Below are 144,179 nucleotides of genomic sequence, written 5' to 3'. Positions count from 1 at the left end.
AAAAATGTGATTTCTTATTGTTTTCTGTGCATGAGTTATATGCAACTCACATAGCACTAGATTCAATTTTTACACTGCATCCCACGTGAATTATGTGTGACTCACGACATATTTGTTAAATTTATTTCTGAGAATTGAGTCTTTGGTCATTCCACAAGTATTTAGTTGTGTCTGCAGTAGACCTTGGGTGGTCCTGGATGACCAGCTCTGAATCACATCCCCTCAGTACTCAGTATGTGTCACGTCACTGCACAGTATCATTATCAGTTTCATTCCAAGAGCCTCCAGGCAAACATTCAAGGTGAAATATACAGTCGGAAGTAACAGTAGTCAGAGAACACAGCTCAGCACATGTGGCATGCTTGGCAGGCCAACTGGAGCAGGGTGACGGGAGGTGGGGAAGAAGTGCCAACTGACAGTAAAAATAATGAGCAGAGGTTTCATGAGTCAAATACAACACGCGTGACAGTTAAGGTGTTAAATAACACCTTTATCCTGATGATGCTTCAATCTTTATCTCCTGGCCTTCAGGTTTCTATGTACACAGCACATACTCAACATCCCCACTCAGATATTTAACAGATATCTCAAACTCAACATGTCAAAAACAGAACCCCTAAGTGCCCCTCAAAAGTGGGTTTACTCACAGCCTTCATCTCAGTCAATGGCAACTTGATCAAGCCAGTGCTCTTGCCAAAATTCTTAAGTCATCCTTCTCACTTCCTTTTGCAACCCACATTTAATCAGCCAAGAAATCTTATTGATAGAACCTGCAAAGCACATTTAGTATCTAGTCTCTTCTTACCATTTTCACTGGCGCTATCAAGATCCACCATCTCTTGGCTCTAAGTTAGTGTAATACACTCCCAACTTGTCTTCCCGCTCCTACACCCCATCTACCCTCAGCACCATAGCTCAAGTCATCTTTTCCAAAAGTCATGGGTGGTATCATTTCTTTACCCAAAAACTTTGCGATAGCTCAGAATAAGAGCCAAGGCCCAACCAATGCCTTCAAGCTCTCTCCTGGTTGGCTCCTGCCCTGGGCCCCCGCTCTCCTCTCTGTTGCACTCCCTGCTCACTCTGTTCCACAGCCCCCGGCCTCTGTTGTTTCTCAGACATGCCAGACGGGCTGTACCTGTGCCCTCTGCCCAGATGCTGTCAGATACCTAGAGGTCAACGCCACACTGCTTTCAAGTCTCCGTTCACATGTCACCCTCAAAATGCCCCTGCCACATTTAATACTGCAACTTGTCCCCAGCCTCATTCTCCCGACCTCGCTTTACTTTTTTCTTTTTCCAAAGTATGTATCACTTTCTGCCATATCATGCAAACTGTTTATCTATTAGGTTCATTATTGTCTCCCCCTGCTGGAATCTAACTACCACAAAGGCAGAGATCTCTGCTTTGTTCACTGATACACACAACCTGAGCACCGAGAACTGTGCCTGGAACATGGGTGGCTCTCAGCAAATATTTGTTTGAAGAAATGGATGGATTTTGTTCGCCTTCGGCCACAAGAGGATCCCACCACAAGGCACATATCACTGGGGACAGGTGATACATTCAGCTTCGGGCTTCCAATCAGAGCCCTTAAACATACCTTACAAGCTAGAGCTGGGACTACAAGTGAGATCTCTTTGATACATCTCTTTTCTCTTCTCAAGATAAGGAATGGACATAAGCTCCTCACTCTGACCCAATTTCTCAAGGTCTTAAAACTGAAAAAAAATAAAATAGGTAATGACTCCATTTTAAAAAATATATTGGAGATTTGCAAAATAAGCTGATATTGCCAATAAATCTTGATTTAGTTCATTGGAATCTAAAGAAATTCTCAATGATTGCCAGACCTTTCTAGCAAGAGAGAGGGATAAGGGATAGTAGGAAACCTGAGCAAATGTTCTATGTTAAGAGGTGCGTGACGGGAAGGTGCACACCCCTTCATGGGGCAGCCATCATAAGACACATCTTACGATTGCCTAAGTTGGACTCCTGGGCTAATGTACCCTGTCCCCCCATGCTACTGGAACCTAGGATAGCCTGGTGGAAGCTGCTCCAAAAGTCTTGGGAACACACACTGAATGAGAAAAGCCCAGGCAGGTCTGTAGTGAGTGATGTTCTCCTAATGGAGCTTTTCTGGAGACCAAGGCCATTTCCACACCCCTCTCTATACTGACAGTGCTCAACAGCGTTAAGATCAACTTGAGGGAGGTTGAATTCTTATTCCATTAAGTACTGAGGTCTTGTGCAAAATTAATCCTCCAAAGAACTGTATTTTTATGAAGCACTCAGCTGCTTAACCTTGGTCAAAAAGAAACCAACATGGAAAGAATTAGGCATGGAGTGGGCACTCAACACACGCTAGTCCCTTCTTCCTATCTCTCTGTTTTCCTCCAGTACCCACCCCCAGCCTCCTCTGAGATGACTATTTTCCCTGTTTTTGTCTCTTTCACAGCATATCTGTATTTCCTCTTATTTGGCCCCAGATGTCAGATTGGCTTTCATTACTCCAGGCTGAATCATTTGATTTCCTGTCCATGTTCCTAACCTTTCCAGATCCTCTTGTATCATTTCTCAGTCACTCCTGCTGTTTACAATACCGCTCAATTTAAAGCCATCTGCAGATCTCATTACTAAACCACCGACTCCTTCTCCCCCATGGTCACAGGACATGTTGAATATAACAAGACCTGACAACAATTCCTTCCTCTCCACTTGCAGCTCTCCCTCTCTGGGTTACTTTAACTTATTATCATTTTTATATGATTATTACTGCACATGCACTCCCAATCTAGGCAAATCTGGTATGTGAAAATCAGGATTAATCATTTTTTTTTAAAAATTAAGCTACTATTCATTTTATTGAAAAACTTAATTATTAATTTTCTTTAGTCACTTTCCTAGGATACTTAAAATACTTAACTTACCCCCGCAAATTGCCCAACTTTTCAAGGCTAATTATAGCTTTGAATATAGGCGTTGAATATGCTCTATTCACTTTAGTCTATAAGAAGTTTTTACTTAGTAGAACTTTCAAATAAGATTCAAATTATTCCATGTTAATGGCAAGCACGTGAGGGACCCCCCCCCCCCGCTTTCTCACTGCTGACTTGTTGGATCTTGGCTTCAACTTTTCTCACTTCTTTTCCCGTTATACTCGAAGAGTATTCAAATCCTACCTAGTCTTCCTTCCTCAAAACTTTTTGTGTCCCTTCTATGTTCCAAGCACTAAGTGCTGGGATATAATAAAGGCTCTTCAACTTCTAGAATGTCTTAATCCAGGGAAGAACATGGAGGGAAATACCGTTGCGTTCCTGCCATGTTCTGGACCTAAATCCCATTTAGGCCCCACAGAAGCCTCATCTTACCACTGAGAAAACAAGGGTTCAGAGAAGTCAAGTGATTTGCTTCTGATACAAGATATGCATCAACAGCTTACAGAAGAAACACAAAGGACAATAGACATATGGAGAAAACATTCAACCTAACTAGTTACCAAAAACATATATGTTAAATGAGTTACTATTTTTTAACCTACCAAGTTGGTAAAGAAAAAAATAATATCCAAAGCTGTGGGGTTGCAGTAATGCAGGTTCTCCTACACAGGCCTACAGGGAAGGGACTATTACAAGAGGAACTAATCTTAATTGTCCATCACAAGGGAATGCAATAAATGGTGCTCCATCCATATGATGAAATGGCATACATCCATGAAAAGTCACATGGAATACATAATGACCTGTGGAATTTCCTGAATATGAAGTAAAAAAGCATATTATGGAATCCTATAGAGTCTGAAATTACAAGATATACAGGATTGTGTGTGTGGAGAGAATAAAAGACTGGAAGAATGACAACAAAGGGTTCCAAGGAGGTATTCAGAAGAAATGAGGCTTTTTCTATTGGTATATTTTAAATTTTGACAATTTAAAAAAACCTGAACTTCAATATACAGCGATGCGGACTAAGAGTCAAGTAACTTGTTCAAAAATCACCTATCTGGTATGTGATGTTAAGTGTAGCTTGCTGACTCCAAAACCCATTGTCTTTCTACATCTTAGTCATCTTTGCCTCCATCACCCTGATGATATCGTACCTGGAGGAATCCCTTGATGGCTTTTCCAGCTTCAATTCTGCTTTTTATCACAAGATTAATTTCTCCCACCAAGATGGCTTGTTCTTCTAAACTCTCTAACCTGGCACTCTTACCACATTAGGCAACCCTTCCTTTTTTCAAAGTCTGCTGGCAGGTCATCCCAATTTTCATCATCTGCTTTTTTTCTCTGTAAATTCTGACCAAGGCTTACAAGATTTTCAGCATCTCTCAACAGCCAACTTCCAACTTCGGTATTTGGGTTAGGACAATTCCTTTTTGGGCAGGGCTGTCCCCGACTCTGGCCAGCTACATACCTTCAGGGCAGCACCATGACAACAAAACTGCCACCACACATTTCCAAACACGCCCCAAGGGTGAGCAGTTGAATCCACCCTGTGACGAGCCCCGGTTAGCCCTCCAACCTCATCTCTCTCTACTTCCCCACTATCGGCTCCATTCCAGCTATGTCGGGCTCCTTGCAAGCCACGGAAGCAGGGATTTGGGTTAAGAGTTAGAGGGGAGGGTGTTCAGTTCCTATATTAAATACCCCCTCTTTTAAGTGCTTAATTGGTTTCTGATTCAGCTTTCCCCAGCTGTAAGTGAACTAACCAAAGAAACCTCACCATTTCCCCATGTTCCCACAGCTATAAATCTCTACTAAAAGGTCTCAGGACCAGGCATGGTCTACACTACAAACTACAGTCACACTTCCCCTTTGCCTTCTCTGTTTTGAGAAGGTATCTGTAAAACTATCTCTTTGGGGAAAAAAAAAAAAAAAAAAAAAACTATCTCTTTGGAGAGAAAAACTATGTGGGTGCCAAGTCAATGGTACTGCATTGAAATTAGGCATATTTTGAGCTTCTTGAAGGCAGGCTTTTTACCTCTTTATATTCCCCTGAAATAAACTAGTGCCTAGAAATCATGGGCACACAATCCTCCCACAACAGCCTTCTCCCACAGAGATTAAAGAGGCAGAGTAGGATGGTGATGGTTTAGCAATGTGGGTATCTTGAGGTTTTCTCATAGCATCGATTACTGAGTGATGGATGTTGAACTTGGCCTGAACATGACTTACAAGTCTCGAAAACTACAGAGATTGGAAAATTTGCTTACGTCTCCATTAGGGGGTGTGTCTGCATATAGTCCTTGTCTGTTGCTCTCTTTTTGGTCTTTTCCTCTTAATTTCTACATCTACTTATACATACCCCCATCTCCCATGTTTTTCTTTTTCTTCTTTTTTTTTTTTTTCGATAGAGACAGAGTCTCACTTTATCACCCTCAGTAGAGTGCTGTGGCGTCACACGGCTCACAGCAACCTCCAACTCCTGGGCTTAGGTGATTCTCTTGCCTCAGCCTCCCAAGTAGCTGGGACTACAGGCGCCCGCCACAATGCCTGGCTGTTTTTTTGTTGCAGTTTGGCCGGGGGGCCTGGTTCGAACCCACCACCCTCAGTATATGGGGCCGGCGCCCTACTCACTGAGCCACAGGCACCACCCGTCACCCCCACCCCATATTTTTCTAAACCCATTTTAGCAGTAGTCACCCTGTGAATTGGATGTTATAGACAAGACAAAATATATTGTTCATTAGATGAAAAAGGCAATTTCCTCCCTCAGGGAGAAAACCAGGACAACAGATACTAGAATGGGCACAAGATGACAGTCTTCAAATAAGTGAGTTTGTCTCTTGCATTTAAATAAAACTGAAATCTATTTGGTCTTAATTGTAATATTTGGAAAGTGTCATGTTTTCTTCTACTACACCAAAAGATTTCTTTTTTTTTTTTTGTAGAGACAGAGTCTCACTTTATGGCCCTCGGTAGAGTGCTGTGGCATCACACAGCTCACAGCAACCTCCAACTCGTGGGCTTCAGCGATTCCCTTGCCTCAGCCTCCCAAGTAGCTGGGACTACAGGGGCCCGCCACAACGCCCGGCTATTTTTTTTTTGGTTGCAGTTCAGCCGGGGCCAGGCTTAAACCTGCCACCCTCGGTATACGGGGGGCCGGTGCCCCACCGACTGAGCCACAGGTGCCGCCCACCAAAAGATTTCTTAACTTTTTCAAAATGTGACTTCTTGAGGATTACCTTCCCCAAACTAGGCTGTGAGGAATCAATCCTTAATTGTATTTGAAAGTGTTAAAATTCCCCTGTTCTTTTCACTCTTGCTCAAAAAGCAGCATAAATATAATAGCTTCTCTCCTACTTGGAAAGGCACAATGTTTGGAGCCTCAAGTTGGCTGCATTAGAAATTAGAAATGTCTTTGATGATGCACAGCTGCCTTCATTTCTGAGTCACAGATGTCTAGAACATTCCAGGAGGCTGACTCATGTACCTGGAGAAAGGGACCATGGTTTTCTCATTCATTTTTTTCTCATTCTTTCTCATTCTTGTCAAGTAGGGACTAGTTTCTCCTTTGCCCTATAACCAGTCACTTAAGTCCAAGATCTTGAGTAAAACAAACACATTGCTTGACCACTGGTTCTGTCTTATGCTCTTACACATTTTCCCCAAACACAGGTGCAGCATTTAGTGATCTTCCTAGGCCCCTCTTTATCTCAGTCTTTCTTCTATGGAGATTCACTTAAGACAAGATTCCAATATGGCAAAACTTAAGAGTTTTCCTACCACTAGCTGCTATGTGTACTTGTGGCAAAGGGAAGGCAGAGCAGAGGTCATGCTGTAGCCTCCCACCCACTGAAGGAAGTGCTAATGAACAGACATACAGGAGGTTCTGAGCACCCCAGATAGTCCCAGACCAGAATCAAGCCTCTAAGGTGAGCAGTTAAAAACCAAAGTTTCTGAAGTTCTTGTTAAATGGTTCCCAGCTTTGTGATTCTAAATAGCTGTCTCTCCTCAAAAGAATTTTGTTATTCCACCACAGCCACTTTTTTTTCTTTTTTGTGAGAGTGAGTCTCACTTTGTCACCCTCAATAGAGTTCTGTAGTATCACAGCTCACAGCAACCTCAAACTCTTGGGCTTAAGTGATTCTCTTGCCTCAGCCTCCCAAGTAGCTGGGGCTATAGGTGCCCACCACAAGGTCCAGCTATTTTTAGAGACGAGGTCTCGCTCTGGCTCAGGTTGTTCTGGAACTCATGAGCTCAGGTAATCCACCTGCCTTGGCCTCCCAGAGAGCTGGATCCTAGGCGTGGGCCAGTGCTTGGCCCTCACAGCCTCTCTTCTGTCTGCTGTCAGGCTGTGAGCAAGTGATCATTACTAACCCCTCAGTGCACCCAAAGGCTTTCGCCTGGAACCCAAAGCTCGTCTGTAACTAAGATTTGTTTTCTTTGGCGACAGTAGTATCTCATGTGGGAGAAATACTTACATACCTGGACAGTCCTACTCAAAAGACCTATGCATTTTACTACATGTAAATTACACTTCAATAACATTTTTTAAAAATTCTACTAGCAAAGACACCCTTTCTCTCAGGGAATCTATACTTATTGTACAGCTATAAATAACTGGGTTCTCTAAACTCATATATTTTAACCCATAAACATAGCAGCAAAAACACAAATATCTTCCCTCCTACCTAAAACTGCATATTTTTTCTTAATGTATGTCATCCATTCAATTAAATGAAACATCACTGGACTGTCTGGGTAGGCAAAATGGGTAATTTAAAAGAACTTGTAGAGCTGAAGGAATGAGAATACTACAGCCCTGAAAAGCAATTTGGGCATCTGAGGTCATATATAAACTGGTGGCCTAGAGAGCAGGCCTCTGACCTCTCTTGGCCCGGGGAAAGGGCACAAGAATCTCAATGCCTAATAGGAAGAATGAATATAAAAAGAACAACCCTCTATGTAGCTCAGTCCTAGCCCTGAGGAAGCACCAAAAAAATTTCAACCACCAAATAATATTTGCCACAAGGAATAAATAATATTAAATTAAGAATTAATAAGCATTCAGGCAATTTGAGATTTTATTGAGAAAATAGCTAATTTGACATTATATTCAGTTTCTCAGTTAGCAGAATAAGTTCTTCACAACATTGGTCATCAATCCACTTCTGGGTATTTATACATAGTCTCTGAATAAAATATATTCACACTGGGGAAGGCTAGAATATTGAAATTATGGCCAACACTGCTTATCATAGTTTAGGATTGTTTACAATGAAGCTACAGTATTTGCACACTAGAACAGATGTTTAAAATGTTTGCCATTGAGAGACAGGCTTGGTGGGGCAAAACCACTCTGCATCCATATGTACGTATGTCTCACCGTCTTCTTCACCCTCGACCCTTCGGAAAGCTAAAGCTGTATTACAAATACCTCAAATTCCCACTTCAAGATTAATAAAAAATGGAAAAACATTATTTCCTATTTTACAAAATAAAAAAAAGTCAGAACAGGAATAAATTCATCTTTATGCATTTAACGTAAGAGATTGAGTACACTCTTCCTTTTCCAAAGACAGACAGATGCCAGCACTGCAGGAGGGTGACCAATGGGACAAAGAATGGACAGCCAGCACAACCCCGTCTGTAGAGCACGGACTCGCTGAGGACTGATGCAAACCCTGGCAAGTTATTCTTCATGATTTCCAAAGATCTGGGATATGTAAGCTAAATGATTAAAAGGCAATTCTCTGAATTTGCAAAGGGAAACTGAAGAATCATAGCAAAGATCCAACGGCCTTTCATGTGGCTACATGGTGACCATCGCAACTCAAAACCCGACAGCAAGCTTTCCTTCAAACACACATCCAAAATGTGGAGTTCCAAATATGCAACTGAATACACTGCAAAAAATAAACAACTAGTTAACCCTCTCAAATCTGAAGCCCTGGTGAGGTTTTAATTTTTAGGATACAGAATCTGCTAAGAATTACATGAAACTTATGCAGGCACACGCAATCCTTGTTTACATACTGTCCTCAGTAACAGAACAAAACCAGCTTTGTCATTGAAGCAACTGTAAACGTTCTACAATATATATGTCAAAATCAGCTTGTACTTGACTTCAGTGCCAAAAATGCCCACTGCCTTTTTGGCACTTTTAAAGCATAGCAGAAAAAGTTTGAAAAATTGTTCTGCAATTATAAATTGTTCCCTCTGTCTCATGGATGCTTAAGAACTGTTTAGTCCTCTTTGAAGCTCCCGGTTCAGACTCCTATACAGCTCTTTCAGGCTGACTGTGGTTCCAGGGCAAGAGGCTGGAAAGATCAAGGGCCTCGCATGTGCCTAAATAGTCAATGTATCTGCACTTGCAGCCACCCCTTCAGGGTCCAAGGGAGTCCCAACCTGTGTCTTCCCATTATATCATCACTCACTAGAAGGGCACCCAACTACAGGACACGTCTGCAGTGAGTCCAACAGGCAGAAACCCCAGGGCACCATTCCCTCTATGTGTGTTTCTCAGAACACAAATCCCACAAGACACCCACTTAAAAAAAAAAATCCATATTACAATAAATTAGGAGAAAAACATATAAAATAGAACTGCTTCTTGAAGACTGGAAATGCACTTTAGCATGTCAAAGGTTTGTCTAACCCAGCATCTCCCAAATTTCCGTGGCCACAGAACCCTCTACTCACCTAATATGTTCTGCCAAAATACACCTTTAGGAACCGCTTCTCCCAGAAAACTAAAAGATAATTTCTTAAAATCTTATAACTTCAAATTAATAATAATGAGGATACAGAAAGACTTTTTTCCCCATATATATTTTTAAGAAACCAGCTTATTTTGCTGTAGAATAATAATCTACCACAACATAACCCCTTTCTACTCACAGATGTCTAACTCAAAGTTACCCTTCCTGATATCACAGTTCTAGAATGTTAATTCTTATCAGGAATCCATGGCATACTTTCTGGAAAAAATAATTTTTGTATTGTGTTTTACTTCCTAGAGCACCTCTCCACCTTAGCCACATTAAGTCCAGGGGAGGTAATCTGGGCTCCTAACAAAACTATACCCCCACAAAAGTCTTTGGGCTAAATTATTTTGCAAACCTTTAGAAACGAAAAAACTTTATCCTTACATCCCTACGATGTCAATGTAGTTCCATGAAATTGTGATTAAACTTATAAGGATTAAGGGATTACTGGCCTACTGACTTTTGATTTAAGGTAGATAACAACCAATATCTTAAAAATCTATTTAAGAAATATGAAAACACTGAAAAGTAAATAGCAAAATGAAAAACAGCAAAAAAAGGTAAAAACAAATTTCTTAAGATACAAAACACCACCATCACAACCTAAATGATCTGTTGCTCTGCTTAGGTTTCCAATCATAAAAATAAATCAAGGCAAATTCAATTACTAAATCCTTTCCACCTTAAAACAAAACACACATTGATATGTTACACTTCCTTCATAAAGCGCGGTTCTACTGAACATCTTGTCACACTGTGCATTTCAAAATGTTCTATCTAAAAATAAACCCAGGCTAGGTGTGGTGGCGCTCACCTATAATCCTACCACTCTGACAGGCTAAGGCAGGACGATCACTTGAGATCAGCAGTTTGAGACCAGCCTGGGCAATACAGTGAGAACTATCTCTACTAAAAAATTAAAAATTGTAGTTCCAGCTACCTGGGAGGCTGAAGCAAGGTGTGATTGCACCACTGCACTCTAATCTGGGAGAAAGAATGAGACCCTATCTCAAGTAAACCCAGTTACCACAGGAAGAAAACAATATAATTAGATAGCATTTTTTATGTCCTACGGAAAAAGAGTTCCTGATTTTAGGTTGTTGGTTGTTCTTTCCTGAAAAGGCTCTCTTTTCAGTAAACTATTAATAAATTTTGCTTTACCAGGAAAGAACAACCAACAACCTAAAATCAAGAACTCCTAGACATTTGTTACAAACAAAAGTTGTTTTCTTTAACTCAAGAATGAAGTAAAAATTATATTTAATTTGTTATTATATATTTATTCATCTGGAACTGAATCATCTGAAAGTGAGCATTAAATTTAAATCATAGCTTATATAGATAATAAATTTATTCTAATTTACGTTTCAAAAATTTTTATTCTGAAATAATGATAGACTCACAAGTAGTTACGAAAATAGTACAGAGAAATTCCATGAACCCATCACTTGGCCTCCTATCTTTATATTTAAGCATTTATGTTTTGGTTTTAAAAGATTTTTAAAAGCTTTTCTTAAACTGTCAAAAAATCAAACAGGTAAATGCACATTTTTGGCAGAGGCACTAAGGAAACACTACCAAATTCAAACATCACTTTTATCACATGAAGCTAACCTAACAAATTTATTTTCTAATCACTGTTTCCAATTTTTGCCTCTTTTGATGTTTAGTTTTTTCCATCATTATAGACTTCTGAAACTTTTAACTTAGCTCTGATTGAAATAAGCTTCCCAATTCCTTCATGTTACTACATCCAGCAATAGTAAATTGATAGAAATTTAAAGTGAAATTAAAATGCTCGCTTTTGTAGAATCTCCAGTACCCCCCAAATAAAATAAACACATCTAAGTTGAAATTTGATTTGTTTGTTTGTGTGGGCAAAAAATATTTCTGAAGTATGACCATCCCCAATGTTTACAGTTTCCTTAGTGTTATTTAAACAATCAGTCTTATAGGTGATTGATGGCAGTTTGTTGATAGAAGATCTTCATCTCTTGGGAATAATGTGATTTTTCTAATCCTATGCCAACAATAATAAACACAAGCATATTTCCTTTTATATTATCCCCCACCATCATCTCCAAAAGACAGTGGCTCACAGTATTTTGTTTAGCAAAGTCACACTTTATCCAAAACATAACCTGACAGGCTAATCACAAGTCCTCCGTTCAGTCTGAGGAAGTATCCCTTTCTAAAAGCTTTCTGTATGTGTGGCTGGTCCCTAAAGTATTTTGTGCTCAGTTATAGCTTCCTATCATCTCATCTGCTTATACTAAAAAAAAAAAAAAAAAAACCAAACCTTAATTAAGTAACCCAACATACAAATTCTCACTTACCTAAATCTAGAAGCATCCCAGACTATACATTATATTGTAAGGCTAAAGGCAGTTCATATTAGGAATGACCAAAAAGCCAATAAATTATTTTTATAGTTATCTTCTCTACTAAAAAATACAAATACTTGTTAATCTAAAACATGTCCTCTTTTCAGTAAACTAGTAAATAAAGCATTACAGTTTGAGTGAACTATTAATAAATGAAACATTGAAGTCTATGTATTTTAAGAATATGATCTCCCATATTCTTATAAAACTTAGGACACATTTTTCTTCCTCATGGATATTAATTTTATTGAAAGAAAAACTTGTGTAACCCAATATTATCTCTTGCCTTTTCCACGGGAGAAACTTAGTGTTAAATTTCCCATTCAATTTAGAAACTGTCAGTGTTGCTGTAAGTTAGTTCTCCTATAAATTTTTTATTTTAAAAAACTAATGATAATTGTCCTGTTTTACATGTGTTTTTACAATTGTAAGCCACTTCAAATGCCTTTTAGAAGGTCTCATATAAATCGTAATTGAAAATGACTAACCCTGACTAATGCATAAACAGATATCTGATTAATGTGCTAACCACCCTTCTCTAATACACACATCCTTCTTAGAGGACAATAATCTCACGGTCATGATTTTCAAAATAAAATATTCATACAGATTTCAGATCACTGGAATCTAATAATTGTCTTTCAAAATTAATGACACACACATGCCAGTTGTAAAAGTAACACACAACACGTTAGGCACTTCCCCCAAATGCACCTGAACAGATAAACACAATTTCGAAAACTACCTTAGGACTTGATGCAATTTGCTGAGCACCATAGTAATCTTTTAAGACACTGATCAAAAACATAGTCTTGTATTTTAAAAACCCCAGAAGTGATATTAGGACAACAGAAGCACCTCAACCACAATAACCAAGTGTCTAATATAAGTAAAATGACCACACAGCAAATCCATTAACAGTTCAGCCACCAATAAATAGAAAATATTCTTTAAAATCTGCTATTTCTGATTATTCCTCTGGATCCTTCAACTGTAGTTAAAATATATGGAAAATAATTGGTTGTCAGAAAGCTTTTGACTACATGATACACTTCTTATGAAAGAATACTGGCCTGAGCCAAGCACAGATTACTTGGACCTAATACATAAGAGACATTTCTATTACCCTGGCCATGCTGCCTCCTACGTAGTATCTAAAAATCGGACAAGTTCCAACAAGATTTTTATAGCCTCGCATAATAACGATGACCAATACATTCAGTTCTCCTGGAATTAATACAAGAAAGATGACTAGACATAGGTGTAAAGCTGCCACATTTGCCCAGTAAACTAAAAGAGCCCTTGCTAACCTATATAGAACACGTCAGCAATACTAATGTTATACTGAAGTGCATATATCATCAGATGAATATTATGGGTAACCACCTTTAATATTTATATAGGTGCCTAAACCCCCAAAAGATTAGATGTATGAAAGCATAATTAAAAAACATTCCACTAAACCCCCAAAAGATTAGATGTATGAAAGCATAATTAAAACATTCCTCTTCACTTTTTAAAGTTAAATACAGGCTTCTCTATTGAAGTAATTTATATTTTTCCTACTTTCTAAAATAGGCATCATATTTATAAACAGATGAAAAAAGCCTCAGCCAAAGAGCCACATATTAGGTATTCAGCCTGGTCTAAGAAAATTATGTTAATAAACTGAATAAATTAACTTGAATAAGTTAAGGGTGCACATTCAGTACAGAATTACAGCTTTGGGTTAGCAACATGTGAATCAAAGGCAAAAATCTGCCAATGTTAAGGCAGGGTTTTTGTTTTTTGTGTATACAGTACAATGTGTTTTCTCCCTCCCCACAACCCCACTAAGTTCATTTAGCATTCACTTTGATGTTATTTAAAATGCACTGCCAGGCTAGATACAAGCTTCCTAATAAAAAAAAAAAAAAAGTAGATGTCATAGAAAATTCCTTTTGTTTTAGAGTCTTCCTTACACCTCTTATGGTGTTTTCTCTTTGCCTTCACACACTTGGTGTGAGAGATTCCTGCAACAATCACGTGACTTTGGCCACAAAGCATGAGGGCTATCAGGGTGACAGCCGTTGTAAGGAATTGTTTTCCTCTTCTGCTGGAGTCAATTTAAGTGTTGGCAGTTTCCGACGAGGAAGTTGAGGGCTTTGGCGAAGATTGTCATCCATCTGTAAAAAGTACAAAAGATACATCTGACTAATACCGTGACACCACGTATGCAGACTGTGGCCTCCCCATCCAAACTATTGCCTAGAAGAATACAGAGCCATATGTTTCCGGGGCTGCTAGAGAAACCCTTTTCTTGCAAATAATCTCTCAAGAATTCTAAATGTCATACCTCAAATACCAGCTGACTCAGTGTCTGTAAAAAGCAGTGTGGCTCATCTGAATACCTTCACAAAATTATAGTAATTCCACAAAATGAATATTCTACTGAACTCACCCACAGCATGACTTAGTTTTAAGAGTTCTTTTAATAGTAAGATGAAAAGCAATGCTTCTGCTACACTAAGACCAATGGTTTACAAAGTTATGTTCATGTACAATACTTCATTTGATCTTCCCAACCCACTATGAGGAAGGGCAGACACAGTCCTTCCATGTTTTACAGATTAGCAAAACAAGACTCAGAAAGGTTAAGTGATTTGCCCCAAGTCACAAAGCTAAAGAACTGAAACTTGAACCCAGGTCTTTTTATTCCAACACTATTATTCTTTCAACTACACTTCTTTGTCTCAAGGAAAGTGACCTGTACTCCACTCAAAAAGATAAGCTCTTTTAAGCTGAGTCTATGCAGACCAAAGAAAGCTAGGAAAAGTAGCAGAAAGGAAGATGCAAGTTTTTAGGCCTAATCCAGAGGTCTTCCAAATCCTGGATCATTCTAAGCCTAACTTAGAAAAACAAATTAATGTGGAGCATATTAAGAAAATGCCCAAGAATTCCAGACTTACCCTAAAGAGAAGCAGAATAGTGTTTCTCTGAAAACACTAAGATAGGGATTATTTAGCGCTCAACCAAACCTTAGGAAACTACCTTTAACTAGAGTATTCCACAAAATGCAACATTCAGGGCCTGGTGTTGAGTTCACTATCAGCTTAACTTCATAAAAGACTTGAAAGCAGCTGCCATCAAAAACACAAAACCAACAGAAAGTGGTGTCCTACTATCTACTTGATAGGCAGGCTCTTTTTACAGTTTCATAACTATGTATGTGTGAAACATTCAAAACTCCTTTATCTTCTTAAAGCATAGAGGAAATGCTTTAGCAGAAGGACACAGGATTTGTAGGGTAGGAAATCAAAGAGAATAATAGATTAACTTTTGCTGGGCATGGTGGCTCACTCCTGTAATCCTAGCACTGTGGGAGGTGGAGAAGGGAGGATCACTTGAGGTCACAAGTTTGAGACCAGCCTGAGCAAGAACCAGACCCTGTCTCTACTAAAAACCAAAAAATCAGCTGGGCATTGTGGTAGGTACCTATAGTCCCAGTTACTCTGGAAGCTGAGGCAGAAGGACTGCTTGAGCCCAGGAGTTTGAGGTTACTGTGAACTAGGCTGAGGCCATGGATGGTACTCTAGCCCAGGTGACAGACTATATCTCAAAAAAAAAAAGGATTAACTTTTAATTTAATGGTAATAAGTATTCCTAGTGAACTATTTATATTTAAATCAATTGTGTTAAGATGTCTTTTTTTTGGGGGGGGGCAAGAATTAAGTTTCTCAAACATAACTTTTTAGAAAAACTCCATATTTTCTGTCCAAATTATGAACAGTAGTGACCAACAGGATTTGTCATTCTATCATCTTGTAGCAAAAAGTGAACCACACAATCCTCCCTATACCAAGTGGTGACAGGGCCCCTTGCTTTGGGCTTCTGGACACATAGGTATTTCATACTTTCCATTCCGTAACTGTCATGAATCTGCCAAATACAGAAAATGGAAACTATATTAAATAGCCTTCATCTAGCAGATGAATGATCTTTTCCTCTATCCATACTTAATATTTTTCCTCTCACGACATTTCTTGGATTAAGCTAAAAATTGAGATGGACTAGGCATTTTAACTCAACCTACCAAAACTTCAAAATAATGAGCTCTCCCAATTTTTCTAAGCAATTTTACTCACTTCTCAAATTGTAACAACACATGAAATATTACCAAAAAAAAAAAGCGATCAAACCAGAGAATGACCACCATAAACGTGGCTGTTCGTATGACTAGTAATGGACACACACTCTCATTCATGAGCTAGAGGGCTGAGTGATGGGCAGAGTAACAGACCGCAAAGCTCTGCATAAGCTCCATTTCTAGGGTTCACAGTCCTCCTTCCCTTTTTGCTGAATGATCTTGGGCAGGTAACATAAACTACACTCAATGCTTCACTATGCTCATCTGTAAAATAGGGATGATAATAGTACATGCACGCATAGAGCTAGCATGAGGTTTAACTGAGATAACCCACAGAAAGCTCATAAAACACAGTGCCAAACCTCAAAAACTGTTAGCCAGTGTTACTGGGCCTCATTACCCCATTAATTTATGAAAGAATAAAATATTATTCATTTGTGTCCCCCCAAAAACACAAATTTATCAGATATTTGGGAAAATATGTGCAACCCTCTTGCATTTTTCCAACCAGAATCACCCTCGAACTTTCCATTGTTGGCTCTCTACCCTACGTGGTTCCTCAGTCTCTTTCTCATGAAAAGAACATTCCCAAATGACAAAATATCTACACTGGTAAAACTATAGACTACATTTAGAACAAAAAAGAACAAGAAGGAAAAAAATTAAAACAGTTCACATAGAAGAAAGAAAAAGACATCATGGTGGTGGTAAAAAGAAAGGATAAGCCAGCTGCTTACAATCTCAAGAAATGTTAACCTTCAGAGACAGAGCGAAGCAGACAGGCAAGCAAGAACTGTTTTTGTTTTTTAGAAGCCAATCTTTTGAGTTTCCTAGCTTAAAAAAATACTGACTGTGTGATAAAAGTAAACCCAATACTATTATCCAATCTTTCCTTAAAGCAATCAGGTCACAGCTGACTTCAAAACACTATGTTATGTGCAACTTTAGTTAAAAGTAATTTAAACAGTTTTCTGAAAAGTAAGCTCTTTAAAAAACTAAAAGGGCACAGTTAATGCATGACCCAAATTATAACATTAGCTGCAAAAACGAAAATACTAAACTACCATAAAATAATGATTAAAGTGAACTTGACCTTTTCAATCAAGTTGGATTCCTTATTTACAAGTTGTGTGAGTTTCTGCAGATTTGCATCTACTGTTTCTTGTCCAGCTGGAGAGATGCCTAAGAAGCCAGGGCAGAAACGAGAGAGAGAGAGAAAGAGAGAGAGAGAAAGGGAGACAGGAAATTTTGAAAGGCTTTAAAGCTGTTTAGATCTAAAGAATGTTAAGTCTACCCATCCTCACAAGTGCCCCACCCTCACAATAAAAGGCAGAGAAAAAAACATGCTCTTTGGGTTCAAAGGCAAAGTTAAGAGGGATAGTAATTCTCCAAAACCAAATTCTAAACCAAAGAACTAAAATTTGTTCACTAAGGCGACACCACCTGCCAAGTGTTACATAGGCAGCCTCAGTCAGCAATAAAAGAGCACAGTAGTCCTCATTTCCTTCTCCAATTTAAACTAAGCCTCTCCCCCACCAATTTTGAATAGGTCTTTGGTCACAAATATTTGGATAACTTTCTAAGGCAGTGACTCTCAAACAACTACCCAGCAGACATCCAAAATACTTAGAGGCATGTTAAAAATACAGACTGCTATAATCTATCTTATTTAGTAAGTCCGGATTAGGACCCAAGATGTTTTATTTACCATGTTATCAGGTTTGTTAAATACTGGTTCAAAGTAACAAGGTTGACCATTACCTAATTTCATGACTCCCAAACTACTAACACCTCCCTATACACAAAAGACAGAACCCAACGTAAAAAAATAAATTGTCCACCTAAGCCAGCTATCCTTTTTTCTTTTTCCTGAGACAGATTCTCACTATGTTGCCCTGGGTAGAGTGCTATTGCATCACAGTTCACAGCAACCTCAAACTCTTGGGTTTAAGTGATTCTCTTGCCTCAGCCTCCCAAGTAGCTGGGACTACAGGCACCCACCACAACGCCTGGCTACTATTTTTTTTTTTTATAGTTGTCATTGCTGTTTTTAGCAGGCCTGGGCCAGGTTCAAACCCGGCAGCCTCGGTGTATGTGGCCGGCACTCTAACGGCTGAGCTATGGGTGCCGAGCCTAAGCCAGCTATCTTTATAACTTCTATTTCTTAGAAGAACAATTTCAGCCAACTATCCTAATAGTAAATTAGTGTCCCAACCACTGAAGCACAGACCCCACACTCACAGCAGCACATCCTCTGTGACAAGTGCCCTCTATTTATGATACCTCCAGTCTGATGCAATCAGTTTTCAGGGAGTAGAATCATGGGAGTGTACCTCACCAAAATCAATCTGCTGCTGATGTCTGTTCTTGCAGGAAAATGCTAGAAGCAGCAGGTAAGAATCATTTAAAGTAACTATGCATTTGCATAAGGATAAATACTATTTTTTAGTAGGGACTTAATACCTGTAGTTTTAATCTTTTAGAAGAAAATGACCCACTTCAAAGGGGCAATATTCAAAGAACAAGAAGAAATGTAAAAATCCAAAGGAAAAGACAAAAGGCAAAGGTCTATTTCTCTATTTAAATAATAACTAACACAAGGAAATAGAAATTAAGTTGGAAAATCCAAGTTCTTGAAGTGCTATAAACCAGCACTTGACACACAACTTTTTAAAATTAAAATAAGGAATTTTGCTTATACATCCATAGGAGAATATGCAAACAAACATCAGCTGAAGACACCACCTTACCTCCAAGATTAAGCCTAAAATAACTGTTTAAGATCTCATCGCAAAAGCGACACAGGTTGGAGAGCTGTTTCAAGTGTTCTTGTAGCTGAACTTTAGGAAACCGCACTTTATAAAGAGGTGCAAGAAAACCAAAAACATAGGCATCCAAGGTAGAAGGCCTAGAAATAAATTAAGGATTCTTTTAAGCAGTGAAGAAAATATTAACTTGCAATTATGTTTACAATTTTTTTAAATACATTTGTCAATTCTGAAGTACATATATAGTCTTTGAAAAGGTATAATCCCCTTTTTACTTTATAAAAGTTTTACTCATTAAGTAGTTTACTTAATATTCTATTTTATTTAGAAGAAAATGGAGTTGTTAATTATAGACTCGTCTTTACTCACAAGTATTAAATAGATCGGTGGCAGAGTGGGAACAGTCTTAAGAGGTCTTATCTTAAATTCACTTATGCAATGTATTAAGTCAATGTTAGATGATCATTGGTACAAAAAGTTGCCTGTAATAAAAACCTATTTTTTTAATCTTTTTTAAAGTGAAAAATTCATCTTTTGGAGGGACAAGCGGACTTGCTTCAAACAACTACTCACTGAATATATGTGCACAAAACATCAAAATGATCTTTGAGAGAATATACTCACGTATCTCCAAAGAAAAACTGAGATGTTCCCAATCTGTTTGACAGAAGATTTAGGCACTCCTTGGCATCTCTGTATATCTAATAAAGATGAAATTACACCAAAAAGAAGGAAAGGTGCTCTAAAACCACTTTCAAGGCAAGCAACTCTAGACAAGTTCATGTCTGCTATCTCTCTTGTCCGTTTTCTGGAAAGCCCTTGCTTAGAGAGTAGCCCAGACCATACCTGTGCTTCCACTTCCTGAAGGTGGTAGAGGGGAGGCTGTCCTCTAGTCAAGACGATTCTATTCAGTGCTGCCCTAGACATTCTTCCAGGCAGGATCAAACTTAAGGGAAAAGGAATTCGGGAAGCAAACCATGGCTTTGTCACAGTAAAGTAGTTGTCACTCTCAACCCAGAATGTGTGAAGCTGCAAATGAAGACAAAAAAAAACACTACAAGTATGTTCTTTTATTAAAAGAAAGATCACTGAACTAATGTGAAAGTTTTTCATAAATCTCTATATAAAGTGACATCATACAAATTTTCCAGTTCAAATGACTCAAGATAAAACAAGATTATTTTAAATGAGTGCGATTTGTTGACTGCTATATCCCAAGCACCCAGAACAAGGCCTGGCACACAGCAGGTGCTCAATAAATATTTGATAAATGAATGAATTACAGTTCACCCAATACTACACATGGAACAAAAAGATCCATCTCCTACAAAGAGTTTTTATTTCCAAAATGACATTACCTTTCACTTTGTTATTTCATATACTGGTTAAATATCTAACAAAATCCAGTTTCACAGAAATACAAAAGAATCAAAATTAACACATAAGTGAAATTTTCTATGTCTTTTTCATAGCTTTTCTTCTAAATAAACTAAGTACATTTTCAAGTAAGTCATCAAAATACTGTAATATTCAGGAACACTCACTACTGCAGGAAGAAGCTTCTCTTCAAGGAGAGCAATGTAAGCCAATGTATCTGCCCCTTGTTTTGCTGAGAGTTCATAATCAGCATTATATTTCTATTAAAAAACATAAAACCAAAGAAATTCAGAAGTCAAAGAACATCCCAAAGACACCGAAGCTAATCAAATTAAGATTTCTATTTTTCTCCAGAAATGGCAAACATGATATTAAACAGGAGGAGAATACAAACTCAGTGAACCACTGCTTAACATAGCAGCTGTTCCCCGATTCCTTTCTCCCAGTCTCAATCCCCAGTTCTCCCAAATTCAGCCTATTTTATTCTTTCTCCCCGCCTCATCTCTCAGTTGCTTATAATACAGAATCACCTAATGCCTCTAACAGCCTAGCACATTGTTGACCAACAATTTTTCACGGACACTTGCAGGGTAACTCATGACTGGTCAGCAATGCATTAATAACATGTAAGGTTCTTAGCACAGCATCGTGAACACAATAAGGTCAATAAAAACTACTTTTGTTTTTTCTTAATTTTAACTACTATAATTTCAATGCCATTAATGATCTAGTTAGGACACAGCATACAGTACTGAGTTAATAAAAGTTAAAGAATTATTTTTAACAAGAGGGGAAAGTTTTGATTTCTTGCTTGCATTTTTCCCCATGAAAAAATAACAGAAACTTTCCAGTTTAGAAAAATTCCAAATTTTATTGACAATTTTTTTTAAGTACAGTATGAGCCAAACCTATGATAATTTTAATCTTTGCATGTTTAAACATTTTAGGTACATTGTATATATTTCTTTACGAGTACAGCATTCTAGATATGTTATTTCATAAAACTGCTACTATCAGGTAAGTCATTTTTTAAAATAAAATAGTTGCTAGATGGTGGGAACTTGGATGTCATGCTGAGCACAAAATGTGTAGCAACTAGGGGACTAAATTGACAATCCTATCAATAAGTGCCATAGTGAAAATAGTTAAACTAAATCTACTTACATATAAATTTCAATAAAATCTAAGCAAAGTGCATGAAAATATAAGTTGACTATACTTCACATGACTATTCAAATCACTGTAAAACCCATACTTCATAGCAGTGATTTTCATGTCTATTTTTAAATCAAATCCCAGGTATCTCCAATTTGTCCAGTTGGCCAAAAAGAATTTTTCAAAAAAATTTACAATTTATATTTTTAATAACATGCAGGGATTAACAATCTACTTCTTCAAAAGGAACCACCCACCTGTTTTCTTAAAAAATTTAGTATTTTTGCTGGCTGAGAAACAATGTTGTCTTCAGTTGTCAAAACGGGTACATCGCCTATAATCAAAAAACAGTTTACATGAGAGGAAACATTGTGATTTCCTCTGAAGAGATTCCAATACGCTAAAACTATACCAATGGTACAATTGACGGGGGAAAAATGAGTAGTAAGCTTGTCTTAGTTTTTTGCAGTCTCGCAAAGAGCAGTTCTAAACAACATTTTCATTTCTCATAATTTCCACTGATTTGGCTTGCACTTCGAGGTATTACTCAAAATGATCATAAGCAGCACACTGCCAAGGTCACGGTAAGACAAACTAAAACCCCAAGGTACTCTATCGCTATATACATCGTAGCTTTAAATGGAAGGAGAAAAAAAAAAAAAAAGAGGGCAGAAAGAGGTGTCTAAAAGTTTACACTGTACCTCTTGAACCTCTCCAGGTGTTATCTACGACACTGACTTTCAAAGGTGCACCAGAAAATTTGGCATAAGCCTGAAACAGAGTTTGCAATTAAAACACTTTAGACAGAGTGCGTAATGCAAATTTGCAGAGCAGCTTTACTTCATGTCCCATCCCCCTGATACAGAGGCTGCGAACCTCCCCATGACCTCAAGTCGGGGACGTGCTCGCCAGCTAGCCGGTTTTTAGGGACCTTGTTCCCCAAAAGGTTCCGGGGGTGCGGGGCGGGGGAGGGGCGCCCCCGCTTCGGTTTTCACTCCGCCGCCCATGACAGTTTTGCTTGGCTGAGAAAACTCGGAGCCAAGCGGACAAGCCTTGACGCTCCCTCCGGACTTTGGCTGGCTCTCAGGCCAGGCTGTCACTGGACGAGGCGGGGAGCCCAGGGGGTGCAACGTGCAGCGCCCCAGCCCGGCCCGACCGCGCAGCGCCGCCGGGCACCCGGGCCGGCCAGCCTCGCACCTCCGGCCCCGCCCTTCGTCCCGCGCCCCGGCCCGCGAGGCCGCCTCACCATCACCACCAGGGACTCGCTGTGTACCGAAGGGAGCCCCCAGCCTCCTCCCCAGCAACTGAGCTCCAAGGGGGCCGCCATCTTGCGGGGGCTGACCTTTAGTACTCCGGAAGGACTTTTTCACCCTATTTCCGGCACGTGGAAACGCGGGGGCGGGACGAGAGGCTGCGAGGGCGACTGCGGGCTCTAGAGAAATTGCGAGAGGACCCCTGGAAGGATTAAAAGGTCCACTGAGGAACAGCTTGGTCTAACGAGTAACAGTCTTAATTGGGCCCACCACTCTTCAGATATTTATTGGATGCCTATTATGTTCCAAGCCCTTTGAACATTACTATACTAGGTTTAAATTAATCTGTTTGTAAAATATGGGTGACAGTTTATTTACAAGACAGTGTAAGTGCTTAAAATGACGACATGGAGGGAAAAACCTTGGCCCACAGTAGGCACTCAATAATTGTTCAATCCCTTCTCCCATCTATTTGGCCTCTGCCTGCCTTTCCAAGTCTCAATCTCAGATGTCACTCTCATATTAAGTTGCTTCACTGTTCTTGAAAGTAATCCTATTCCTGAAATTTGGTAAATTCTGCTTGGGCATAAATGTATTTATGATCTATGTACAAAAGACTTAATAAAAAAATAAAAATAAATTCTGCTTGCCTTCAGGGCTTCTCCTTCAATATGCAATATCTTTCTTCCTTGTCCAGCTCCCTCAAACACCCTCTTCTTTTTTTTTTATTCTTTTTTTTTTATTAAATCATAACTGTATACATTGATATGATCATGGGGCATCATACACTCGCTTCATAAACCATTTGACACATTTTTATCACAGTGGTTAACATAGCCTTTCTGGCGTTATCTCAGTTACTGTGCCAAAACATTTACATTCTACATTTACCAAGTTTCGCAAATACCCCTGTAAGATGCACCACAGGTGTGATCCCACCGATCCCCCTCCCTCTACCCACCCCCCCTTCCCACTTCCCCCTATTGTTAAGTTGTAGCTGGGTTATAGCTTTCATGTGAGAGTCCCAAATTAGTTTCATAGTAGGGCTGTGTACATTGGGTACTTTTTCTTCCATTCTTGGGATACTTTACTAAGAAGAATATGTTCCAGCTCCATCCATGTAAACATGAAAGAGGTAAAGTCTCCATCTTTCTTTAAGGCTGCATAGTATTCCATGGTATACATATACCACAATTTATTAATCCATTCGTGGATCGATGGTCACTTGGGCTTTTTCCATGACTTAGCTATTATGAATTGGGCTGCAATAAACATTCTGGTACAAATATCTTTGTTATGTTGTGATTTTTGGTCTTCTGGGTATATGCCCAGCAGAGGAATTACAAGATTGAATGGCAGATCTATTTTTAGATCTCTGAGTGTTCTCCATATATCTTTCCAAAAGGAATGTATTAATTTGCATTCCCACCAGCAGTGCAGAAGTGTTCCCTTTTCTCCGCATCCACGCCAACATCTCTGGTCTTGAGATTTTGTGATATAGGCTAGTCTCATTGGTGTTAGATGATATCTCAAAGTAGTTTTGATTTGCATTTCTCTGATGATTAAAGATGATGAGCATTTTTTCATATGTCTGAAGGCCTTGCGCCTGTCTTCTTCAGAGAAGTTTCTCTTCAAATCCCTTGCCCAGCCTGCGATGGGATCCCTTGTTTTTTTCTTGCTGATGCGTTTGAGTTATCTGTGGATTCTGGTTATTAAACCTTTGTCAGAGATATACCCTGCAAATATCTTTTCCCATTCTGAGGGCTGTCTGCTTGCTCTGCTTACTGTGTTCTTAGCTGTGCAGAAGCTTTTTAGTTTGATCAAGTCCCAGTAGTGTATTTTTGAAGCTGCTTCAATTGCCCGGGGGGTTCTCCTCATGAAATACTCACCCAGACCAATTTCTTCAAGGGTTTTCCCTGCATTCTCCTCTAGTATTTTTATAGTTTCATGTTTTAAGTTTAAATCTTTAATCCAATGAGAGTCTATCTTAGTTAATGGTGAAAGGTGTGGGTCCAATTTCAGTCTTCTGCAGGTTGCCAGCCAGTTCACCCAGCACCATTTGTTAAATAGGGAATCTTTTCCCCACTGAATGTTTTTAATTGGCTTGTCAAAAATCAAATAGTGGTAAGTAGCTGGATTCATCTCTTGGTTCTCTATTCTGTTCCAGATATCTACTTCTCTGTTTTTGTGCCAATACCATGCTGTTTTGATCACTATCGATTTGTAGTAAAGTCTGAGGTCTGGTAGTGTGATTCCTCCTGTTTTGTTTTTGTTTCTGAGTAATGTCTTGGCTATTCGAGGTTTTTTCTGATTCCATATAAAACGAAGTAATGTTTTTTTCAAGATCTTTAAAATATGACAATGGAGCTTTAATAGGGAGTGCGTTGAAAGTATATATTGCTTTGGGTAGTATGGACATTTTGATAATGTTGATTCTTCCCAGCCATGAGCATGGTATGTTTTTCCATTTGTTAACATTTTCAGCTATTTCTTTTCTTAGAGTTTCATAGTTCTCTTTATAGAGATCTTTCACGTCTTTTGTTAGGTAAATTCCCAAATATTTCATCTTCTTTGGTACTACTGTGAATGGGATAGAGTCCTTAACTGCTTTTTCAACTTGACTGTTGTTGGTGTATATAAAGGCTACCGATTTATGAATGTTGATTTTGTAACCTGAGACGCTGCTGTATTCCTTGATCACTTCTAGGAGTTTTGTAGTAGAGTCCCTAGTGTTTTCCAGATACACAATCATATCATCTGCGAAGAGCGAAAGTTTGATCTCTTCTGACCCTATATGGATACCCTTGATCGCCTTTTCTTCCCTAATTGCGGTGGCTAAAACTTCCATTACAATGTTGAAAAGCAATGGAGACAATGGGCAGCCTTGTCTGGTTCCTGATCTGAGTGGAAATGATTCCAATTTAACTCCATTCAATGTGATATTGGCTGTGGGTTTGCTGTAGATAGCCTCTATCAGTTTAAGAAAAGTCCCTTCTAGACCAATTTTCTTGAGTGTTCTGATCATGAAGGGATGCTGCATATTATCAAAAGCTTTTTCTGCATCAATTGAGAGAATCATATGGTCTTTGTTTTTTAATTTGTTTATGTGCTGAATTACATTTATAGATTTACGTATACTGAACCAGCCTTGAGACCCTGGGATAAAACAAACACCCTCTTCTGAATTTCTTCAGCCTCTTGTAACATACTTGAGTAGTAGCTTCTTTCCCTACCCACATACATTTTGTCTTTCACTGTACAGAAGCTCTTTGAAGACAGAGGAGAGTGCAGCCCTGTGCAGCCATACAAGGCCCCGTGTTTAGAAGGACCCCTCATTTGAGTAATGCTCTGATGTTACTGTATTGAAACAAGGGGATCTGCATTTTTATTTTGGAGGTCACGTAGCCAGTCATGTCTGTGGGCCTCAAGGGCATGTACTAAATGTTTTTTTTCTTTTTTTGTAGAGACAGAGTCTCACTGTACCACCCTCAGGTAGAGTGCTGTGGCGTCACACGGCTCACAGCAACCTCTAACTCTTGGGCTTACGCGATTCTCTTGCCTCAGCCTCCCAAGCAGCTGGGACTACAGGCGCCCGCCACAACGCCCGGCTATTTTTTGTTGCAGTTTGGCTGGGGCTGGGTTTGAACCCACCACCCTCGGCATATGGGGCTGGTGCCCTACTCACTGAGCCACAGGCGCCGTCCTACTAAATGTTTTATGAACATTAAACCTAACAGTTTTTCAGAAAAAATGTTAAAGAGGAAAGGTGGATCTTGAAAATGACACAATCCAGGCACACTTACTGGGTATGCAAGTTAGAACTTGAATATTGGGTCTTTTTTCTAGATAGCATAGTAGTATTTCTGCCCTCCCCCACCCCAGTTACGCCTCTGAGTTCTTTCTTTACTCCGTCCCACTGAGACACTTGGGTCCTCTTAAAAAACTGAAAACTCAAAAGAAACCTCAGCAAATGTTCATAAAAATTGCTATTCAACAAATAGTTATTAGGCCCTCTTACTATTTACATGGCCATGTAAATTACAGTGCCAGTCTACTGAAGTCTTTATTTTTCATCTTTCAGAAACAGGGTTTCTCAGATGTGAGAAGGAAAACACGTGTCAATGATGAGAATCCATTAATAATACTTTATAACTGGTAAGTGCTTAAAATAAATATGATTAAAACAGCTTCTAGGTTCGAGATGCTGTAAGGCAGTGTTTTTTACCCTTTTTTTTAAGTCTCACAGTGCACTTGAACCTCTAGTTAAACTTCTGTGGCACACTTGAATTATGTTGATCCGAAAAAAAGAGAAAAAGAATATACTTACTGCATTTTGAACTTCTTTTGAAAACAATTTAAGTAATGATCTTTAAAATGTTCAAGGCACACCTAAGATCTTCTCATGGCACATAGGCTGAAAATCATTGCTCAAGGATAATATGGAAACATATAAAACATAAAGTCTGCAAAGGAGAAACACACACAGCCAGGTGTAACAAATCAGATTATTGTGAGTAAGGTTAGAAATATAAATAAAATACTGCAGAAGCACAAGAAAGGATCCATGCATTCTCTGTTGGATCAGTGGAGACTGGGTGTTCAGTCTTCAGTATACAGAAGTAATTCAACTTTCAAATTCATGTATTGGAAGTTCCCTGTTTGGGGAATTAAAAAGCCATAAAACTAATAATCTGAATGCTACAATCAGCTATTTAAAATAATCATACACAAAGATTACGGATTTCCTGTGTTATTTATTGTAGGAGGTGGGGTGGATGAACATTCTTAGTGGACACATAATGTAATTTCTCAATGTTGCCTTCTCTTTTACTGCTAGTGTTACATATAGTGATTTCATTTGCATTAAAGACAAATCTCTTCCCTTAGTGTTGAACAGACGCAGAGAATACCATGCTATTGTATCTGATAAAGAATCCTGCCATATAGGTTTATTTGTGCCCAGTTAATCGCAATCTTATATTGCTGCAATTCCTCTTGAGAGTCTGTATCTGCTAGATTGAATTTAAAAACCTTAGTGTAGCTGATAGCACAACCTGGCTGAATACTGTTCCAGAGAAACACACAGAAAGCTGAAACCTTCAGAAATTATGCCTGGAATGGGTACTTGGCCTCTGTGCCTTTTCCTGGCTGCTAAGAGTATTGTTCAAAGTTCATCAAAATCATAATTTCAGATTCTTATTCCTACTGGTAAGAATACTATCTGCAAAACATTCATGTATGAATCACAGTTTTATAATGAATATTCCAGACAATGTTTTCCCCTGAAAAAGAAATCTTATTTTTCAAAAGATGAACATTAAAAATGGTTTCATCAAGTGATGGTTATCTGAGCACAGGGAATCTGGCCTTGGCATCTATTCCTGTCCCCCGTGTATTTCTTGGGAACTGTGGTGCAGTGTTTGTCATGATTTTTTTCTTTTTTTTTTTTTTGTGAGAGTGATTAAGAATCTCTGAAATGGTGCTATTTACAAAGATGAAAGTTTGTGACAAGTGAGCATTCAGTTCAGTGACTATCCCTTATGGGAAAACTAAATCAGAGGGTCTTGAGTGTTGCTTTCAAGTCTAAGATTCTATAATTCAGTTCCATGTTCAGATACAGTATTCTTAAGAGAGAAAACAAAAGACTGAATAAAAATCAGAACTGTGTTTTTGACATGGCCTCTAATTAGCCATATGCCCTTGAACCAATCATTTCACCTTGGCTTCTCAGTTCATTCACTTACAAAGTAAAGGTTTTTTTAGCCCTGGGATACCATCATCCTATGTGTAAAGAACATTTCATAATTGCTGACATTTGTAGAGCAATTTCTACATGCCAGAAATTGTTTTACATACCCTATATAATCCATTTGATCTCCATAATGACTCCATGAGACAGGTACTGTTATTTTCCCCTATTTTCAAGGAGGAACGCTAAGACAGGAAGATGTTAGTTAACCTTCCCAAGGTCACATGGCCAGTAGGTAGCAGAGCCAGGATTTGAACCCGGGCAGTATGGCTTCAGAACTCATTCTCTTAACCACAGTGCTTACTGTAGTTACAGTGTCTACAGTGTCATTTAGATTTCTAAGTAGCCTATTAAAAAGCCTAGTTTCAATCAAAGTGGAGGTATCCATGCCATGATATTACTGTTATTACTCACTTAAATAATATTTGTTTAGTATTACACCATTAAACAAATTTACTAAGCAACTTCTGTGTGTCTATCACACTTCAAGGCTGAGAGTAAAAACTTATATTCTCACTTTCAGATATATAGTTGATAAACACCACATATTTGAAATAACTAGAGACTATTAAGAAATATCAATTTATCAAGAATACAATAAGTCCAATATGATTTTAGACACGGGCCTTAATGTATTACAATGCTTGTCAAAGTCCTCAGGAAAAAATAAGATGCTAACTGACCTTGAAAGATGAGGGTGTTAAGTTGGGGATCAGCACCGTGCTGGCAGGTGAGTGAAGGCACAGAAATGGGAATGACTGTGGCAAGGAGTCAAGGTGAGTAAATGACTGCTGGATTTGACAATAAGCTGGAGACTGACTAAGAAGATTGCTAGTTGACTAACTGGAGAACCAGAATTGGAAGAGACGAGAATATGTAGTTTTGAGAAAGTAAAGAAGGGACGTAAAAGTCCAAACGCAATATTGATGGAGTCACATAGTCGAGGATGGGAAGCAGAATGCTACTGTTGCATGGACACCATAGGAAGAAGCGTCATGAATTCATAAATTGTATCAAGTGAAGCAAAAATGTGGTGGAAAGTGAAGAGAAGAAATGCTTCTGAATATCACCGGAAGAAGATCTCTTGGCTTTCCTTCTTGCATGGAGCATTTTTCATAGAGGAGATGGTTAAAAATCAAATTGCAAGAGATTACTCAAGGCACAGGTATAAATAGTAGAGGTATGTATAAATGCATGAAAAAAATTACAAACAGAGGAGGGAACGAAATGGCACAAGAGTAGAAGACTCAAGATAAAAGTTTTTAAAAGATTAGTCAGGGTGAATCTACATGCACATAAAGACACAATTGACCATTAGTGAGTAAAAGCCTGAAGATGCTGGTGAAGGAAGGGTGAGATCCAAAGCATCTTCCTAGGAGTTAAGAAGCTGAGATTCAGAGCTAGAGCAGCAGGGCTGGCATTGAAAGTTAGAGACATGCTCTCTGTCTGACATTGGAGGAAGTTTCAAGGGGCACATGGGATGCTGAGTTAGTTCAAACCAGTTACCATCAAAGTTCCCTGTTACATTAGAAAACAAATCTAACAAGTCTTAGAGGAAGAGATTGAGGTTTACAGTTTAGAGAACATATCAGGGAGTTGGCAAAAAAATAAATAGGAGCATTGTGGACAGTGGAAAAGTCAAATATAAACTAATATGAAGGAGATAAATTGAATAAGAGCCATGGGCAGGCTAATAATTAGGTGCCTCTTCAAACAGATATTCTTTAAATATTCATTTGAGTTTCTTAAAATGGAAATGGCCCCAGAATGCAATAGGATCAACTTAGGTTTTATCAATTATGTTAGAAGTTTAATGTGAAGACCTGAGTTTTAGTACCACTTCAAAGTTGGCCCTGAAGATGGTGGTGAGAAGACAGATAGGACCCTTAGGAGTGGCCCTAGCAATTGAAAGAAGACAAACTCTGTAGCTTTAGCATTACAGGGGTTCAGCCATCCCAAAGTTTAGCCAAGTTTATACAGTTACCCCACAGGGGCTTTGTTTCACAGAAGCATAGAGAGTGAGATTCATGTATTCATTTGGGAGCTATGACAAGGCTGTTGAGCAATGATGCATACTAAAAGGGATTCATGTTGCCCCTACAGCATAGGGAACCTGCTGTCTATTTTTTGTATTAAAAAGAATTAAATGAAACAAAAATGAAAATATCATCATCTGACCTGGTACTCAATTTATGTTAAGGAGATAAGGACAATTATACTTTTAAAAAGTGAGGATGGTAAAGGGTACTTGATGGAAATAAGGTTTCTACACTTCACTCAAAGTGGTAAAACATAATGTATCAGTAGACTGTGATACGTTATATGTGTCTATTGTAATGCTGAGAGTAACCATTAAGAAAACTGCAAAAGTGAGATACTCGAAACCACTAAATAAATAAAAATAGATTTTTTCTATTTTCTAACCCATGCAAAGGAGGAGTGGGAGGAACAGAGGAATGATAGAAAACAACGAAAAGACAAACTCAAACCCTAAAATATCAGTAATTATTATAAATGTAAATTATTTAAACACAGCAATTAAAAGACAGAGATTGGCAGAGTGGATAAATAAACAAGTCAAATATATGTTGTCAATAAGAAGCTTCAAATAAAATTACATTGGTAGGTCGAACTTTAAAAAGTGGAAAAGTCATACTACGCAAACATTGATCAGAACATAAAAGCAGGAATATATGTATTAGTATCAGATAAAGAAGATTTCAGAGAAAAGAAAATTACTAGGGACAAGAAGGGGATTGCAAAATGGCAAATGGGTCAATCTACCAAGAAGTCATAGCAATCCTTAACGTGTGCCACAAACAACAGTGCTTCAATATTCATCAAGCAAAAACTGATAGAGATGAGAGAGAAAAGCAAATCAATAATTACAGGTACAGTTACACCCCATTCTCAGTAATGGAACCACCAGAAAAAAAGAAGCAAAGCTATAAATGAATTAAACAACAGGATCTAATAGACATTTATAGAATGCTCCACTCCACAATAGGAAAACGCACATTCTTTCAAAGAGCCCATGGAATATTCACCATCGTATCCTAAGTCATAAGGCAAACTTCAACAAAAATCTTAGTGAAATCATGTATTACTCTCCAAAGAATACAGCATATCTTCTTTGGCCATACTAGAATCAAACTAGAAATCAGTGATATAAAGACAGCAGTAAACTCTCCAAACACTGGGAAATCAAAAAACACACTTCTAAATAATCAATAGATCAAAGAGAAAATATCAAAGGAAAAAACTACATACAGCAGAATAATAATGAAAATGCAGTGAATCTTACGAAAATAATAAAAAGATAAGCCACAGCTGGCAGAAAAAAATTTCAAAACACATATTATTAAAGAGATTGTTTCCAAAATACATAAAGAACTCTTAAAACTCAACAACCAGGAAAAAAACTTATTTTAAAAATAAGAAAAAGATGTACACACACAACTTACCAAAGAAGGTATATAAATGGAAATAATCGTGTAAAAATAGACTCAATTGTCATTAGGGAATTAAAAGGAGATACCGCCTGCACGCCAATTAGAATGGCTAACATCCAAAAGATCTATACAACACCAACTAATAACCAGCACAAGGAGATTATTTAGGGTGGTGAAACTATTCTGTATGATTCTATAATGGCAGATACGTGGCATTATGCATTTGTCTAAACCCAAAGAATTTTTACAGCACCAAATATGATTCTTACTATACACAAATTAAAAAAATAATTTAGGAGGTTGAGAGATCCCAGGATGGTATGCAGACTGTGCAAAACGAATCTAATTGTACTTCACCCTCACTAAAGGGGTGCAGGGAGGTACTGACCTAAGTAACCTCAGTAACTTTGGAAATGAGTGTAATATGTAAGAACAAAAAAAAAAAAGAACTGTACAAAAGCACTGAGCCCTGCTTGATAAAGTTGTATTATCCAGGTGTATGGATTAACAATTCTGGTACCTGTTTGGAGAACACTTAGGGATCTAAAAATAGTCCTGCCATATGATCCTACAATTCCTCTAGTAGGTATACATCCAGAAGACCAAAAATCACGTTATAACAAAGATATTTGCACCAGAATCTTTATTGCAGCCCAATTCATAATTGCTAAGTCATGGAAGAAGCCCAAGTGCCCATCAACCCACGAATGGATTAATTGTGGTCTATGCACACCATGGAATATTATGCAGTCTTAAAGAAAGATGGAGACTTTACCTCTTTCTTGTTTACATGGATGGAGCTGGAACACATTTTTCTTAGCAAGGTATCTCAAAAATGGAAGAAAAAGTATCCAATGTGCTCAGCCCTACTATGAAACCAATTCATAGCTTTCATATGAAAGCTATAACCCAATTATAGCCCAAGAATATGGGGAAAGGGAGGGGAGGGAAGGGGGGAAAGATGGGTGGAGGGAGAGTAATTGGTGGGACCACACCTATGGTGCATCTTACAAGGGTGCATGTGAAATTTACTAAGTGTAGAGGCGGAGCAAGATGGCGGCTGAGTAACAGCTTCCTTGCATCTGGGCACTGTGAGTCTGGGGAGATAGGACTCCAGGCATCTCTGGCTGGTGGGAACTGCCTATCATCACTCCTATGAGGATACAGGGAGTCAGCTAGAGACTTCTGGACCCCAAGAGGAGGACTAAAACAGTGGAAAACCGGCAAGTGGTCGCGTGTGTTCAATCCGTCTAAACCCGCCCACAACTGTAACTTCAGTAGCAGCGAGACTGCAAACCAGAAAGGCCTTACCTGTGAACTGTTTTGATGTCCTTGGACTTGGCACTGAGTTGAACTGCCTTGGGGAAGGCCTGAGCGGGAGTGCGGAGAACTTTGGCGGTTGTCTAGGGCCCCAGTCTGAGCTGCTGAGCCAGACGGAGCTAATAGTGTTTCGCCGTGGGTCACACGGAACCATTGTCAGTGATCTGCCCCAGCAAGCTCCACCCTCAGGGTCGCAGAGCTAGAAACAGGTGGGCCCCTGTACGCTGTTCGGATGACCCAATACGAGGAGGTGAACGTGTCCGGCTTTGAGGAATTCAACCAGGCTGTGGAGGAGCACAATGGGAAGACTATTTTCGCCTACTTTACTGGTTCTAAGGACGCCGAAGGGAAAAGCTGGTGTCCCGACTGTGTGCAGGCTGAACCAGTCGTTCGAGAGGGGCTGAAGCATATTAGTGAAGGATGTGTGTTCATCTATTGTCAAGTAGGAGAAAAACCTTATTGGAAAGATCCAAACAATGACTTTAGGAAAAAACTGAAAGTAACTGCAGTGCCTACACTACTTAAATATGGAACACCTCAAAAACTGGTAGAATCTGAGTGTTTTCAAGCCAGCCTCATGGAGATGTTGTTCTCTGAAGATTAAGATTTAATGATGGCAATCATGTTTTGATTTGTGCTAGTATTAAAATGCACACTTCCTTTGAATTCGTTAGCTTATAAATATGTGATTATGCTAAAAATTGGTACATGCGTAAAACAATGGATATTAAAATGCTCATGAATTTAAAAAAAAAAAAAAAGAAAAAAAAGAAACAGGTGGGAGCTGGTAACCCAGCAACCAAGTAGCCTAAGGGTGGGGTTTGAGCCGCCTTGCAGCCCTAACCCTCAGGGGCAGAGTGAGACCGGTTTTGGCACACTGGGTAAGTGGATAGCCACTTCAGCAGTGATTCCAGCAAGAAAGCTGGGAAAGGTTCTGCTCAGCAAGTTTACAAGTTCAAAGTGCCTTTTAAGTGGGCTGAAGAGAGATTTAGGGTGTCTACCTGCTGGGGTTTGAGAAATCAGCAGCCTCCAGTCGTATCAGAACTGTCATTAACATCTCATACCCCAGAAGACCACGTGTTGCCCAGACAATATTCAATAACATATACAAACTGCTTTGTTTTTGGTTGTGTATTTTTTTCTTTTTTTTTGTTTGGTTGGTTTTTTTTGTTTATTTTGACGTTGTTGATGTTCTTTTGTTTTTTAATTTCAATCTTTTCCATACAGATCCCTTTTTCTTTCTCAATTTTTCTAGTTTAATTATAATTTCCCATTGCTGCCTTTTTTAATAACTAGAACTTCATTTTTCCTAGTGTTTCTACCGCTATCATTTGGTTTTTCACCCAATTTTATCCCCGTAAAGTTTTCTGTTTGCTTGTTTTGGTTTGATTTATAGCATTTTTGTCTTTCCTCTCTACTTGGTGGAGGTGGGGTACTGTGTCTGATCAGGTTAGCAAAAAGCCGCTGACCTCAAGGGAACCACCCAACTGGGCACTCCCAGAAGGTGGGTTTTTTCAGGTTGTGTCAAAGTACCCTACTGTACACCTATATTGCCCTGTCTCCCACTTTCTGTGCCTCTCTTCTTTTTGTCAATATTCCTTATCCCCACCCCCTCTCCTTTCTCTATCTTTCTTTTTTTTCTTATCACTCGGTCCTCCTTTCTTTCATCCCTATTTTGCTCTTCAACCTTCTCACCCTTCTGGTCCTGTAACCCTTAGTCCACAGGCACGAGAACTTAAAGAGCAAGAGGAAGTGAAAGGAAAATTAGGGCAAGGAAACAGATAAAAGAAATCACTCATGAGGCAGAATCAGCAGGAAACTCCAGGCAACATGAAGAACCAGTCTAGAACAACCCCACCAAGGGACCATGAGGTAGCTACTGCAGATGACTCCACCTGTAAAGAAATGTTAGGAATAACAGAAAGGGAATTTAGAATACACATGTTGAAAACAATGAAAGAAATGATGGAAACAATGAAGGAAACTGCTAATAAAGTGGAAAATAACCAAAAGGAAATTCAAAAACAGAATCAAATAAGAGATGAATGATATGAAGAATATAAAAAGGATATAGCAGACCTGAAGGAACTGAAACAGTCAATCAGGGAACTTAAAGATGCAGTGTAAAGTATCAGCAACAGGTTAGACCATGCAGAAGAAAGAATTTCAGAGGTAGAAGACAAAGTTCTTGAGATAACTCAGACAGTAAAAGAGGCAGAAAAGAAGAGAGAGAAAGCAGAACGTTCACTGTCAGAATTATGGGACTTTATGAAGCGTTCCAACATACGAGATATAGGAATTCCAGAACGGGAAGAAGAATGCCCCAGAGGAATGGAAGCCATACTAGAGAATATTATAAAAGAAAATTTCCCAAACATCACCAAAGATTCAGACACACTGCTTTCAGAGGGATATCGGACCCCAGGTCACCTCAACTCTAACCGAGCTTCTCCAAGACACATTGTGATGAACCTGTCCAAAGTCAAGACAAAAGAAAAGATTCTGCAAGCTGCCAGGAGTAAGCGCCAGTTGACCTACAGGGGCAAATCCATCAGAGTGACCGCAGACTTCTCTAAAGAAACTTTCCAAACAAGAAGACAATGGTCATCTACCTTTAATCTACTTAAACAGAACAATTTTCACCCCAGAATTCTGTACCCTGCTAAGCTAAGCTTCAAAATTGATGGAGAAATCAAATCATTTACGGATATACAAACATTGAGGAAATTCGCCACAACAAGACCAGCTTTACAGGAAACACTTCAACCTGTTCTGCACACTGACCACCACAATGGATCAGCAGCAAAGTAAGAACTCAGAAATCAAAGGACAGAACCTAACCTCCACACTGATGCAAAAGATAAAACTAAGCAATGGACTCTCACCAAATAAGACGAATAGAATACTACCACACTTATCTCAATAAATGTTAATGGCTTGAATTCCCCACTGAAGAGACATAGATTGGCTGACTGGATTAAAAAACACAAGCCATCCATTTGCTGTCTGCAAGAAACACACCTGGCTTCAAAAGACAAATTAAAGCTCTGAGTCAAGGGTTGGAAGACAATTTTTCAGGCAAATGGAATTCAGAAGAAAAGAGGAGTTGCAATCTTATTTTCAGATACATGTGGATTTAAAGCAACTAAAGTCAAAAAAGACAAAGATGGTCACTTTATATTGGTCAAGGGAAAACTACAACAAGAAGACATTTCAATTCTAAATATTTATGTACCCAATTTAAATGCTCCCACATTCTTGAAGCAGACATTACTCAGTCTGAGCAATATGATATCTGATTATACCATCACAACAGGGGACTTTAACACACCTCTTACAGAGCTGGACAGATCCTCTAAACAGAAATTAAACAAAGATATAAGAGATTTAAATGAGACCCTAGAACAACTATGCTTGATAGACGCATATAGAACACTTCATCCCAAAGATAAAGAATATACATTCTTCTCATCACCCCATGGAACATTCTCCAAAATTGATCATATCCTGGGACACAAAACAAATATCAACAGAATCAAAAGAATTGAAATTTTACCTTGTATCTTCTCAGACCATCAGGCACTAAAGGTGGAACTCAACTCTAACAAAAATGCTCGACCCCACCCAAAGGCATGGAAATTAAACAATCTTCTGTTGAATAACAGATGGGTGCAGGAAGAAATAAAACAGGAAATCATTAACTTCCTTGAGCATAACAACAATGAAGACACAAGCTACCAAAACCTCTGGGATACTGCAAAAGCAGTTTTGAGAGGAAAATTCATCTCTTTAGATGCCTACATTCGAAAAACACACAGAGAGCACATCAACAATCTCACAAGAGATCTTATGGAATTGGAAAAAGAAGAACAATCTAAGCCTAAACTCAGTAGAAGAAAAGAAATATCCAAAATCAAATCAGAGATCAATGAAATTGAAAACAAAAGAATCATTCAGAAAATTAATGAAACAAGGAGTTGGTTTTTTGAAAAAATAAATAAAATAGATAAACCATTGGCGAGACTAACTAGAAATAGAAAAGTAAAATCTCTAGTAACCTCAATCAGAAACGATAAAGGGGAAATAACAACTGATCCCACAGAGATACAAGAGATCATCTCTGAATACTACCAGAAACTCTATGCCCAGAAATTTGACAATGTGAAAGAAATGAATCAATATTTGGAATCACACCCTCTCCCTAGACTTAGCCAGGAAGAAATATACCTCTTGAACAGACCAATTTCAAGCACTGAGATCAAAGAAACAATAAAAAAGCTTCCAACCAAAAAATGCCCTTGTCCAGATGGCTTCACTCCAGAATTCTATCAAACCTTCAAGGAAGAGCTTATTCCTGTACTGCAGAAATTATTCCAAAAAACTGAGGAAGAAGGAATCTTCCCCAACACATTCTATGAAGCAAACATCACCCTGATACCAAAACCAGGAAAAGACCCAAACAAAAAGGAGAATTTCAGACCAATCTCACTCATGAATATAGATGCAAAAATTCTCAACAAAATCCTAGCCAATAGATTACAGCTTATCATCAAAAAAGTCATTCATCATGATCAAGTAGGCTTCATCCCAGGGATGCAAGGCTGGTTTAACATACGCAAGTCCATAAACGTTATCCACCATATTAACAGAGGCAAAAATAAAGATCACATGATCCTCTCAATAGATGCAGAAAAAGCATTTGATAAAATCCAACATCCTTTTCTAATTAGAACACTGAAGAGTATAGGCATAGGTGGCACATTTCTAAAACTGATTGAAGCTATCTATGACAAACCCAGAGCCAATATTTTACTGAATGGAGTAAAACTGAAAGCTTTTCCTCTTAGAACTGGAACCAGACAAGGTTTTCCTCTGTCACCTTTACTATTCGACATAGTGCTGGAAGTTCTAGCCAATACAATTAGGCAAGACAAGGATATAAAGGGAATCCAAATGGGAGCAGAGGAGGTCAAACTCTCTCTCTTTGCTGACAACATGATCTTATACTTAGAGAACCCCAAAGACTCAACCACAAGACTCCTAGAAGTCATCAAAAAAAACAGTAATGTTTCAGGATATAAAATCAATGTCCACAAGTCAGTAGCCTTTGTGTACACCAATAACAGTCAAGATGAGAAGCTAATTAAGGACACAACTCCCTTCACCATAGTTTCAAAGAAAATGAAATACCTAGGAATATACCTAACGAAGGAGGTGAAGGACCTCTATAAAGAAAACTATGAAATCCTCAGAAAGGAAATAGCAGAGGATATTAACAAATGGAAGAACATACCATGCTCATGGATGGGAAGAATCAACATTGTTAAAATGTCTATACTTCCCAAAGCAATCTACCTATTCAATGCCATTCCTATCAAAGTACCTACATCGTACTTTCAAGATTTGGAAAAAATGATTCTACGTTTTGTATGGAACCGGAAAAAACCCCGTATAGCTAAGGCAGTTCTTAGTAACAAAAATAAAGCTGGGGGCATCAGCATACCAGATTTTAGTCTGTACTACAAAGCCATAGTGCTCAAGACAGCATGGTACTGGCACAAAAACAGAGACATAGACACTTGGAATCAAATTGAAAACCAAGAAATGAAACTAACATTTTACAACCACCTAATCTTCGATAAACCAAACAAGAACTTACCTTGGGGGAAAGACTCCCTATTCAATAAATGGTGTTGGGAGAACTGGATGTCTACATGTAAAAGACTGAAACTGGACCCACACCTTTCCCCACTTACAAAAATTGATTCAAGATGGATAAAGGACTTAAATTTAAGGCATGAAACAATAAAAATCCTCAAAGAAAGCATAGGAAAAACACTGGAAGATATTGGCCTGGGGGAAGACTTCATGAAGAAGACTGCCATGGCAATTGCAACAACAACAAAAATAAACAAATGGGACTTCATTAAACTGAAAAGCTTCTGTACAGCTAAGGAGACAATAACCAAAGCAAAGAGACAACCTACACAATGGGAAAGGATATTTGCATATTTTCAATCAGACAAAAGCTTGATAACTAGGATCTATAGAGAACGCAAATTAATCCACATGAAAAAAGCCAACAATCCCATATATCATCGGGCAAGAGACATGAATAGAACTTTCTCTGAAGACGACAGACGAATGGCTAACAAACACATGAAAAACTGTTCATCATCTCTATATATTAGAGAAATGCAAATCAAAACAACCCTGAGATATCATCTAACCCCAGTGAGAATGGCCCACATCACAAAATCTCAAAACTGCAGATGCTGGCGTGGATGTGGAGAGAAGGGAACACTTTTACACTGGGTGGGACTGCAAACTAGTACAACCTTTCTGGAAGGAAGTATGGAGAAACCTCAACCTAGACCTCCCATTCGATCCTGCAATCCCATTACTGGGCATCTATCCAGAAGGAAAGAAATCCTTTTATCATAAGGACACTTGTACTAGACTGTTTATTGCAGCTCAATTTACAATCGCCAAAATGTGGAAAGAGCCTAAATGCCCAGCAACCCAGGAATGGATTAACAAGCTGTGGTATATGTATACCATGGAATACTATTCAGCCATTAAAAAAAATGGAGACTTTACATCCTTCGTATTAACCTGGATGGAAGTGGAAGACATTATTCTTAGTAAAGCATCACAAGAATGGAGAAGCATGAATCCTATGTACTCAATCTTGATATGAGGACAATTAATGACAATTAAGGTTATGGGGGGGAAGCAGAAAGAGGGATGGAGGGAGGGGGGTGGGGCCTTAGTGTGTGTCACACTTTATGGGGGCAAGACATGATTGCAAGAGGGACTTTACCTAACAATTGCAATCAGTGTAACTGGCTTATTGTACCCTCAATGAATCCCCAACAATAAAAAAAAAAAAAAGAAATTTACTAAGTGTAGAATATAAATGTCTAAGAATAACTAAGAAAATGCCATGAAGGCTATGTTAACCAGTTTGATGAAAACATTTCAAATTGTGTATGAAAGCAGCACATTTTACCCCATGATTGCATTAATGTATACAGCTACGATTTAATAAAATAAAAAAAAAAACTATTCTGGTACCACTATACATGTGTTGGAATTGAACAATTAAAGAAATGGATAGCAGATGGCGGTGGGAACCTTACAGCCACCTATGCCCCTCTGCTCCTTAAGTGTGGCCTGTTGACTGAATTCAATTTTTGCATAACAAATCCTTTTATTAGAAGGGTGCAGCAGAGAAAAATGAAGCTTTTCTTGCCCCCTTTGGTGCTTATAAAAGAACAATTTCAAAATCAGATGGCTGCAGGTTTGGTTTATTAATTGTAACAAATGTGGCACACCAACGTAAGATGTGAAGGAGACAAGATACAGATTTGAATGAACCTCATATCTGACAGAGGACTTATCTAGAAAATATAAAGAATTATCAAAACCCAGTAGTTAAAAAAATCTAATAAGATAATGGCAAAAAGGCATGAGCAGATGTTTCACTGAAAGGCCTTGCCTGACTGTGCTGGCACACAGCTCAGCAATTGCAGTGCTGGGTTTATGCAGAAAAATGAAAACCTGAGTTCAGGACTCCCCCAAAATAACCTGTATACAAATGCCCGTAGAAATTTTATTGATGATTGCCAAAAACTAGAAACAATCTGAATGTCCTTGAACAGGTGAATGGTTAAAGAAACTGTAGTATGTCCCTACCATGGAGAACTCTCGGCAATAAAAAGGAATGGACTATTGATACACACAACTTGTATGAACGCCAAGGCAATTACTACAAGTGAATAAAACGCCAATCTCAAAAAGTTACATATTGTGCAATTCCATTTATAAATTCTTTTTTTTTTTTTTTTTTTTTTTGAGAAAGAGCCTCAAGCTGTCGCCCTGGGTAGAGTGCTGTGGCATCACAGCTCACAGCAACCTCCAACTCCTGGGCTCAAGCGATTCTCCTGCCTCAGCCTTCCAAGTAGCTGGGACTATGGGTGCCCCCCACAACGCCTGGCTATTTTTTTGGTTGCAGCCGTCATTGTTGTTTGGCAGGCCCAGGCTGGATCCGAACCCACCAGCTCATGTGTATGTGGCTGGTGCCTTAGCCACTTGAGCCACAGGCGCCGAGCCTATTTATAAACTCTTGAAGTAACATGAGAAGGAAAGCAGATTAATGGTTCTAGAGGCTGGGGGGGCGGGGGGGCGATGGGATGGATGTGGCTACTAAGAAACAGCACAAGAAAGACTTGTAGTAAAATGATTCTCTAGCTTGACTGTGGTTGTGGTTACACAGCTGTACACACGTGATGAAGTTACACAGAACTATACACACACACGTCCAAATGAGTGCATATAAAATTGATGAAATCTGAATATGTTCTGTGGTTTGGACCAATGTCAATTTTCTGGTTTTAATATTGTACTATAGTTATGCAAGATGTTACCACGGGAGGAAATGGTGTGATGGGACGGACTTCCCTATACATTTGTTTTACAACCTCCTATGAGTCTATACTTAATTGAAAATGAAAAGTTTTTTAAAGAATTAAATGTGATGTAACAGTGTGTAATGCAAGAAACAGGTGCCTGAAAATATCCACAATGCTTAACTAGATGGCAACTAAAAATTGCAGACCATCTTCCTCTGTGGAACGTTGTAGTTTGGACATTTTTTCATGGGCAGTGCCACACCATTTAAATGTTTTCCAGAAGTGGTGCTGAGGTAGGTGCCACTGACCTCATGGCCGTCCAGAATCAATAACAATGAACAATAGACAGACAGATAGGATAGGAGGAAGGTGCTCTCCGAGACCCCATCTCAGGACTGGACAACCCCCCTGCCCCACTGGCGTTCAGTCAAACTTGGAAATCTTTGGAATCCTCAGTGTGACCGACAAATAACAGCATTCTCTGGATTTTGGCTGAACCTACATTTCAGAGTTTTCTTCAAGGAAAAAAACAATAATGCATTACTATCCATATAAATGCTTTATTTGAGTTAATATACAAGGGTGTCTAAAAAGTATCCAGCCATGTAGTATGAAAATAGAGACTTACATGGCTGGATATTTTCAAGACAGCCATACATACATAGGATACATACACACAGTGGCCATAAAATGGCCTATTTTAAATTACACACAAACGGGTGGCACCTGTGGCTCAAAGGAGTAGGCCACCAGCCCCATATACCAGAGGTGGCGGGTTCAAACCCAACCCCAGCCAAAAAAAAAAAAAACACTGCCAAAAAAAAGAAATTGCACAAACTTTATGGACACAGTATATATAGTATGTGTAATGTATATTATATATAATTCAATAAGAAATATTAGTCATATTTGCTATGGGGAAAACATTAAATACACATGCCTCATTGTTTGTGGCAATAATTGAAAAGTTATAGATATGTGTTTATTTCCAAAACATAAAGCATTACATTTACATGGTATCGTTTAGTCGGGGGGGAGGTATGGTACTTCTCCAGATTAATAGGCTACTGTTGGTAATGAAGAACAAGTAATAAGTCCTGCCTTGTGAAATGCAGCCATCTTACAATCCGGATAAGGAAAGGTTCACTATTCGGGCATTCTTCGTTTTATACATGCATTGTTTTAAACAGCTAACTCTCCTACATTTAAAAATAGTCTTTATAAATAGAATTAGACATTCAATAAATTTCACAAAGAGCAGTCCAGCATTGATCAAAAGAGACACTGATTTATATGACTACTGTTTTACTGCTCTGATGTAACTTATCTGTTTTGTATTAAGAAATTGCTGCTTGAACTTTTGAGAATTTTAGCGTTCTATAATAGAATATATTTGCAAAGGTAATGTAGTCATCGTCTTTTTTTCCTGTTTTTTAAAATTATAATCTGGTTATTGAAAAATAAATTTTGGCATGTAAATGTCCAAGAATCTTTTCTAAATTGTGTTATTGTTTTAATAGAAGCATATTGCAAACCTTTCAACTCATACCATTTAAAAAACAATTTTTTTCTTTTAAAAAAATTTTAAATAGTCTGTATATAAAGATTCTATCTAACCACCATCATATCAGTTGTGTAAAATGAGATATATTTGGCCTTATACCTCACTTTATGGAACCTCCTCTTGAAATGTCAACCTTTCCTCACATCAGTGTTATAAATGTCATCTTAGAGGACTAAAAGACATTGGTGTACACTTTGACTAATTGAAGTGACTTAGGGAAAGAAAGAAGCAGAATCCAATGACTCTGAAATGGCGTCCCAGGACAGTTTTACCCTTGTGTGTCGTTCCCAGTTCTTAGAACTTTCTTGCTTCCCGCATTCATTAAGATGCTAAGGCAGCAACATTAATACTAGTCAAGCCAGGCACAGTGGCTCATACCTGTAATCCTAGCACTTGGGAGGCTGAGGCAGGTGGATTGCCTGAGCTCACAGGTTCAAGACCAACCTGAGCCAGAGAGAGACCCCATCTCTAAAAATAGCCGGGCGTTGTGGTGAGTGCCTGTAGTCTTAGCTACTTGGGAGGCTGAAGCAAGAGGATCACTTGAACCCAAAAGTTTGGGGTTGCTGTGAGCTAAGATGCCACTACACTTTACCAAGGGTGACCAAGTGAGACTCTGTCTCAGAAAAAAAAAGAAAAAGTACTAGTCAAGAGGTATACTTGAAGAGAAACTTCTCTGAAGAAGACAGGCGCGGGGCCTTCAGACATATGAAAAAATGCTCATCATCTTTAATCATCAGAGAAATGCAAATCAAAACTACTTTGAAATATCATCTAACTCCAGTGAGACTAGCCTACATCACGAAATGCCAAGACCAGAGACGTTGGCATGGATGTGGAGAAAAGGGAACACTTTTGCACTGCTGGTGGGAATGCAAATTAATACATTCCTTTTGGAAAGAGATATGGAGAACACTTAGAGATCTAAAAATAGATCTGCCATTCAATCCTGTAATCCCTCTACTGGGCATATACCCAGAAGACCAAAAATCACATCATAACAAAGATATTTGTATCAGAATATTTATTGCAGCCCTATTCATAATTGCTAAGTCATGGAAAAAGCCCAAGTGCCCATCGATCCACGAATGGATTAATAAATTGTGGTATATGTACACCATGGAATATTATGCAGCCTTAAAAAAAGATGGAGACTTTACCTCTTTCATGTTTACATGGATGGAGCTGGAACATATTCTTCTTAGTAAAGTGTCTCAAGAATGGAAGAAAAAGTACCCAATGTACTCACCCTTATTATGAAACTAATGTAGGACCTCCACATGAAAGCTATAACCCAGTTACAACCTAAGAATAGGGAGAAGGGGGAAAGGGAGGGGAGGGAGGGCGGAGGTAGGTGGAGGGAGGGGGATTAATGGGATTACACCTGCGGTGCATCTTACAAGGGTATATGTGAATCCTTGTAAAGGTCTTAGCAAAATAACTAAGAAAATGCCATGAAAGCTATGTTAACTAGTGTTATGAAAATGTGTCAAACGGTCTATGAACCAAGTGTATGGTGCCCCATGATCATACTAATGTACACAGCTATGATTTAATAAAAATAAAAATAAAAAAATTAAGAGAAAAAAGAGGTATACTGAGTAGGTATGTGGAAGAATGGCATGTGTTAACTTGCTGACGTTTCTGTACGTAAACACTTGTGAACTATTGTTAATATGTCTTACTATATTTACTCACAACGTATGGCTGCTCATGTATATAGCTGTACACTGGTTTTCTGCTTCAAATACAGTGACTAAGTCTTATTTCCCCTATAGCACCCAGCAGATACATCATAGATGCTTTAGTCGATGGACGCCAAACCTATTCCTCTATTAAAAGGGCAGAAGGTTCCATTATGTCAGTTTCCAGAGTCTGTTTGCTTCTTATCACAAAGTTTCCCCCTCCTTCCTCTGATATCCGTGTTCTCTCTTTCTGTGGCATCTTCTCCCCAGTTCTACTCAGTAACTAGAGACGTCCTCTTTGTTCTAACCCTGCCTCTACAGAGCATTTCCCAACTGCCCTGCATTCTGTTTCCCACCTCTGATTTCCATCCTAGGGAGGGGATGATAAGACTACCATGTGAGTCAACATAATGTATATGCATCTTCCTTTCTGTGATGCCGTGGATGCCCAGGTGATCTTGACCTGTCATCCAAGAACTAACTATAACACTGAAAACCAAAAGGATAACAGGCTTGGTGAGCAAATCATGCCCAGAGAGGTATTATCTCCAGCATGGAATGAATTCGACCCAGTATGAATATCCAGGGGTGAGGCTTCCAATAACAGGCATGTGTGTGCAATGGTGGGGGAGGAAGGGTGACAGCCAGGGATTGTCGTAGACACTTCCTGAGGCTAATAAAAGAAAGTCTTGATGATAAAAGATTCTCTTTTCCCTGATATTTTTATACACATATGTAGATGTCTTTATTATGTATGTAATCGTATTTTTAAAACAGCATATTTTTAGATTTATTCTTAAGATAATTTGTACCTACAAATATGGCCAACAAATTACAAAAATTAAGAGAGACCAGTTGATTCTCGATTAAACTGCTCATCTGGTCCATGAGTATTTAGATTTCATAAGCCAAATGATATCTTAAAACTGGCCAGAGTTGCAACTCTGCTGAACATATTTTTCTATAGAAAATGTTATGAGTACAAAAACGACATCTAGAGGTGACTGTCAATATATCTTTGCTTTGCACGCACTATGTATTTGTGGGTGTCTTTTAGAAATGTTTTAGGAGAAGACTGAGTAACAGAACTAGTAGTGGCATTTATTGAATTCTTCCTCACAATAACTGAAGGGCTAGTACTGTACTGATTTTACAAATGCATCTCTTTAAATTCAACCAACATTTATTAGGTTTACTAAATGCATTTACGATATAGAGAAGGGATCATTCACCCAAGTGCAGATGGCTTGGGGACAAAACAGTGTCAGGAAAACACTCCTGCCAGAGGTGTACTAGGGTGTTATGTATGATAAGAGCTCAAGTAAAGACATGGAATAGAGAAATAGTATGCTGTGGTCTGAGAACTATGTGTAATTCAACATGACAAGGTAAAGTGAGCAGTTGATGATCCTGAGAACTAAGACTACAGACACAGCCAGAGACCTATTTAGCCACAATAAGGAATTTGGAGTTGGAAGCTCCAAGGGTAAATATCTTGTTCTGAAAAGTGATTATATGAGGATTTTTATCCAGTTATATTTGTCTCTAACAGTTATGATTTAGACCATATTAGTTATTCTTCAAATTAACTATTTAAAGTTAAATAGTTATTTTTAAAGAATAGTTATTCTTCCAATCATTTACCAAAGATAAAAATAAGTCGTATCATAAGAAGAAAAAGATTATCAATTTGGAAACTTGGTGCAAAAGCATTATTTGGAAAAAAGGCAATGTTATAATCTCACCTTCAATGCTCTTTGGTCTTTGAGTCCATTAATTAGACATATTATTCCCATATTTTATCCCATACCATGTACTTTCTTTGTTTTTGTTAGCTATCACTAATATGAGGATAAGTTCATGAACTTAATTGTCAGATCTCGTATGTAGCACTTTTTCTAGGATGAGTTCACAAACTTAATTGTCTGAGCCCATAGTAAAACAGTGAACTGGCCGAGCATGGTGGCTTACACCTGTAATCCTACTTGAGAAGCTACTTGAGAAGCTACTTGAGAAGCTGAGACAAGAGGCTCTCTTAAGCCCAGGAGTTCAAAGCCAACCTAGGCAATATAGCAAGATCCCCATCTCTTACATAATTAATTAACTAAAATATAATAGCAAACTGACTAGCATCTAATATTGGGCTTACGCTTGGTGGGGACTCCACAACAGGGGTTCTCTTCTTTCGGCATCCAGACTCTACCTCCAGGAGCTGCCTCGCAGAGATGTGATTCTGAGGCTAGACAATCTCAAGGGCACCTCTACTAAGACACATCTGCTGGCTTAATGGAAGTAGAGGTTTCTCCTAGTCCTGACATTGGAGGATGACATCCCCTCAGTGGATATCAGGGGAGACCCAGTTACTAAGGATGACTCTGCCGCCCCTAAACCATTAGCATTCCCCAGAGAGGAATAGGAGACCAAAGACCTCTGCCTTGTGTAACCGTCATGCCACCTCGGAAAGGCTGGGAAGCCCCCTCTCAGTGACCCTGTGCTCTATCCTAATGTGCACAGTGTTTATGCTTTTCAACAAATCATTTAAATAAAAAGGGTGCCAAGAGGTCAACTATAATCACTTGGTGCACAGCAGAGAGCAGAGAACAGAGAGCACAGAATAAATTGCCCGAGCAGTAAATGTCATTGCAGTGGGTCCTGTAATTGGAGATAGGAAAGGAACATTGGACAGCTGAGGAAACTCCAGAAGGAGAAAAAGGGAGGGGGAGGGAAAGCCTGAGAACAAAATGAAAGAGCATTAGATTTATAAGGATTCAGAAAAAAAGACTCTGAACAAAAACATCATTGATGATTCTAGTACACACCCCTACAGAAGGAGGTAGGTAGAGTAACTACATTTCAATAAAAGTTCTTTGGAAAAAATTCATTTTGGGGATTACACCTGTGGTGCATCTTACAAGGGTATATGTGAAACTTAATAAATGTGGAATGTAAATGTCTTAGCACAGTAACTAAGAAAATGCCAGGAAGGCTATGTTAACCAGTGTGATGAAAATGTGTCAAACGGTCTATGAAACTAGTGTATGGTGATCACATTAATGTACACAGCTATGATTTAATTAAAAAAAAAAAAAAGAAAGAAAAGAAATTCAGTTGGAAGATGGAATAGTTGGGCCCAATAAAAAAAGAAGAAAAGAAAGATGGCGGGCGCCTGTAGTCCCAGCTACTCTGGAGGCTGAGGCAAGAGAATGGCTTAAGCCCCGGGAGTTGGAGGTTGCTGTGAGCTGTGTGAGGCCACGGCACTCTACCGAGGGCCATAAAGTGAGACTCTGTCTCTACAAAAAAGAAAAGAAAGAAAAAATTCATTTTGTCTTTCCTTTTTAAAACCTAATTAAATCCCCTAGTTTTTTATCATGACAATAGGGAATATAATTTTCTTCTGTAAAAGCAAGTTTGTTTTCATAAAGTTCCATATTATGGTCTGTTACAGGTGAGTGGGTAGCAAGTTAAGTATTATGGTTAACTCCTGGGATGGAGAACGGGGTAGAGGGGAGGATAGTCTCAGCAAGGGAGGTAGAAAGGGCTTCAGTAATTTGAAATAATGAACTTCTACTTCTCTAAACCACTCCCCTCTGGGGACAGAAGTAGTAACAACAAACGTTTGTTAAATTATTCCTCGTACCTTTATATATGCCCAAATATTATACATATTTCATAATTTTTTAAAAAGAGAACCAGAGGTTCAGCAAATATTTAGGGAAAGAAGAGAGGAAGCAAGAAAGGGATCAGAGGAGCAGGTGATGAGAGGAGGAGAAATATAATAAATAAGGAGGGATAGAAAAAGAGAAGGGATGGTTTGGAATCGACTGGGTTTTTTTGAAGGGCTAGGTTAGAAGTCACACCATGCTGCGTGGTAGAGCTGAGGGCCCTATCAATTCTTGTCCTGAATGAATGGCTCCTTGACCATTTCCCACCAAACAGGAGGCTCAAGCAGCTGCCATGGCATTCTGATCTCTGCAAAGCAGCCACAAAACAGATCCAGCCAATTTAAAGCAATTCTTCCGATAGAAAAAAAGAAAAAGAACAAAAATGCACAGCAACTGCAATTCCCCTAAGAAGAAAAGAGGGAAAATGAGCATGTGTATGAACGAACCTAACGCAGCTCTAAACTGCTCCCCTTTGGGGACAGAAGCAGATGCCTCAGCTAGGTTCAAAATGAAGCCTACCTCCCTGCAGACCCCTTTCTTGCCATTACTGTATAATTTACATGCAGGTTGTGTGCAGAGTGAATCTTCTTCCACGGCATCTGGTATTTATCATCAAAAACAGCTTGCTGAGAGATTCTGGAGAAACTCTTCGTGCATTGTGGGTTTTAAACATTCTTCTACAAGTCTGTTTCTTTAAAAGTTAAAAGTGCAGCTGAGTGCAAGGAAATATGTGACGGTAGGTAGAGGAGGGTCGTTAATACTAGGGACCCTCCTCATGTAACCTAAATGAATCAGGACCAGAGAAGTGAAGATAAAGTGAACAAAGTTTTCCAGCTACAGGGTTCTGGAAATCTAGTCAGCTTCCTCAGTTTCTACGAGTGGCAGGTAGCTTTCACAAGGAATCCCAGCACAATGGCTGAGCTGGAAGCGAAATGTCACTCAGCGTTGCCTTAAGGTTTTTATCCACCACGTGGAAAAAAAAAAAAAAAACAGAAAAAATCAGATTATCGATTTCAGAGAAATAACTAAGATGCATAAGGATCATGCGGATTCTGCAAGTGGGATCAGCCCCACTGGGCCTCGGGAGGACAGGGCCCTGCCAGCTGGTCAGCGGCTGCACGTGCTGGGAACACGGAACATCTCTCAGTGTTGATTCCAGAGACAGATCTGGGTCCTGCAGACACAGAGTTTTGCAGGATGCTGGATTGGACGCTTGTTGCTTCATATCTGCTAGGTTCTTCCCTCGACTTGATTTAGAAATTCGGAAACATCTAGAAATGACAAGTGGACGAAAAACTAGAGAAGTGTTTACTGACTGGGGTAAGGCTGCAACTTCAAATACTCCATAACTGTGGCCAATAAGAAAATAAAAAACAATTTAAAAAATTGAAGAATAATGATAGCTCTGAAAATTACAGTGATTAGACCAAGTTCACATGGAAAATTTGCATTTGATAAGCACTGGGATAGAGAAGGTTTTCCTTTCTTTTTTTTCTTAGCACCTTTTATGAACACTTTGGTGCCTCAATGCTACTAAACAGAAATCCAGAAAACATTGCAAATGTCTTCATTTTTACTGTAATACCCTCCAGCTTTTCATACATTGGCAGCAAGTAACAGATTATGGATTTCTTAAAGTTTAGCATCTTGTATTTCCATGTGTAATAAAAATAAATACAGTTAAAGGTTAATTTAATTTGTAAATCTGCAGTTATCTGAATTAACTATACTTTACCAGCCCTGACAAGGTGGTGAATACGTTAAGTCATTCCTAACATATTTTAATATACCTAAAGCACAAAGAATCTTAAACTTTGCAAGGAGAGGATGACACAGAGGAATGAGAGCTAGTTCCAGAGAACTCGGGTTCCCATCCTGCTTCTTGTTGGCTTGAGCAGTTCACCTGATTTCCCTGAGCCTCAGCATACTGTTTGGTATAAAGGGGAACACTGATACCTCTTCTGCCTGGCTGGGGAGGCACTGAGGGATTCCAGAGAAATGGTGCTGGTTAGAGATTTTTGATAGCCTGGAACGCCATGAACAAGTATGTGTTTTGTTTGTGGCATTGTTCTTAAAGTAAAAGGTGTATTTTACTTTTCCTGAAAAGGAGTTTTCAGGAAACTCTTTTCCTTCCCCTCAAATCTATAAACTTGGTCTACGTTTCATTTGCCCAGGCTAGACAACCTTCCTCTAGACCTCTTTCCTTAGATTATCTTGTCACTCACAATCAGATTGGGGGTGAAAAAATGTGAAGTGGGAATGGCCAGTGAAGGAGTCTCACTACTATGCTTACAATAAAGAGGGCGTGTCATTCATTCACCCATTCAGTAAACAGTTACTGAGCCCCAACTATGTAGCAGGCACTCTTCTACATGCATAACTGAACAAAATGGGCAAAAATCCCTTCCCTCAGGGTGGCGCCGGTGGCTCAAAGGAGTAGGGCGCGGGCCCCATATGCCAGTGGCGGCAGATTCAAACCCGGCCCCAATCAAAAACCGCAAAAAAAAAAAAAGAAAATCCTTCGCTCGTGAAGCATACACTCAATAATTTGAGTCCAAGGACATCAGTCTTAGAAGAATCAGAGAGAAAATAGAGTGGATGAGGCTCAATGAACAACAGAATAAAGCGAAGGGCATGTTCATCCTCATTGACGATTCCATAGCCCATAAACACGCAGAAACCCAGATTCGGACTGTAACGTGACTAGATACTAACAGGGACTAATTAAGCGTATTTTTTTCTTATGAATTTGACAGCATTGTTTAAAAGGACTAAATTAATTTTATAGGAATAACGTTTTCAAATTCTCTAATATTTAGGGTCAGTTCCCATGTGTCCCAGCCACACCAACCTGTGGACCGCAGGCCTTCAGAGGGCAGCCTTGGTGTTGCATCCCTGAGCCTCCGGGAATTAGACTGCCCCGTGGAGCCAAGTGACACCCCCACTGCTTTCCACTGTGTATCCAGGATTTGGCTACTACCCAGGTCCTGGTTCTCACTCAAGTTCTACCTCAAGATCAAAGCTCTATCAGTGGATGGAGCTCTGGGGGTCCTGCTTCAGAGGTACAAATTGTAAATGAAACTGAGGCCCAGAGAATTGAAGAGAGGTCAGGTGTGAGCCAGTGGCAGAACCTCAACCAGAATGCCGTGCTTCAGATCCCCTGTCCAGGGCTCAGACACATACTATTAATACGTATTCTTATCTTATGAAATATTGTTTGGAGCCCTGTTATCACTTTTCTTCTAGTGATGTGGACGGTATATTGGATTTTGTTTGAGACTGTCAGTATAAATTATTCAGATTCTTCTACTTGGTTTTATTCTGAGAGTGAAGAAGGCAATAATGTTCCTGCAAGGAAAGAAATTCAAAAGAACATTATTGCATTTGGGGTTAGAGTTTAAAACAAAAGGGGCCCAGGTCTTCAATAAATGTGGACAACTTCTAGAGAAGCATAAGAGCATGGGAGTTTATTAACACATCACATCAGTGTCAACAAAAATCAATTTGGTATCATTTTATTTTTTTTCCACACTTGTCAGCGATTTATTTTTTTTTAAGGGGGAGGGTCCTGGCGGTGGGGGGAGAAGACTGTAAAGGGGAAAACTGAAAACTGATTATGTGTGAGTGTAATCAAATTGGTATAATTTTCAAAGAAGAAACTTCTGATACTCAAAGGCTCTGTTCATAGTAATATGGTCTTTCTGAAAGATAATTTGTTCATGTACATTAACATTTTAAAAAGTGAAATCTCCCAACTAAAATCAATTGTTTGAACTAAGATATAAAAGTGGTTCTACCAGTGAGAAAGTAAGGCAAATGGTAGAATTGCTGTATAAAATATAAGATGCCCAGTTAAATTTGAATTGTATATGAATAATGGGTAAGTCTTTCATGAAAGTAAAAATTTAACCAGACTTTTTATATTTTATTTGTTGTGTATAGTAACTATACTCTAAGGGACAAAATTTGTTTCCAAACGCTGCTCCTAAAAAAAAATCCAAAGTATATACGATAATCAATTAATTTGGAAAATAATTTAATATAACTTCAAATCTCACAGAGGCAGGGTTTTTCAACACTGGCACTGCTGACATTTAGGGCCAGATAATTCTTTGCTGTGGAGGGCTGTCCTGTGCCTGTACAAGGCTTAGCAGCATCCCTGGCCTTTTCTCACTAGATGCCAGTAGCATACCCAACTTGTGACAACTAGTGTCTCTAAACATTGCCCAGTGTAGGTGGGGAGTGGGGCTGTTGCAAAATCATTCCTGATTGAGGGTTCGGTGCCAGTAGCTCAGCAGCTAGGGCACCAGTCACATACACTGGAGCTGGTGGGTTTGAATCCAGCCTGGGCCTGCCAAACAACAATGACAACTACAACCAAAAAATAGCCAGGTGTTGTGCCAGGTGCCTATAATTCCAGCTACTTGGGAGGCTGAGGAAACAGAATCACTAGACCCCAAGAGTTTGAGGTTGCTGTGAGCTGTGATGCTACAGCACTCTACCAAGGGCAACATAGTGAAACTCTGTCTCAAAAAATAAAAAAATAAATCATTCCTGGTTGAGGAAGACTGTTCTGAGGAAAGAAGATTTTGTACACATTCAGTTTATGTATTTTAGTAGGAAAACTAGCCTGTCCTAGTCTTAAGAAAGAAGGAAAACGCCGTATTTTATGTAATCTTCATTTTAAAGTATCTTGGGAAAGACATCAATGGAAAACCAGTGGGAAATGATTGAGAAGCTGAAGGGCTGGTGGACATGTGATTCTTTTGCAATTGGAGGCCCTATTAGAGCAGCTTCTGTTTGCTCCAGCAGCTCTGAGAGGAAAAGGCAGTAAAAAAGTCCCCATGACATGGCTCAGGTTCCCAATATAGCCTTCATCCAAGCTTTGAAAGAACAGTTAGTACAGAATTTGCGGAGTTCTGGAAAAGGAGTGTTTTATTTGGGTTGCAATAACTGAAATTCCAACCTGGACCACCTAGCAGAATAATTATATGTGTGTGTCCAAAAAAAATCAAATTGCCAAGAGATGCACTGAGACTCGGAGGAGGAAAACTATTTACGGTTTGGTTTTCAGAAATTAATTTGACAGGGGATTTTGCTAAGCTGTTGTTGCCTTCATTTTATGCAAGGAAACATATGAGTTTAGTTTGCTCTCTAAACCAAGACAGTAATGTGGTTACACAGATTACGGGGAGGTTTTTAAAGAATTAACCTTTCAAGTCCTTGTGGCTCTTTGGTTGTATAGTGAGAGTCACTGAGCATTCCTTCCTCCAAGGAATTTTCACCATAATCCTATTTTCCACTCAAATTCTTCATGATTGCCAGATTGGAGTGAAAAACCAAATCTACTTCCAGGGAAGAGAAATTCACAAAAACGGTGATTCAAACAGGATTCAAAAGAGAATACACGGACTTCTTATTCTGCCTTTATTAATTTGAAATATACAATTTTATATTTTGTCAGGACAATGGAAAAATTCCTTCAAATGACGAATTAAATTCTAACTAAATTTAGGGGACAGATGTCCAAACTACATTACTTTTTTTTTTTTTTTAAGTTATATCAAGGACAAAGCAACCTCAGTTTTGGTTCATAGTTCCTTTTAAAGAGAAAGTCTAGAATCCTTACTCCAGTCTGCAGCAGAATATTCTCGCACTGAACAGGGTAGAAGTAAGCAGGTGCTCAGTGGTCCGGGCTTTGTGGGGAGCTTGATCCATGAGGTGATCTTGTGATCAAGTCTTTTTGATCTTGTTGCTCCTTCTCCCCTCGGGCACTCTCCTCATCAACGGGGTCCGAGCTCGCTTGTGACCACACTCTGTGTCCCAGCCCACAGAAAGGCAAGCAGAGAGGCAGGCTAAGAGGGTTCTTTTAAAGTTGTGCTGCGGGTGGTCACCCAGGAAACAGACTCTGCGATGGAGATTAGTATACTGAAGTTCTTTAGAGAGTGCTCCATAGATCACCAGGCAGGGCACACACCTGGGAAAAGGAGAATTAGGCTGATATCCCTGATGAGTTATTGGTTGTGAGCTGCTCCAGGAAAAGGGCACCACCTTGGGTGAAATTAGTCTCTTCAGCTAAGGCAGTTCCCAAAGAGAGTTGTCAGCCAACCTCCCAGATGGCAGGCAGCACAGCATCTGGGACAGAGTGCGACCTGGAAGTCACATAGACCACTTTCATTTCCCTCTCATTATCCAGGATGTCTAGAATGGCCACCAAGGCTGCCATGAGGCTGGGGAGTAGAGTCTCACACTAGCAGGCCCTACGCCCAGCTGTCACTAAAAGAGAGGAGGGGAGAATGGACGCCAGGGAGCAATCCCAGGAGAAAAGGGAAATTATTGTTTGAGTTTGTTCAGGCTATTGTTATAGATCAAAAAACATTTTGTTGAGGGAAGCTACCCCCAAAACACAGAGGCAGGTAGTGAACACTACCCCACTCAGCTATATTTTGGAAGGAGCCAGGGGCTGACTCCCTAGAGCTCTGCAAAAAGGAGTCCCTAGGGACACACTTCCAACCTGTTCATCCAAAGCCCAAGTCATAAAGATAACTGACACTTACATGAGTTTCTAAGACCTGATGTATATTAGAACAAGTCACTTAATGTAGAGGTTTAAATGTACTGAAATATTGTTTCTTATTTACAAAAAAACCCAAAAACACCAGTCTTTGTATTGACCTGTGATAGCACTGATACAAACCTCTGAGTTCCTTGGATTTTCGGTGTCATTAACAGGGTGTGGAAAGGAAGATCAAGAGCTGCTTAAGTGCCTGCTACGCCTCTTTCTGAATGAAGCAGCCAGACCAATTTCTAGTGCCAACTGGACCAGGGACTGAAACCTAACATAAAAAACCAACATCCTTGGGCTGGAAGTAAGGAGATCAGTAGCCTGTGGGTAACACTGTATGAGATGGTATGGGATCTCATAGATTGATCCTCTCAATGTGATCCTTTTTTGCACAGTTTGAATAAAGGACAGAAAGAGGTTTATAGTAGGCAGTGTGCAACAGGAAAATATTGAAATTACAGAAAGTCAGACAGAAGAAATATAAGGGACCATAAAACATCTGACTTCCAGAATGGCTGATGGGCTCCTGGAAGTGTTTTGGTCTCTTCTGCCCATGGAATTTAAACCAGCAGCATTTGAAGTTCAGAAGCTTATTAAGCCTCAGAGTTTATACAAGCTCCCTCCAAGGCTGTGATTTCCTGGCCTTCCCTTCATCTCAGCATCCTGACCCCTTGAGGCAATCCCAGCCTCTCTGCAACTAAAACCTTAGATATACCTAATGAGAGAGCCTCCAGGCTCAGTTGCAAAGTCTGGTGGAACTAGATCCACATTCGCAACTCAGAAAATCTCATTGTGCTTGAGCACTGGTGTTAGTATGTTCAGATGAAAGTATGTTTAGAAAATCTCCACTCCTACTGAGGGCCTCACTTGAGGCCCTACTGGGCCCTTGTCCTGGGACTCCACTGTGCAGCACTGGCTTCTGTCAGAAGCCCTTCTTCTCCCCTCTCTAGCCTCTCCTCCATTGCCTCCCCAATGCCCAGCTCTGGAACAGGGAACTCCTCAGCTGCATAGGGACAGAGCCACACGGATCTTCAAACAGGGCAATTTTCTGTCCTCCCAAAAGTGATTTATTTCTTAAACCCAGAAGAGTCTTACCATGATCCTGCATTCTCATATTTTAATAAAGCAGTAACTCCATGTAGGGTCCTACTTTGAGCCCTACCTATGTTCCTCTGGAATTTGGCTCTAACTGGGCACATGTCACAGCTGGCAGGCAACAGTCTGGTACATTTGCAACTGGTCGTGGAGCATGGGGCTGAGAAAGCAGGCCCCAGTATTCTACCAGCTCTGCCACATGTTATCTGTGTGGCCTTGAAAGAGTCATTTATCCTCTCCAAGCCTTCATCTCCTCATTTACAAAATACGGACATAATAATAGTATATGTATTCACCACAGGGCTGCTGTGAGAATTAAATGATGTATGATTAGCTCTTGGCACAAGGTCTGAAACATAATAGGCACCAATACATGATCGCTGTAATCGTAGTCACCCATAAAGAAACCTCCTTGGAGGAAATTTACCCTAAGGTAAGAAGAAAGTCAACTTGATCCAAACATAAAATCCCAGAAGGAGACAGTCTCCATAAAGACAGTCTCAGGTCATGTTTACATGGATGGAGCTGGAACGTATTCTTCTTAGCAAAGTATCTCAGGAATGGAAGAAAAAGTATCCAATGTACTCAGCCCTACCATGAAGCTAAATTATAGCTTTCACATGAAGGCTATAACCCAACTATAGCACAAGACTATGGGGAAAGGGCCAAGGAAGGGGAAGGGAGGGGGAGGTTAGGGTGGAGGGAGGGTAATGGGTGGGGCTACACGTACGGTGCATCTTAGAATAGGTACAGGCGAAACTTACTAAAGGCAGAATACAAATGTCTACATACAATAACTAAGAAAATGCCATGAAGGCTACGTTGAACAGTTTGATGAGAATATTTCAGATTGTATATGAAACCAGCACATTGTACCCCTTGATTGCACTAATGTACACAGCTATGATTTAACAATAAAAAAAAAAAAGACAGTCTCAGGGCTTGGAGCTCTGCCCTGAGTTTTGTCTCTGTGCCCGGCTTCCCATTACCTCATTGTTAAGTCCCATACAGAGGTGGGATTCTAAGAAAATTGGGAAAAGAGCCATTTCATTAAAATCTCCTTAAGGCTTTGGAGTACAAGAGTTTCACCTAACACAACCACGATGTCCTACAACACATATGTCCCACCCAACCAGGACAGAGGCAACCCGTCAAAATCCACTTGTGCTGCACAGCTTTGGAATCTCACAGGATCCAAAGCATCAGAGGCCGTACTCAGTGGGTGTGATGGGGTCTCCAGCAGACACAACTGCAGTCTCAGCTGTGGTAACAGTGCCTAGTAGGCATGGACATGATTCCCAGCAGGTGCCAGTGACTTCCAGCATTCAGCTCAGTGGTCCTCACAGATGTGGTAGTATATCTAGAGCAAGTAAGTGACCCTCTGTGGATACAGTGGAACCCTCAGAAGCATCAACATCTCAGACTGATAGAGATATTAGAGGGTTCGGGTGTTCTTTGGCCCAGCAAGAATGGTATTCAAGCCCAAGAATGTGACATTGGCCAATGGTTGGTTGAGAGACAGGAGGAAGAAAGTGTCTGATACCACAGAGTAGCTACTAGTATTTATTTGTGACCCTGCATGGGTTATAGCCTAAGATACAGAAATTTGGGATATGAAGGATGTGAAGAAGAGAGTTTGAGTTGAGCAGGAGTGAGGAAGATAACTTGAGAACTATGAAGTGTACTTGTAAAATTTGATTATTTGTCCTCACCATTAAGACTAAAATAAAAGCTTCATTTACAGCGCTGTATTTCACTGAAGAAGCAGAAAGAATATTAGACCAGCAGGCTGGAGAACAGGGTGTTAATCCTAGTCTACCACTGACTCTCAGAAGTAACTTATCCTCTTTGAACTGTAGCTTATTCATATGTAGAAAGGAGGGGAAAGACCTATACTCAGTAACTGAGTCCCTTTTCTATGATGATTTGATTTCATCACTACCAGATTCATATAAAGCCAAGGTTTTGCTAACTAACACTCCTTCCCAATTGAAATAAGGTGAGTCTAAAAAACTTGGAAATGTTACCATTCCAGTAAGTAATCTTTTAATGGAAACTTTACAGACTTTAAAATAATTAACATTCAGTACTCAACCTTAGAACATTTTCCAAATTTAGACAAGAGATGAAGTAAGAAAAAAGGGTGTTACTTTACCATCCTTTTCCTTTTGACATTAAAATACTCTGTCAGAATGGGGAAAGTTTGGGGTTCTTTTATACTGAGGTGGTGGCCGCAAGAGGTAAGTGGGGGCTGACCATCTCAGGTCTGGGCTTCCCCTAAGTGATATAGGGGTCAGGCATAGCCAGGGTGAAGATGCCCTTCTGGATCTCACACAGCTGGTCCCAGTGGGAGACCTTCTATAAAGGTCTATAAGAACCTATGGAGATAAGAAGGGCATATTTTTGATGGCTGAATCCTACCTGACCTTTTGGGGGTGTTGCTGATGAGACAGCTGGTGTCCCCATGGGCCATCTAATAGGAGGAGCGAATCCATATTCTAGAGCCCATCCCTGTGCCTCTGGATCATTTCCCTCCTTGATAAGAAATCTTCTGATAATGATGTGACTCCCTGGAACAACATCATCCTCATCATTAGTAAAATGATTACTGGTTGTCAACACTCATGGAGAAGGTCCCTGGGGAGGTTACTTGTCACAGGGAAGACTGGCATGCTGGCTCCCGAGGGGAGTGTTCTTTTCCCTGATGGAGGCATCAGACACCAGGGTCAGGCCTTCTGTCTTAGAGATGCAGAAACTCGTGTCAGTGCCTGAGGGAGGTTGAAGAATAATAAGCAGACTTCCAGTGTTGTCATTAAGCAGCAAGGTGTCTTTTATGAGGTGAACATTAGCATCGGCCTGGTAAGTACATTCTTAGACAAACTGCAAGAAAGCCAATTTAACAAGAAGTTGCTTGGCAAGCGGCAAGGGTGATATTTAATAGGGTCAGCCTATAATTACCTGATGCATCCATTTCTACCATGTGGTTCTGTCCACTTTTTGGACCAGAAGGGTTGTGTCTGAAGCCAGGAAAACCCTTCTTTGGACGGTACTTACACATCCACTGCCAAACTCGGCCTCGCTGACTCACATAAGTCACCCATTTCTAAACCTCAGGGACTGACCAGCTCCCCTTCTGATTGACATGGGCTTTCCTTAAATGTTTTAATATCTTTTTTTTTTTCTTTTTTGTAGAGACAGAGTTTCACTTTATGGCCCTGGGTAGAGTGCCGTGGCATCACACAGCTCACAGCAACCTCCAACTCCTGGGCTTAAGCAATTCTCTTGCCTCAGCCTCCCGAGCAGCTGGGACTACAGGCGCCCGCCACAGCACCTGGTTATTTTTTTGTTGCAGTTCGGCCGGGGCTGGGTTTGAACCCGCCACCCTCCGTATATGGGGCCAGCGCCTTACCGACTGAGCCACAGGTGCCGCCCAAATGTTTTAATATCTTTAATCATGACAACTGAAAGTCAAGTCTTTGTTCTGGAAGATGTGACTGCATACTGTTTTGACCTGTTATGTGTGCTCAGCTGGTAAAAGGCCATTTCCTTTCATAGCCGAATTCTTGGGGTCACCCCCTTGTTGCCTTCCTCCCATATAACACCTACACTGTGGTTTTAAAATGTCATTTTGCTTTATTTCATTTCATTTTTATTTTCTATGTTCCTTTTCTGTGTTCCACTGATTTTTTGAGTGGGATTGGTCTGAAAAGGGGTATTATTTTTAACACAAATTGAATCAAGTTAGATAAAATCTTCTAACACATTCAACTGTTTCATTATGTCAAAAGAGGGAAGGTTCTTTACCGATTGCAAATTCTATTTGAGAGACCAGACTCAGTTCATCATAAACGACAAACAAAGAATATACTTACATTATCATTACAGTATTGCTAGCTCTACAATATTGCTAGCCCTTGGTCAGTGAAAGCACCGGCAAAGTGAGGGGGTCTTTATTTCTCCTTCTCAAGACAGACTTTGCTGACTTGTTAGTAGTTGACACCACTAGAAGCCACTAAAAACCCCATGCACTAAGCTACTAAAAACATGCAAGACAAACTGCTTGTTTTTTTTATTTCAAGTTAATGTGAGGGTACAAACAACTAGGTTATAATGTTTGCATTTGTTAGATAGTTCCTCTTGAAGTTGTGTCCCACCCCCAAGAGGTGTGCCATATACCCTTACCTTGTGCTCATTAAGTGGGAGCACACCAATCCTCCATCCTCCTCTCTTACCCCTCTATTGTTCCCCACGACCCAACTTGAATTGAATTGAGTTTTTTTCCTATGTGGGTGTGAATTAGATCATCTATTGGCTTTATATTAATATCAAGTACACTAGATACTTCCTTTTCCATTCTTGTGATACTTTACTAAGAATAATATGTTTTGACGCCATCCAGGTTAACACAAAAGATGTGAAGTCTCCATCTCTTTATGGCTGAGTAGTGTTCCATGGTATACATATACCACAGTTTTTTAATCCATTCCTGGGTTGATGGGCATTTAGGTTGTTTCCACACCTTGGTGATTATAAATTGAGCTGTGATAAATGATCTAGTGCAAATGTCATTATGATAAAATGATTTTTTTTTCCTTCTGGGTAGATGCCTGGTAATGGGATTGCAGGATCAAATGGGTGGTCTAATTTGAGTTCTTTGAGGATTCTCCATACTTCCTTCCTAATAGGTGGTATTAATTTGCAGTCCCACCAGCAGTGTAAAAGTGCTCCCTTTTCTCCAGATCTAAGCCAGCATCAGTAGCTTTGAAACTTTGTGATGTGGGCCATTCTCACTGGGGTTAGGTGATATCTCAGGATGGTTTTGATTTGCATTTCTCTGATGATTATGGACAATGAGTGTTTTTTCATGTTTGTTAGCCATTTGTCTGTCTTCCTCAGAGAAGGTTCTGTTCATGTCTCTTGCCTAGGAATAGATGGGATTGTTTGCTCTTTGTTGATCAATTTGAGTTCTCTGTAAAATCTAGTTATTAAGCCTTTGGCAGATATGTAACATACAAATATGTTTTTCCATTCTGAAGATTATCTATTTGCTTTCATTGTTGTGTCCTTAGCTGTGCAGAAGTTTTTCAGTTTAAGTCCCATTTTTTTTTCATTTTTGTTGTTGTTGTCATTGCCATTGAAGTCTTCTTCATAAAATCTGTCCCCAGACTGACATCATCAAGAGTTTTTTCCACTCTTTCTTCTAGGATTTTTATCATTTCATGTCTTATATTTAAATATTTTATCCATCTTGAGTTAATTTTTGTAAGTGGTGAAAGGTGTGGGTCCAGTCTCAGTCTTTTACATGTGGTTATCCAGTTCTCCCAGCACCATTTATTGAATAGAGATTCTTTTCCCCAGTGTGTGCTTTTGTTTTGTTTATCAAAGATCAGAGGCTAATAAGAGACTGGTTTCATCTCTTGGTTTTTTATTTGGTTCCATATCTCTATCTATTTGGTTCTATATCTCTATTTCCAAACTGCTGGTAATTCCAGTCTTGGATGAACTGATTCAAAGGGTGGATTAATCCTTATCACACTCCCTGAGCTGCCAGTGTTAAAGAAACAGAAAAGCAAAAGAAATAATTGCCACTTCCCAGATATTGTTCTTCCATTTGCTTTATATTTATTGATTGATCTACTTAAATATATGCTTATTTATTTCCACCTAATCTATTCTATAGAGCATTTAAGACAGATAACAAGAACACAAGACAAAAATCAGGGTCAAGGAAAATAAAAATACACCTTAGATGATAAAGGTGAGAGGGAGGAGTTAGAAAGACATATAGGCTACTCACTCCTATGTAATTATTAAAGTGAAGGCCAATGTTTGGGCTGTAGGTCCTAGTGGTAAAAGCAAAAATGAAAATGTAATACAATAAGTACGAAATTACCTGTTATCCATAATGAAAACCTCCCAAAATAAACAAAGCTTTCTCTTGGTGCTTAGATCTGAAAGAAATTTCTTATTTATATCTTTATATAAGGAAAACTGAGTAATATAGCTGGCACAGTCCCACAATATAGTCTGGCAATGCAACCCAATAAAATGTTGTAGGTTTTGAGGGAATTTTGTTCTTTACTCAGTTTCTTCCTTTACTAGTTTCTGAATTCTCTATTCTTCCAAGGTTAACCAAAGTATTTTAATATTTAATAAAATCTAAGCTTAGTCAATCTTTCGCTCTGCTACTGGAAAATGCAAGGAGATAACAAATTGCTTCCCTCCCCATTTTGTCATATTATTTTGGTTGAGTGCTTTAGTTATATTTTGCTTTTTAATCCTACAATTTATACTTTATTATTGTCATTTTATATAGCCAATGCTTACATTTATTTTAAAATATTCAGCCATAAAAAAAGATGGTGACTTCATATCTTTTGTAATATCCTGAATGGAGTTGAAACACATTCTTGTTAGTAAAGTATCACGAGAATGGAAAAGCAATTATCCAATGTACTCAATACTAACATGAAGCCAGTAGATGATCTGATACACACCCACGTAGGAGAAAAACTCATTTCAATTCAAGCTGGGGGGAGGGGTAGTCAGGAAGGGGGAAGGGTGCTCTCACTAAATGGGCACCAGGTGGGGGTGCTTGGTACATCTTTCATGTGTGGGACCATAAGAGGGACTCTACCTAACAAAATCGTATATTTTGACCTGGTTGTTTGTACCCCCTCACATTAATCTGAAATAGATTTACTTTACAAATATATATATATATATATATCTTTTTTCCACTATTCCTTTTGCATTTTAAACTTTCAATTTGGGTTCATTTTCTGTAAGCCTGAGTTCTTTCAGAAATTCTTTTGTGAGAATCTATACTCTGTTTTGTTTGCCATTTTAGAATGTCTTTTATTTTACCCTTATTTTTAAAAGATCTTTTTACTAATTGTAGGATTTGGGATTAATAATTTTTTGGCACTTTGAAAATAATATTCTCTCTTCTGATATCCATTAATGCTGTTGGAAACACTGCTGAAACTCTAATTTCTTTTTTCCTTTGACGTGATTCGTCTTTTATCTTTGGCTGCTTTAAAAACTCTCTCTTTGGGTCCAAGAATGGTGGGTCATACCTGTAATTCTTAACACTTTGGGAGGCCGAGGAGGGAGGAGCACTTGAGGGCAGAAGTCTGAGATCAGCATGAGCAAGAGCAAGACCCTGTCTCTTTAAATAAATAGAAAATTTAGCTGGGTATGGTGCTGTGCTCCTGTAGTACTAGCTATTCAGGAGGCTGAGGGGGGAGAATTAATTGAGCCCAGTAGTTTGAGATTGCAGTGAGCTGGATGACACCACTGTACTCTAGCCTGGGTGACAGAGCAGGACCCTGCCTTAAAAAAAAAAAAAAAGACTATAGAATTAGCATTACTTTTCTTAGGTGAGATATGGTATTGCTGTTAAATAGGACATGTCCTTATTCTACGAGGTTCCTGCTAAAGTATTTAAGGAAACATGTCCTATGCTTATAACTTGCTTTCAAACAAACTAAAAACCTACATGTAATACACACACACACGTATACATATATGTACAGGTAGGGAAATTGGTAACTCTAAAAGCAGTGTTTATTGTACTTTTCTTTCACCTTTTCTACAGGTTTAAAATTTTCATAAATTTTTGAATTTTGCAGAAAAGTATAAAACCAAACAAAAAATCACATAAGGGATAGCTGTAGTTACAAATTCTCAGAGGGAGATTTTTTCCTTAATATCACAGTCAAGGTCAAGACAGGCAAGTTTCCTTATTCTCCCATTGAGCAGAGGGTTTATTTCTAATCTACCCTCACTCCAAGGGTGAAAGTCCTTGATGTCTCAGCTTTATATGAAGGTTCTCCTATTAGAGTCTTCACCTTAGGGTGGCCTTAGGCTTTTTTAAGATCCATTCATCCATGATGCTGATAAAACAGAAGTTTAGAGTAACAGGTTTGATCAGACACCAGGGTAAAAGCTGGCTTTGGAGTTCACTTACCTCCCAGGATTCAGGCTTTCACTTCACACCTGGCCTCTGTAAAGTTCTCCTTTCTTGCCATCTCAATAATTCATTTAATTTAAAAGATATTTTCTACGCCAACGTTTTAGTCGTTTTTACTAGGAGGATCATTCAAGGTATCTTGTCACATTATATTACTAGAAACAGAAGTCCCAATGCAAGCGCATTTTAAATAGAACTTAAATCACGATTCTTCTTTTCCCCAATGCTGATGGAGTTTTTAGAGAGCAGTTACAACCACAAACAACTGTTGAAAAAGATTTCCCACCACATCACTATAAAAAAAGCTGTTGGCCCTCAGGCATAAATCCAGCATATTTACTTTTCAACCACCCAGTTGGAAATGTAGTTGTCTCAACACACACAAAAAATGTTCTATCAAACCAGTCTTTCCCCCTAATTTATGAAGCTTATTTATTCAAATTATTGTAGATTCATAATTCTACATTCTGTACAGAAAATGTAAAAGATAGGCCAGATTATGAAAGAGTACCTTCTCAGTAAGTCTTAAATACCTGTCATAACAACAGTAGAAATAGCCCTGTTGACAAGTACAATACTTCTCTTTCTTCATGCTTTTTTAATTTGCCAGAATATTCTTATATAAGGAGCAGATTGCTAAAGCCAATATCTTTCATGTTTTCTTTTCTATTGTCATGGGCTCAGGCTGCTCTGGACCTGACTACTTTCTGAGAATGTGATACTTCCCTTTACTCAAGGCTCTCCTTAAGATCCAGTGTAGATCTTGCGCCTGCATGGCTGAGTAGGTCATCATCAACTTCCTTAGTTGCAAGATCACCAGCCTCAATTGATGAACGGGAATTTTTTATTTATTTATTTTTTTTTTTGGAGACAGAGTCTCACTTTGTCACCCTTGGTAGAGTGCCATGGCGTCACAGCTCACAGCAACCTCCAGCTCTTGGGCTTAGTCAATTCTCTTGCCTCAGCCTCCTGAGTACCTGGGACTAGAGGCAGCTGCCACAACGCCCAGATATTTTTGTTGTTGTTATTGTTGTTGTTGTTGTTGCAGTTTGGCCAGAGCTGGGTTCAAACCCTCCACCCTTAGTATATGGGGCCAGTGCCCTACTTGTTGAGCCACAGGAGCTACCCCGGGAACAATTTTTAAAGAAAAACAAAGAAAAGTAAACATTGTCTATCTTACAAAAGCAAATCTCAAAATCATATCATTCCATTATTATCATAGAATAATTTTTCCCTAATGTCAATTACAGGTTATAGATGGAAGATGTTCATCCTGGGCCCTTGTTAGCCTGAATCAGCCCCCTAAACTACTTTTCTCATCTGTATGTTGGGCAATATACCTAGCTGTAATTGCACACACACAAGTGACATTATCGTTTTTCTATGCATAGTAACCCAGCCTGAGTTTGGGGCTTCAATTTTTGCCCTAGGTTACAAAAACAGCCAAAAGCATTCATTCTACTTATAGTCATGGCAATTAAAATTTACTCTAAGCCCTACTGTTTTTCCTTTTTTACAAGAGGGCTGGGTGTCCCTTTTCTAATAGAATATTCTACACTATTTCCCAAGATTGTCAGGGCAACCTGCTGTTTTCCTATCTTCTCTCTTTTAGGCTCTGGATAATAATATATTAATAAACTCGATTACAAATGAAAATATCTGAACTCTACTGTCTTAATTTGCGTATTTCTGTTGCTGAAACAGAATACAGAATACCTGTGACTGGGTACTTTGTTTTTAAAAAGAAGTTTACTTGGCTCACAATTCTGGTGGCTGGAAAGCTCAAGATGGACATCTGCACCTAGTGAGGGACTCACGCTGCCTCAACTCAGGGCAGAAATCAGAGGGGAGCTGGTGTGTGCAAAGAGATCACACAGAGAGGAAGCAAGAGAGAAACCAGGGAAGCCAGACTCTGTGACAACTCACACTTACATGAATTAATCCATCCCAAAGAGAGAGAAAGAGGACAGAACTCACTTACCTTGCTGGAGAGGATTAATCTATTCATAAGGAACACCTCCCACTAGACTCCATCTCCTAACACTGCCACAAATGGGATCAAATTTCAACATGAGTTTGGGTGGAAGCAAACTAACCATACCACCCACAAAAAATAAAAAAGATAATAATAATAATGAAACAACTATATGCCAGGCATTAACTAGGTTAAATGCTTTTATTCATCCTCTTAACTAACAGTGATGTTACTGGCGTTTCCACTCACCTTACAAAAGGGACCTTGAGCAATCTTCACCTTATGAATGACATTCCATTCTAAGGAACAGAGCTGTTAGATGACTTCTTGAGTCACACAGTGATGGAGCCAGGATTAACCTGCTACACTCTGACCAGGCCACCAGCTTTGCTTGTCTTCACTGGCCCTTCTCAAATGTTTCCAAATCACATGTCCTGGGAGTCAGCTTCAGGTCCCCCAAGTCAGAACCCCTAGGAATAAACCACCATTAATTGAGAGCCATGATATGTCAGGTGCCATCCTAGAGCTGTTTCTCCAACAATCCCCAAGATAGGGGTATCCTGTCATTTTACATTTCCCAGGGAGGAAACAGAGGCCCCACCTCCTTGTTTCAGTAAGAGCTTAAGGGACTTTGCCTAGGCCACACAGCTAGTAAGTGGCCAGACAGGGTTTCAAACCCAGGTGTGGCTGCACCACATCCCCTCTTCAGATCCTCTGCAGCATGATCCTTCCTACACCAATCAGGGCTATGTCATGAAGTATCACACTGGTGACCACAACTATTTTGGCAATGGCTTTTAAAAATTACAGAGAAAGGAAAAGAAAATACTAGAAAATGGAAGTTTTGACCTCACACAATGTGTTAGAAGGAAGCTAAATTAACAAGAAATTTGTTCATATGGCCTCAATTCACTTAATCTGTCCCAGAAGTAGGGGTGTTTTATGCATTGATCATTCATTCTCCCTAAGCCAGTGCAGCCAGGACCCTGGGCCTGGAATCAGATGACCTGAGTTTGAGACCAATCTCTGGCATTTCCTTGAGAAGCTGGTTCAGCCTCCCTGACCCTTAGTTTTCTAACCTGTATAGTGAAAATTATAACTATACTACCTAACTCACTTCATTGTTGTAAAGATTAAATGAGATCAAAGGTAAGACAGGACTCCCTATTGGAATGAGATATTTCAAGTTGGCTATTATTATTAAGTTACTAAGAGGTAAAAATGTACTGCAGTCTTCTACAGAAAGGAGAGAAAAAGATTGTGTGTGTGTGTGTGTGTGTGTGCGCGCGCGCGCGCACACACATATGTGTATGTGTGTTACCATGTGAAGAGGGTCCGGCTGCCTGTCACTGTCAGCCAATATGCAAAGACGGGGATAGGTCCACCAAACTTCATTTCTCAGAAGGCCAGGATTCTGGAGAACAGTGAGAGTAGCCTCTCCAAGACTGTTCTACCATTTCCAAAATCACAGCTTGATACATAAAAGTTCAAAGCAAAGACCACATTAACCTTTATTTTAAACAATAATCAGCATATCTCAGTGATCTATTGCAACATTCCAATTTAAAAGTTAATCTCCTAAATCAATCTACCTAAACTACTCAAGATAGGCATCTTAGGGTGAGAGCTAAATTTACAAAACAGTAAGAATTAGAGACAGGGGTGAAGGTCGAGCAGGAGACCAGACCAGCGGTGTCATGTCTGCCCTAGCCTGCCTGGCTCCGTCTTACTCTCCCACATGTGCCTTCATGTACTTATGCATAGAAATGCATGTACCCTGTTTCCCCAAAAATAAGACAGTGTCTTATTTTAAGGTGTGTTCCCAAAGATGTGCTAGGTCTTCTTTTCAGGGGACATCTTATCTTTCCTGTAAGTAGGTCTTATTTTCGGAGGATGTCTTATTTTCGGGAAAACAGGGTATATGCATGCGTAAGTCTGAGTAGGAGTTCATATGTATACATAAGTTGGGTTGTGCAAATGAAGTTGAGAAAAACTAGTCACAATCCCACAGAAGAACCTCTGATAAAGCATTCAAGGGTAAGTCTGCAAGCCTCTGATCTTAGCTGCTTAATTATCAGATATTCAGACAATGTTAAAAGATTGTATTCAAGATAAGAGGAGCAGTGGCACCCAAAGAACTAGCATCCAAGCCCTTGACCCCACAAGTGACTTCAAGGAGCTGGTGTGGATGGAACACCTCACTCCTCTCAAAACGTACCAGGAAAAGAGCTCCTATCTCTGCATGTGTGTTGGGGGGAAGATAACTCAAGAGGATGAGGTAATGAGTGGGACCTGGGGCTCTTCTTGCCTGACAGGTACCTTATTGATAATCAGTGCTCAACACCTCCAGCACACACAGAGATGAGCTGGTCCTTGACCACGCTTTGCCACCCCTCCCCTGTCCTTCCCAGGTCCTCCACATGCCCCTCTTCTCTGTTCTTGTTCTCAAGTCCTCTGCTACGTTTACTCATTCCTTGTTTTTCTGCTAAGATGTTACAGGATTTCTCATGTCCATCTTCTTTTCCCACAAGTCAATTTTTAATGCAGCAGCTAAAATAATCAACATTACTAGTAGCGATATCCATACTCAGAGCTATTCTTGAGAAGGGGTATGGCAGAACTCCACAAGAAAATCCCTTTCTGAGGATTATATGAGTCAGAAATTCATGTTTAACTGACGTGTGTGATGAAACACATGCTATATACCAATGAAATTCAATGCTCAAATGGAATAATAAACTATGACCGCAGTTTGCATTTCCCTAGATCCATAAAAGGAATCACATTTCCATAAGAGAGGTTTTTTCAGGTCAGTGACCAGTTCCTCTCACTCCTCCTGAGATCGCTATGAAGCTGGTCCATTTTAATGCCACTAGGAAAATCTTGGACTTAGGAAGAGGCAGAGAAGAAGAGCAGATTTCATATTCATTAGTACGTGGTACTAGAAAGCAAGGTGATGACTTTGATTCCCTGTGGCCCTCAGCTGCTAGGTCTGAATGTAAAATAGGAAAGTCAGACACAGACAATCCGCGAGAGAAGAAGTCCACTAATATTTGTTTCCATTTCTTTCATATTTTTTCTTCTACTTAATAATTGAGTCTAACATTAATAGACAAGGATTACCAGGAAAAGTGTCGTCTAGACCAAGGATCAGCAACTTTTTTGGTAAAGGACCAAAGAATAAATACTATTTGGGACCTTCACAGGTCACATACATAGTTACAACTACTCAATGTTGCCATTGTGCCAGAAAAACAGCCATAGCACTGATGTATTCTAATAAAACTTTATTTATAGACCTTGAAATTTGAGTGGCAAATAATTTACACACATTAGAAATATTATTTTTCTTTTTTTTTTTATAATGTACAACTGTAATAACAATTCTTAGCTTACTGACCCTCCACAAATAGGCAGTGGCCAAATTTGGCCTGTGGGCCATTAGTTAGTCAACCCCTGGTCTAGAACTTTTTATATAGTATTCTTCACATTTATGAATAAGACCCAAATTGCTATTATAGTATCAACAAAAATAAGTAAATATGACTTGATTAAATTAAAAAGCTTTTGCACAGGTAAGCAAATAATAAACAGAGCACATAGACAACCTGCAGAATGGGAGAAAATATTCACAATTTGCACATCTGACAAAGGGCTAATATCTAGAATTCACAAAGAACTCAGATCAATCAGCAAGAAAAAATTAAGTCCATTAAAAATGGGCAAAAGACATGAACAGAAGTTTTTCAAAAAGAAGATAGACAAATGGCCAATAAGCACATAAAAAATGATCAACATCACTAATCATCAGGGCAATGCAAAATAAAGCCACAATGAGATAGCATCTTACCCCAGTTAAGAATGGCTTTCATTAAAAAGTCTACCAGTAATAGATATTGGTGCAGATGCAGAGAGAAAGGAACACTTACACACTGCTGGTGGACTGCAAATTAATACAATCCCTGTGGAAAACAGTACAGAAATTTCTCAAAGAAATTTAGCATTCTTGCTACTGGGTATCTACCCAAAATAAAAGAAGTAATTTTATCAAAAAGACACCTGCACTCTAATTTGTATTTATTGGGGTTCATTGAGGGTACAAAGAATTAAGTTACACTTAATTTGCATTTGTTAGATAAAGTCCCTCTTGTGATAATTGTGTCCCACCCCCAAGAGGTGTGCCATACACGGTGACCCCATCCCCTTCTCTTCTCCCCTCTCTGCACTTACTCATTCCCCAACACCATTCCCTTATATTAGCTCATCTTCTGCCTTCATATTAGAATAGAATACATTAGATTCTTACTTCTCCATTCTTGTGATGCTTTACTAAGAAGAAACGTGTTCCACCTCCATCCAGGTTAATACAAAAGACATAAAGTCTGTGGAACATATTTTCTTTTTTTTTTTTCTTTATTACCAAGAGCCCACCCCCTCCCTCCTCCCCTCTCTGCTTTTTCTTTCCCCCCCTCCTTCTTTCTTTCTCTGTTCTCCCTCCCCCCCCATCGTGTCATTAATTGTCCTCATATCAAAATTGAGTACATAGGATTCATTCTTCTCCATTCTTGTGATTCTTTAGTAAGAATAATGTCTTCCACTTCCATCCAAGTTAATACAAAGGCTGTAAAGTCTCCATTTTTTTAATGGCTGGATAGTATTCCATGATGTACATTTACCACAGCTTGTTGATCTATCCCTGGTTTGGTGGGCATTTAGGCTGTTTCCACATTTTGGAAATTGTAAATTGAGCTGCAATCAACATTCTAGTGCAAGTGTCCTTATGTTAAAAGGATTTTTTTCCTTCTGGGTAGATGCCCAGTAATGGGATTGCAGGATCTAATGGGAGGTCTAGCTTGAGTTCTTTGAGGGTTCTCCATACTTCCTTCCAGAAAGGTTGTACTAGTTTGCAGTCCCACCAGCAGTGTAAAAGTGTTCCCTTCTCTCTGCATCCATACTAGTATCTGCAGTTTTGAGATTTTGTTTGATATGGGCCATTCTTGCTGGGGTTAGATGATATCTCAGGGTGGTTTTGATTCGCATTTCTCTAATAATTAGGGATGATGAGCATTTTTTCATATGTTTGTTAGCCATTTGTCTGTCTTCTTTAGAGAAGGTTCTATTCATGCCTCTTGTCCATTGATATATGGGATTGTTGACTCTTTTTGTTGCTTAATTTGAGTTCTCTGTAGCTCCTAGTTATCAAGCTTTTGTCCAATTGATAATATGCAAATATCTTTTCTCATTCTGATGGTTGTCTCTTTGCTTTGGTTGTTGTCTCCTTAGCTGTACAGAAGCTTTTCAGTTTAATTAAGTCCCATTTGTTTATTTTGTTGTTGTTGTAATTGCCACTGGAGTCTTCTTCATAAAGTCTTTCCCCAGGCCGATACCTTCAAGTGTTTCCCCCACACTTTCTTCGAGGATTTTTATTGTTTCATGCCTTAGATTTAGATCTTTTATCCATCTTGAATTAATTTTAGTGAGTGGAGAAAGGTGTGGGTCCAGTTTCATTCTATTACATGTGGTTATCCAGTTCTCCCAGCACCATTTACTGTATAGGAATTCTTTGCCTCAGTGTATGTTCCTGTTTGGTTTATCAAAGATGAGGTGGCTGTAAGATATTACTTTCATCTCATGGTTTTCAATTCAGTTCCAGGTGTCTATGTCTCTATTTTTGTGTCAATACCATCCTGTTTTGATCACCATGGCCTTCTAGTACAGCCTAAAGTCTGGTAGGCTTGTGTCTCCAGCCTCCTTTTTATTACTAAGAATTGCCTGAGCTATACAGGGTTTTTTCTGGTACCATACAAAATGAAGAATTATTTTTTTCAAATCTTGAAAGTATGATGTTAGTATTTTAATGGGGATGGCATTGAATTGGTAGATTGCTTTGGGAAGTATAGACATTTTAACAATGTTGATTCTTCCCAGCCATGAGCATGGTATGTTCTTCCATTTGTTAATATCTTCTGCTATTTCCTTTCTTAGGGTTTCATAATTTTCTTTATAGAGGCCCTTCACCTCTTTTGTTAGGTATATTCCTGGGTATTTTATTTTCTTTGAAGCTATGGTGAAGGGAGTTGTGTCCTTCGTTAGCCTCTCATCTTGACTGTTATTGGCATATACATTGGCTACTGACTTGTGGCCATTGATTTTATGTCCTGAGACATTACTGTTTGTTTTGATGACTTCCAGGAGTCTTGGTTGAATCTTTGGGGTTCTCTACATATAAGATCACATTGTCAGCGAAGAGGGAGAGTTTGACCTCCTCCGCTCTGATTTGGATGTCCTTTATTTCCTTCTCTTGCCAAATTGTATTGGCTAGAACTTCCAGCATTATGTTGAATAGTAATGGTGACAGAGGACAACCTTGTCTGATTCCAGTTCTAAATGGAAAAGCTTTCAGTTTTACTCAATTCAGTAAAATATTAGCTGTGGGTGTGTCATAGATAGCTTCAATTAGTTTAAGAAATGTGCCACCTATGCCTATACTCTTTAGTGTTCTAATTAGAAAAGGATGCTGGATTTTATCAAATGCTTTTTTTGCATCTATTGAGAGGATCATATGGTCTTTGGTTTTGCTTCTGTTAATATGGTGGATAACATTTATGGACTTGTGTATGTTAAACCAGCCTTGCATCCCTGGGATGAAACCTACTTGATCATGATGAATGACTTTTTTGATGATAAGTTGTAATCTATTGGCTAGGATTTCGTTGAGAATTTTTGCATCTATATTCATTAGTGAAATTGATCTGAAATTCTTCTTTTTAGTTGGGTCTTTTCCTGGTTTCGGTATCAAGGTGATGTTTTCTTCGTAGACCGTGTTGGGGAAGATTCCTTCCTCCTTGATTTTTTGGAATAATTTCTGCAGTACAGGAATAAGCTCTTCCTTGAAGGTTTGATAGAATTCTGGTGTGAAGCCATCCAGACCAGGGAATTTTTTTGCTGGAAGATTTTTTATTTTTTCTTTAATCTCAGTGCTTGAAATTGGTCTGTTCAGGAGCTCTATTTCTTCCTGGTTAAGTCTAGGGAAAGGGTGTGATTCCAAATATTGATCCATTTCCTTCACATTGTCAAATTTCTGGGCATAGAGTTTCTGCTATTATTTAAAAATGATCTCTTATATCTCTGTAGCATCAGTTGTTATTTCCCCTTTATCATTTCTGATTGCGGTTACTAGAGATTTTACTTTCCTATTTCTAGTTAGTCTGGCCAAAGGTTTATCTATTTTATTTATTTTTTTTAAAAAACCAACTCTTTATTTCATTAATTTTCTTTTTTGTTGTTGTTGTTTTTTGTTTGTTTTGTTTGTAGAGACAAAGTCTCACTTTATCGCCCTCAGTAGAGTGCCGTGGTGTCACAGCTCACAGTAACCTCCAACTCTTGGGCTTAGGTGGTTCTCTTGCCTCAGCCTCCCGAGTAACTGGGACTACAGGTGCCTACCACAATGCCTGGCTATTTTTTTGTTACAGTTTGGCCAGGGCCGGGTTTGAACCTGCCATCTTTGATGTATGGGGCCGGTACCCTACCCACAGAGCCACAGTCGCAACCCCATTAATTTTCTGAATGATTCTTTTGTTTTCAATTTCATTGATCTCTTATTTAATTTTGGTTATTTCTTTTCTTCTGCTGGGTTTAGGCTTAGATTGTTCTTCTTTTTCCAATTCCATACAATGGCTTGTGAGTTTGTTGATGCACTCTCTTTCTGTTTTTTGAATGTAGGCATCTAAAGTGATAAATTTTCCTCTCAAAACTGCTTTTGCAGTATCCCACAGGTTTTGGTAGCTTGTGTCATCATTGTTGTTATGCTCAAGGAAGTTAATGATTTCCACTTTTATGTCTTCCTGCACCCAACTGTCATTCAACAAAAGGTTGTTTAATTTCCATGCCTTTGTGTGGGGTTGAACGTTTTTTGTTGGAGTTGAGTTCCACCGTTAGTGCCTTGTGGTCTGAGAAGATACAAGATAAAATTTCAATTCTTTTGATTCTATTGAGGTTTGTTTTGTGTCCTAGGATAAGATCAGTTTGGAGAATGTTCCATGGAGTAATGAGAAGGATGTATATTCTTTAGCTTTGGGATGAAGTGTTCTATATGTGTCTATCAAGCACAGTTGTTCTAGGGTCTCATTTAAGTCTCTTATATCTTTGTTTAATTTCCGTTTAGAGGATCTGCCCAGCTCAGTAAGAAGAGTTTTAGAGTCCCTTGTTATCATATTGGATATCAGGATAACATATCAGGATATCATATTGCTCAGATTGAGTAAGGTCTGTTTCAAGAATCTGGGAGTATTTAAGTTGGGTGCATATATATTTAGAATTGAAACGTCTTCTTGTTGTATTTTTCCCTTGACCAATGTAAAGTGACCATCTTTGTCTTTTTTGACTTTAGTTGCTTTAAATCCACATGTATCTGAAAATAAGATTGCAACTCCTCTTTTCTTCTGAATTCCATTTGCCTGAAAAAATTGTCTTCCAACCCTTAATTTGGAATTTTAATTTATCTTTTGAAGCTAGGTGTGTTTCCTGCAGATAGCAAATGGATGGCTTGTGTTTTTTAATCCAGTCAGCCAATCTATGCCTCTTCAGTGGGGAATTCAAGCCATTAACATTTATTGAGATAATTGATAAGTACGGTAGTGTTCTATTCATCTTACTTTGTGAGACTCCATTGCTTAGTTTTATCTTTTGCATCAGTGTGGAAGTAAGGTTCTGTCCTTTAATTACTGAGTTCTTACTTTGCTATTGATCCATTGTGATGGTCAGTGTGTAGAACAGGTTGAAGTATTTCCTGTAGAGCTGGTCTTGTGGCAAATTTCCTCAATGTTTGTATATCAGTAAATGATTTGATTTCTCTGTCAATTTTAAAGCTTAGCTTAGCAGGATATAGAATTCTGGGTTGAAATTATTCTGTTTAAGTAGATTAAAGGTAGATGACCATTGTCTTCTTGCTTGAAAAGTTTCATTAGAGAAGTCTGCAGTCACCCTGATGGATTTGCCCCTGTAGGTCAACTGGTGCTTACTCCCGGCAGCTTGAAGAATCTTTTCTTTTGTCTTGACTTTGAACAGGTTCATCACAATGTGTCTTGGAGAAGCTTGGTTAGAGTTGAGGCGACCTGGGGTCCAATATCCCTCTGAAAGGAGTGTGTCAGAATCTTTGGTGATATTTGGGAAATTTTCATTTATAATATTCTCTAGTATGGCTTCCATTCCCCTGGGACATTCTTCTTTGCCTTCTGGGATACCTGTCACTTGCATGTTTGAACACTTCATAAAGTCCCATAATTCTGTCCATGAACATTCTGGTTTCTCTCTCTTCTTTTTTGCCTCTTTAACTATCTGAATTATCTCAAGAGCTTTGTCCTCTACCTCTTTCTTCTGCATAGTCTAATCTGTTGTTGATACTTTCTATTGCATCTTTAAGTTTCCTAATTGACTGCTTCAGTTCCTTCAGCTCTGCTATATCCTTTCTATATTCTTCATATCATTCATCTCTTATTTATTTTTGGATTTCCTTTTAGTTATTTTCTTTTTTTTTTTTTTTTTATTGTTGGGGATTCATTGAGGGTACAATAAGCCAGTTACACTGATTGCAATTGTTAGGTAAAGTCCCTCTTGCAATCATGTCTTGCCCCCATAAAATGTGACACACACTAAGGCCCCACCCTCCTCCCTCCATCCCTCTTTCTGCTTCCCCCCCCATAACCTTAATTGTCATTAATTGTCCTCATATCAAGATTGAGTACATAGGATTCATGCTTCTCCATTTTTGTGATGCTTTACTAAGAATAATGTCTTCCACTTCCATCCAGGTTAATACGAAGGATGTAAAGTCTCCATTTTTTTTAATGGCTGAATAGTATTCCATGGTATACATATACCACAGCTTGTTAATCCATTCCTGGGTTGGTGGGCATTTAGGCTGTTTCCACATTTTGGCAATGGTAAATTGAGCTGCAATAAACAGTCTAGTACAAGTGTCTTTATGATAAAAGGATTTTTTTCCTTCTGGGTAGATGCCCAGTAATGGGATTGCAGGATCGAATGGGAGGTCTAGGTTGAGTGCTTTGAGGTTTCTCCATACTTCCTTCCAGAAAGGTTGTACTAGTTTGCAGCCTTTTAGTTATTTTCTACTTTATCAACAGTTTCCTTCATTGTTTCCATCATTTCCATCATTGTTTTCATCATGTGTATTCTAAATTCCCTTTCTGTCATTTCTAACATTTCTTTATAGGTGGAATCCTCTGCAGTAGCTAGTTCACAGTCCTTTTGGGGGTGGGGGTGCTCTGGACTGGTTTTTCATGTTGCTAGGATTTTTTTTTTTTTTTTTTTTTTGCTGATTCTTCCTCATGAGTGATTTCTTTTACCTGTTTCCTTGCCCTAACTTTCCTTTCACTTTTTCTTGCTCTTTAAGTTACCATGCTTCTGGACTAGAGTTTTGATGAGTCCTCTTAGCACAGGACCAGAAGGATGAGAAGATTGAAGAGCAAGAAGGGAAAAAAGAAGCAAAAGAGAGAGAGAGAAAGGAGAAGGAGTGAATAAAAGGGAATAATGACAAAAAGAAGAGAGGCACAGAAATAGGGAGACAGGAGCAATATAGTTGTACAGTAGGGTACTTTAACCCAACCTTAAAAAACCCCAACCTCTGGTGGGGGGGAGTGCCAGGTGGGTGGTTCCCTTGAGGACAGCAGCTCTTTGCTAGCCTGTTCAGACACAGTGCCCCACCTCCACAAAGTAGAGAGAAAAGATAAAAATGCTATAAATCAAACCAAAACAAACAAACAGAAAATGTTACGGGATAAAATTGGGAGGAAAACTAAATAACAGGGGTAGAAACACTAGCAAAAATGAAGTTCTAATTGTTAAAGAATTCAACAATGGAAAATTATATTTAAACTAGAAAAATGAAGAAAGAAAAGAAAGAAAGAAAAAGGAAAATCTATAGGGAAAATGTTGAAATTAAAACAAAAACAAAGTGGTATATATATCTTGCTAAATATTGTCTGGGCAATAGGTGATCTTCTGGGGTATGAGATGTTAATCACAATGCTGATAAGGCTATACAAGATGGAGACTGGAGACCTCTGCTGATTTCTCAAACCCCACAGGGTGGAGAGCCTAAATCTCTCCTCAGCTGGTGTAAAAGTCACTTTAAACTGCTAACCTTGGCTAAGAAGAAGCTTTCCCAGGAAAGCACTTGTCGCTTGGATCACTCCTGAAGTGGCTGTCCATTTGCCCAGTGTGCCAAAAATGGTCTCACTCTATGCCCCTAAAGGCCAAGGCTGTAAGGTGTCTCAGTCCCTGCCTTTAGGCTGCTCAGTCACTAGATTACTCATCCAAGGTCTCCTGCCCCATCCTTGCTCTGGGACCCTGAGGGAGGAGCTTGTTGAGGTAGTTCTCCCACAATGGCTCCGCAAAACCCATAGCCAAACATTATTAGCTCTGTCCAGCTCAGTGGCTCAGTCTGGGCCCTAGGCAATGCTTAAAGTCTTCTGCACTCTTGCCCAAGTTCTCCCAAGGTAGTTCAACTGAGTGCCAAGTCTAAAAAAAAAGCAAAACAGCTCAAGGTAAGGCCTTTCCAGTTTGCAATCTCACTGCTGCTGTACTTACAGCTGCTGGTAGGATTAGACCCAACAAACACACAAAACCACTTGCCAGTTCTCCATTGCTTTTATCCTCCTCATGGGGTCCAGAAGTTTCTCGCTGATGCCCTGTTTCCCCAAAGGATGTTTCTGGGCAGATCCCACCAGCCAGAGATGCCTGAAGTCCTCTCCCCAGTCTCACCATGCCCAGTTGCAAGGAAGCTGTTACTCGGCTACCATCTTGCTCCTTCCCCTGCCCCCACACCTGCACTCTAAAATTTACTGCAGCACAATTCACAATCACAAAGATGTGGAATCAACCCAAGTGCCCATCAATTCATAAGTGGATTAACAAAATGTGGTACATGTGTACCATGGAGTACCATTCAGCCCTAAAAAAGGATGAATTTAACAATGACTTTTGCAGCAGTTTAGAAGGAACTGGAGACTACTTCCCAAGGGAAGAATGGAAAAACAAACACCAGATATACTCTGTAATAAATTGGAACTAACCAATGGGCACACAGATAGACAGAGGAAAGTAAAAGTCATTGGAATTCAAGCAAGAAGTGGGGAGAAATAGGAGAAGGACAAAACCCACCCAATGTATACAATAAATGTTATCTGCTTGATGGGTATATTTATAGCCCTGACTCAAGCCATATATCAAAAATATCTGTACCCCCTTAATATCTTGAAATTCTAAAAAATTAGTGCCCACTGCAAAGGGCACTCATGAAGTGGAAGACACAGAGCCTGTGGCTGCCCATGTTACATGGTCAGTAAATCCATTCTCTTCTCCCTCTTTGTTCCCACAGAGTCGACTTCTCATTGTAGAAGCTGTAAACACCAGATCATCACATTCCCACCCTTCCTAGCAGATAAGACATTACCCATTCCTGGATAATAAGACCTGAAGAAAAGTCTATTGGGGTGCTTCTGGGAAAGATTTTCCTCACTGGAAACAAAGCAAGGGTGATACAAGAGCAGAGACTCCAGCTTTTCCTTGTGTCCTGTTTTTTGGATGATATCATGGAAAGATATAATATTTGGAGCTGCAGCAGCCATTTTGCAACCATGAGGAATGGCCAAGAGTGGATCCAGAGGCATAACATTGTTAATTCAATGAAGCACCCCTATAACTCTCTCCCTCTGGACTTCATATTATAGGACATGATAAATACCCAGGATGGGAAGTCTGCTACCATCTGTCCCACAGACAGCATTCTTATGAAGCTTACATTGTTCAGGGTGAGATGACATATAAAATGAAACACCATTATAAGAAAACGTAAGATATCTAATATCCTAGACCACTGATAGTTATACTTTTAGTGTCCCTTGATTAAGGAAAGTCACAGTACTCTCTCCCTGGCTGCTCTATTCCACCTAAATCAAAATACATTTGTATTATCTCCCCACAGTTAACTTCCCTATATCCACTTCCTGCTTCACAGGCAAGCTTCTTAAAAGTTATCTACCCTTATTATCTCCGCGTCCTATTCCATTGTCCTCACTCCTCACATGGCAATACCCTGCTTTTCTTTCACCCACACTGCTCCATCAAAATGCTTTCAACGCAGTCTCCAGTGATTTCCATGTGGATAAAGCCACCCACGGTTTTCAGACCTTATCTGGTCTGACCTCTCCACAGTATTTGTTACTATTCCCCATGCCTCCCTGACATCATACCTTCCAGATTTTCTTTTATATGCTTCAGTCTTTATTGCTGGCTCCTCCTTCTACTGGTCTCTTAATGCTGGCAGTCCCCAGTGTCCCTCTGGGACCTCTTGTTTTCTCATTTTATTCATCTATACTGACAGCTTTCTTTACTACCTATAAATTAAAGATGCCCACACCTGTAAACTTCCCTCCTGAGTTACAGGCCCATGTATAATAACTAATACTTAATGGACAGTTCCCTTTGGATGTCTTCAAGAGTCCTTAAACTCAGCACTGCTAAGCCAGATCACTGCCTACACCTTTCATCTCAGTGAATGACAACACAGTCCATCAAGTTGCCCAGGTCAGAACTCCAGACATCTTGGCATTTCTCTCCATGGTCTTGCATCTAACATGCATTCCCTCTACTTGCAAGGCTCTTCCCTTACTTTACCATCTGGAGAATGGCTCCTCATCCTTCATGACCCAAATGAAAAGCCGGTTCTTCTAGGAAGCCTTTTCTAACTCACTCTAGCTACAAGTTGCTTTCTTATTTCTTAGGACACATCTCCACTGTAGACCTTACCATACTGTTTATATCATCTATTTATCTGAGTAGATGATGAGTTGGAGGGCAGGAACTGTGCTTCCTCCATTTGTACCTGCCTCTCACCTAACACAGTGCAAGGCACATTCTAGAGGACTGCCAGTAAATATTTATTGAGCAAATTCATGAATGGACATAAAAATTATATGTTGCCTAACTGATTACATTAATGTGAAGAAAATCCAATTGAGATTTGGTGTCTGATAGGGGAAATATTCTAACACAACACTTTTTTCAGTGACTAGATAGCAAAAACTACATAATTTTAGAATTCAGATTTGGAAAGAACAATAGTTATCTAGTCCTTTCCACACTAGTTAGAGGCCATTTGTAATTAACAGCACCAATTTTCCTGTTGAAAGCTAACTACTAAAATCATGTATTCGTTCTTTTAGTTAGGTTAAACATGCCCCCAGGAATGCAAATAATACTCTCCATCTGCTTACAAACCTTTTTTTCTCTGTAGAAGAACCTCAGCCCACATCAAATCAAACTAGCCCAAACTCTGAACCCTTTACATCCAAATTGATGTAATTTTAGTGTATTTTGCAAGTTTGTTTTATGTCATATCATTTCATTGCACTCTGCATCATATTTTCTTAGCAAATACATTTTGACATCTGGCACTAAGTTTGGGATTTTCCTGGCACAATAATCATTATTTTCATTGGCCATTGTAGGAACCACCATGTTTTGTTTGTTTTGTTTTGTTTTTTGGAACCAGAAGGTGAGCAATTACTTTAAGAGATTCTAGTTGTCAAAACTCTCTCTAGACTCCAAGATTAGTATACACAGTTATTAATAGTTATTAATTGCAGCAAAGTCCTCATAATTGCATTTATTGATATTTTTCTAAGGCGTTTTACACGTTATTTAGTGAAGTATATTAAAGAAATTAATGAGATTTTTTATACAGTCTACTGAGACCCTTAGTGAGACTGAAAATGAGTGATTTCACACTCTTCTTGCTTCACAAATTTTCAGTGCCTAATTGCTAAAGCAAAACATCTTCTAAATTAAAAAAAAAAAAAATGTTCCCTACTTTGAATTGCACACCAGTAAAAAGGCTCCGGTTCATTTACTTCATCCTTACTTGTGCTAAGTCATTATTAGAAGAGCTATGTTCCTGTCACTTAAGCATCCTCCTTTGTTATTAACAACAAACTAAATAGGAGTACAAAGTATTAACATATATTTCCAAATGGTGTAAATTTCATCACACAGGAGAATGTAATCCATCTTTTAATGCTAGTAAGTATATTCCATTTCTATTTCCTTCAAGGATTCAAGTGAAAACCTGACAGAACTAGTGATAATTTTATGCCTTTATCAATTTTAAAATATGTATAAAACTTCTACTAAGCTGTGCAAATAGCAGTGCATAATATAAGTGATTTCTCCCAGGGAACTTTATGGCCACCCTGTAGCTTGGGAGAGCAGGGAAAGGTGGATGGTTCCGGGATCTTTATGGGGGTTAGAGGTGGGACTGTAGTGAGGAGGGTTCCTGTGTATCACTGGGATTTCCTGCAAGCACCAAAGGAAAGAACACCTGGGCTTTCATGTAAGTTTGCCCAATGTGCGGCTGAGAGGAAGGGCAGTGGTGGAGCTTGAAAGCTGTCAGCAGTCAAACATCAAAAATGGAGATAGACTTCATACAACAATTAGGAAAGGCAGGAAATTTAGTAGATCAGTTATCTATTGCGCTGATGGCGTTACATAAGAAACATTCCCAAAGTTCAATGGTATACAAAAATAAATGTTTGTTGCTTACTCATTTGGCGTCAACTAGACAGCTCTGCTGATCTTTCATGAACTTACTTACCTGAGTCAGCTGTCAGCTGATCTTGGCTGGCTTTGCCTAGGCGACTGCGCCCTGCTCCAGGCCTTTGTCAACAGGCAAGCACAGGTGTGCTACATGGCAAAGGGAGAGTGCAAGAGTAAGCAAGCCCAGTCACACAGCACTTTTTGAGCCTCTGCTTGTAGCACTTTTGCTAAAATCCTATCGGCCAAGCAAGCTACATGGTCAAGCCATGGGAAGGTTAAAGACGCATATACAAAAGAGTAAGGAGTTAGGACCATTTTTGCAGCCTATGGCACCTATGAATGAATTATTTTACAGTATTAAGAGAAGGAAAGTCAATTCAGCAATGTGTTCACTATCAAATTCTAGGCACCATATTTGGAAATTGGTAGGGTGGAGTCCTATTTTATGTGTCAGAATAGGTTATGGTGCAATATACTGTGCAAATAGTTCCTTTTGATATTTGGTTTCATTTGTTCCCTGTAGACAACTAATTTGTGTCTTTTTTATTTCAGGTTCCCAGGAGATTCTGATGTACCCAATCATCTGAGTGCCACGGAATAATGACTTTCAAAATTGTGAGCATCCAAATGCTCTCTTCACCTAAAAAAAAAAAAAATGCTCCTAAGTCCACTGTACAAAGCATGTAAAAGCCAGGCTGTTCTGCTTGAACAGGTTGGGGTCCTGGATCCCTCTGCATCCTCGGCTACTCCTGGGAACACAGTTTGGGGACTTGAAATTCCCAAGTCTGGTCCATCTCATTAGTTTACAGTCACAGTGGTAGAAACCTGTGATACCCCCTTCTTATTTCTTTGGTGCTTCTCATAGATACACAGTGCCCCATTCCCCACAGTGGCTTCAGTTCAATGGTAGCATTAAAGGAGCAATGTTCGACCTCAAATAGAAGAGAGCGCTGAAGACAGCTCATAAATCTTCAGGTCCTTAGCTCTACACTAAATCCTAATTGCAGGCAGGTGATTCAAAGGGCAGTCTGAGAATAAGATGGTGCATGAGTCTCCCAGTGGTGACAGGTAGCTTCTTAAACTTTGAAATGGAACTCTTTGAGGCGGGAGAGAGATGGAGAGCAAGGTATAGCTGTATCCTCTCCATCAGCTGAAATCATTGCAGAGGGTAAGTTTCGCCTCTGTTGTTTATCAAATACATTTTCTTCCCGTTAGTCCTTATTCTTAGGAGCTTTGCCCACGTGGAAGACTAATTACTTACGTTCCTTTCGTCTCTTTCAAGTTCCACCCCCACAAATGTCTTTAGACTATCCCACCGAATCTTTTGAGAGAGTGGAACAGAGGTGGGCAGGCGGGGCATCCGGAACCTGGACTGAGAGGAAACTCCCATAAAGCCACACACCCACCAACCTACCATGGCTCTGTTTGGATGCACTCCTTTAAGTGTGTTTTATTTCCATTAAAAACACAAAAACTTTCCAACGTTCACGTTCATGTATCAAAAACTGGCTAGAAAAAAAAAATTCAACATTTCAATAAAAGCTTGAAAAAGTAAATCAGTTGCTCTCCGAACCACTTAAGGAGGCAGAACCTTCCCGGAGAGGATTCGTCCAGAAAGGGAACCCAAGGTGGGCAATAAAAGCCACTCGATGCTCTATCTTTTTAGAAAAAAGAGGAAGGAGCGAGGAGCTGAAGGTACCGAGAGCCGGCAGGTCAGCCCCGCTGCCTTCCTCCCTCTGGTCCCCTGGCTCCACGTCTGTCCCCGTCCTCCGAGTGCGCGCCCGCCCAGCTCCCCAGCCTCTACGGCGCGGCCTCCGCCTTCCCACCCTTCCAACCCCTCGCGCGGGTCGGAGCAGGGTCCACGCCCACCCCGGCCCTGCTGCGTCCAGGCTCCCTCCGTCCCCACACCCCCAGTCCTTCTCACCGCGGACCACGCTCCCGGCCGCAGACGTCCTCGCTCTTCCCCGCAAAAGGGACCCCAGCCAAGGGGGCCGCCGCGGCCTCCGTCCTCCCCCGCCCCACCCCCGGCCGGGCGGACCATAAAGAGCCGAGCCGCAGCCGCGGAGCTCAGCCGCCAGCCGCCCGCTGATCCTGCCCGCGCCCGGCCGGCACGCCAGCGCCCCCCCGACGGCAGCTCGGACGCCGCGCGCCCGCCACCTGCGCCGCCACCCGCGCCCGACCGAGGCGCAGCGCGCTGCCCCGGGACACCGAGGCAGGGCCGACGCCGCCGTCACCCGCCGGCCCCTCGGGGAGCAGGTAGAGCCGAGATGCTGGCCCCGCGCGGAGCCGCCTTGCTCCTGCTACACCTGGCCCTGCAGCCGTGGCTGGGGGCCGGCGCCCAGGCCACCCCCCAGGGTAAGTGGCTCCGGCCGGGCGCCGGGGACCGCGGGGGCCAGCTCTGCGCGTGCTGCTCGGCCCAGAGCTCTGGGGACCTCGCCCGGGCCCCCTGTCTGTTCCTCTGGGGCCGACTCACAGTATACTGTGATTGAAAGCGATGTTTATAGTCGAGAATTTTCCTCAAATTCGTTTATCCAATGAAGAGACCAGCTCTCTTAAACAGTAGTTTGGGGGGATGCAAATTGTTTTCAGTCTATGCAGAGCCGTGGGGCTCTGAAAACTTGTTATGCAACCCTGGACCTCCAACTTGTGGTGTCTGGTGTACGGTGAAATCAGGTGCTGACCCCCGCGGTTTTGAGCCTTGTCGGCTCAGCCCTTCCACGCAGGGGCGATGTTCGCCCGAGGAGGGCGCAGCCATACCCTGTCTGCCCCGCCACTCCCCTTCCTCTGCTCTGACTTTGCTTAGACCCCTAAAAGCAAAAGCTTTTGTCAGAAATTGGCTTGATCTCTAGATTCCTGAGATAAATAAGAACTGAGAAATCGGTCTTTTTATATAAAAATCATAATGTGGGAAAGATACCTAGATAATCTTAAAACCCCAGTTGTGAGATGGGATGAAAATAGCCACTGACAGAAAGCACTTAAAGTTAAACAGATTTTTTTTTTTTTGAGACTAAAAGGAAGAAATAATTTAAGCAAAAAAAAAAAAAGAAAGAAAGAAAGAAAGAAAACCTTGGGGCTCTATCTGGCCCTGACTGGTCAGTGCTGACCTTCATTTGTTCATCTGTTTTAACTCGGTGACTTGGTTGATTTATTACTGACTAAGGAAATAAAACTGGAAGAGACACTCAACTTAAAGTAAAAATTGCTATTCCTTAGGATGCTAGATCAAAGAATGCTAGTGAGGGCGTTCTCAAATCCCCTCTGCCCACGGCAGTAATCAAATCACCCATTTAAACTGCATTTCACGAAATAACTCATTTTGATTCTGGACCAGGCAGCCAGAATTGTGGTTTCAGAGAGCACTGTACTACTAATTTTTAGTTAGAAATATTTTGAACTATGTAGTCTTTAATGGGCATGGAGCCCTGTGCTTCTTGGAAGGTAAGAAAGGAAGCTTTTTAACGCAATTCAAAAGTTTTCTTACTGCTGATATTATTTGGCAGGTTTGAATTTATGGGTATACTATGCTGTGCTATATGTAGTATAAATTCTTGACATTTGAACACACAGCCTCATAGTGTCCCTGAGGTATGGATTCTGCTTCCTCTTAGACAGACCTGACCATTTTATGGAGACTTGAACTCAAGCTGCACAACCTAAATTATCTGATTAACTTAGTGGCTGTAGATGATCTGATTGAGTCAAGTTTCTGATGTTTTCTTTTTATTGAGTCTGCAATTGTCAGTTCAGCAGATAATTTGCTATCTCCTTTTCCTTCTGAGCTGCATTGCTAGTCTTAAATTAGTTTGTATTTAATTTATATACCATGGTAGCCAGGCTCATTGGTAGCGGTAATTTCACCTCTAAAACTGGAGGGTTGTGCTTAAATCCTGGCACTTTTAAGAAACATAATAACGTTAATAGAAAATGGTAGTGTCTCGTTTCCTTTTCAAAACCCTCTCTGTATTCATTACTAACTAATCCCAGCTCTGCCTCTTGAGAGAAAAGTAAATGGATCAGACGAACCATAGATTGAAATACAGCAAGTTAGTTGAAGTTAAATTCTAGCCCTGATGGTAGTCAAAGCAAGAATCAAGAGTGAGCAGAGTTTAGTTTTGAAAGCAGTTCTCAAACACACATGCCTTTTCTGAATATGTCTTGTCCTGAATTGAACTTTTAAATATACTGCCATATTTCCATTTGTCCTCGTTGGTGGAAATGAAAAGTTTCCAATTCTCTGAAAGTTAAAAAATCTGATTTCCCTTTTAAAATGCAGTAGGGAACAGTCTTCGTGGTTTGGGGATATGGACTCCAGAGGGAACAGGATAGGTGTTCTGCTTTCTAACACGTCTAGTATTAAATTTATTATTGTGTAAGGTCCTCTGGTATATGTGAAAAAAATCAGAGATCCTGTTTGAAGACAAACTGTCTTTTAAAAATAGTAGACATTCTTGAGTAACTAGGTTTTTGCCTGTTGTAGCAATTTAATTCATGTTTTTCTTATTACAGAAGCAATACCTGTTCAGTGCAGGAAAAAATAGAAATTAGATAAGCAAAAATAAAATATAAATAAAAGAGGAAATGAAAAACTTATGCAACCCAGAGATAGCTTCTATTAATGCCAACATATTGTATTGTCCTTTCTTTCAAATATTTTTCTATGCAAATATACATTTCAAATGGGATTATGTGATACGTATAGTTTTATAATCTTTTTCTTGCTTAATATAGTATGAATATCTTTCCATACTTGTAAATATTTAGCTGCATATTTAAATAGGTAATATTCTGCTTTTTAGAAGGATCAAAATGTATTTAGCCAAGGCTATAATATAGAACAATAGTTTCCAATTTACAATTAATATTATAAATGATAATTTATTGAACAAGTGTGGTGCCACAGGATGGGTTGGGCTGGCTTGAACTGTCCACTTGATCTCTGCAGAGCACTTCTGTCTTTGCTATGGACAGTTTATGTTGTCATGGCATAGTAGTATGCCAGCAGAGATTTAGGTTTACACCTCTTCCAATTAAGAGTTTTACCTAATTCTTTCCTAAAGAGATATTCTAGAATTACCACTGGTGGTGAATATTCTTAAGCTTAAATCATTTACATTATCCATTATTTCTTTAGGATAAATTCCTAGAAATAGGATTGCTTAATCAAAGAGTATGCAAGTTTTTAGGGCTTTTGATACTGTTATTTAAACTGTCTTGAAAATGTTCATACTAATTTAAGTCTTACCTGGTAGTATGTAAGAGTACCCATTTCCCTGAAACCTCAGCAGCAGTTCAATATTATTGTTTTTATTAGTTTTCCAATTTTATGGGGAAAATAATATCTTGGTGTTTAAGTTAGCAATACCTTCATCATTAGGTAAAAACATTAACATTTATTTATATACTTAATGGTCATTTGTAATTCCTTTTCTATAAATCGCTTTTTCATGTTCCTTACCCATTTTTCTATTAGGATACTTAGCATTGTATTGATTTGTAAGAACTCTTTATAAATTAATAACCACATTATTGAATCCAACAGAGAGCTCTAGGTCCTGAAGTTCCTACGGGATATGGAATTGTTCAAATAGCATTTGAACAATTAGAAATACTAAATAATAGAATACTAGGTAACTTCTAGTGAGTATTACCCAAACTTGGCCTTTGCCTTTTAAATCACTCTGAACATACTCTCTCATAACTTTTATAAGTATTACAAAGTTTTTGAGAGAAAGTGCTGCTTGCTTGATAAAAAGCAACTTTATACAAATATAAATTCTAATTTTTGTAGACCAACTCTATCATTCAAGATACAGTCAAGAAATAGAAACTACATTATTTTGTTTTGTTTTGTTTCCACATTGGGATTTTTTTTTTTAACAGAGACATATTGGAGAATTGTAAAGGCGCAGAGGGCACGCTTCAGTTTCACAAATCTAGCAAATCATTTTGCTGGTGGCACCCCTACCACCACATCTGTGATTTCTGTTGCATTCCCTGTCATTTGTCACTGACCAGGAAAATACAATTGGCTCTGATCCTGGAGGTTCATAAGGGACCCAATGACAGAAATTTACTGCTTGGGGACATGAGAAAAACAATGGCTTAGATGCCTCACCAGTCTCCCTTGTACTTTAAGCCGTTAGTGCTTTTCCTAGGGGGCATTTTCAGAGCCACTTGTTCAGCCAAATCCAATTTAGTGTTTGCAAATCGAGTCTTCTCTTGAGGGCTATACCCAGTGATGAATACGGTGCTATATTTCTTATAGTTCAAATGTCCAGCCACTATTAAAGTGACAGGGAAGAACTGGGGAGCTTGGCAATGTGGAAAAAGGATTACAAGATTAGTTACATTACTTCATAGTTTATCATCAAATTGCTTACCCCCCCCAAAAAAAAACATGTTTTCCCCAAAGTTGGAACTTTCACTGACTTCCTTGCTTTCCCACTTCTCTCCAGTGTTTGACCTTCTCCAGTCCTCCAGTCAGAGGCTGAACCCAGGTATTCTGCAGCCATTCCTAACAGATCCCACCCTGAGTGATCTCTATGTGATCTCTACCTTCAAGCTGCTGACCAAAAGCTCAGCTACTATCTTCGGCCTTTACTCTTCAACTGACAACAGCAAATATTTTGAATTTACTGTGATGGGACGCTTAAACAAAGGTAAGAAAGTTTGTGGAAGTCATTTTCTTAAAAGTCCTCTTTTTCTATTCCAGAATTTGGGAGTCTACATTCCTTAAAATGGTTCCCTTGTATAATCTCATTCTTACTCAGTGTTCATTTCGGTTTTTAGTACCAAATTCTTCCTATTTCACAATTACCTAAATAGGAAGGTGGGGAGGGGAAGGGAAGAGGCAATATTGGGAGAATAAATAAAGAATTGCTTGTGGCCAAGATGCCTTTTGACACAGTCCCATTCTCACATTATTCTGAATCCAATTCTGGAAGAGACAGGGCCCAGGACAATTAGGCCATTGTCTTAGCTCAGGCTGTTATAACAAAATAGACATTTATTTCTCACAGTTATGAAGGCTGGTAAGTCTCAAATCAAGGTGCCAGTTGTCTTAGTCCATTTTGTGCTCCTATCACGGAATACCTGAGACTAGATAATTTATAAATAAAAAAGGTTTATTCAGCTCAGTTCTGTGGGCAGAGGCAGAGAAGTTCAAGGACATGGCCCTGGCTTCTGGTGAGGACATTTGTGTGGAGCCAAAACATGCCAGAGGTTAGAGGGCAAGTGGACGCATGAGAAGCAGGGAAAACCTGAGGGTCACCCCTCTCTCAGGCACTAATCTATTCCCTGAGAGTAAGAACTCACTCTCTACTGAGAGAACAGCACCAGGTGGTCATAAGAGATCTGCCTGCACGGCCCTCCATCTAGGCCCCACCTCCCAACACCACCACACGGGGGCCATATTTCATCATGAGGTTTGGGGACACACCAACCATGTCCAGACCGTGGCACCAACATATTCAGCTCCCAGTAAGGGCCCACTGGCTGGCTGCAGATGACCATCTTTTCATTTTGTCCTCACATGGTGGAGAGAGTGAGAGAGCTCGCTTGTGTCTCTTCTTCTTTTCTTTTTTTCAATTTTTTAATATTTTATTTTCCAATTTTAGGTCTTTGTTACAAAGCTTTAAAGGCCAGCACCTCATTCTTTCATTCTGGCAGATGGAGAATTGCAAAGGCTTTTTGGCATATTTCCACTCAATAAACAGCCCTTGCATATAATACTAAATGTGCAAAGTAGATGCAGTTTTGAATTTAAACTGTGTTTTCCCAACAGATTTGCTGCAACCTATTACTCATGCCTCTTCTTATAAAGACACTATTACCAGAGGTCCCACCCTCAAGACTTAACCTAAACGGAATTATTTCCCAAAGGCCCAGCTCCAAATACCATCATTTTGGAGATTAGGACTTTAATATATGAATGGGGAGGATATAAACATTTAGCCCATAACAGCCCCCCTCCACGCCCATTCTCATGTTCTCTTGGAAGCCTGTGGCTTAGCTGACCTAGCTCTGCAAGCACCTTCCTGGCCTTGAACACCTAAGAGAATATACCTCAACCAGTAGAACAGAATGAACAGCTCTCTTTTCTACCTGTTTTGTGCCAGTTTACACAGACCTATTTGATCCCTGCGTAGTCATCTGTTTTGCCATCACAGTGAGTTACTAGCACTAAGTAATGACTCCCAAAGAAAATGGTCACTATTTTTCATTGCTTTCCCCTCCACCCAGGCTGTGGGGACAAAACCTGTTCCTGTTTACTGAGGAATGTGACAGATGCCTGTTTGTGCTGCCTCATGCATTTAATAAAATAGGACTGGTCCTTCTGGCTAGATTTTATATTTATTCCAGTTTGCTTTTCAAAGTAGACACTTCCTAATGCTTCACTCTCTCTTAAATTCTACTTGTTATTAAACACTTAAATCTACAGTTATTATGAGCTGAAAGAAATGTCTAATTCTTAGCTTTCATAGGACTATAGAGTTAAAAAGAAAAAGAATGGAACTTTCGCTCTTTCTTTTATGTCCAATTCCAACATCCTCCTTCCCTTCTCCCACCCTGCTCCCAAGTCGGCTTTCTCTGTCTGTGACTCTTGGCCTCTCAGGAGCTGTGGGGAGGTTTCAGATAGTGCAGCAAGTCTGGGGACATGGGCAGAAGATGGTTCAACCATTCCTACCCCCTTGCACCCCATCTTTAGCCCTAATGAGAGGTGATTTTGCCCCTCTCTCTGCCTTGAATCAAACAGCCCCATTTTGCCTAACATCTATTGAAGCAACTGCTTACCTTCCAACAGCCCAGCTACTCTGTTTGTGATCTGTAAAAATCACCATTCATCTGTAGAGCAGCAGCTTCTCACTAAACTGTCTATTTTAGGGGCATTAGAAATGTTTTTCTTCTAGCTCATCCAGCTTAATGGCTAGAGGTCCTATATAGAGTGAAAATCTCTGCTCCTAGCTTTTCCCCCTCACTGCATCTCACGCTCTATTTCTAAATGGGCCAGTATGTGTGACCCCATTGTGGGGAGTCTGTGTTGCTGGGAAACACAAGGAAGCAGCTTCCCCTGAACTGATTATTCTGGTTCACTCTATATGCGCAGAAATAACCCTAGATACGTGGGCAGGTAGGTGAAAGGTAAGGGGGTTGTGAGTGTATTTCCTCTGAAGAATTATCAGTAATGTGAGTCAGCTGTAAATAACAGCTAATCAAAATTTTTAGGGGAGAAGATGAAAGGGTTGAGATGAAGGGCTGAAAGATAACACCTCCTTGCCCTCCATCCTGTAATGGAAAATAAATGGTTCTTATAAAATACTGGAGAAAGGGAAGAATTGCTGGGCGTGGTGGCTCACACCTGCAATCCTAACAACTAGGGAGGCTGAGGCAGGAGGATCACTTGAGTTGGAGGCCAGCCTGGGCTACATAGCAAGACCCCATCTCTTAAAAAAAAAAAAAAAAGAAAGAAAGAAAAATTAGCTGGGTATGGTGGCACATACGTGCTTTGTATTCCCCATACATGGGAGGCTGAGGCAGGAGGATCACTTGAGCCCAGGTGTTTGAGGCTACAGTGAGCTATGATCGATCATGGCGCTGTACTCCAGCCTTGATGACAGAATGAGACTCCCCTTCCCTTAAAAAAAAAAGAGAAAATATTGAAGGGGGAAGAGTACTGAAAGAATCCAGAAGTGAAAATTTTCATAAAACAAAGAGGAATTTATACTATTATTAGAGCTTAGATAGTTGAAGAATGGAATTCAGAGTTGTTTTACTGAGCAATAGGAAAAGTACAAAGATTTACCATCACTGGTGAAATGTGAAACCTCTAGGAAGGAGCAGAAGCCCGTTATGACCTAACCAATAAAGAGAAATTATTGAGTCAGGCGTGGTGGTTCAATGACTAAAGTCCTAGAGCTCTGGGAAGGCCAAGGCAGGAGAATTTCTCCAGGCCAAGAATTCAAGACCAGTCTGAGCTACACAGTGAGAGATCATCTTTACAAAAAATAAAAAAATTAGCTGGGCATGTGTCATACACTTGTAGTCCTATGACACCATGCCTAGCTACTCAGGATGCTGAGCAGAACTGCCTGAGCCCAGGAGTTTGAGGTTGCAGTGAGCTATGATGACACCAGTGCACTCTGGGTGACAGAGCAAGACTCTGTCTCAAAAAAAAAAAAAAAAAAAGTCATTGGGTGCATAAATGTGGCATGTGATGTGACTCCCCAGTGAGATAGTCAGTGGTAGCCGTCCTGGCCTGACTTAATTTATGGAGTGGGGAAAACTTTCCTGGATAGTAAGCTGCAAACATCATTGACCATGGGTCAGCTGCTCTTTCCTGTTCAGTTGCATAGGAAACAGTGAAATAGTCAGATGGAGTCTAACTGTATTTTTTCTGACTTAAAACACCTGAGTAGGAACTAAAACACATCCTTCTCTCCATCAAAGTCCATGATTTGGGGGAGGAAGGAAGATACTGCACAAGAGTATCAAGGGGCAGGATTTGGTTGTCTGGGTTCCCGATGAGCACCTTAACATTCTAAAGTGTTGTTAATGAAATCTGTAAAGAGTAAGTTTGCCACCGAGCTCTGCTTCTAGTGTCACCCTCTCAAAGGCATCTTACACAAGGCCGCTTCATTACCATTCACAAAACACAGTTTGGATCAAGTTACACTTAACCTTAGAGACTAATAGTGGCTCCATTCCAAAGTGAATAAGGTGCACATGCCTTAGTTGGACATTCGGGGCTTCCGCCGTGTGACCCCAACCAGCCTTTCCAGTTTCTCCCTAGTTCTAGCCTCCATGCACCCTGTGCTTCTGCTGGGGGGGCGGCAGTGCCATTCCCCACTTGCACTCAAGCTGCCTCTCCTCCCCCACCCTTTTGTGTCTGCCCTCTCCTGTCCCTGGTTCATGTCCTGAACCATCTGAAGACACCAAGATCCTACACTTTCAAGACCCATTCAGGACTCCTTCTGATATTTTTCTTTTTATGGCCTTGTACCTCTTAAAGAAGGCACTAATTATAGTTTACCTTGCACTTGAATTACTTCTAGGTCTTCTCCCCAAAAGGTTGACAGCATCCCCTCACAGCGTGCCTTGTGCACAAAAGTGGCTCATGAACAGATTGAAAAGAATAAAGGGAGGCTCAGAAGAGTAGATTTGTTCATTAAAGAAGACATAAACCATTGTGAAAATTCTGGAATTTCACACTATATGACACATGGTAGGTGTTCAAAAACAGATTTTTTAAAAATAAATGTTGAAGACTTTTTGGATGAGGATATAAGAGAATATAGGTAGTATTTCTGGTAGCAATGACCTGTCAGATTATTAGCATTATAGGTAGTATAGTCTTGATAGAAATAAGCAATCTACAGAAACCACTTGACCGGATAGACGATATGATTGATGGTCTTCTGCAATCTGGCAGAGAGACAACTTTCCAGTTAGTATCCTGAGTTAGAGTCACAGCTGAAAATCTTAGCAATGGCACCACCATGAATACATCTCTGAATCTCCCTTAGCCACAGTTTTTTTCTTTTCTTTTTTTTTTTTTGTCTATATAGTGGTGATAAAAGCTACCTCACAGGTTGAATGCAGTAACTGAATTGTGTAAGATATAATAATTTTCCGTATACTATGAGGTTCAGTTAAAATTTCAGATTCTTAAATAGCATAAGAAAGATAAAGATATGTCTACTATTTAGGCAACCATCTTTCAAAGATGATGGTTTGGTAAACTCTTGGCTTATCTTGATGATGGTTTTATGTTTCAGAAAAAAATAAGAATAACTGTTTCTTTAGTATCAATTTGATTGTCACAGAAGAATAACTTGGTGCTGTGGAAACGAACCCCAAGAATTTGCTGTAATGACCAGAGAGTCAGTCAGAATTCTTTTAGCCTAAGAATGGAAGATGTCAAATAGTTCAGAGTGGTGGTTCGGAAGCATGCAAGCTACACAGAAATACAACTTGGGAGATGAAGGGCTTAAAAACTAGAATTATGGATGCAGTAATGAGTGGGGGAAGGGAGGGGTATCAGACCTTAATAATATTTATGGAGCCTTTATGATGTATGAGGGCTGTTAAAAGATCAATGCTCATTTTCCCTTTTAATTTTCACAATATTCGTATGAGATGCCCTGGAATGAGCTTAATTTTAAAGTGGTCATATGCAGAAGATGGAAGGAATTTTAAAACTTGACACAAAACCATAATAATTAGGATAGAAAAGCTGAAAGCTAATTGAGTGAAGATTAGTGATTCACACATAAGAATGAAAAGCTGTTTTTAGTTGTGTTCAGAATAAGGAAGGAATAAGCCCACTGCCTGGAGCAGGTAAGGCAAGATGAACAGAGATGATTGAGGTAAGTCATAAATACACAACTCTTTCGTTTCTAGTTTACTCACCAAGGGCAACGTTCTTCAGATTGTCAGGAATGGGTTTAACCGTTTCTTTTAGAGGAAAAGATAGCTGAAAACACCAATTATGCAGCTCCACGTGAATTATGTATTGAGACAGACAAGAAAGTGTTAGTGGAACCACTGCTGGTGACATTTAGTAAATCACAGAACAGAAAAGTCTTAAAAGACTGGCAACAGGCAATGTTCCCATTTTTATAAAGAAGGGAAGAGTGGATTGTGAAAACCACAGGCTAGTGAAATTTAGGACAGACCTCTAGAGGGCTATGTGATTATTCATGTAGTTTAGGATTGCCTGGAAAAGAAATTTGGGATTTTGTGAAGACAAAAAGGGTTTACTAAGAATAAATCATGCCAGACTTTTTTTAAGTGAAATTTCCTAAGCTAATGGATCAAAAAGATGCTATGTACATAATGTATCTTGACTTCAGAAAAGAATGTCATGAAGTCACTCATGTTTCTATTTCAAAATATTAAGAATGCACAAATAATGTTTTTCCTGCATGGATAGCTTTTGTAGTGCTTAAGTCAGGGCTATTAGTGCTATTAGTGTTCGTTGTACCTTTACTCCTTTCTTGATTTCCAAAGACTTTTACTTCACTCTGTGCCTGTATGTACCCTTCCATTAGTTCCAGATTTTTAAAAAATGTTTGTTTTTACATTCTCAAGATGCTTCACTTAGGATAATGGTCTTGTTTCCATCCAAATTGGTGCAAAAGACATTAATTCATTTCTTTTTATGGCTGAGTAGTACTCCGTGGTATATAGCATATACCACATTTTATTAACATGTTGACTGCCACACTAGGTCACGATAGGTCAAAAGACCTGTGAGCTATATATGCTTCATGAGGTCCCAGGCTCAAACTAGCACAAGTTAAACACAACTCACCTGGCAGTTAATGCGTTAATCCACTGGTAATTTACCCTGGTAAATTGTTGGACACTTAGTTCACCCCACACCTTTGTGATTGTGAATTGTGCTGCAGTAAACATTCAAAGACAGGTGTCCCTTTGTTAAATGGATTCTTTTCCTTTGGCTATTTACCCAGTAAATGGTATGGATGGAATGGTAGGTCTATTTTTAGTTCTTTGAGGAATCTCCATATCATTTTCCATAGTAGCCAATCTAACAGGGATACGGTGATATCTCATTGTGGTTTTAATTTGCATTTTTCTGATGATTATTGCGGTTGAGCATTTTTTCATATGTTTGTTGGCTATTTGTGTATCTCCCTTGTGTATATCATGTCTTTTGCCCACTTTTTAATGGAGTTGTTTTTTCTTGGTGATTTCTTTGTAGATCCCAGATATTAGCCCTTTATCAAATGGATAGTTTGTGAATATTTTCTCCCATTCCTTAGGTTGTCTGTTAGCTCCATTGTCTTATTTTCTTATTGTTGGTTTATTTCCTTTGCTGTGCAGAAGCTTTTTAATTTAATTCTTTTCCGTTGTTGCTGTGATAGCCTTTGGTGTCTTAGTCTTCATTCTTTGCCTGGAATGACATCTAGAAGAGTTTTTCCTACATTTCTAGAATTTTTATTGTTTCATGCCTTACATTTGACTCTTTTATCCATCTTGAATTTTTGTAAGTGGTGAGAGATGGGGGTCTTATTTCATTCTTTTGCATGTGGCAATCCAATTTTCCCAGCACCAGGTATTGAATACGGCTTCTTTTCCACAGTGTATGCTGCTGTCTGCTTTGTTGAAGATCATTTGGTTGTAGGTTTTATATTTGGGTTCTCTGTTCTGTTCCGTTGGTTTATGTCTCTATTTTTGTGCCAGTACTATGCTGTTTTAGTTACTATGGCCTTGAATAGTATAATTTGAAGTCTGAGCCTCCAGATTTTTTCTTTCTGCTTAAGATTGCTTTAGATATTTGGGCTCTTTTCTTGTTCCAAAGGAAGCATAGCATTATTATTTCTAGATGTGTGAAATATGACATTGGTATGATAGGGATTACATTGAATCTGAAAATAACTTTGGACAATATGGACATTTTAATAATGTTGATTCTACCAATTCATGAGCATGATATGTTTTTCCATTTGTTTGTGTCATCTGTGATTTCTGTTCTCAGCATTTTGTAGTTCTTTTGTACAGATCTTTCACCTCTTGGTTAAGTATATTCCTGGGTGTTTTATTTCTTTTTGTAGCTATTGTGAATGTTATTGTTTCTTTGATTTGATTCTTATCTTTACTGTCATTGGTATATAGGCATGCTACTGATTAGTGTACATTGATTTTTTTTCCTTTTTTTTATTAAATCATAGCTGTGTACATTAATGCGATCCTGTACATTGATTTTTGTAACCTGAAACTGCTGATTTTATTGATCAATGCCAGAAGTCTTCTTGGTGAAGTCTTTGGGGTTTTCTAGATATAAGATCATATTATCAGCAAAAAGTGATAGTTTTATGTCCTCTTTCCTGATTGGATATCCTTAATTTCTTTCTCTTGCCTGATTGCTCTGGCTGGTTCTTCCAGCTGTGTTGAATAAAAGCAGTGACAGTGGGCATCCTTGTCTTGTTCCAGTTCTTAGTGATAATGCTTTCTACTTTTCCCCATTCAGTATGATTTTGGCTGTGGCTTTGTCATCCATGGCTTTAATGATTTTTAAATATGTTCCTTCTATACGTAGTTTGTTGAGGATTTTTATCATAAAAGGGTGCCGAGTTTTGTCAAAAGCATTTTCTGCATCTATTGAGATGATCATGTTCTTTCTTTGTGTTTCTCTTTATGTGGTGAATCTCATTATTGATGTATGTATGTTAAACCATTCTTTCATCCCCGGGATGATGGCTGTTTGATCATTGTTGATTATTTTTTTGCAGTGCTATTGAATTTGGTTGCTAGTATTTTATTGAGAATTTCGGCATTTATATTTATAAGGGATATTGGTTTGTAGTTTTCTTTTTTCAGTTGTGCTCATCCTTGGCTTTAGTTTCAAGGTGATATCAGTTTCATAGAATGAGTTGGGGAGGATGCCCTCATTCTCAATGTTATAGAATAATTTATACAGTACCAGCTCTTTATAGGTAGAAATTGGCTGGAATTTGGCTGTGTAGTAGAATTTGGCTGTGAATCTATCTGGTCTGGGGCTTTATATTTGTTGAGAGATTTTTATTACTGTGTCACTCTCACTGCTCATTATTTATCTGTTCAGGAGCTCTGTTTCTTCCTGATTGAATCTTTGTTTCCAGGAATTTGTCTATTTCCTCTAAATTTGCTAGTTTATGTGTATAGAGGTTTTCATAGTATTCCCAGGTGATACTTTGTATTTCTGTGATATCATTTGTAATATCTCCTTTTAATTTCTGGTTGAGCTTATCTGGGTCTTTTCTCTTCTATTCCTGGTTAACCTAAGCAAGGAGTCTATTAATTTCTTTCCAAAGAACCAATTTTTTGGTTAATGATCTTTCATTTTTTTTTTTGTTTTGTTTTCCATTTTGTTTAGTTTCACCCTGACCTTTGTTACATTTTTTTTTTTCTAATGCTGGCTTGGAGTTTGATTTGCTCTTCCTTTTCTAGTTCCTTGAGATATGACATTAGGTTGTTAATTTGTGATCTTTCAGTCTTTTGATGTAGCCATTTAAGGGTATGAATTTTTTCCTTAGGACTGCTTTTCCTGAATCACACAGATTTTGATAGCTTCTATCTCTCTGCTCTATCTTCAGTTTGAGGAATCTTTAGTTTTCCATCTTTATTTCATTTTTAACCCAACAGTCATTCAGCAGTAGATCGTTTAATTCCTATGGCTTTGTGTAGATTTGAGTGTTTCTCTTGGAATAGACTTTTAGTTTTATTCTACTGGGCTCTGAAAAGATACATGGTATGATTTTGATGTTTTGAATTTGTTGAGAAATGTTTTGTGGCCTGAGATACAATAATCTTGAAGAATGTCTGATGCACTGATTGAGAAGAATGTATATTCAGTAGTTTGGTGGTAGAAGGTTCTATAAATATTTGTTAGTTCCGTTTGTTCCAGAGTTCCATTTAATTGTTTCTTATTTTCTGCTTAGATGATCTGTCCAGCTCTGTCGCTGGACTTTTGACGTCCCTGGCGATTATAATGCTACTATTTATCTCTTTACTTAAATCTAGTAGAATTTGCCTTATGAATCTGGGAGCTTCTGTGCTAGTGCATATATATTTAGGATTATTATATCTTCTTGTGGAATTATTACATTTACCATAATAGAAAGACTTCTTTGTCTTTCTTTCCCATTATTGGTTTAAAGCCAATTTTATCTGATATGAGAATAGCTATGCCTGCTCTTTTTTGGTTTCCATTTGAGTGGAATATGTTTTTCAATCCTTTCACCTTGACTCTGAGTGAGTCCTTGTGGGTTAGATGTGTTTCCTGAAGACAGCAGTTGCTTTGGTTGTGTTTTTTCATCCATTCAACCACCCTATGTCTTTTGAGTAGGGCATTCAAACTATTAACATTAAATGGTAGAATTTATATGTGGGATGCTGTTTTGTTCATAATGTTGAGTATACCTTATTTCTTTGTTTTCCCTCTGATGTTATTGTTTTATACCAGCTGAGAACTTTGTCTTTTGGACGATTTTACACTAGTGGGTATCTATTGTGCTGATTCATGTATAAAGCTATTCTTAGCATTTCTTACAGGGTAGGTCTGTTTGTGACAAATTCCCTGAGTGTTTGCTGATATCTAGAAAGTCTTTACTTCTCTTTCATTCATGAAACTTAGCTTTTCAGAATACAGAATTCTAGGTGGGCTCTTTTTCTATTTGAGAAGAGCAAAGATGAGTTCCCAATTCCTTCTGGCTTATAAGGTCTCTGTTGAGAAGTCTGCAGTTAGTCTGATGTGTTTTCATTTATAAATTACTTGATGTTTTTAGCTCACAGCTCACAGGAGTTTCTCCATCATGTTTACTTTGGCCAGTCTGATGACTGTATTTCTTGGTGATACCCTCTTTGCAATGAATTTCCCAGGTGTGCATTGAGCTTCTTATATCTGTCTAAATCTCAAGCAAGACTAGGTAAGTTTTCCTCAATTATTCCTACAAATAGGTTTTCTAGACCTTGTGTTTTTTCTTCTTCACCATCAGAGATGCCTATCACTCTTAAATTTGGCCACTTTACTTATACCATATTTCTCATAGACTTTGTCCATTCCTTTTGATTCTTTGTTCTTTGTTTTTTTAATTATTATTATTATTATATCATAGCTGTGTACATTAATGCGATCATGGGGCACCATACTCTGGTTTTATATACCATTTGACATATTTTCATTACACTGGTTTGTTTTTGACTGAGTTAGTTAATTCGAAAGAGTTATCTTCAGACTCTGCATTTCTTTCTTCTCTTTTATCTAGCCTAAAAGCTTTCCACTATGTTTTATATTTCCTGAAGTGAATTTTTCATTTCCAGATAGTCTATTTAGATTTTTTAGATGTATCTATCTCTTCAGTAAATTTTTAATGTATTCCCTGAATTGTTTTTCTAATTTCTTTTAGTTCGTTTTCCCTTTGCTCTTGGATTTCATTGCACTTCCTCACAGTCTATATTTGGAGTTCTTTATCTGTCATTTCAATATTTTCATTCCGTTTGGGATCCATTGCTAAAGAGCTGGTGTGCTCCTTTTAGGGATCCTTTTCCTCTGATTTTTCATACTTCTGGAACTCTTGCTTTGATTCCTTCTCATCTGGATCAGCTGTCATTTCTTGCTTTTAGATTTTCTTTTGTTTATATAAGGCTTCCTCTTGTCCTTACTCTTAAGGGTGTGTCTGTAAAATATGGTTGGATAAGGATCTTCAGCTTTGCTTATGGGTACTTTGACGGAGGTCTAGGTTCTGGATGGGTACCTTGGTAATTGATATTCTTAGTTTGGTGCTTTTCTCAGTTGCTAGTTATTTGTAGGCTGTAGCAGTGGTAAGATGTGAGGTAAGGTAGATTTCCTGCCTCTTGTTGATGAGGGAAGGTAGAGGTCTTTGAAATCTTTTTTCTTTCTTCAGTCCTATTGTCGTCTTTTTTTTTTTTTTTTTTTGAGACAGAGTCTCACTTTGTCACCCTCGGTAGAGTATCATGGCATCACAGCTCACAGCAACCTCCAGCTCTTGGACTTAGCCAATTATTTTGCCTAAGCCTCCTGAGTAGCTGGGACTACAGGCGCCCACTACACGCCCAGCTATTTTTTTGTTGCAGTTTGGCCGGGGCCGGGTTTGAACCCACCACCCTCAGTATATGGAGCTGGCATCCTACTCACTGAGCCACAGGCTCCGCCAAGTCCAATTATCTTCTTAACAGCATGAATTATATTGGAACATCCAGTTTAATCTCTCAGACTGTAGGTGGTGCTCATGGGTAAGAATCAGCCAAAACCTGTATTATTGAGTCAATAAATATTGTAATGGTCTATACATGTTGTCTTCCTTGCCAGTAGGTGGCACTGACAGGAAAATGCCAGCTGTGGTGTCAACTTGTGACCTGTGACCAGCTCTAGTCCATCAGGAGAGGCAATTGAGTGCCAGGCAGTGGGTGGGCCCTAGAGCTCCCAGGGGGCTGCTTATCCTCCACTACAGCAAAGGTGGGTGGAGGAATGAAGCTGGGCAGAGCTAGGTCAGGCAAACCTGCTTTCTGGGTAGAAGAAAGCTATCCCAGCAGGGGTTGAGGGTCAGCTCACAGGTCACTGGGTGAAGCCACCAGGGAGGAGCTGAAGCAGCTCCACCAAATCAGAAAGTCTACTCATAGAGTTGGAGGATCACAATTTGGCTCTCAGAAGTGGGTGTGCCATTCTCCCTCTTCCACTGCTCCAAGGTCTCCTTCCAGCATCTGGCCATAAGCAGAAGCCCAAACTAACTGAGTTCTTCAGCAAAGGCACTGCAGGCTGGGAGCTTCCTGTCCAAAATCCAGCCCTGGACTTAAAGTGTGGCTTTACTGTGGTGGGGAGGAGTGTTCTGCCAGTTCACTGAACCTTAGACCCACATGGTACTCTCAGTTCTGTTCCCATAGTCTTCCTCATCTCCAGAGATTAGTTCTCAAATCTCTTCTCCATGCCCCCAAGCAACATGATCAAGTGCTAGGCATATGGGATCTGGCCTGTAGCTTGTCCCCAGGTTCCCTAAGTTCAATCCCAGATTGTGCCAGAGAGAAGCATGCTGGTCTTGAATTGCTCATGGTATGCTCAAGCAGGTTTAAGGTCTCTCTACTCTGGTATGTGACCTGCTGTGCTAGAGCAGCCAGGTAAGCAGCACTGGGGAGAGTCAGTGGTCAAGGAGCTTATAGTCCAAGCACCCCTTGATCCCCTGCAGATCTTTAAGAGGCTCTCTTTGAGAGCTTTGATGTGGTAAATGTGCACAGAAGGAAGCATCTTCTCCTAAGAGCCCTGGCTCAGTCATCTTTGGTGCATCTATGCCACTGAGCAGCAGTGAGCAGGGGAGGGAAGGGGGAGGAAAAGTGTCTGACTGCAGGAGAGCTGGTATGCTTGTTGTCTTTGTTCCTTTCCCCAGAAGGTAACCCATCTGGAATATCTAAGCTCTGGGATCACACAGATCTGCTGGGATCCCCTGGCCTCTGTGACCACTGCAGTGTGGGCCAGAGTTAGGAAATGTTTGTGTGGAAACAAGTGACACAAAAACTGAAGGACTAAAGCTCCCTGAGGAGGACAAAGTCACACAGTGGGTGGAGAAGCAGTACAGTACCCACCATGATGGCTCAAGGCTGTGGTGACAGGAAGTGACTCCAAGGGGGTTGCCAGCCTGGTGCTTTGTTTTCAGGAAACACCCAGTTCACTGATGGCAGCAGATTTGGGGTTCATGAGGGTAGAAAAGCTGTCCAGCAGCTTGGAACCCTGCTGATTGCCAGAGGTATGAGGGAAGGAGAAACAAAACCCCTACCTATCATTTCCATGGAACTCTAAGTTTCTCAAGGGTTAATCTCTGCCAATATTTTGCTCCCTCTTGTTTTGCCCTACAACTTCTTCCCCCACAATCTCTGGCAGATTCTGGCACTTTTCCCTCAGAATGACACCTGAGCTTTTTTTTCCATCTAAAACTTTTCCTTCTTTCTGAGATGACTGGTGACTGATGTCTCTAATCAGCCATCTTCCAGAATCCCTCCAAAGTCACTCATTATACCTTTCTGAATAAAAAAAAAAAAAAAAAGAATGAGCTAGATAATTGTACTGTTAGGGGTTGATAAGTTGCTTTATAGCAAAGTATCTAGTGGTTTTTGACAAGGCTCTTGGACATTGAACTGTTCAACATATCAGTGACTTCAGTGAAGGCAAAGTATTTTATTGTGTTTTTAACTGGCACAAAGCTGGAAAAGAATTGAACATATTGGATGCCAGCATCAGAATTTACAAGGTCTCACCAGATGACACAATGGGCAACAATCAGATGAAATTTAACAAGAACAAATGAAATTTATCATCTAGGAGTGAGAAGCAAATTGTATAGGTCTGGGATGTGGAGATCTGTCGTAAGAGTTCTGGTCAACAACATTAAGAACCAACATTGTTAAGCCTAATGCCTGACACATAGTAGATGCTGAGAAAGGTTTGCTAAATAAATGAATGAACAGATTTATTCTGTTCAGTTGCAAAGCTCCTTAAATTTAAGGTTTCATCAATGCATATATGTGGCCCAGTTAAGCAAACTAATAGTCTCACTGTATTATAGCTGTGTCCAGGCCACTTCTATATTACTGTGTCCAGTCCTAGACACATTTCATAGGGACACTGCCAAGTCGGAGATGACCTTAGGAGTCACCAAAATAGGGCGGCGCCTGTGGCTCAAGGAGTAGGGTGCCGGTCCCATATGCCGGAGGTGGTGGCTTCAAACCTAGCCCTGGCCAAAAACCACAAAAAAAAAGAAAAAAAAAGAGTCACCAAAATAGCACCCATCTGCACCCCATCTTTTTAACCACCTGTAAGTCAGTAAGTTAAAGGAACCGGAGATATCAAGGAGCCAGACAGAAAACATGAGAGACATGAAAGTTGCCTTCAATGAGGAGCAGACTAAAACTTTATATAGCTCTGAAGAGTACAATCAGGACCCACTGGTGGAAGTCAGAGGAAACATATTTGGCTCTGTGTTAGGAAAATCTCAGAATGTGATCCAACAGCGACATAGGTTTCTCTGCAAAATAATGAGTTCCTTGTTGCTGGAAATGTGCTGGTGGAAGCTGCACTTTTATTGAAGAGATTTGTGAAGTGAGATATTAAGCTGGATGGCTTATAATGCTAATATTCTGTGATTGTGCTAAGGCTAGAGAGGTTCCAGGGCACATAAGAAACTGCTTTGCAGCTCTCCTCGTGACATGACCTTGGGGTTCTGTGCACACTCAGCTTTGTCACCTACCACATAGTTGCATACTATGATGAATCTCATTTTTTCAGAACATAAGGTCCTCTGCAGATGTTTAATACAATTACTGTGTTTTCTTTCACCAGGTAGTTTATTTGCTCTGTGTATATGTGTATGTACTCTGTAAACTGTACATTTGTTCACACTGCCATAAGAAAGTTTTGATGCAAACAGGCTGCATTTATCACAACTATGAGTCACCTCGAGTACTTTCAGGAAAAGCAATTTGATGACTTACCTTTTATATGTATTTCCAAAGCACTAAAGTTACAAAGACCTAGTGTATAGGGCATGAAGATAAATAAGCAAAGGCAAACAAGAATATCCATCACAAAAGACATTAATGGCAAGAAGGCAATTTTTAAATGTACAATTATTTAAAAAGAAGAGAGAAAGTTGACATTGATGGCCTTCGTCATATATTTAAAAGTGCCAAAGAGCAATGCCATTTGCCAGGCAAAGCAGAGAGCCTCAGACTACCTTTGTGAGTTTCCTGTTTACAGGCCAGGCCACCCTGGCCCCCTTTTTCCAAACACACAAAATATTACCATTTCTAGTTATTTAAAGCTGGCACTTGCTTCATTACTTTGACGATCAGCATTATCATGATATTTTGGACTATCAAGTTCACTTTTTCTTTTTCTTTTTTTTTTGAACATGAAAAGTGTTTTAATCCAAGCTGTAGGGAACACAAACCAACTTAAACTTGCTCAAGTAAAAGGGCTCAGAAACACCTATGCCATGCATAGGAGACCAAGTCCAGCTGGGTCTCCTTCAGAATGGAAATGGGACTAGGGAGGTGCCCAGGAACTAAGGCGTCTTCTCTTCTCAGGGCTTGTCCTCACCATCTCTATCTGCCCTGGTCTTACACCTCTTATTCAGAGTCCCAGGTGGCCTGCAGCTTGGCACTCAGGTTTCAAGGCTAGCAGAGTCCCAATTCCAACATCCAAGGGAGAGCCCGATTGGCTTATCTTTTCTTGGCAGATCATAGGCCTTTGACTGGCAGAGTCTCTTAAATTTCACCCAGTGTTGTCTCTGAATCTGACTATAATATCTGTGCTGCGTACATTAGGGATCTTGTGAGACTGAAGTTATAGATGTAACCAGGCTCTGAAAAGCAAAAAGTACTATACAAATGAAGGATGGCATTTTATCTTATAATACTATTATACAATAAATCTTAGAATAGTTGGAAATTACAGTGAAGGCCATGTGAGGAGTTTGACAGTGTAAAGAGCACTATGTGAAGATGGAGATCTGGGCTGTGTGACTTTGGGTGAGTCACTTCTCTACTCTGAATTTTAGGAATATAATGTCCATTTTACATTCTCCTGGGGGTTTGAGATGGTTCAAATAAGAAAAGACTTAGCTGGTTTGCAGGTTCACTTTTTCAAAAGGCACCTTTTGAAAATTCTTTCCCAAGATAGTGATATTTCAAGTCTTCATTGCGTGAGTCTGTTTTTTCTGCCTACTTCCAGTCACTGAAATCATAATCAGACTTGGTTATATGGCTTCTGTGTCCGGCTGGTATCCAGGCATGAAAAGATGGTTTTTGGACAGTGCCATTAAACCAGGCCCAAAATTGTCAAGTACACAAAGATGTTACATTAGAAGGAACAGATTTATGTAAATAAACCAACTGAAAATGTCCCCACATTTTAAAAACAGTATAACGGTGGGCAACAAAAATCAGAGTGAACACAAATACTCTATTTTATCTATTTTTTTCCATTCCATAAGCAATGTATTGACATTGTCAGATGCTGTGGTATACAGGAAAATTATTAAGAAATAGACTTGGCAGTATGGAGGGTAATCAAGGTAGTAGGAAGATTGGGGCCAGTCCTGGGATTAGGAGGTTAAACAGCATTAGAATCCACAAGGAAGATATTGAGGGATTTTATTTGCTTGCTTTCAGAAGGCAACAACTTGATCCAGACAGTCTTATAAAGATGCTCAAGGTGTCAGTCAAAAAAGAAAAAGCTGTGCAGAAAGAGACCTAAAGTAGGAAAGTGAGTCAGGAATCTGACAGAGAAGCCCAGGGAAGCAGAGCTTCCGAGAGTAGAGCTCTTGTGAGAGCCGAGCACCTGCTGGCCGGGAGCCCTCGGCTGCATCCGTTGTGCTCCCTGGGTTCTGGGGCTCAGCCAGCAAACTTGTGTGGCTGCAGCTGAGTGAAAACCAAGCCTAAGAACTGAATGTGCTGCAGCTGAAGAAACAGGGTAGCACCCAGAGCCTGTTTTCCTGCATCTGGTGCTCCCTGGGTTGGTGACCAGGGCAGAGGTGTGGGGAGCTGGGCACCGCGGTGGTTCCGACTTCCAGGGACTGGCTTCTCACTCCTTCCAGGAGGGGCAAAATGACTGTCCTCTTCCTGCCATAGCATTTTCCCCTCTGTTTTACTTGCTCGGCTGTGTGCGTGCTGGGCAAAGATAGGGCGAGGAGAGCTGGGCAAGGGAGGCCAGCGGGAGGAAGAAATCATGTCCGTTCTTTCCCTCCTCTTGTGGTGCTCCTCTGGAGAAGGTCAGGACAGCTGCCACCCGCAGGCTGTGGGCTCCAGGGCAGAGCATCCAGCTGATTCTGGCCTCAGTAGGACTGAGGGGAAAAGGCCGAGTTTCCTGCACAGGCCTGCCTGCCCTCTGGGTTAGTCTTACTGCTCAGAAGATAAAATAAGTGTAGAGGCACTGATGTAAAGAATTTGCAAGAAAAATGAAAACTGGAAGCCATAAGAGAAATGAGAATTATTGGATCAAGTATGAAGAATGGTTAATGTCAAGGGCACTTGATAATTTTTCTACTAACAGACATCGTGAAGATGGACGTTTCCGTGATTATTCTTTGCCTTTTTTTCCCTCTTGCTATTGTCACCAGATCTAGGAGCGTGACAGATTGTCATTTAGGCATTGAATTGCGACATAAAGCAAGGCAGAAGTATAGAATCCCCTCACATGAGAGGGTGAACGTCATAGTAGGTTTTGCAACCCGGAATTAGAGGATGGATTGTAACTCTCTACACTTTATTTTCTATAGGAAAATCTTTAAATGCAATTATTTAATTCATTGAAAATTTTTAGTCAGTGTTTAATGCACACCTGCTGTATATAAAGTACTATACCAGGTACTATTTATAAAATTAAACTCAACTATTGAGTCATGAAAACAAACCATGGCCCACATGCCCTGCGAAGGCCTATTAGAAGCAGGCAACATGCCTAAGAAAATATGTTTCCTTTGACTTTCACAATAGTTTGGGGAGGAAAAATCATGAGTATTTGTATCAAGCCTTTATGTATATCCTCTTAGGTAGTTAATACAAGGAACAGAAATGGTAGCCATAACTAAAATAACATATTGAGTAAATGTGCGTGTGACCTAATTCAAGTTTGGTGGTCCGCGTAGTATTTTTCTTGGCATGTACAAACTGCAGGTATTTGCAAAACTGTTGTAAATAGTAAAGTAATAGAAGTTCTTAAAAAATTGAATTAGTACATACGTCTGGGCTCAATTTCTCCCTCTTTGGTTACTACCTATGTCTCCAATTTCCAGCCATGCAGTTGCTTATTGCAAATTCTCAACAATTTTTTTGAAATTCTAATTGATTTAAATTTGTATTATCTTTTTTACTTTTCACTTTTCTATTTTACTGATACATAATATTTTACATGTTTGTGGGGTACATGTGAATTCTCAACAGGTAATATTATATAAAAGGGCAAAAATTCTGTTGTATCCCAGGTTAGAAATACCCTAGACTTTCTGCTTATTTCTGTTTTCTTCCATTCTGTTATTTTCTTCTCATACCACAGTTGTTTAAGTCCTGCCATTTATTTATATTCTTTCAGTACTTCAGGAAACTTAGTATTAAACTAGAAGCATAGAAAGTCCTTCTAGTTAGTCTGTCTTGCCAAATCTCACCGATTCTCTTCTCTCGGGAAGCAAGTGCTGGTAACGGCATAGACATAGAGAAGATCTCCCGTCAGGCTCCTCCCGCCATGTCTGTGAATCACAGAACCTCAGACCAACTGGCTCTCTCCGACCATAATCAAATGGAAAATCAAATCTAGACAGAGCTCAGAAGGGGTGGGAAAATGAACCTAGAAAGTCTAATGTGGAGAAAGGCTTAAAATATATCCTTAAAGTTTCACAGTAGTGGTATTTTCCTTGGCAAGACTGCAACATCAGCAGGTATTCTTGGCTCGCTGATCCACGGGCAGCACCAGGTTGGTAGCTACACTGAACGGAAAAGGTACCTGAGGAAAGACGGGCCAAGTTCCTTACCACAGACATACAGACTGACAGCAACACAGTCTGGGGCCATGTGTGTAATACGTGTACATTTCTGTTTTATTCTTTTTGTATAAAAGTAATGATGTTTCTCACAGAAAAATTAGACAATGAAGATGAGCAAGACCAAAAGGAAAAAAAAAAAAAAAACACGTCATCCAAGAACCCGACAGGTTAATATTGACAAGTTTCTTCAATTTTCTATAGATGTTCGTGATATATAGACATATACATTTTTTTTTTCTGAATGAAATTCTGTGGACTTATACCAGTTTTTTCCCCACTTAACAAAATACTGGGAATGTCTTTTTGTGTTTTTAATCTGCAACTATTCCATGGTATTTCATTTGATGATTATACATTAAGTAGCCAGCCCTCTCTTTTTCAACCTCTTGTGCTAGATGTTTACTGTGATAAATGTTTCTAAAATGAACATTCTTCTTCACACATTGATGCTTCATTTTTCTTTAATTCTTCAGTTCCTAGATGTGGTATCAATGGGCCAGAGATTCTTTACATCTTTAAGGTTGTGATACACTGACTAAATTGCCCTCCTGGAAAGTTCTACCAATTCAAGGCCTTCCCACCTTCAGGCAGATGAAGACTTTCACTCAGAGCTTTGGAGGGCAGTGGTGTATTTACCACCTCACTTAGCCAGCAGCATTTGCAGTCAGCCTCTGACCTTGTTCCCAGGATCGTTTCTGGTGATGAATGTGGGTTTGAGAGTACCTATGGATGGTCCTGCACACAGAGACCTTGGAAGCAAATCACTTTGTCTTTCTTGCAAACCTCAGCTCAGCTCACAAAGGGTTGGCTAACAGAAATGGATTTTAGCTCCAGGAATGGATTTATGTTCAAGGCAATAATAGAGTAAAAAAAAAAACAAAGCTTAAACTCAGGATGATTTTTCATTTAGTGAGTTTAAGAGGATATGTGAGTAGATACCCACATAAAAAGCAAACAGAAAAGAAGGTTGTGGATTTCCCTCCCAGGCCTTCTTTAGCAACCATGGATACATTTTCTTTCCTAACTGAGCATTGTTAAATGTAGGGACAGTGTGACAGATCCACTTGATGTGACGTGTGTGTACAAAGGCCTATGAGTGCACACCTTTGGAATCCACCACACTCAGGTTCAGTGTCTGGGCCTGCCATTTCCTGTGCCCTTGAGCAAGTACTTTCACTTAAGAGAGCTTCACTTCCCTCATTTATTGTTATTCCAATAACACTGGGTTGTACTGAATAGAAAATCAAGTATGTGAAGCCCCTAAAGACATGCCCCAACGCTGAGGTAGTGCTCTGTTGAACATTTGGTGAATTAATGGATTAATACTCTCGGGAGCTGACTTAGATTTTGCTTTGCTTTCTGATGGGATTCTGCTTGCTCATTGTTCTTACTGCTATCTGAAATCATATTGTTTATTTTCAAATTTGCTACGTATTATCCGTTTCTCCATCAGCACAGAACATCCTCAGGAGGACAGTGGGCTCCTCCGAAGGAGAGTGGAGCAGTGCCTGGTGACCCAGTCAGTATTTGTCTGCGACTTGCTCACATTCTTTCCAGAGACCCTCTTGTGGCCACGAGGCCGTTCAGCACAGGACCACCCTCCTTCCCCTCATCACGCCATTCATTGGTCTGTGCTTGGTTCCAGCCATCCTCCGGTACCTGAAGAATGACGGGAAGATCCATTTGGTGGTTTTCAACAATCTGCAGCTGGCGGACGGGAGGCGGCACAGGATCCTCCTGAGAATGACCAATCTGCAGCGAGGGGCTGGTTCCATTGAGCTCTACGTGGACTGCACCCAAGTGGATTCTGTTCACAATCTCCCCAGAGCCTTTTCTGGCCTCTCCCAGAGTCCTGAGTCCATTGAATTGAGGACTTTCCAGAGGAAGCCACAGGTAGGAACCCACAGGCTATTCTCTGAAGCGCAGAGATGGGCAGCCAAGGCCTAGGGAGAGCAAAGCAGTGTCTTCAGAAAAACATGCCAAGACTTGATGCTGGCCAAGTGCTAGAAGCACCTGCGAAGCTTGGAGAACAACTGCTAGAGCGCCACCCTCCAGACAAATTGAATCCGAATCTGGGTGGTGGTGCTGGGTATCAGCATTTAAAAAAAAAAATACTGATTCTATTATGAAGCTAAAATTGAGAGTTTCTGCTTTCACTGATTAGTAATGATTTTAGATACAGTTATAAAGTTGGAAAAGAATAGCAAAAATAAGAGGATGATAGCATGATCTATTTTCAACTTTCTATGATATTATTTATTACTTTTAATGAAAATTTTTAAAAGAATCATTAGAAGCTGTATAGCACTGGGAACAGCATTTTTCACAGGTCCTGTCAGAATATCCACTAACAAAAAGGAACTTATTGCTAGCTCTTAAAATAAAATCCTATCATTGCTGTCTTCTGTTTTAAACCATGTTAATGGTGGGATTTTTTATTATTATTATATCATTGTACCTGCTGTAGAAATTGCCTCATACATTTCTTTTAGGATTTTGTGCCAGAAAATGCTATTTCCTATTTTAAAAAAAAACAAAAAACTAGTATTCTTTGTCTTTTCCAGTAATACCTAACTAGTAATAGTTCCTGAATTTATCTGATATGGAAGTCAATGTCAAAATCAGTAACTATGTTCATCTATTATGGCCCGTAATATTTTTTGTCTTCTATTTCTCAATCTTCATTTTCTATTTCTATTTTATTATTTCATTATACATATATATGCTTTGGTTGTGAGCTTATCTGAGGCTTTGTACAGACAGGATGTAAGCAATGATTTCCCTTATAAGTAGGAATGCTGTGAAATTTTAGATAGTAATATGAAAACTATGACTCTAACTCTGAAATTTTGTGCTTAAACAACAGGAAGCATTTTAAAACAGAAATGCCAAGAAAGAAAAAATCCAAAGTTTTTTTTATTTTTTGGATTTTTTTTTTTTTTTGCTTTTGCAGAGAGAGAGGTTTTTAATGTAGATTTACATATTGAAAAATTGTAATAGAATAGAAAGATATATGAACCTTTGTCTCTGAATCCCCAAAGTTGCCCAAATAATCAGAATGACAGTCAACATTTTGTCACATATTATTTCAGAAATTAGTTATCTACCACCAAATAAATCAATCTCTAAAATAGGACTCAGCCTGACAAGGTCATTAGAAACTATACTCATTGAAATTTCACACTGGTTCAGTTTCATGATCACCTGCTCATTCAACAAATAGGCACACTCTAGGCCAGTGTTGTTTTTTATCTCATGGCACACTTGAACCTATAGTTAAACTTCCATGGCACACTTAAAATTATGTTGATCAAAAAAAAGAGTAAGAAAAAGAATATACTTACTGTGCTTTGAAAATAATTAATGATCTTTAAAATTGTTCACAGCATACCTAAGATCCTCTCATGGCACACCAGTTAAAAATCAGTGCTGTAGGCATTGGGGATACCGTGAAAGGCAAAACGAGTTGTGGCCTCCATAGAGCTTATAGCCTAATGTCCAGCACAATATCTGTTACATAGCACAGGATGCATAAATCTTAGCAAAATTAAAAAGTAGAATTCCTCTGAAAATCCATAGCATGCTCATTTCCGAAATAACAATGGTGACTTTACATTGTCAATTAACACAAACTTTTTCTGTCATATACATGTGTAAATATGTGTACAGTGAAAATGAGTACAAATAGAAATTACAAGACAAAAGGGTGAGGAATTGACTTTTCAACTAACAATGAATAATTGATATCAACTAGTGGTATAAAAATATGATATCACCTACCCAACGATCACAGAAGATACTGTTCGTTTTCACAGCCCATGGAAATCAAAGGCTTTACTAAAGTGTGGCACTAACACATCCTAAAACAATACTCTTCAAAATTGGGATCAAACACCACACATGTTGGTTCACACCTGTAATCTCAGGAAGGAGGACTGCCTGAGGCCTGAAGTTTAAAGACAACCCTGGGCGACATAGTGAGACCCCGTGTCTAGAAAATTAAAAAATAAAAAAATAGCCAGACACGTTAACACATGCCTATAATCTCAGCTACTTGGGAGGCTGAGGCAGGAGGATTGCTTGAACACAGGAATTTGAGATTGCATTGTGTTATGAGGATACTGCCTCACTTAGCCTGGGTAACAGAGCGAGACCCTGTCTCAAAAAATAAAAATAAAACTAGGATCAATATCTTATTGATAATAGTCTAAACTTCATAAAAAAAAATTCAGACAATTCTTAAGAGTCTCCTGCTACAAAATGACCATTTACCATATAGGAAAATAGCCATTTTTCTTCTCGGCCAACTTGATGAACTTTCAGGCCAAACATTGTCCTAGGCTACTGTCTACTTCCATATTCACTTCAGAAAGATCAGGCTGGCAGGCGTTAGGGAAAATGTGAATCTACAAAATTGTATAAGATGTTGAATTATGTAGAATTATGTAGAATCCCAGTGTATGGGGCTACTCTATCATGAAAACTGCGTGAATAGTCTCAGCAGCCTATGGTGTGAATGTGATTTCTTCCAGGACTTCTTGGAGGAGCTGAAGCTGGTGGTGAGAGGCTCATTGTTCCAGGCGGCTGGTCTGCAAGACTGCTTCCTACAGCAGAGTGAGCCTCTGGCCACCCCGAGCCCAGGTGTGGTGAGCTCTTGGGCATTTTGCACACCTCCATCAACACAGACAAACCCCAAATGGACAGGGTTCCAGCAGAACGTATCTATAGAAACTAGGTTCTTATGAAAAGTCTGGGACAAGGAATACTTTCATTGCACTTTTATTTTTCTAACTCTTTTCTAAACTAATTAGCCAGTGGCATCATTATCTTTTTTTAGGTGAATCAGAGGAATTACCCCAAATTCAGATACCCTAACTTTTTGAATCATCTTGTCAAGGGGGATTCAAAAGAGGGATTCTCTGGGGAAGCATTTGCTTTTGAATCACTTAGAAATGACTGTCACTGGCTGAATACTCCTTGCCTTTTGCTGTTCCTACAGGCGACTTTAATCGTCAGTTCTTGGGTCAAATGACACAATTAAACCAACTTCTGGGAGAGGTGAAGGACCTTCTGAGACAGCAGGTAACCAATAGGACATGTCATCAGAAAAGCCCCCAGCAGCTGCCTGTGCAAGCTGGTGGAGCTGTGGGCCTGCCCAGACAGCGAGACAGGCTCCAAGCCAGACATCAGGGGTCCACACAGCCCCCCACCCCAGGGCTCTACTAGGAGGGCTCTGGAAATGGGGCCTGAGCTTAGGACAAATACACCATGGCTCCAAGCAGTGCAGGAACCACCAAGGGTGGTTCTACGTGTAAGTGTATTATGTTAGCTCTGCTGTAAGTGTGATCGGGACAGCTACCCAAGGATTCTTTCATTTCAGGATCATATCAGGCACTCCTTTTCAATCCTTTTTTCCCTCCTCCCATTTTTAAAGGTCAAAGAAACAACCTTTTTGCGAAACACCATAGCTGAATGCCAGGCTTGCGGTAAGTGCTTTTCTGGTAATTGGCTCATTTTGAGTCAGACAAAGCAGACGGGTGAAAGGCCTGAGGTTTCCACAGGTTCACCATGAAGCTGGAGGGAAGGGGAAAGCAAATTTCATTTTACATCCTGTATAGCTTCCGGATGGTGAATGAGCCTGTGCATTCCTGTTTTTCTCTAGGTCCGCTCACGTTTCAGTCTCCAACCCCAAGCACATTGGTGCCCCCAGCACCGCCCGCACCACCAACGCGTGCACCACGCCGGTGTGACTCCAACCCGTGTTTCCGAGGCATCCAGTGCATTGACACCAGAGATGGCTTCCAGTGCGGGCCCTGCCCTGAAGGATACACGGGAAATGGGATCACCTGTTCAGATGTTGATGAGGTAAACGTTCACCTTGACAGAGTAGGGGCTCCCTGAGTCTCCTCCCCACCCTCAGCACATGGGGAAAAAGCCAAGCTGATGAATAAGGGATGACTTGGGTTGTCCTCCAGGCTCCATAAAAACTACGTCCTTAGGACACCTTGGAGGACCCTGAGATGAGCAAGTGGCTGAAGGAGGCCTGACACCCATTCCTCCTCTCTGTTTCCAACTCTTCCCCTAGTCCATGTTGCTACGATGCTGAGATTTCTGCTTTACATCCCAACATCTGCATTGATTATTTCTCTTAAGCAGTCTATGTTACAATTTTGCTTTGTCCATGATTTTGCGAACATAGGAGAGGACTTTTGTAAAGGTATATTTCAGGGCTTATAATAGATTTCTTCAGGCTTCCTAGATAAAGGAGCAGAGGGGGCTCTCACACCAGCAAGTCCTGTTGGGGAGGCCTGGAACCCAGAGATGGAACCAGCAGGATCCAGCAAATATGAGCTGCTTGGCTGGCAGGGCCCCAGGAGAGACTTTTTCAAGGCCATAGTTAGCCAATCACTAGTCTGGTGGCAATTCGGTAACCATAGCAGGTAGCAAGGGTGCCACCAGGCCAGAGGAAGGCTGAAGGAGGAGCAGAGGGAGGTGCACACGGACACAACGGGCTCCCACAGGCTCGAAGCAGCACTTGGCTGCCTACCTTCCCCAGTAGTAAGCAATTAATATGGTCTCTAGTAATCCCTCAATTGGAGAAACATCTGTACACGTTTCACAGAACTGCATCTGGTTTTTATCTGGGAATTGGAATTTTCCTCTATTTGAAAGGACAGGAAGCAGTCATGATGTTTTTTACATTAGTTGAAGTGGTTAAAATTTAACAAAAAAGAAAAAGGATCAGAAGCAATCTCCAAGACTCCAAGAGCCTTAGAATAGCTGTGGACTTAAAAGGGGTGACGGCAGGCACAGACCCCCATGGCCACACCGTACTCAGGACACCCCCGCCAGCGTGGAAAGTACAGGTCTTTCCATTTGAGTAGGTGGCTTTTGTCTAAGTGGAGTCACCTAACAGCCAGCTGACAAGTGGTCTAGGGACATGGTCCTTTCACAGAGATTTGTGAATCCAGGTTAGAACACCAGGGAGCCTCTTGCATTGGGAGGTAGGCTGGTTAACATCAAGGACCCTTTCCACTTGGATAGGCCATTTTTCTGTGATGCTGCCAAGCCCGCTCCAAGGCAGCCTAGATTGTGTGGCTCTGGGATTCAATGGGTAACTAGGGAGTTAGAAGCCTTTATTTCCTTCTATCATTTTTTCCACCAAAGTATAGTTAAGTGACTAAACAAATATGTACAAATAGATGAATAAAATTTTGAGAGTGTTTATGTGGCTAAAGACTTTGAAATTTTTTTTTTTTTTTTTTTTTTTTTTGTCTGTAGTGCAAATACCATCCCTGCTACCCAGGCGTGCGCTGTGTGAACTTGTCTCCTGGCTTCAGATGTGATGCCTGCCCAGTAGGCTTCACAGGGCCCATGGTACAAGGTGTCGGGATCAATTTTGCCAAGTCAAACAAACAGGTGGGCTGAAGTTATGGTTTGCTTTTCATCTTAACAGAACAATTCTAGCTGTTTCCCACCTCTTCAGTATAACCCTTCACCTCCTGCATCAGCCAGGGCCATGTGGGGTGTCCCAGGGCACCTGTCACAGTGCCAGGTGAGCAGATTAGCACCTGCTCCAACTCATTTCTGAGTCTATATGAACAAGAAGTCTAGAAGGGAGGAAGCTATTTAGTGGGGTAATACTCATCACCAGAAAACAGTCATTTGGGGCAGTACTGACCATGTGGCATACTCTCAGACTTATTTTATTGATAGCCATTGAAAATTTTGTCCTATCAGTGTAACTGGCTTATTGTACCCTCAATGAATCCCCAACAATAAAAAAAAAAAAAAGAAAGAAAATTTTGTCCTGCAGAATAACTTGAGATTCAGGAAAACCAATAAAAGGTTTGAAAAATTAGGTCACTTTCACAAAGTCATTGTTGCCAATCAGAAACTCTCTTAGAGATGAGGGAATTTCAAGAGTAAAAATAATCCCCTGAAGCGACCTCCCCCTTTTCTTATATAAGCTATAAATTGCCATGAAGCACTTGAGTACTTCATGACAGTCTCCATTTATTTCCAAATGTTCTACTATATCCTGGTCATTATTTAACTGACTGACTTTGAAATTCTTTCTGATGTTTTCAGCCCTTGAAAATGGTTGGTCCATAAATATATTTTACTACCTTCGAGAAATTATTAGCGCTGAAGAAAGGTAGGGGTTCGTTATTTCCTAGCTGCTTATCAAAGGATTTCTAGAGGGCATGGTTTTTTATACTAGAAAAAGGAGGCAAGGAATGACAAGCCATTGGAGTGATGACCCAGCATTTTTCTTCTTTTCCTCTAAAGACAAAATCTCTAAGACCAAACCAAGGAAAACAGACAAAATGAAATAGAAGGAGCTTGCCGTGAGGTAGAAAGAAATACTTCCCAGTGGACTTCCAGCAACATGGTAGACCGAACTGAAGCAAAGGGAGCACCCATATTTTAATATATGCCAAGGGCAAAAGAAAGGAAAGGAAATGGTACAGGTTCCAGAAACATGGAACTCACAGCCAGAACTGTGAGTGGGCCAAGGCCACAGCAGCTTATGGGAGGCGGCAGCAAGGTCTGGGCTAAGGGGTGGGGAGCTGGGGTTCTAACATCTATGTGGGGTAGCATATTCAGTCTCAGAACTTCACAAAGACCTGCCATAAACCCAGGGGCCTTAAGAATTACCTTGACCATTACAAGGTGATAGAAAAACTGGATGAACCCTGAGAAACAACAAAGAAGCTTCACTTTAGCTTTAGGATGTGGCTGACAAAAATGACAATGACCATGACCACAACAAAGCAAAGCGTCAAGCTTGAACCACACGCAGTTTCGAGCTCCAGATCTATGTTACACGTATAATGCAGAAACACTAAGCCAAGACATTAAAGTAACCATCATCCCCAGAGCTCTGGTGAAAGTCAAAGGCATGTCACTATGGAAAGACTCCCAAATTCAGGGCCAATAGAAGGCCCATAAGCAAAATCCTGGCTACTACAGGTATGCTCATAAACACAAGTGCAGTGTATCTGAAGAAACTACCCTGAGGAAACATGTATATAAATATAAAATAAATTTAAAAGGATAAAGAGTTGGTGTACTCCCACTTAATGGGCACATTGTGGGCACACCTATGTGGCACACTCCTGGGGGCGGGACACAACTACAATAGGGACTATACCTAACAAGTGCAAACACTATAACCTAATTCTCTGTACCCTCACATTAACCTAAAGTTTTTTTTCAAGGGGGGGATTTTAAAAAAGGATAAATAGATAAAGGAAAGATTAAATACTGTAATTAAAGTATAGGGCAATGTGGAAAAAAGCAGATGAGTTTAGAGAAATAAATAAATAAATATGAGAAATAGTTAAATAAAACTTTTACAAATGGAAAATATAATCAGTGAACTTAAAAACTCAATAGATGGGGAAAACATATTAGACATGGCTAGCAGGAAATCCATAGGCTAGATAGCAGATCTAAGGAAATCATCCAGAATGCAGCACAGAGTGGCCGGGTGCGGTGGCTCACACCTGTAATCCTAGCACGCTGAGTGGCTGAGGCAGGTGGATTGCCTGAGCTCACAGGTTTGACATCAACATGAGCCAGAGCGAGACCCCATCTCTAAAAGTAGCCGGGCATTGTGGCGGGTAGTCCCAGCTACTTGGGAGGCTGAAGCAAGAAAACCGCTTGAGCCCAAGAGTTTGAGGTTGCCGTGAGCTGTGACTCACAGCACTCTACTGGGGGTGACTAACTGAGACTCTGTCTCAAAAAAAAAAAAAATATAGCACAGAGAAATGAAAATATAGAAAATGCAAATAAGCAGCTAAGAGTCAAAAGAAGATACTAATGAGTAAATTCAATATTCATCTAATTGTAGTTCCAAAGAAAGAGTAGAAAGGAATAGAGGGAGGCTTAGAATCTTTCAGAAATAAAGGTAGGAATCATCAGATGGAAGAGTTCATTGCATCTAAAGCTGGATAAAAACTTTCCTAACAAAAACGTTGTGAAATAGGTAAATTGTGCAAGTTGTGTTTTCTTCTAGACAATTTTAAGTCAATGAAGGCGATTATTATTTGCAATTAGATTAAGTATAAACTTTTCTGCACTAGGTTTGCACTGATATTGATGAGTGTCGAAACGGAGCGTGCGTTCTCAATTCTATCTGCATTAACACTTTGGTAAGTATTTCTCGCAGCTGTTATCAAAGCAGAACCAGTTAATAAAACAAGTATATGGTTTATAACCCCAAACATACATAGAACATATTGACATAATATATTTGGTTGGCAGAATAAGGGTAAGAATTTGTGCTAAAATAGTATTTAATATAAAAGTAATTTTGTGAGTTATTTTTATACAAGAATAATTTCATAAGTGCCAAGTTTTTTCTTTATCTTCTATCAAAGTGGCAATGTTGGGTTCTTAGATAACATTTGTTGAATAGAATGTTACCCCTTGTATTTTAAAATGATGAAGAGCTTAGTAGTATATATGAATAATTCAGTATTTTACCAGTGACTACAAGATCCCCAAATGGTAATCTTGATTTTCATAAAACAGCTCAAAAGCCATTTGTATTATATTAAGTTAAGGTGCTTAGCACTCAGGGTTGTCTATAACTTAAATGTTCAGATATGGGTCTTATTTCTAAATGTCCCTGTCAACTCTGTCCAAGATGAAAGATGTCACACAGTTAATTTGCTTAATTTTTTATCAACAAAAGAACAACTATATATGACTATTTCTAAGTTACCATATGTCTCCGGGAAAGTTATTTGATGCTTAGGTTCCTCATTTTCTTGTAAGTAAAAGTACTTTACCAATATCAAGTCATTTATTTTTATCCTTACAATGACCCTATGAACAGGTACTATTAAGTCTGTTTTACAATTGAAGAAACAGGCACAGAAATATAATAAGGCTAAGGTCACATCCTGTGAGACTTCCAGTCTGGCTGCAGAGCCTGAGTTCTTCACAATGCTACACTGTTTAGGAATATACAGACATTTAGTGCTCCTTCACCTTTTTTTTTTTTTAAGACAGTCTCATTCTGTCACCTAGGCTAAAGCTCAATCATCACTAGGTCTTCATAGCTAGTGCATAATGATGTCATCATACCTCACTGCAACCTCAAACTCCTGAGCTCAAGCAAACCTTCTGCCTCAGCCTCTCGAGCAGCTGGGACTATAGGCTCCTGCCACATGCCCAGCTAATTTTTCTATTTTTTGTAAAGACAGAGTCTTGCTGTTGTCCAGACTGGTCTCAAGTGATCCCACCTCAGCCTCCCAAAGTGCTAGGCTTACAGGCTTAAGCCACCATGTCTGGCTATTTCTTAGCTTTGCTCTGAGACATTGGTATGAAGATAATAAGTAAGCCACCCAGAGAGAAGGAATGTAGAGCCAGGCTAGCTAGTACTCCAGGGAGCCCCAGATGAAGGAGTAGGCAAAAGACAAGGAATACAACTGAAGAAGAGGAATGAGCTGGCAACATGTCCAGTGAGGCTGACAGATGGAGAAAGATCATTGGAAAGCATTGTCTGGACTTAACAATTAAGAGGTCTTGAGTGCTGGGAGGCCAAGGCAGGTGGATTGCTTGAGCTGAGGAATTCAAAACTAGCCTGAGCAAGATGAGACCCTGTCTCTACTAAAAATAGAGAAACTAGCTGGGCATTCCGGCAGGTGCCTGTAGTCCCAGCGATTCGGGAGGTTGAAGCATGAGGATCATGTGAGCCCAAGAGTTTGAGGTTGCTGTGAGCTGTGTATGACGCCATGGTACTCTACCTAGGGCAACAGAGGAAGACCCTGTCTCAAATTTTTTAAAAAAGGGAGGGAGGGCTGGGCTTAGTGGTTTACTCCTGTAATCCTAGCACTCTGGAAGGCCAAGGCAGGTGGATTGTTTGACCTCACAAGTTCGAGACCAACCTGAGCAAGAGCAAGACCCCATCTCTAAAAACTAGCGGGGCACTGTGGTGGGCACCTGTAGTCGCAGCTACTGGGAAGGCTGAAATAAGAGGATCACTTGAGCCCAAGAATTTTAGGTTACTGTGAGCTATGACACCACAGCACTCTACCCAAGGTGACAAAATAAGACGCTCCCCCACCCAAAAAAAGAGGTCTTAAATGACTAAAATCATTGAACTGTATACTTCTATGTAGGTATGTTTTATGATACGTAAATTTTATCTCCGTAAAGCTATAGAAGATGAATAAGTTCCCAGGATCTATGTACAGCATGGGTGATCACAGTTAATACACTGTATCATATACACAAATTTTGCCAAAAGAGTGGATCTTAAGTATTCTAGCAAAAAAAGAAGGTAACTATGTGAATGATGGATGTGTTAATTAACTATGGTAATCATCTCACAATGTATATGTACATCACATCATCACACGATGTGCTTTAAGTATATACAATTTTATTTGTCAATTATACCATAGTAGAGCTGAAAAACTAAGAATAAAAATAAGCATTTTAATTTCAAGCTGTTTAAAAAAGAAAGGGAGAGAGTTCCTGGCCAGTCCCAGGCGTGCTGTGGCAGTGCAGCTGACAGCCCGTTTACCAGGTTTCTCCATAGCAGCAGAATTCTCAGTGTGAGCCACCAGCATTTCTCTGAGAAATTCCTTTGTCATTCAATTGTAAAAGAGCCAAAAGAATAGAAGAAAACTAATAACTTGCATTTGAATCACATCATCTCCCTGCTCCCAGAGAAAACCTCTCACTCCACCTGCTGGGACATCATTGGAACTCCCAGCCTTTCCTCCCTGGCCACCACGTTGGAGCTGGTGAGCCAGCGCCATCATTTCACTGTCCAGCCTCCTTCTGCCCTCCCTTTTATCCTGTCACTGTCTGAGCACATGGAGTTTTCGCCAATATTCACAAGGTCTTGTACGACCAACATGTAAGCAGAGAGGCAAGCGTGGGTCTCACTGAGCTGGTCTTCTGAGCATGCGTGAAAACACGCAGAGGAACAGATCCTTGGCCTGTAGTTTTGGCCCCCAGTTCATCATCATTGTCCTTGCAGGGATCCTATCGCTGTGGGCCTTGTAAGCCAGGGTACACTGGTGACCAGGCAAGAGGGTGCAAAACCGAAAGAAACTGCAGAAATCCGGACCTGAACCCTTGCAGTGTGAATGCGCAGTGCATTGAAGAGAGGCAAGGGGACGTGACGTGCGTGGTGAGTTCTTCCTCAACTTGCTTTCTCCCTTTTCCACTTCTCTGGTGTGTTTTAAATGTCAAGTTAATGTGCGAGTACAAACATCTAGGTTACAGCGTTTGCGTTTGTTCGGTAGCTGTGTCCTGCACCCACGATGTGTGCCATATACCCTTACATTGTGCCTGTTGAGTGGGTGCACGCCAGTCCTCTGCAGTTTCTCCTTGTGTCCGGTAGAAGCACTCCACAGTCATAGCACTGCGGTCTGAATGTGCACGGACGGTACAGTAACGTGGGCAGCTGAGTTTGTGGGGTGTGGGGGAGCAGTCTGAAGTCCATCTAACCATCAGCTGCCTTCTCTCTCCCTCGTGCCCATGGGGTGACACCACCCACTTGGGGAGCCTGCAGTGCAGCCCCAGCCCATGACTTCCCGTGGAAAGGCCTAAGAAGCAGCGGTGGGGCAGGAGAAGGAGCCACCCTCTCTCCTTTCCTTCTATGGCCCCATCTACCTGTTTGCATCATTTACAAGCATACCCGCTGTCATTTCTGACTGTCCCCACCCTGCCACTCCCCGTGTTCTCTGGCCTATTATTCCCAGGGTGGGTCGCAGCGGAGAGTCAGGGACTGCCATAAATCCTCACAGAGAAACCTCCTGTCTCCCAGAGGGAAGTGGAAGGGGGTGGACGGTGCCCTTCTCTGTCCTTACCCCTGAGTCCAGGCAGGTCAGTGAAGGGTCGCACTGCCTGTGCGTTCTCTACCCTGGAGCTGGTCTCGGGAGGAGGTGGCTGGGAAGAGAGCAGAGCACCCTGGCCTGACACAGTTCACACCGAGCCTGTAGTGGGCCCCATATGAAGAAGGCTCAGCTCCACCCTCCATGCCCCCGAATCCTAGGGTCCAGAGTCTCAGGGATTGTAGGCCCTCACAAATCAGCAGACCCCCACTCCAGAGTCTGGGATTCCCAGGCCCCTGGGATCTCCTCTGAGCAGCTGGACAGACTCCAGGAGACCTTGTCCCTCTTGTTTATATCTCAAACCTAGACTTCTTTATCTTATGTGTGCAAAATTTTCTATGATAAGCATATCACTTTTGAGATTGGAAAAATAAGAGTCAAAAACAAGTAAAAAAATATGTAAATATAATAAAGTCAACCCTCCCTCATAACACAGATATTCTGTAACAAGGTCACTGTGAAGAAGTAGGCTGGCTTCAAGGGAGAAAACCCCCAACAATTTCCCTAATGCTTGTGATTGGGCGTGTTTATGACCAACACAGTCACGGAGAAGCAAGTGTATCTCTCTGTTTAAATCCTCATTTTCTATGAACATGACGACCCCCCTGGGATGCGGGCTCTTAATATGTTTTTGAATTTGTAATACGGCACAACGACAGATGGGAAAGGATTAATAAACTTGGTGTGACTACTAAAATAATTTAATCCACCAGAAAATGGCTCATTAAAACTGTATTTGTTCCTAGAGGAAATTTTTTCCTCATTAAAATGAGTCAAGGACCGTACCTCCCAGCAGAGCCTCCCAGGCCTTCTGCAGGGGCTGCTGGAGCAACAGAGCTGGACCAGGGGCGTCGGGAGGGGCCTCCCTGGAACTGCAGCTTCTCGAGCTCTGGTTCCAGAGGGCAAGCGCCCACGGCGGCCTGGGATGTCACTGCTCTGACAGCACCTTATTCTGATTAGAGAGGCCAGGAAATTTAACACGTGCTCATGTAAAGTTTGTCTTCTCTTGGCCCTCGCTCTGCTCCTCACATTACCTCCTCCTTCTGTCCTTTCACCTCCTGTCTCAGGTCAGCTTTTCCTCCCTCTGCGTTTCTGGTTCTCTGTCATTTTCTGGGTCCCCTGCTCCTGCCTTCCTTCCACAAGGCTCTGCCCACCCCTTGGGGGGTTGGGGGGGGGGACAGGAGTGGGAAGGAGAGTTTTCTATACACATTTCCCTTTGTAATTTTTGACCTTTGAACCATTAGATTATTCAAATACAATTAATTTTTAAATCCCTCCCAACAATGCTGTCTCTCTGGGCCTCCCCTGGGGATGTGCACCCAAGGAGCTGTGGCCCTGTCAGCCACCAGCCTCCCCGCCAGCTCCACTTCCTCTGATGGGCTTTCCTTTCACAGTGCGGAGTCGGCTGGGCTGGTGATGGCTACATCTGTGGAAAGGACGTGGACATTGACAGTTACCCCGACGAGCAGCTGCCGTGCTCTGCCAGGAACTGCAAGAAGGTAAGGGGGTCCGACTCTGCAGCTGTGCAAAGTCCCAGCTTTTGTGGGGGAGAAGTTCTGTTGCTCTCCTTTAAATTACATTTTTTAACTGGCTGCATCTCAAATAAAGCAAAACAGCCACTGACCATGAAGCCAAGCAGCAGTCCTTCAGTCTTGAGGCCAGAAATTGTTCTTGACTTAAGACCAATGTGGGATGTCACTCTGAGCTGTGTTTCTCCCTCAATTCCCCCCAGGACAACTGCAAGTATGTGCCAAATTCTGGCCAAGAAGATGCAGACGGAGATGGCATCGGGGACGCTTGTGATGAGGATGCTGATGGCGATGGCATCCTCAACGAGCAGGTGTTTGCTTAGCTGGGGGGTGGGGACTGTGAGTGGCCACATAGCAGGGAGGAGGGAGGAAAGCCTTGAAGTTAACTATTTATACGAACCACCTTAAACCTGAGTTTCCTTGCCTGCATTCCCATAGCACTGTGCCTTTTTACCCTGTGAGATTCACAAATGTTTAAAATATAAAAGTAACAAACTCGGGGCACTGGAGTTCTGACAACTCAGTGGTGGGGGACGTGGATTCAGTAAACATCTGAGTGAGGGATCTACCTGCTCTTCTCTCAGGATAACTGCATCCTGACTTACAATGTGGACCAGAGAAACAATGATAAAGATATCTTTGGGGACGCCTGTGATAACTGCGTCAATGTCATGAATAATGACCAGAAAGACACTGATGGGGATGGAAAAGGAGACGCCTGTGATGATGACATGGATGGAGATGGTCAGTTTGTCTTGAGATTCATTTGTCCTTTTGCCCTTGTTCTCTAAGAGTGGGAATAGAACTACTGCCTCCGGTCCTTCCTGCTCCGGTGACACACGGGGGACTGCATCTGGAGGGCCCACAGTGGATGTGTGTATGGAAGGAGAGTCCACAGCCCACTCCCCTACTTCAGTTTCAGGGGCTGTGTCATTGATCCCTTTGGGGTGTGTCTTTTTAGGGCACACGCCTTCCCCAACTACATCCACCCCACTCCCCACCACCCTCTTCAGAGGTGAGAGGAATTTCAGCAGGGCCACGGTCTGCACACACATCTGGACCCTGGAATGAGAATCCTTTCAGAAGCACCACCCCACCCCAAATGCACACACTGCCCTCCAGAATGCCCCTAAAACATGATCTCACCTTCAGTAAGTCTGACCGATGACCCAGAGCCTGTGGTGTGCTGGTAAACCAGCTCCGTGAAACCAAGCAAAGAAAGTCCCCCCAGCCCCGACACAGAACGTTTGCCACAGTGCAACTAGGCACTGGCACCATTGCTGATTTCAATATGACATTGTTGAACACAGAATTGAAAAGAGAGGGGACTCTCTGGGCCCAGCTCCAGCACAGCCCTGCCCAGAGCTATGGGGTCTCAGTCATCGTTCATATATCCATGAGAGCCTCCCTGTGCAGGGCCCACCCACCTGGCCCGTCGTGACCCCTCCTCTGGTTGCTGGCATGGCCCTTGACATCTTAAATTAGAATTCCTTGGATTGATGCCTCTGAGAGCTGTTCATTTTTAAGTCCCCCAGAATCCATCCTTTGAAGTTACTTCCTGATAACTGCTAAAAGGTGTAGTGCCCATGTGACGATGCCCTGGCAGGGGGAACGCCCCACATGCCTGAGCTCTACAGCACCTAGAAGTTCGTGACATTCTCCTGACCCAACGTAGCATTTCTTTCCCACAGGAATAAAAAACATTTTGGACAACTGCCCAAAAGTTCCCAATCGTGACCAACGGGACAGGGATGGTGATGGTGTGGGGGATGCCTGTGACAGCTGTCCTGATGTCAGCAACCCTAACCAGGTTAGTAGGGAACAGGGGAATTCAAGCCCGACACTGAACTTCCCCAGGCAAAACCCCATTTACACCCGTGTCTAGAAACACACCGAGCCCGTCAGATAGTTCTTTGCTGTTGCCACTTACCCAGCAGAGAGGAGAGAAACTACACCCGTTAGGCATGAAGATAATGGGATCATCCCTACAGGAGATCTGAGGACCTGGGACTAATACCCAGGCGGTTGAGTACCTACGAGGTTAGTAACATGAGCTTTATCATGCCCCAAACAAGTCTTTTATGCTGAAAAGAAAATGGAACATGGAAATTAACCATTGGGAGACCATGTCCCTTTAGTTCTCAAACCTCTACATAGCCCACGTATGGCCATTTCCGATTGAGTTCAGTGACGTGTCTTGTTTCCCTTCTCACTCCCCCTCCCAGTCTGGATAATTGAGTGTGATATGTCATTTATTTTCAGATCCCCGAGAGAGGGGAGTCTTGGTTGCCTTCTGTGACTCACTTACCATTCTGGCTTAATTCCAAATTGCAGAAGCAAAGCACTATCAATTTGCCTTATCTCCCCATGCCTGTGACCGGCTCCCTTCTGAGCCACATCTCCACCTGCCACCATGCCACCCCTGTCCAATCAGCTCATCTGGTGTGTGGGCAGCCCATCCATGTAGCTTGATATTTCAGAAGACTTTTTGAAAATTCAGCATTGTGCCTACACCAATATGGTGTTGTCCTTTTGCGGTTTTGCACCACCCCAGTTCCAGAGAAATAATTCCTGAAATCCTAGTAAGGAGAGGCCAGGTCTGCTGTCTCTGGAACATTCTTACATGCAGGCCCAGGGATAAATAACAACATATATTATTCTCTTTCAGTCTGATGTGGATAATGATCTTGTTGGGGACTCCTGTGACACCAATCAGGACAGGTATGACACATCTCCCAGCTGCAGGGAGTCAGCAAAATCCAAAGAGAGTTTTAAACTTTCAGGGCCTTCTCCCGCCACATCCCATGCTTGGGGATCTCTCTGGGCAGATGGAAGGACAATGGTCCTGCCTCTGCTTAGGGTTACCATGAAAGTTCTCCCGAAAGTTCCATGTAGGGCCTGATGGTGTCTGGTCGTCACTAGGCATGCCAGCAAATGGAATCTATTTCAGGAGGCCAATGGAGCGTTATGCTTCACAGACAGGCTCTGGAGTGAGACTCCTAGATGAGATCTCATGTCCTGGGGTTGTGCCTGTGGCTCAAGAAGTAGGGCGCCGGCCCCATATACCAAAGGTGGTGGGTTCAAACCCAGCCCCGGCCAAAAACTGCAACAAAAAAAATAAAAAATAAATAAATAAAATAAACAGAAATCTCATGTCCTCCTCTTACAAGCTGGCTAACTCTTAGGAAAATAACTACGCTGTGCCTTAATTCTGACATCTGTAAAATGGTTTATCTAGCTCACTGGTCTGTCATGAAGATTGAGTTAATCCACAAAAAGTATTTATTATGCTGTTTGTTATTTATGTAGCACTCAGTCAATATTCACTCTTTTATTATTCTGTTCTTTCAGTTCAGGAAAACATCACCATCTTCCCAAAATAGAATGCTGTCAGTTTGCAGAGGAATCACTGTTATTTCATTGTCCTTGAAGTTTTTCATTCAGTTGCCCTTATTCCAGTGGAATTGTTCTATGCAAGTGAATTTTGTCAGCCCTCCTAGCCCAGCAAGATGAAGTCTCACATTAAGACACAAGGTTGGAACATACTGTGTAGGAACATCCCCAGAAACACAGACCTGTGCCGCTCGGCCCTCTCTGTACCTGCAGCCCAAGGCCGTATATTCTTTCATCTCCATAGCACATTCTTAGAGAGGCAGCCAGGACAGGGATGAGAGGGAAAGGATTCTAAAAGCAAAGCAGGAAAAGATGTAGCTTTTCGTTTAAGGCCTGGATCAGCGGTTGCCCTGCAGAAACCAGTTCTCGGCCCAAACCTTACTCAAAAGTCCCATCTCCTTCATTATGCTCTATGTCCCTGCTCCAAAGTGTGTAGTCGGCCCATGATGTCCACAGACAATTGGTTCCAGGACCCCTGGAGATACCAAAATCCACAGATGTTCAAGTCCCTTTTATAGAACAGTGTAGCATTGCATGTAACCTCTGCGCATCCTCCTGTATACTTTAAATAGCTCCAGAGCACTTAACACCTAATATAATGTAAATGCTATGTACGTAGTTGTTGTACTGTGCTTTTTATTTGTATTTTTATTGTTGTATCATTATTTTTTATTGAGGTTTTCTCCAAATATATTTTCTCTGTGGATATGGAGCTGTGGATACATGGGGCTAACTGTACTAGCTGAGTGAACGTAAATGTATTTCCCTGAGAGTTCCAACTTCTCCCTCTGCAAGAGGGAGATAATTAAAGACACCTCACAGGTTATAATGAAAATGCAAAGTAATGTAGGGAAAGCTCCCAGCACAGCACCGGCTCTCAGGTGACCTGCAGAAAACACTGGCTATGTTATTACTGGTATCACAACACGGAGGGACATGTCAATGACAGTCTGGCATGGAATATCTCTGTCCCCTTCTGAGGGGAAGGTGTGACTGGTGCCCTGACGACTGCCCTCCATGGTGCATGTCAAGAACATTCCCAGTGGCAGGTCACCCTGCACCCTGTTTGCCATCGACAGTAATTTCTAAGATAGCCTGTCCCTCCAGCCTTGAGATAGTTTCCTAAAACAAATGACTCATTCTCCATTTTAATTCCTACAAACTTGAGCTTTGGGGAGAAGGACAGGAACTGCTTTTTTTTTTTTTTTTGTATAAAAATGTTCAGGGCTATAAAGAATAGCTGCTAATAGAAATAGCTCAGTCTTGTGTTCTATAAAGCAGCCCTGCTGTGTGAATAGGAATTCTGCTGTTTGAGCTGTATCATCTGCTGGTCCAGGTTGTCCTCACTTTCTCTGGGCCCCTGTGTCCCCTTGTACCCATCTGGAAGGTGTGGCCTGGAGGGCAGGGTTTGGTCCCCAGCTTCCCTCCTCTGCACTCTCCTAGAGGGTGTAGGGACAGTGCCTGACCCCAGACAGGCTGCACGTGGAACAGTGTTAGATAGTAGAGTCAAAAGTTGAAGGTGCTGCAACTTTCTTAGCTGCAAAGAAACAGGCTAAGTAGAGTTAATAGCAGGGATTTATTAAGACCAACTGCAAGCAGACAGGCTGCCACTGAAAATTGCAACAGCGTCCAGTTGGGGTAAGGGAACTCTTTTTACAGGTTGAGTCCTGTTTGATGAACATCCTGGCACCAGTCAGGCAGTGATATATGTGCAGTTCAGGACATGGTGAGGGTGCCAGGCAAAACTCAGTAACTCTGAATGTGGTATAAAAGACCAAAGGCCTTATGAAAGGTCGGAGAGTTATCCACTGAAGATCTACAACCCGGAAGGAATATTTAACAGAACCAGAAGAAACAGGGTATGTCCTGTTTTGTGGCTGAGGAATGTCTACACCCAGCAGAGGTAGAGAAAGACAAGTCCCATTCTATTTCCTTACTGAGTGTTTAAACCCACCAGAGGTAGAGACTTAATGAGCATCTAGACCTCCTGGCTACCTGAAGTAGAAAAGACGAACAAACAGCACAGGAGTGTTTGCTTTGACCCGAGCAGCCGCAGTGGTCTCTGTAGCCTCAGGGAGGCCTCTGGGCGCAGGCAAGACTTTCATCTTCAGGGGGCCCTTCCTCCTGGAGAGTCAGTGGACAGAGGAGGAGCGTTCTGAGCAGCCCCTAGACCAGCACTGAGCCCAGCCTGCATGGCCCCTCTCAGGAAGGGGTGGCCTTTTTTCTCTGCTGTTCTCCCCACAGCAGTCAGGTCTGAGTCCTCGCTGGGTCCACCGGCCAGGGATAGTGACAGCAACACCACAGAAAGCACAGTGGGGCCTCCTGAGAGTCAGGTACATAGGAAGTGCTTTTGCATGCATTAATTTTTAATATGTCCGGCACAGTGGCTCACCCTGTAATCCTAGCACTTTGGGAGGCCAAAGGGAGTGGACTGCTTGAGCTCAAGAGTTTGAGACCAGCCTGAGCAAGAGCAAGACCCATCTCTACTAAAAATAGAAAAACTAGCAAGGTGTGGTAGTACAAGCCTATAGTCCCAGCTACTGAAAAGGCTGAGGGAAGAAAATCTTTCTTTTTTGTTTTGTTTTGTTTTGTTTTGTTTTGAAACAGAATCTCGCTTTGTTGCCCCTAATAGTGTATCATGGCATCACAGCTCACAGTAACCTCAAACTCTTGGGCTCAAGTGATTCTCTTGCCTCAGCCTCCCAAGTAGCTGGGACTATAGGTGCCCACCACAACACTCAGCTATATTTAGAGATGAAAGGTTGCTCTGGCTCAGGCTGGTCTGGAACTCGTGAGCTTAGGCAATTCACCACCTGGGCCTCCCAGAATGCTAGGATTACAGGCGTGATCCACCGCGCCTGGCCTACAATAGGATTTCTTGAGTCTAAGAATTGGAGGTTGCTATGAGCTATGATGCCAGAGCACTCTACCTGGGTGACAAATTGAGGCTCTGTCTCAAAAAAAAAAAAAAAAATTGATATGCAAACCATGCAGTCTTCATAACAACCCTATTAGGTAGGTGCAAACATTTATCCCCATTTTAGCAATTAGTACACCGAGCCATTGAGAAAGAGGTCATGGGTCATGCCTGGGGTCACACGCTGGTCAGGGCCCGAGCCAGGATTTACACCGAGGCACTCTGGTTCCACTGCCCCTCACCCTCTTCCAAACGTCACACATCCTCTGAGCTGGGTGTCATCTGCCAGTTCCCAGGAACTGATAGGGGCCTGTGGTCATAAATACAGAAATAGACCCTTATCTTCTTGAGTAGGAAATGACTCACTTGTCTCAAGAGGTTAAGGAAGTGGGAAAACTGTCTCTGAGGCCCATTAGACACCCTTATCTAAGGAAAAGACCCCAGTGGGTTTGATTTTTTTTTTTAAAGGAAAAAACCAAGCCTAGTAAGAGACCTCAACCTCCTCTTCCTGAGAACGGATGCTTCCCTACTGAATGAACAAACAGTGCAGGAGTGTTTGCTCTGACCTGAGCAGCCGCGAGTGGTCTCTGTAACCTCAGGGAGGCCTCTGGGCACAGGCAAGGTGATCCCAACCACCTCTCCTTTCATCTGCAGTGATGGAGATGGGCACCAGGACAGCTCGGACAACTGCCCCACCGTCATTAACAGTGCCCAGCTGGACACCGATAAGGATGGAATTGGTGATGAGTGTGACGATGATGACGACAACGATGGCATCCCAGACCTGGTGCCCCCTGGACCAGACAACTGCCGGCTGGTCCCCAACCCAGCCCAGGAAGATAGCAACAGTAAGCAGCTCAGCCCCTCCCTGGGCTGGGCAGCTCCCCCAGGCTTCCATCCACCTGGGGATGCACCTCTCGCCGGGCATCTACCAGCTTCTCTGCCTGGCTGAGCTTGTGTGGACGGTAGACATCTGGTGGAAACCAGCCTTTCACTCCCTCACAGCTGAGCTGCTTTGCATCTTTCTGAGCAGCCACATGCCACAGCTCAGTCCCCAAAGGCCTTGGGGGCACTGCTCCTCTGTCTTGCTTGCTCGCTCCACTGGGAGTCCCAGAAAAGGAGCAGGGGGAGGGAATGGCACAGACCGGGCTCCCTTGCCTGCGAGGCCAGGCAGATACGGCAATGTGCACCAAGCCGGCTGTGGAAGGCAGGAGGGGTGGGCACTACAGGGACGGGGAGAAAGCGTGCCCAGCACAGAGACGCAGATGCTTCAGTGCCATCGTGGCAGTTGAACAAAACATGCTTGTGGGCCACTCAGCCTAGGGGCCACCAGAAGTTACCGTCTAGAGAGATACTCTGGTAACAATAATAATTTCTCTGCCTTTTATACCTTGTAGTCTAAAAAGTGCTGTAGGTATGTGAGGAAGGTCAGGCTTATGATCCACCACTTAGTGAATCCAAGTGTCTGTAACAAGAATTTCCTGGGGGCGGAATGGGGAGCAGCTGTTCAAATGGGTCTCATAAGACTCTCTGGGTGTCCTCCGTGGGCTGGGCTGGCCTGGTCACCCATCACAAGGACCCCAGGACAGGGTGCAGGGCCAGCAGACAAGACTGATCTTAGCACCCCTCTCGTAGCACTGGTTGAAAATCACAGCCCAGGCTGTGGGAGCCCAAGCCCAAGCTCTTCTGTTCCTCGCCAGCCCCTGTCTGTGATGAGGAGTGGTTGGACACAGGCTCTACTGAGCCTCCGCCCCATCTCACCCCACTCAGGTGATGGCGTGGGAGACATCTGTGAGACTGACTTCGATCAGGACCAGGTCATTGATCGGATCGACGTCTGCCCGGAGAATGCAGAGGTCACCCTGACCGACTTCAGGGCCTACCAGACTGTAGTCCTGGATCCCGAAGGGGATGCCCAGATTGATCCCAACTGGGTGGTCCTAAATCAGGTGAGTGCCACACAAAGGGCAACAGCTCAGCTTTGCCTCTCAACACAGGCGCTCCTGATAGCCACAGGTAACATTTAGAGGGTGCTGACCACGGGCCAGGCACTGTTCACATCAGTCCTTCCTCAATAACCCTGTGACACGGTTTCTCTTATTCTGCCCATTCTACAGATGAGGAAATAGTCTTACAAGCTTTAAGTTTGCTCATGGTAGCATAGCAGCAAGCAGCTGAGATGCCTGGAATTGGGACCCAGGCAGTCTGAGCCCAGTGCCCATGCTCCTCACCTCTCCAGCAGACTGCCCGCTGCCCACACTGTGCGTTGGGTAACTGAGAAAGGCAGGCACAGGAGGCCTGGCAGACTTCCCAGACAGCAAGCCACAGTCAGTGAAGTGTGTGTTGTGTGTTCCCCTGTGTGAGTTTATCGAATCAGCTTAAGTGGCAGTCTTAGAAATTATTTCTATTCAACTTTTGAGATTTTTTTTTTTCAAACCTTCTTTTACAAGTTTGCTCTGAGTACATAACAAGATAGAGCAACTTCTCAGTAATGAAATCCTTACGTGGAAGTCAGACCTCATTGACCACTCAACCCATAGTGCCTGAGGTTCTGGGCTTCCCCGAGTTTGCTTGGCCCCCTCTAAGAGTATTCTGACCTCCCTCAACTCTCTCTGCAGGGCATGGAGATCGTGCAGACCATGAACAGCGACCCTGGCCTGGCAGTGGGTATGTCCAGGGCCTCGGTTCCCACGTGTGTAGAGGTCTTCCAGCTATTGGTATGGCTTGTCTGTATTTCTCATCTGATCTGATCTCAACAGGGTACACAGCTTTTAATGGCGTTGACTTCGAAGGCACCTTCCATGTAAACACCCAGACAGATGATGACTATGCAGGCTTTATCTTTGGCTATCAAGACAGCTCCAGCTTCTACGTGGTCATGTGGAAGCAGACGGAGCAGACGTATTGGCAAGCCACCCCGTTCCGGGCGGTGGCAGAACCTGGCATTCAGCTCAAGGTATTGGTGGTTGGAAGTCACTCATCTGTCTTCTGGGCTGTTCACCCTCCTTTTAAAGTCTGTGTTCTCCTCTATGGCACTTAATCTAAGAAACGGATGTGGTCAAGTGAGGAAACAGTAGAGCTGACCCAAGGCCTTGCCTTCTTTCCTATGTACCAGCTACATTCTCACCACTGGTGGTGGGAATTGCAACCCGAGTAGGGTCACGGGGAGGAAGGTTTGGAGTGCATCTTCAAGCATGCTGGAAACTAATACTATGTCTTGCCACTGAGGCCAGCTTTGTACTGGAAGGCTGACAGTCCTTTTCATGGGAACTTTCATTGGGCAAAATTGGGGAGCAGTGGATTTACAGAAGGAAAAACACAGTGGAGTATTAGCCAATAAAAGGTTGGGGGTCACCTCAATAGAAATGACACGTAAATGTTTATGGTTTTGTTCAACTCCAAGGCAGCCAGTTTGTAACCACTGTTAATTGAGCACCACTATCTTGCTCAGATCCAGGATGCAGGAAGGGTGGTCTCTGTGTCCTGCCCTAAAACCTTGCCCATGTCATTGTCCAGGCTGTGAAGTCTAAGACAGGTCCAGGGGAGCATCTCCGGAACTCCTTGTGGCACACAGGGGACACCAGTGACCAGGTCAGGCTGCTGTGGAAGGACTCCAGGAACGTGGGCTGGAAGGACAAGGTGTCCTACCGCTGGTTCCTGCAGCACAGGCCCCAGGTGGGCTACATCAGGTAGGCGGAGGACCCATCTCCTCACCTTGCACTAGAAGCAAAGCACATACTCCATTCTGCATCCCCGAGCCTGCACTCTCTGGAGCAGTCCTGACCTAGGAAGGGCCTCAAGGACACGCCAGGGTTTCCATGACTGGACTAGGTGCCCAGAAAAGCACTGGGGAAGAAAACACCCACCTGGACAGTTGGGCCAAAGTGGGGCTAGAAGGGCCTTTGGAGGAAGGATCCAGTTTGGGGGGTTGGTACACTTGAATGGTGGTGCCTTTCTGCCGTGCTCTGCAGAGAAGCCTGAGCGTGAACACACTGACCCACGTGAGGGAGGTAAGAACTTCTTCCCCACCCCCTCCCCTGTCACCGGGAAGTCACTTGTTAGTGCATAATTCACACTGAAGGCACTAAGTCCCTTACAGCCTGTCTTCCCCAGAGATCACAAACTCCACAAGGGCAGCGTCGTGCCTGATTTTATCTCCGTCTCTCCAGGGTCTTGCACAACGCCTGACAACACGGCACAGGCTGAACTGAGCCTCAGAAGGCCTCTGTAATCTGCCTCCTTAGAGGACTTTTCTTTTTTTAAGTAGTCTCAGGAGTTAGGATGGCTTACGGCTACAACTTTGAAATTTAGACGCTTACTACTTCTTCATTTTCCAGATTTGCACTCAGCACCCAAGTAATACCTTTAGGGAGGAGTACCCACTGCGTTCTCCTCAGGGCGGGTGGTAGCCTGGTGGGAAAAGAAAGCCATGAAAGGGCTGCGCCTGTGGCTCAAAGGAGTAGGGCACCAGCCCATATGCCGGAGCTGGTGGGTTCAAACCCAGCCCCAGTCAAAAACTGCAAAAAAAAAAAAAAAAAAGAAAGAAAGAAAGCTGTGATGGCTAATTCCTGTTTCTTTCTTCTTTGTGACATTATGTCACAGGTACCCTGCCTCAGAGTAAGGTGATCGTGTTTTCCACCCTGTGAAGGCTAATACCCTTTGTTTATAACAAATGTTTTGAAATGCCTCCTATTTTGTCCCAGAATGAAATTATAGAAAATATAACCTACCCACCTATTTAGAAAACCAGCCCAAGCCCTAATAATAGAGAAATAAGAATAAATTAATTTACAACAAAATAATGTAAATACTTGGACCCAACTACACCCAAAGATGAGATAGACACTTGTACCTGTACTTAGAATCACTCTGAAGATGACATTCAAATACAGATTTCTTGCGACAGTGACTTAATGTTACAATGGCATTGCTGATGGTGATATGAATTTCCAAAATGGTGTACATTCAAAGTATTAGAATGTTAATTTTAAAACAAAACAAAGTATTGAGTAGTTTCTCGATTTACCCTGGAAAATTAAGTTTATAGTAAAATTAGTGCAGAATATACTTGATGTTCACACTAAAAGGGAGTTAGTTCTGGGCCCCAGTAGTCATGAACAGGCTGCTCACCGATCCAGCTATCCGGAGGACACTCCAATCACGTATGAGACACCAGCTAAGCTTTGATCGTTCTCTGCAGGGCATTGTAAGCCATCCAGCATCCCTGGCTTCTGTCATTCAGTGCTGCTCTGACAACCCAAAGTACCCCAGACTTCTAAAACCCTGCTTAGGGAGTGCTGTCTTCTGTTGGTAATCACTGCTCTGAGATTCCACCACCTGATACGAATCAGACCAAAGGAAAAGCAGAAGTTTCAAAGCACGATATTAGCCAGAAGACTCAAAGCCTCCCGTTCACGACATCAGGCTGTTCCTTTTTTACTTATCAGCTACTACCTGTCAAGTTTGATTGTGTGTCCAACATTGCCTTAGGCCTTTTAGAAGACAGGCACTCACAGTCCCCGCCCTCAGAGACTTCCAATCTAGGAGGGAAGGAGGCACAGCTAGAACACAACCCAAGTCCATGTGGAATGGTGTATAGAACGGAATACAGGTGCAGGTGTGTGAGAAGTGGGATCCGGGGGCCCCCCCATGGGTGCTTCACCCAGGGTTGTGTTGTCTGCAGGGTGCGATTTTATGAAGGCACTGAGCTGGTAGCTGACTCTGGGGTCACCATAGACACCACAATGCGTGGAGGCCGACTTGGTGTCTTCTGCTTCTCTCAAGAAAATATCATCTGGTCCAACCTCAAGTATCGCTGCAATGGTAACGTGCATTCCTATTGGACAGGAATACCACCTTATTTTATAGCACAGTTCCCCCCGCCCCAAAGCCCAACGCTCACACCACATATTCATTAAAACCTGATAGTCCCTGTATAACAGAAGTAAAAGCTAGATCTCATTTTCCCTGTTTTATTATATGTGGAAATTGGGATCCATTGGGTTTAACTGCATAGTTTAAGGTTTGGGGTTCAGTGAAGAATTCAGTCAGGTTTAATTTACAGGCAGCCTTTATTTTCATATGCACATAAATATGATCATAGTCAAAATCCAATCCGCCTGCTGATTCTCCTTAGGCCTGCGAATGAGCACTCCTGGGCTTTAAGCCAACAATTTGCAAAGCAGCCTGAAGTAGAAAATGGCTGCGGGGACCTTGTGGGCCTCCTGGGCAGGCTGACGGTGCCCCCTACAGGCTGCCTGCATAATGCATGCAAGGGACCAGGATTCCAGGGTGGAGGGAGCCCCCCTAACCTTACCTGTTGTTCTTGCAGACACCATCCCAGAGGACTTCCAAGAGTTTCAAACCCAGAATTTCGATCGCTTGGATAATTAAACCAGGGAAGCAATTCGTACCTGCTCTTCCAAACACTAAAACCATATATTTTTTAACTTCCTATAATTTTCTTTATATATACTGTGGCTTTCTTTTACCAGCCCAAATATGTCAGAACTTTTTATATGAATGTGGCAATAAAGGAGAAGAGAGAATTTTTAAGATCTGTGTAACTCGGACCTTGCTTATGTGTGGCTCAGGCTTCAATGGTGTGTGTTGTGCTCTGAAGGATCCACTGGCACGTGATCCTTTCTTCCTCAAACTGGGTAGTCATGGAGCATATGCGCGAATCAAGCCAATGTCCCATGTGGGTCACGCCCATTAGCTCTCTACACAAAGCCTAGCAGTCAAGTCCTCACCTTAACAGCCTCCTTATTCTGGGTAAGTGGCCTCAGAAATGCATGCTCAGGGGGCACCTTCCCTAGAAAGAATTTTTCTGACCAATCCTGAGGCAGAGTTGTCCAGTTCATTCTGATACCCACCCCCACCTTCCACAAGCTTTTATTCTGGCACCTTCAACATTAAATTTTAAGCTTATTTATAGATTTGGCTCCCCCTAGTGGGATGCAAGCTTATTGCAAATAAAGGATCCTGTCTTACTGTAAAGTCAATGTCCCACGTACCTGGAATGTATTAGATATTCAGTAAGTGCTGAGTGAATTAATGAAGAACGAATGCCTCTTAAGTCTAAGGACAACAGAGTGTATACAGGTCACATAAGCCCTCCCACCCCTCCAAAGTCTGCTCACAACCCATGCTGTAACTATGGCGTTACCAGTAGCTGCATGCACAGGGCAGAAACTCGCCTAAAGAGCACGCTAGCCTTTCTTATATTTCAATGGAAAGCTGAAGATGTAGGCAATAAATCACCTAGAAAGAATATTGCTGGGCAGTTACATATTATTCCAGAATTCCTAAAAATATCTTCAATTATTTATGAAGGATAAACACTCTTACCCCAGTTTCACCATGACGTTATAATAGAAAACACAGTGGCACATTATGTGGAGAGCTGGACGTCCTCCCCACCGGTACAGCCGGGAGCTGTGTGTTGCCTTGTCATGGGGACATCTGACCGACGTCAAGATTGCCTGTGGGTGGAGAGCAGGCAGGCTGCCACAGGGGCTGCTGCTGACCACCTCTGAGTCGTGTTGCTGCCATAGCCTTTTCTCAACGAGAGTTGAAATATCCACCTCTACAAATCTCTCCCAATTCCAAAAAAAAAACCCTGGGGGAAAAAAAAATTCAATTGGTTGGAAGTTGTCATCTCGAAATCTTCATTCCTCTCCTTTTATCTCTCACTGAAAGGTTATTTCCTGAGGTCCTCCCAGAGCTCTCTGGCCCACTCAGTCTTCCACCCACCCTGCGGTACAGTCATGTACCTCTGTAGCTATTTTAATTCCTTTCATCCAGAGTCCTTGGCGCTTTCCTAGGCAGTCCGCAAGGAAGGCTACCGATGCTCATTTTGAGAAACTTTCATTCTAATCACCGAAGTATACGCCATGTACAGTCAGCTGTATTGATGGATCAGATCTGGATGTGAGTCTGAGCTCAATTCTTATAGATAGCAGCCTGATCTGACATTCCTTGAGCCTATCTCCTCACTGAGAGTGCCCTGGGGGTCCTGGAGGCGGAGGAAGGAGGCGCAGCCCACTCCCACCCCAGCACAGCCTCCCTGCTGTTGACTGTTCAGCTGCAGTTGCTCCAGGAAAGTGATTATGCTCACAAAAAGCAGCCTCCCTTAGTTAAAGCAATACTTCTGTTTCTATAACCATGCTAGAAACTATGGGCCCACAGGAGACCTAGAACATAACTCCACCAGGTAGGGAACTTATGACGTTGGGAAGGCAAGACTTGTTATTTGGGCAGCGCCTGTGCTCAAAGAGGAAGGGCACCAGTCCCATATGCCGGAGGTGGCGGGTTCAAACCCAGCCCCGGCCAAAAACCACACACACACACACAAATAAATAAAAATAAAATAAAATCTAAAAAAAAATTAAAAAAAAAAAAAAAAAAGACTTGTTATTTAAGTGGAACAATCAGTAAACAAAGAAGCAGGTAGATCCAGTGGTGCGCTAAAGTCCGCTCAGAAGAGCCAACTATTCAAGTTTCAGGAATTTCGTGAGCCACTTAAGCTGTTTATAGTTTAAAATTGATCATGGTGGGAGTGTTTACACAGAAACTGTCAAACACTACAAATCAGGGCTCCAGAGAGCTGGCTGTGAAACATTCATCAGCACACGAGTCCTGCACCGCCTTGCCCTATCCCTACTTGTCCCTCCTCTATATTTTTGAGGCTGATGGAGAAATCTTACGGCTTTCAGAAAACTTTTTGCATAAGAAGTGAAATGGAAAGGCCAGGCAGAGTGGCTCGGGCCCATAATCCTAGTGTTCTGGGAGGCTGAGGCGGATAGATTGCTTAAGCTCAGGAATTCTAGACCAGCCTGAGCAAGTGCAAGATACTGTCCCTATTAAACATAGAAAAACTAGGGTGACACCTGTGGCTCAAAGAAGTAAGGTGCTGGCCCCATATAATGGAGGTGGTGGGTTCAAACCCGGCCATGGACAAAAACTGCAAAAAAAAAAAATAGAAAAACTATCTGAGCGTCATGGTGAGCACCTGTACTCCCAGCTACTTGGGAGGCTGAGGTTGGAGGATCGCAGGAGCCTGTGAGTTTGTGTCCAGCCTGGGCACCACAACAAGACCTTGTCTCTTTTTTTAAAAAGTACCAAGGAGATAGAAACCTCTGGCAATCATCCCTCTACAATAACACCAAATTTAAAAACTACCCACTCAAGGAAGCACCTTCAGAAGAATGAAAAATCAGGTGAGCAACCACAGTACCTGGTTTTAACATTGTGTTGAGGAAAGCAGCTCTGAAAAGGCGGGAAAGACAATCTTGCATCACCTATGCCCCCTCCTCTGTCCCCTGGCAGTGCCTTGCCGGCATGCTGAGTGGAGAGGGACTGTGTGTGCCAAGGAGGGAGAGTGAAGCCATCATGGGCACTTGTGTTGGAATGCAGAGCTGCCCTGGCAAGGGGCACACAGCACAGAACCCTGCCAGTGCCCATGGAGGGAGCATGAAGACCAGCCCGGCCGAGGGAAATCCTCTGCCCTAGTGTTAGAAACCCAAGTTCCAGATAGCCACACCACCAAGCCAGCAGAAAGCAGTCTGAAGCCTGCACTAAATGCGTAAGGGCACAAAGGTTACAGTCCTTCAGCAATTTCTGTGGCTGTGCCGGCTCAAAGGCAGGGGTTCGGGGTACAGGTGACCCAGTGAGACACCAGCAGAAGCAGCCAAACCAGGGCTATGTCACCCCTCCAACTTCAGGCAGTGTGGCTCAGGGAGAGTCTTCTTCCACGTGGGGGAAGGATAGGGAAGAGCTCAGAGGACTTTGCTCTGAAACTTTTGTACTAGCTCAGCCTCAGTAATATAAAGAACCAAGCAGATTCCTAAATGACATTTCTCCAAAGAAGACATATACAAGGCCAACAGGCAAATGAAAACATACTCAACATTATTAGTCATCAGAGAAATGCAAATCAAAACTACAATGAAATACCATTTCATCATCCGAGTTACAGGATTTTTAGCAAAATGACAAGCAATAACAAGTGCTGGTGAGGGTGTGGAGAAAGGGGGACCCTATGCACTGTTGGTGGGAATGTAAATTAGCGCAAACCTCTATACAGAATATGGAGCTTCCTCAAAAAACTGAAAGCAGAAATACCACATGACCGGGCAATCCCACTGCTGAGTATAAATCTAAGGGATGGGAATTCAGTCAATCAAAAGGGTATCTGCACTCTCCTGCTCATTGCAGCACTATTCACAATAGCCAAGACTCGGAATCAACCTCAGCGTCCATCAACAGATGAATCGATAAAGAAATTGTGGTATAGGGCGGTGCCTGTGGCTCAAAGGAGGAGGGCACCGGCCCCATATGCCGGAGGTGGTGGGTTCAAACTCAGCCCTGGCCAAAAACTGCAATAAATAAATAACAAAAAAAAAGAAAAAAAGAAAGAAATTGTAGTATATACATACTCTACATAGTCATAAAAAAGGATGAAATCCTGCCATTTACAGCAAAAAGAGCAGAAGGACAGTTACCAGATGCTAAGTAGTGGGGAGAGGGTAGTAAAGTGGGTTGTTTAATTGGTGTAAAAATAGATAGGTAGAATGAACAATATTTGATAGTAGGAAAAAATGACTATAATCAATAAGTTAGGGTATACTTCAAAATAACTAAAAGATTAGAATTGGAATATTCCTAATACAGGATATGGTAAATGGTTAAGGTGATAGATACTCCAGTTACCCTGGTTTAACTAGTCCACATTAGGTATCAAAATTCTACATGTAACCTATAAATATTAAATACATACAACTAGTATGTATCCGTAATAATTAAAACACAAAGTTTTATAAAGTGATTTAAAATGTAAAAACAAAATAAAGTACTGAGGGGATGGGAAGTGTGACCGGGAAAGAGAAGAAATGGTACTACAGGGAGAGATCAGGGCTGGGCAGAGCCCCCAAGACGCCTGGAGTGCTCCGGGGGCAGCAGGAGCTGGTGCAGAAAGGGGGGTGCAGTAGGTTTGGCTTGCACCCAAGAAAGAGAAAGGTAGCTCTTGCTTCTTCCTGCCCAGGTCCTGTGCATCAGAACTACTATGGTGATTGTCCTTAGCTTAACGTTTGCAATGGGTAATGGAGCCAAAAAGAATGAGGAAGACGCAGAATCCAGTCACCTACTATTTAAATATCTGTGGGCAATTTTTTCTGGCCCAGACTAGGAAGATAATTGGGAACACACTCACGCAGCAAAAAAGAATCTGATCCAGACATGAAGCAACTTGAGAATTATATAACATGAATCCGGGGGGAAGAAATGAGGGTGGGGACCCTGGGTATGGCAGGGCCTGCTCTGGGTCCCCGGTAACATTAGTTCTGCAAAAGGACTCAACTTTTTCTTCAAAGTCATAAGAAAAGAACCTTTGCAGTGTCACAATGTCATAGCTCCACATCTTATATCTTTAACCAAACTGGCAATAAATAAACTCAGCCAACTAGATGTTCACTCCAAATTTCTTGAGATAGTATAGTTTCCTTAGTGAGCAAGAGTCTCTTACTCCTAAGAAGACTTAGAATTAAGTATAAAGGTCCTGAAATAAATTCACCTAATTTTGTGTGTGTGTGGCATTTTGGAATTATCCTTGAATATGTGATAAAATACTTGAAATATTTAAGAAAATTTCATATATAGTAAAACCTCCCACATTGACCACCTCCTCAAGCTGATTTAATTTTCATAGGCAGGACATATGTATGTATCAATATAGTAGGCCTAATCCCTATGTTGGCCACCTCCAGATGATGACCAATTGGTTACAGTCCATTGGGTGCTCAATTTACAGAGGTTCTGCTGTATTAGAGAATTGGATAGATTGATCTTGTGATTCCAATTTAAAATATATACAGATGCTGGGTGCCATGTCTCACATCTGTAATCCTAGCACTCTGGGAGGCCGAGGTGTAGATTGCCTAAGCTCACGAGTGCCAGACCAGCCTGAGTCAGAGCAAGACCTCATCTCTAAAAATAGCCAGGCATTATGGCAGGTACCTATAGTCCCAGCTACTTGGGAGGCTGAAGCAAGAGAATCACTTGAGCCCAAGGGTTTGAGGTTGCTGTAAGCTATGATGTCACAGCACTCTACTGAGGGGGACAAAGTGAGACTGTCTCAAAAAAAAAAAAAAATGTATACAGATGTTCCTCAGCTTATGATGGGGTTATTTCCTATAGATCCAGAAATGTCATGAGTCAAAATAGTATAGTATCTTTAGATAGTATCTTTACTATCTTGATAAACCCAACATGAAGTCGAAAAATCACGTCAACTATCTTTTTTTTCAACTGTCTTAATTAAGAAAACCATGTTTCTCAATTTATGATGGTGTTACATTTTGATAAACCCATAATAAAGTAAAAAAAAATGTAAGTTGAATCATTGTAAGTTGGGGATTATCTAATTGAATATTTGATTTTAAACTTATGATCTAAGTTGAAAGGTAGGAAGAATTTGGTTGAAAATCTAAATAATGTTGAGGTAGTTAAGATAATTTATGATCTACCATATTTATAAAAGTTTTATAAGTTATTTAAGCATGTATGTGGGTTTTATCAGACAAATGATAGAAATAAAAACATTAAATTTATAAATGCAATTTAAATATATTAAAATATAAGTCTATGTCACAATTAGCATAGCATTATATACTGTTATAAATTAACATATTAAATTTATAAATGAAATTTTAAATGTTTAAGGAAATTTAATTAAGTTTGCAAATGGTACTGTACATTAATCAAAAGCTTAAAAGTGATTATAAATTTTGCTACAGAGTAATAAGTAGATTTGTATATTTATAGAGTACAGTAGAATAATAAGACTCAAGTTGAATTTTTTGTTTTGTTTTGTTTTTTTTGGAGACAGAGTCTTACTTTGCCGCCCTTGTTAGAGTGCCATGGCATCATAGCTCACAGCAACCTCAAACTCTTGGGCTCAAGAGATCCTCTTGCCTCAGCCTCCCCTGTAGCTGGGACTACAAGTGCCTGCCACAACACCTGACTATTTTCAGAGAGGAGGTCTTGCTCTGGCTCAGACTGGTCTGGAACCTGGCAATCTACCCTCCTCAGCCTCCCAGAGTGCTGGGATTATAGGTGTGAGCCACCGAGCCCGGTTTAAGGTGAATTTTTGAACTTAAGGTTTTGCAGCTGTAACTTTAATTAAATATTAATTTTAAAAGCTAAAGTCGCCATAAATTGTGTTTTCTGTGTACAAAAATTGCTCTCATAAGCAAAAAACAAAACCAACCAAACACAGCACAGAGATAGTCACTACTGATAGGATTATTTTGTTTGGGGGGGAGGGAGTTCTGGGGAAAGGCATCCTCAATTCTAAATGAGTGGCTGACAATTGTTCTAGAGCATAGCACATTTCTACTGTAATGTCACCGTACAGAGGGGTAAAGGACATTGATGCAGCATTGCCCTGGTTCCAGGGGCATCACCAAGCAGCATCACCACGTGACCTGCAGCAGCATCACATGACCTGCAGCATCAACACGTGACCTGCGGCATCCTGTTCTCCGCTCTCAAACCCCTCCCTTGCCAGGACACATAGCCTTTTAGGAACACACAAGCCCCATCTCGGATTCCTAGTCTGAGCACATGGCAAGGAACACCTCTCTCTCCTCTCCCCAGTATGTTAAAAATTGTAAGGAGACCTAAACACATTCACTCTTCCGCAGGGCTGAGGGTGAATGGAGCCTACAGAATGAAAGCTGTCCTATTCTGGCTGGACAACTTGACTGAAAAATAATGTCAGCTTATTTCCTTGGTTTATCATAAAAGAATAAAAAATTAGTTTCCTTGCACTTTCTACCTCCTCCACTATATAGCAGACATGCAACAGATCTTGAAGTCAGATTTTTCAAGAAAAAGAAATTTCGCAATGTCAAGTTGTTTTTGAGAACTTAGTGTGACAGACTCAAGAGGAACATGAACTTAGTCTTTCTTGGAGTTTCCAGCCTTCGTCCAGAATCCAGACTCTAGGATGTCTTCTCAGTAGCAAGGTGTGGGGGAGGGGGACATCTAACCACGGATTCCTCCTGACATGACCATAGTCAGCACCCAGCCCCCAGGCCCTGAGGCAAGTGGGGACCCCAAATCTGTTTTAATCTGTGCAGCCAGTTCTTTACTAACCCTTACCTATGGGGCTGCAAGAAGCCCAGATAGCCCTCCTACACCTCTCTCTCAGAGGAGGAGAATCTTTCTCTAGTATGAAGATGGAAGCCCATTCTCCCTCCTGCTTTTGGTCAAGGAATTCTGTCTGTTTCTAGTTTTCCTTCACTGCGTTGGTTTGAATGTGTCCCCCAATGGTCATGTGTTGGAAACTCCAGCCCCAGTGCAACACTACTGAGGCTTGGCACCTATTGGGAGGTGTTTAATTCACACGTATGCAGCCCTCATAAATGGGCCAATGTCAATTATAAAAGGGCTTGAGGCTGTGAGTTCTGTCTCTGGCTCCCTTGTGCCCTCTTGCCCTTTTGCCTTCCATCAGGGGAAGACACAGCACACAAAGGCCCTTGCCATGTGCCAGCTGCATGGTCTTGGACTTCCCAGCCTCCAGAACAGCCCA

The 144,179-nt window shown here is 40.9% G+C and overlaps 3 protein-coding genes across 3 annotated transcripts; 2 read left to right on the top strand and 1 right to left on the bottom strand.

Annotated features, from left to right (window-relative positions):
- Positions 1-13,950: 13,950 nt before the first annotated feature.
- MTX3 (metaxin 3) lies at positions 13,951-22,857 on the bottom strand. Its single transcript, XM_053587656.1, has 9 exons — positions 22,763-22,857; positions 22,218-22,287; positions 21,774-21,850; positions 20,529-20,621; positions 19,831-20,013; positions 19,609-19,685; positions 18,967-19,124; positions 17,310-17,398; positions 13,951-14,255 (listed from the first exon to the last, which is right to left on the bottom strand). The coding sequence occupies exons 1-9, from the start codon at positions 22,841-22,843 to the stop codon at positions 14,145-14,147; spliced, it is 939 nt and encodes a 312-aa protein (XP_053443631.1). The 5' UTR covers positions 22,844-22,857; the 3' UTR covers positions 13,951-14,144.
- A 10,652-nt stretch (positions 22,858-33,509) lies between these two features.
- Positions 33,510-33,977, top strand: LOC128589229 (thioredoxin domain-containing protein 17). The gene has a single exon (XM_053596187.1). The coding sequence runs from the start codon at positions 33,523-33,525 to the stop codon at positions 33,892-33,894; it is 372 nt and encodes a 123-aa protein (XP_053452162.1). The 5' UTR covers positions 33,510-33,522; the 3' UTR covers positions 33,895-33,977.
- A 49,871-nt stretch (positions 33,978-83,848) lies between these two features.
- Positions 83,849-136,141, top strand: THBS4 (thrombospondin 4). Its single transcript, XM_053587646.1, has 22 exons — positions 83,849-84,189; positions 88,293-88,496; positions 109,528-109,775; positions 112,415-112,523; positions 112,882-112,964; positions 113,317-113,368; positions 113,545-113,747; positions 115,164-115,301; positions 117,974-118,042; positions 120,889-121,041; positions 123,142-123,246; positions 123,480-123,587; positions 123,861-124,020; positions 124,968-125,086; positions 125,945-125,997; positions 130,241-130,434; positions 131,357-131,535; positions 132,205-132,253; positions 132,346-132,542; positions 133,103-133,275; positions 135,270-135,409; positions 135,918-136,141. The coding sequence occupies exons 1-22, from the start codon at positions 84,102-84,104 to the stop codon at positions 135,977-135,979; spliced, it is 2,886 nt and encodes a 961-aa protein (XP_053443621.1). The 5' UTR covers positions 83,849-84,101; the 3' UTR covers positions 135,980-136,141.
- Positions 136,142-144,179: the final 8,038 nt, after the last annotated feature.

The sequence above is a fragment of the Nycticebus coucang genome, chromosome 1, assembly GCF_027406575.1.
Source record: "Nycticebus coucang isolate mNycCou1 chromosome 1, mNycCou1.pri, whole genome shotgun sequence".
Lineage (NCBI taxonomy): Eukaryota > Metazoa > Chordata > Mammalia > Primates > Lorisidae > Nycticebus > Nycticebus coucang.
This window is presented reverse-complemented; position numbering and strand designations above follow the sequence as displayed.

Excerpts from the sequence above, each read along its gene's own strand:
- MTX3 (XM_053587656.1), bottom strand. The coding sequence starts at position 22,843 with ATGGCGGCCCCCTTGGAGCTCAGTTGCTGGGGAGGAGGCTGGGGGCTC. Across the intron at positions 21,851-22,217 it reads CACCTGGAGAGGTTCAAGAG|GCGATGTACCCGTTTTGACA; the intron begins GTACAGTGTAAA and ends TTTTGATTATAG. Across the intron at positions 19,125-19,608 it reads CAGTTTTTCTTTGGAGATAC|GCCTTCTACCTTGGATGCCT; the intron begins GTGAGTATATTC and ends ATTTATTTCTAG.
- LOC128589229 (XM_053596187.1), top strand. The coding sequence starts at position 33,523 with ATGACCCAATACGAGGAGGTGAACGTGTCCGGCTTTGAGGAATTCAAC.
- THBS4 (XM_053587646.1), top strand. The coding sequence starts at position 84,102 with ATGCTGGCCCCGCGCGGAGCCGCCTTGCTCCTGCTACACCTGGCCCTG. Across the intron at positions 112,965-113,316 it reads AGGACCTTCTGAGACAGCAG|GTCAAAGAAACAACCTTTTT; the intron begins GTAACCAATAGG and ends CCATTTTTAAAG. Across the intron at positions 132,254-132,345 it reads CGACCCTGGCCTGGCAGTGG|GGTACACAGCTTTTAATGGC; the intron begins GTATGTCCAGGG and ends TGATCTCAACAG.